This window comes from Halichoerus grypus, chromosome 4, assembly GCF_964656455.1.
Source record: "Halichoerus grypus chromosome 4, mHalGry1.hap1.1, whole genome shotgun sequence".
NCBI classification, from domain to species: Eukaryota; Metazoa; Chordata; class Mammalia; order Carnivora; family Phocidae; genus Halichoerus; species Halichoerus grypus.
The window spans coordinates 124,955,050-125,099,228 of NC_135715.1; the positions used below are offsets into that span (position 1 = coordinate 124,955,050).

At 37.2% G+C, this 144,179-nt stretch overlaps 1 protein-coding gene across 7 annotated transcripts; it reads left to right on the forward strand.

Moving 5' to 3' along the window:
- The first annotated feature begins 24,321 nt into the window (after positions 1 to 24,321).
- TANK (TRAF family member associated NFKB activator) lies at positions 24,322 to 118,580 on the forward strand. Of its 7 annotated transcripts, none has more exons than XM_036116767.2 (9): positions 40,410 to 40,560; positions 41,338 to 41,520; positions 60,629 to 60,776; positions 82,967 to 83,078; positions 84,141 to 84,259; positions 107,725 to 107,801; positions 108,425 to 108,540; positions 113,740 to 114,320; positions 117,748 to 118,580. In XM_036116767.2, exons 3-9 carry the CDS (start codon positions 60,678 to 60,680, stop codon positions 117,925 to 117,927), a joined length of 1,284 nt encoding a protein of 427 aa, XP_035972660.1. In that variant the 5' UTR covers positions 40,410 to 40,560; positions 41,338 to 41,520; positions 60,629 to 60,677; the 3' UTR covers positions 117,928 to 118,580. The 7 variants fall into 7 exon arrangements, 6 of the variants coding, with proteins under 6 accessions (XP_035972659.1, XP_035972660.1, XP_035972658.1 ...); XR_004924945.2 differs by lacking the exons at positions 40,410 to 40,560; positions 41,338 to 41,520 and adding exons at positions 40,762 to 40,919; positions 117,470 to 117,616 and having other exon boundaries at positions 117,748 to 117,876; XM_036116766.1 differs by lacking the exons at positions 40,410 to 40,560; positions 41,338 to 41,520 and adding an exon at positions 24,322 to 24,460.
- Positions 118,581 to 144,179: the final 25,599 nt, after the last annotated feature.

Below are 144,179 nucleotides of genomic sequence, written 5' to 3' on the forward strand. Positions count from 1 at the left end.
CTTCCCCACACCCCTTATCATCCAGACACACAGTTTGCAGGACTGCTGGCCTGTCTGTCTTCTAGTTGGGGGGGCGGGGGAGGGTAGCTCATCTCCTCTTCCTTCTCGCAGTCTTAACTTCCTCTCTGCTGCCTACCTAATTTTCACAGAAAGTCAAAACTAGATTGTATGCTTATAGACACAAGAGTCATCAGACTGCACAGACTATCTTTAGAAGTTTACCTAAATTCACACATAGAATCTCCAGCATTCTATGGTCAATTCTAATACCACATGTGTTAAAAGGTGTCCTACATTTCCCTGAAGTCAGGGTTCACCCACGTGCTCTATAACCCCTGCATGAGAGTGCCTAGGCCCACACCCCAGATCTAGTTAATCAGAATATCTGAAGATGAGCTAGAAATATACATTTTAAAGAGCATCACAGGTGATTCTGACAGCCACTAAGTTTGAGGATTGCTCCTTTAAAATCATCACCAGTAACTTCAATATTTATGTTTAGTTTAAATTATAGAATACAAGACAGAAACATAGGCCATTCACTGAAAGGTTAAAAAAAAAAAAGCAAGAGGCAAAAATATTTTTAATTAAATAGAATGATTTCTAAAGACCAAATGTATCTTAATAATATATGTATATAAATAGCCTGATTACCTTTATTAAAAGGCAGAGTCTACAAAGATTAAATATCCAACAATGGGAAAAGAGTTAACTAAAATATAGTACATCTACTCCGTGGAGTATTTTGTTGTTGTTATAAATGATCATTATGAAAACTATTAAGTAATATGAAAATATTTATGAGAAAATAAACAAAAATGTAGAGCACAAATTGCATGCACATTATACTACAACTAAATATATGTATGTATTAGGAAAAAACTAAGAAAAGGTCAGAGTTATAAAAATTATAAGTGAATTGCCCCCCCACTTGTTTTCAAAAATATATATAATGTTGTCATTTTCCTAGAATTTAAGCTAAAGAAATAGATTGTGGTAGAACATGGGAATCCAAATTGCAATTTAAATCTTCTGACAATTCTACCAAGTAGATTAACAGCACTATTTTGCAGGTATTATGAAACAAGAGAATCAGTGACAGTGACTAATTCCACTTACCTTGACTTCTGATGGAGCCAGATTTCACCCTAACATATTAAAATCTTTTCATTTCCCATCATCTTCTCAGTAATATCCAACCACATATCATCAAGACCTCTTCTCAAACTAGAAATCAAAATTCTCTCCCTCTTCTCCTCCCTCCCTTAATTAATAACCTCAAGTACCTGCATCTGTTGACTGTTTCTCAAAGAATAGCATAAAGATGCACCCTCCAGAAAATACCTGCATTTCTGCTCTCTAGAAACCCACAGGTCATCTGTCCAAACTTAGAATTCACAGTAAATTTTGCTCTACAGAGCAAAAGCCACTGATTGACCTATCAAAATTGGACATATTTGGTTTTTTGTTGTAGTTGTTCTTCTTAGAGTTTCAACTTAGGAAGAGAGAGTTTTTTCCTCTACTTCTAAGTTGAAAACATACAATATTGAAAATCTCAGGATGAAATACTCTTCTCAAACCATCCCCTTATTTTATAAGCAGTAAAATAATACAAATAAAATTAAATTCTGTATCAGGATGCCATGAAAGTTTGTTCCGAAATTACAATATGCAAGAGCTCAAGCAAGAGGTTGAATGGCAGCCAACATCCAGCCAGAACTCTGCTCACCAGATCTGTTCTTTTGTTGAGGTAACACCTGGAAGGGAGTGTACATTCTCTGTTGGGAGAAGAAATCTGCTATATGTTTGTCTATTTTTAAAGCTCTTTGATTGCATGATTTTCACTCCATCAAAAATGCCTGCCCAGGAATAGCTTTAAAAAACAGACAACCTGTGAATACAGAATTGTTCCCTTTCTTAGTGCCTTTTTTCTCCCCTCCCTGCTCTTCTAACTGTACTGGGAAACAAAAGTGCTGGATCAGACGCTGCCAAAACTACTCCTAGTGCTCAACTTCTTCAGGGCACACAGACTCTGGAACAGAGTAAGACTTGGATTCCCCTGACTTAAGGGAATTCTAGTATCTGTCCCACCCAAGCACGATTCCAGGGAAACTCAGTAATAATGATACTGGTGTCCCTGAAAATGGCATAGCTCCTCAGGGTATAGAGTATAAGATGTAAGCTAGCACTATGTACCTATGATAAGTCTATTTATATATTCACAAGCTACAGTGTGTGTGTATATATAGAGAGAGACAGTTATCTACATAAAAAATCACAAATATTATTATCATCATTATTGCATCTCTCTTCTAAACTCTGAATAAAGAAGAAATCAGTCAAACATTAAATTGGAGATGGGGATATCCCAAAGTAATGTACTGGGTGAGCTTCAGACTAGTTACAAAACTGTATTTTCTGCTTAGCTAACCCTTACCCAGATGAATGACTGTTCACACCCATGCCTGGTACTGAAACCGTAACTTGTGACAATCATGTGCCCATACAGCTGTCCCAAACCACCACAAGACTGCTTCTATAGCCAAACCCATCTTACAGGTATTATCTGTTCTTTAATCACTGGTATTTTTCATAGAATTGCTCATTTTTAGCACTTCGTCCAGTTCAAATCCAACGAAAAGGATAGGTTTCATTTAGTTATTCAAGATTTAGTGTCCATTTTGTGGAATCTATCAAAAAATTTTCTCATGAGCTCAGCTTTAGTGATTTGAGCAAGTAGTCTTGAATATATTAAATTATAGTGAAGAGACAGCCCCAGAATTAACCTTTGAAAAGAGTCAGCCCCAGCAACTTCCAGAAATATGCAGGGTCTCAGAAATTCATAACATTTATATTGAGTGTTAAATCTGAACGAATTTCTGAATTAGAGTGTTTGAGGCTACCACTCTGTTCCAATTCCTCCTGGGTCTAACTCAAATCAAGGCTCAAACCCCATGTAGCTCACTGAATTCTCTTGGGTGTCTCCAGGCTGGAGAAATCTGACCCTCCACCTAAATTTGCAAAGACTGCCAGTCCGGAATCAGGGGCTAGAGGATTGAGAGAGTCTCTGGGAGTGAAACCGATATTTGACTCTTTTTGGCTCCATAGGAGAGAAGGAGCCTATCACAGGATGGGAAGAGCCAAAGATTTACCAGAAAGAGAATGATGGGAGGCGATGTGAAGTGAGGGGAATCTGATCACAGCTGTACACATCTCCCGTGTTTCACACGCACTTCAGTTGTTGATTCTTAAAGAAACAATTGTCAGTGATAGAGCGTGTGTAGGACACGTGGTGATGGATGTAAAGAAATATGATCTCGCAGGCGCCTGGGTGGCTCAGTCATTAAGCGTCTGCCTTCGGCTCAGGTCATGATCCCAGAGTCCTGGGATCGAGCCCCGCATCAGGCTCCCTGCCCAGCAGGAAGCCTGCTTCTCCCTCTCCCATTCCCCCTGCTTGTATTCCTGCTCTCGCTATCTCTGTCTCTGTCAAATAAATAAATAAAATCTTAAAAAAAAAAAGAAATATCATCTCGCAGTGGGGAACACAGCATGGGTGCCATAGAGAGAACATAGGCTCTAGAGACAGACATACCTGACTTCAAATCCCGATCTGCCCTTTACTACCCATGTCCAAGTCACTTCCTCTCTCAGAGCCTCCTTTATCCAGGGAAAAATATCTAATTCACAAGGTAGTTGTGAAAACAAAATGAGAAAGCCTAGCCCAGCACAGAATGGATCCCCAATAGAAGTTAGTTTTTTGCTCCTTTCCTTCCTAGGAACTTGCAAACTAGGTGTTAATGAAAAGAATTTCCGCATTTCCAAGATTAGCCTTTTGTGGAGCAACTTCGCTTCAAGGCAGTCTAACACCCATTCTCCACCTTCACCCGTGCATTCATCAAGTTAATCACTAGCAGGAGGTCACGGAGCACAACCAGGCCTCCCAATTCTTAATCCCAATTTATACTTCGAGTATCCGCTTGTGACAGTAAATTTAAATGAAGTGAAAACACAATACTTTATTTGTAGTTTAAAAAAAAATAAGTAGATCTTCAAACTTATGCCCCTCCCCACTTCATCCTTCTAGGTTCTAACACAATATAAAGATATTCCTAATCAAATGTTAACTCTGGTTTTCATATGAATTTATATAGCATATATTTATGTTGTGGTAGAGCTGCTTTTTTTGGAGTGTTTTTTTCCCCCTGCAGGTCTTTATTTTAAAAGTCTTTAAAGAAATAAAATGTTAGAGACTTTGCAATGCTATTTGCACATAACAATAAACTAGGGAAATTTTTAAAATACTGACGCATGGGACAGATCTCAAACCACTTAAATCAGAATCTCTGGAGATGGTATCCAGGCACAGGAGGGTTTCTGAGGCTTCCAGATGATGTTATTGAGCAGCCTGAGGGAAGTGGGATGGAGAAACATGACTACTTCTCTCCCCTTTTGTTTATTATACCTCAGAGCCCTGCTCCCTACTGATTAATCTTTGAATCCCAACCAAACAGTGTTTTGAGTGAAAACACTGGTTGGGAACCTAGAAGAGCCACATCACCTCTTCCCAAGAAGGAGCCCTTTGAGTTTGCAATGACTTTCCAGGCACAGCCTGGCAGCATTTCCTATGACGCAGCTCTTCTTTCAAGCCTCCTGATGATTTGGCCTGCCCCGTGTCCCAGCTGAACGGGGCTCCTCTCCTACCCTTGTGCTAAGAAGTCATAACAGACTTGGTCCAATCTGCTAGTCCTCCGGGTCCTGGTTTCTTCAGCGGAGCAAGAACCACTGGGGATGTTGTCAAAATGCAGATTCTGGTTGAGAAACGTAGAGGCAGGGCCCTGAAATTCTGCATTTTGAAGAGTCTAATGATGCTGCTGCGGCTGATCAGCCAACCACACTAAGGTAGCAAAGACATAGATGGTCTCTTTCATCTCCAAATTCTAGGGCAGAGCACAGTTCTATTGTTTCAAGACCATTTTTTCTTTTGTGAGACATTCTTTGTTTGCCATTCTGGTAAATTTGATGTTGAGCCTTTGGGTGGAATGCATCTTGCAAAGCATTGCTCCAACGGAAAAGTACAATCCATTTTATGAAATTGCTTTTATATTCGGTTCACGATGAAAAACGGTTTTCTGTGTAAATAAACTGGTAAGTACAATCTGGAGCAGTATATGCTAATATCAAATGAGAGTATTGACCTGAAATCGCAAATACCCCACCACCCCAAATATGTCCCACAACTTTTCTTCCAGAGCCCTTGGCAGATATCAGTGACCATTCATAACATTCTTTGTCTTTGAGCCCATATTTCGCCTTAGAATCCTTCCCAGCACAGGGACCTACCCAATATCCAATATTGGCATCCCTGGTAGGGATATAATGGGAGTTCAGAGAAGGAAACAATCAGCTCCAAGTAGGGGCATTTCCCAAAGGGAGTTGGTTTTGGTCAGCCTGGACAGACAATTCAATGGCTCCTCTTTCCCTGTGACACCAACCTGCCAATGATAATAAACTAGTGTATTTAAGTGTTCACACACTTACGATAGCATTAAATATTCATTTTATCTCTAACTATATAATCATAATTTGTGGCTTCATTGATACTTCTCATAAAATCTTTGTTGTCTTCCTGATTTACTATTAATAATAAGAAAACAACAATTTCAAATGGTACTCAGAGGTAGCACTGATAGGAAACCCCCGGGCTCAGCTCCTGCTGCTGACAGGGAATTGGGTCTGGAATTTGATGCCATTTTTTTCCCATACTCTGCCACCATCCAAAGAACATGGTCTCTTCCTGATTCAGTTTCTTGTTTCTTTGTCAATGGTATTTCACTGGATAGTGTTGTGGCTTAACTCAACACTTCCAAAATGTTTGGATTTTATAAACCAGCAATATTTTCAAAAACATTTTGGGGACCAATATAAGGTTGTTAATCTTTAATTTGCTCAGCAAAGATATAAAAACAAATAACTGCTATCCACTAACACTGTTGTTTTATTTTTATTTATTTATTTTTTTTTTAAAGATTTTTTTATTTATTTGTTTAACACAGAGAGAGAGAGCACAAGTAGGCAGAGCAGCAGACAGAGGGAGAGGGAGAAGCAGGCTCTCCGCCGAGCAGGGAGCCCAATGCGGGGCTCGATCCCAGGACCCTGGGACCACGACCTGAGCCGAAGGCAGCCGCTTAACGACTGAGCCACCCAGGCACCCTTGTTGTTTTATTTTTAAAAACCACATATTGATACCAAAAAATAATGTAGGAGGGAACAAATCTCAGAATGAAAAGCAGTTCCTTAGAATGAATAAATTCGGCTTCACAGGAAAAATCACTACTTTACCCTTCTCATTTCACATGGTCTGATCAAAACTTTATTACAGACAACTGTCCTTTGGGGACTACAGGCTTAAGTAACTGGAGCTTTTGACATCAGGTAATGTTTTTCTCATCAATGACAAGGACTAGGGTCTTTGCTCAAGGAATGAATTGGCTCTTTCTGAGCCAGGATTGAAAATCAATACCTGCCTAAACCAATCTTGTGCATATCATGCTTTTTGTGCTCTGTGTGGCTCTAGCTGGTCCTGGAGGGCCAGTTTCTGTATTTGTTTGTCTCATCTCAACTTCCTTCTACCTGCTCGTCCATACTGTTAGGTTCTAGCATGTCCAAATTATGGCAATCTTCTATCTATTGAGGAAATGCCAGGTTATGGGGGGTGGGGGGAGAGTTTTTTCCTTTTTTCAGTTTTTCCAGAAGTAGAATCTCTGATTTCCATCAAGTTGCCACAGACTGTTTTACACTGTGTGGGCTACATTTATGAGCCCATTTCTGAGCAGCCCACACAGTGTAAGTACCTAGAAGAGGAAAAACATTCTGAGTCTCTGTCAGGATTTGATTCTGCCATCATTTTTAAGAACTTGTGTTGGCTTTGAAGAGAAGGCAAAACTATATTTTCTCCCTTTTGTTTTTAAAGATTGATTTATTTATTTTAGAGAAAGAGAGCATGTGGGTGTGGTGGGCAAGGGGAGAGTTTCAAGCAAACCCCATAAGGAGCTGGAGCCAGAATTGGGGCTCAATCCCACAACCCTGAGATCATGACACACCCAAACCAAGAATCAACACTCAATCAACTGCACCACCCAGGCGCCCCTACCAAGTTTGTAAAATGACTTCAATAATAGTAAAGATGAAATCAAAAGCAAAGACTTTTGGAATTAGATATATTAACTTTTTTTTTTTAAAGATTTTATTTATTTATTTGACAGAGAGAGACACAAGCAGGGGGAGTGGGAGAGGGAGAAGCAGGCTTCCCGCTGAGCAGGAATCCCAGGACTCCGGGACCATGACCCGAGTCGAAGGCAGACGCCTAACCACTGAGCCACCCAAGCGCCCCTAGATATATTCACTTTTGAAATCTTTATTAGTTAGCAAATTGTGAAAGCAGTGGCAGGATCCTTCCTTCTGAGTCATGACAATAGGATGAATCATAGTGAAGCAAATTCAAGGCCACAGACACCAGAACCCAAGTAAAGGAGGAGAAGGAATCAGGCCCAGATTGTAATCAAGAGTAAAACAGAAATAGCACAGGAACGTAGGCTGTTTCACTCTGGTGATTATGCCAAAATTAAGAATACAGTAGGTGAGAAGTAGGTCATTATTTGAAGATCAGGAATACAAAAGACCAGACATAGATGGATGCTAAGTGAAGCCTCTTCGTTCTGGCTTTCTGGGAATGAAGACCTGAGAGACCCTAAATAGAGCTTTTAGAAATATTCTCCTCTGTGGCCTGTAGCCTACAAAATAACTCCCATTTGCTCAGTCTATCCATGTGCCTGTCTGTAGGGAACCTCCCTGAAAGAATGATGAAAGTCTCTGAGACTAATTCTACACACCAAACTGGTCCAACCGTATTGACTGAAGCAATACTTTGAGAAAACAAGTCTGTTAATTAAGCCATCTTGTTCTGTTTTTAGATATATCCTGCATCTAAACTTTGTGTTTAAATTATCTCAATAGTAAAATTACTGATGTATACAGCAATATAAGTAGACTTGTTCCTGTTGCCTTTGATTCTCATCTGCAGCCCCAGAGCGGAGAACCGTGTTAACAGTCACATTACCTTGGGGCGCCTGGGTGGGTCAGTCATTTGGGCGTCTGCCTTCGGCTCAGGTCATGATCCCAGGATCCTGGGATCGAGCCCCACGTCAGGGTCCTTGCTCAGCGGGGAGCCTGCTTCTCCTTCTCCCTCTGCCTGCCACTCCCCTGCTTATGCTCTCTCTCTCTCTCTTTCTCTCATAAATAAATAAAATCTTAAAAAAAAAAAAAAAGAGTCACATTACCTATAAATTTGCTCCAGGATCATCCAAAAAGTTGATCTAGAAACTCAACCCCAAAAATAAAAGGAAGCAAGGTGATGTGTAGTGGAAGAGTTGTTCAGAGAGTAGTGAATGTGTAGTGCATTTTCTCTATGCATCTCGTGATAGCATTTGGAAGAGTATTTACAAACACACAACCCTTCAAGCCAGATGAGGGGAGAGCTTCCAGAGGATCTCTCAGGGACCCTGGCTTGTGTCCACCAAAGTTAGTAGGTACAGAGACTCTTATTTGGGAAAGTTTAGAGGCAAGAGGTCGACCTGGACCTGGCGTTGAAAATGGAGCAAGGAGAGGGGGTCATCATGGAAATGGTCGACACTTCTAGAGCTGAGCAATGACACAGGTTTTCTGGTGGTCCCAGTGGACACTGTGGGAGGTAACCAGGTCTAAGTCAAGGTCCCAAAACAAAGAGTCTCTGTTAGGATGTACTGTTGAAGCAGGGACTGAGGAGCAATAGTAAGAAACCAGATAAAGATTGTATTGTTCACACCAGGGACATGACAAATGTCTCAAAACTACTGGGCATCTGCCCTGCAAGAGGCTCCCAAAGTCAGGTTATCACTCCAGCCAACCAGTAGTACATCTTCTGTCCCATACCTCTCCTCCCTCCTCACAACCCCGCACTGCATCTGGAAGACCCAGAGATAACATAGTTAAAGAGGGGATTGGGGAATGAAACAATAAGACAGGAAAAGAATGAAGAGGTCTACCATGTGCTTTTTTGCTTCTTTCCTTACCACAGGTCCTGAACTAAAACTGGGAGAAAAGTTATTTTTTGTTTATATAGAACAAGACCTTTTAAAACCTGAAAGAAGACTGCACATTAAAAACAACAGAGGGGTGGGGCGCCTGGGTGGCTCAGTCTGTCAAGCGTCTGCCTTCGGCTCAGGTCATGATCCCAGGGTCCTGGGATTCAGCCCCACTTGGGGCTCCCTGCTCAGCAGGGAGTCTGCTTGTCCCTCTCCCTTTGCCCCTCTCCCCTCCACCCCCACACGTGATTGCTCTCTAAAATAAATAAATAAAATCTGTAAAATTAATTAATTAATTAAAAATAAAAATAGCAAGGGAGGGGGCACCTGGGTGGCTCAGTCGGTTAAGCATCAGACTTGGTTTCAGCTCAGGTCATGATCTTAGAGTCTTAAGATCAAGCCTAGCATTGGACTCCACGCTCAGTGGCGAGTCTGCTTCTTTCTCTCTCCCTTTTCCTCTGCCCCTTCCCCTGCTCGTGTGTGCACAGTCTCTCTTTCTCTCTCTCTCTCTCTATCTCAAATAAATAAATAAATCTTTTAAAAAAATAAGAAAAATTAAAAAAAAAAAAAAAACCAGCAAGGGGACTGGAGACATTTTGGAATCTACTCAGAGTTTTTTAAGGGTCAGGGAAAAACTCAAATAGATGAAAGCCAGCGGTGAGAAAAGATATTAAGTTCAGTTCATATAATGTTATGGGCTACACTATGTCCCACCAAATTCATATGTTGAAGCCCTAAACCACTGTACCTCAGAATTTAACTGTGTTTGGAGACAGGGACTTTAAAGAGGTAAGGAAGTTAAAATGAGGCTGTTAGGTAAGCCCTAATCCAACCTGACTGGTGTCCTTATAAAAAGAGAACATCTGGACACAAAAAGAGACACCAGGGGTATGTCTGCACAGAAAGACCACCGTGGGAGGAGGCAGCAAGAAGGCAGCTATCTGTAAGCCAAGGAGAGAAATCTAGAACAGTTTCCTCCTTTATGGCCCTCTTTTCCTGTCTTAGTCTTTCATTCTCCAACCCCTTATCTCAGTATGTTGCCTCTGCATCTTCCAGATGTGTGAGGAGGGAGGAGAGGTATGGACAGAAGATGTACTACTGGTTGGATGGAGTGATAACCTGACTCTGGGAGCATCTTGCAGGGCAGATGCCCAGTTGTCTCCATCTTCCAGGTTTTCTCCAGAACAACGAGAAAATAACTTTGTCATGTAAGCCTCCTAGCCTCTGGTATTTTGTTTTGGCAGCCCTAGCAAACTAATATATCTTAAAAAACAGCTAATGGAGGAAAAAATTCTTCAGCTTATTTATTTGTTTGTTTGTTTTTAATGTAAGCTCTACGCCCAATGTGGGGTTTGAACTCATGACCCCAAGATCAAAAGTCGCATGCTGTACCAACTGAGCCAGCCAGGCACCCCAAAATTCTTCTGCATATTAACTTAAGTGCTATATGTCTTATAGCTGCACAAAACTTCTGAACCACACCTCTGTCTGATTTAAAATTAACCTAAAAATTCAAGTTAAAATTCAATTATCTTTTCAGAAATTTTACCATTGTACTAGAAAAAAGAAATAAAACTCTACATCTTCAAATCTTCACATTCTATAATGTCTGAAATCTTGCAGCTTCATACTGCTTCTTATCATGTGTCAGAAAAATAAAGAATTTCCCTCTACATAAAATAAGTGACCTTTTCTCATTAACATAAACATATGTTTGGACAGGAGCGCTACCTTCAAGGCTTTAGTCGTGTTTCTGTAGCTAGAGAAGAAGAGAGAATATTGAGAGCTCAGTTTCATACCATTTGTAGAAAAGTTGCAAAAAGGAATGGCGATTAAAGATACAGAGCCTCAGCTGAAGTCTCCTCCTCAGCCTCTTGGTAAGACTTACTGCCTTAACACACTATGGGTAAAGGGAAATCCTGATAGAATTCACATCCAAGTACTTACTGGGTATCTCCACACCAACGCCCTACTCTCTGCCGAATATCAACGTCTATAAAGCTGAGCATCTCTTCTCTGCCATCGTGATCCTGTTCTTCTCTCTACATCCTTTCATCCAAGCTCTAATGTGGGTGAGAAGATTCTGTGAAATGACCTATTTGTGTGTAGCCCTTAGAATGGTGCCAGCTACATTCACAGTCACCCTGTGAGAAACCCGGCAGCCTCGTCAACAACTCCCTTTCTCTGGCTTCCCACATTTTGTCAGTCCCCATACGCAGGCAATTATACAATCAAATAATTATTCCTAACTGATCTTGCCTCTAATCTGTCTCCTCTCCACTAGATTAGATTACAATATGTTATTCCCTGTATCCCACATAGTGGTATAACATGATTTATTCTATTCAGTTAGAGCTTTCAGCTATTAAATAATCATTTCCTCCAAAACCTCAGAAAGAGCATTGTACACAAAAGGTGCCTGCTCCAGTTGACAGAAGTCAAATATAAAAATGTAATGGGAAATTCCAAGAAATAAATATTTAAGTTACTTTTATCTTCAAAAATTTACAAGGCTCCAAAGCTAGACCAGTTGTGGCCCCACCTGTTTCCAGACCATACCCCCTCCCTCTGGCAAGGAGCACCCCACTGGAGAAAGTCTTTACCAGCTCACCCACCACCCTGCTGGGCCACCAATTGGACTAAAACTGTGGTTCTTATCTAGGCAGCTTCCCTGACACTGCCCCTGCCCCCCGCCCCGGCCAACTCCCCTCCAGCCAGTCCCCATGGAGATGTTATCTGCTTTTAGAGAATACCCATGTCATGGGCCTAAACTAAATATGTGAATTTTCTACTGATTCTGATTATTATAGATTCTCTTCTTAAGAGAGACTGTGTCATGTGGTCATAACAGCAAAGGCTCCAGAGTTGGACCAACCTTGATTCAAATCCTGGTTCCATATTAGTAGCTATGTGACTCTTCCACCTCTTTTTTTCTCATCTGTAGAATGAGAATAAAATTTACTTCATAGTGTGGTTGATTCAGTAAGATAATGTCTTTGTATATAGCCACTAACGTGGTACCTGGCACAGTGAAGTTAATAAATATAGTTTATTTCTCTTCTTTATCAATTTATTTTTGGCTCTCTCATCTTGCACTTTAAATTACCTTGAAGATCTTGGAAGAAAGCCTGGAGTCCTGCTAGCAATGACTTCAGCTTGTACTAAGTATTGTTATAAATTTCTTTATTTGCTGTCTTGTACTATAATTCTAATAAGTGTGTTGGGCCAAAGTATTCAACTGGGTAGTTTCCTCAAGTTTCTGGGTGAAAATCAACTCAAGAGAAGAGTGAATGAAATCCTTTAGCCTCTTATTTCTTTGAATAAGAGCCTTGCTACCATAAAGAGGTTTTCTTAATATATAATGCCAAAGAAGAAATTCTTCCTTCAGTAGTATAAACTCATGGCCACCTATTGAGCAGTAGTAGAGAATGTCAGGTCTCAAACCCAATCCTGTACTTCTTTATGCACCAGATATATGGTGAACTATTAAGTGCTAGCAGACACACCGTACTTCCAGCTGTTTGTGAGGGTACCGACTACATGCTAGCCATGGCCGCTGCTCTCAAAATACAATTATAGAACAATGGAGGAATGTGTAAGATAAACTAAACTATATGTCTCAGAGTCTCAGTGCTAGAAAAGTTCAAAGAGATAGGAAAGTCTTCGGACTGGGTAGTGAAAAGTTTCAGCTTGGGCAAAATGGACATCTAATTCAAGAACAGAATGTTCAGGGGTGTCCCGGTGGCTTAGTTGGTTAAGTGTCTGACTCTTGATCACAGAGTTGTGAGTTCAAGCCCTGCATTGGGCTCCATGTTGGGGATGGAGCCTACTTGAAGAAAAAAAAAAAAAAGGCTACAATATCCAAAACAAATCAAACACTAAACACACTGCGTTTGTCCCTGTTTGGATAGCTTCATTTTCCTTCTCAAAAACCCCAACCTCACCCTTGCACACTGGGCAGGAGCCTTCTCTGTGCAGCCAACCTGAATGCACCCATTCACATTTTTCCTTCATCCACCTTCACCCCCACACCCTCTGCTTTTCTTCTCAATTTTCTCCTGTGTCCTCTCCCCTCACAAACAAGCTCTGTGTGAGAAATTCAAACGTGCTGGGGAAGAGAATGAGAAAGCATTGGTATGTTAGAGCTGGTGGACATTTGAGACACCATAGAACTACTTACTCTTCCCTTCATTGGCTGTTTGCAGTCAAGGACTTTCTACCTTCTGGTATCATCAATCATTTCTCACTTTTTTTTTTTTTTTTCACTTAAGAGGATGTGAGCCACCCTATCATATACAAAGTTCCCAGTATCTCTATTTCTGCCAAATTTCCCAGATTCTTAAGAATTTCATCCCCTGCCTCTTTCCATGTCATCAGTTTAGACAAAATTGAGAAATGGGCAAAACTACCTTTTGTACTCGTAGCCTTTTCATTCTTCACCCATGGTCCTCTTCAGCGACCACCTCCATCCTTGTTTCTCGAAAATTCCTCATTTCCCTTATCAATAGTTAGCATTAGAGTCTCAGCCACCTTGAGGTTTAATGGCCCACAACAGTATAATTGTTCTCCTTACTAGATAGATTTAATTGGATTCAAAGTCTTCTATTACAAATAAAGGTCAAACCTATTTCAGACATCAGTCAAGGAGGATTTGGGGAGCCCCAAGATTTTGGTGGGGACCACACCTGAAGAGACATTTTATAGTTAACACTGTTTTACCTACCTTTTAACAATATAGATAATATGCTTACATAAAAGCAACAGTTGAATAATGATGTAACAGAATATATGAAAACGAATCCCCTACATTCAAAAATACTCCAGCTAAAAATATATTACCTCCCAGTTCCAAAGCCACCCTTTATTGTCTACCCTGAAAAACTGGAGCTAGAATATTAAAATATTTCTCATTTTCAGTGAGAACGATGTTAAACTTTGTCAGTATAAGGACCTGGAAAGACACTACGAGAGAAAGAGGGCTTCTCTTTCTGGGTCGGGTGTTTTCGGTTTCCTATCTCATTGTTGCCAGCTTCCTGTTAGGTTCATCCAGTGGCACACACCCCCACTGAGTTTCAGTGGCACACATGTGTATGGCTTCCCATCAAGTTTCAGCAGCATCCCTATGGACAGCTTCCCAATGAGTCTCACCAGTGTCCCAGACGTCAGCATCCCAGCCTTGGCCCATCTGCATTTAGAAGTGTCTCCTGCTTGCCCCAGCATCTGTGGATCAGATGCCTGAAAATCCAGCAAAATTCTTGCAATCCAATGATCTGAAACCACATCTCTTCCAACATGGCCTGAATTCCAGCCTTGGAGAGGAGGGTTCTTTTTACATTGCTCCTTCCTTAGGTACCCTCTCTGAGTACCTAAGGAATTTTTTTGTTGTTGTTATTTTTTGTTGGTTTTTACCCATTTATAGATCACCAGCTGTTATACTTAATAATTCTTTATATTAAACTTTCCCTATTCAAACTACTATATGGTGTCTGTTTCCTGATTGGACCCTGACAGATATAAGATGAGGGATAAGAGATCTTCATCCCTAAAGAATAAATCTTCAAAGCATTTGTTTAAAAACCCAAAAAATGCAAACAACCAGAGAGATAGTTTGACTTTCTGCCAGAGTAATCTACCGCAAATGAGCCTTATATCTTGGTTATAATAAATAAGATAGAAAAAAAGGCAGTAAGCATTTAAATCCTAGAACAATAGATTCTCATAGTAAACCTGCAACAAAAAATAAAATAAACAAACTAAAAATTCAAACGTAGATATACAAGAACCTTAATCAACTGTCAAGTTTCAGTATTGTGTTCAAATGAATATCTTCTGTATTTAGTTTAAAAAATTATCTGGGGGAAAGAAATTATCTAAGGGAATAGGAACCCTGACTAATTAGGCTTTCTAAATTGAGGTCTAATTGATATACATAATATTAGATTCAGGTGTACAACATAATGATTCAATATTTGTATATATTGCAAAATGATCACCATAATAAGTCTAGTTAATATCCATCACTATACATAGTTACAATTTTTTTTCTTGTAATGAGAACTTTTGGGAACTACTCTCTCAGCAACTTTCAAATATGCAATACAGTATTATTAACTACAGTCATTAACTCTACACTACCTCTTCATGACTTATTTATTTTATAACTAGAAGTTTGTGTTTTTTTACCCCATTCACCCACCTCACCCTCACTTGACCCCCAACTGGCAACCACCGATCTGTTATCTATATCAATAAGCTCAGTTTTTGTTTGTTTGTTTGTTTTAAGTTCCACTTATAAGGGAGATCATACAGAATTTGCCTCTGACTTATTTCACTTAGCATAATGCCCTCGAGGTCCATCCATGTTATAGCAAATGGCAAGATTTCATTCTTTTTTTTTTTTTTTAGATTTTATTTATTTGACAGAGAGAGAGAGCACAAGCAGGGGGAGAAGCAGACTCCCTGCTGAGTAGGGAGCCCGACATGGGGCTCTATCCCAGGACCCTGGGACCAAGACCTGAGCTGAAAGCAGACGCTTAACCAACTGAGCCGCTCAGGCGCCCCAAGATTTCATTCATTTTTATGGCTCAACAATATTCTATACACCACATCTTCTTTATCCATCTATCTATTGATGGATACTTAGATTATTTCCATATCTCGGCTATTGTAAATAATACTGCAATGAATATGGAGGCGCAGATATCTTTTTAAGTTAGTGCTTTCTTTCTTTTTTTTTTTTTTTAATAAATACCCAGAAGTGGAATTGATGATCATATGGTAGTTTTATTTTTAACTTTTTGGGGAAAGTCTTCCACAGTGGCTCCACCAATTTAAATCCCCACTAACTATGCATGAGGGTTCCCTTTTCTCCACATCCTCACTAACACTTGTTATTTCTTGTCTTTTGATAATAGCCATTCTAACAGGTATGAAGTGATTCTCATGGTGGGTTGTGGGTTTTTTTTATTTTTTTATTATTATGTTAATCACCATACATTACATCATTAGTTTTTGATGTAGTGTTCTGTGATTCATTGTTTGCGTATAATACCCAGTGCTCCATGCAGAACGTGCCCTCTTTAATACCCATCACCAGGCTAACCCAACTCCCCACCCCCTTCCCCTCTAGAACCCTCAGTTTGTTTCTCAGAGTCCATAGTCTCTCATGGTTCATCTCCCCCTTTGATTTCCCCCCCTTCATTCTTCCCCTCCTGCTATCTTCTTCTTCTTCTTTTTTTTTTAACATATAATGTATTATTTGTTTCAGAGGTACAGATCTGTGATTCAACAGTCTTGCACAATTCACAGCATTCACCATAGCACATAATACCATCCACTTTTTTCAAAGAAATGGAACAAATAATCCTAAAATTTGTATGGAACCAGAAAAGCCCCCGAATAGCCAGAGGAATGTTGGAAAAGAAAAGCAAAGCTGGTGGCATCACAATTCCAGACTTCAAGCTCTATTACAAAGCTGTCATCATCAAGACAGTATGGTACTCTCATGGTGGTTTTGATTTGAATTTCCCTAGTGATTAGTAGTGTTGAGCATCCTTTTCATGTGTCTGTTGGCCATCTGTATGTCTTCTTTGGAAAAATGACTATTCTGATGCTCTACCCACTTTTTTATCAGACTGTTTTTGGTTTTTTGCTTTGTTTGTGTTATTGAATTTTATGAATTCTTTATATATTTTGGATATTAACCCCTTCTCAGATATTGGATGTACAAATATTTTCTCCCATTCAGTAAGTTGTCTTTTTGTTTTGTTGATGGTTTCCTTTGCTGTGCAGAAACTTTTTAGTTTAATGTAGTTACACTTGTTTATTTTTGCTTTTGTTTCCTCTGCTTTTGGTATCAAATCCAAAAAATCATCAAGACCTATAACAAGGAACTTACCACCTATGTTTTCTTCTGGGAGTTTTGTGATTTAATTAGGTTATATGTTAGTTTCTGCAAAAATGTTAGCACAAAATAGGCCATGTTGGAAATATAAGATCTGCAGTCATGTTATTTTGCACATGGTATTCAGAGCTCCAAACTTTGAGTGACAGAGAAAGAGAATCATAATACCTGTCTCAGGGAGTTGTTGTAAAGATCAGTACCTAGGACAATGTTGGCCAAGTAGCAACTTCTCCAAAAGGCTATTTTTTGTGGTTATTACTATTATTCATGACTTCTTTTGTACTATATTGAGTAGTATGGCAAGAAGATTTCACTTGCTAGTAACAGAAAATCCAACTCAATCTAGCTTAATAAATAAGAACTTTGGGGAGTACATAATAGCAAAGTCAGGAGGTAAAGGGAGCTTCAAAGTTTATTGATCTGGTGACTCAGCAATATCATTAAAGACTCATTTTTGTCTATCATTCTTTCTGGCTACCCATTGGTGCTGGTTTTCCTGAGGCTGAAGCTTTTTGTAGAGTTAGGCTGGCTGCCAGCCATAATAAGGGTAGTGCATCCTTGTTTACTCTCAGTGAAAAGGTGAGCTCTGTCTTCCAAACAAGAGTACTGGGATTCACCCAGATCTTAGCTTACCCATGTATCAGGAATGGAGTTAGCTTCCCAAATAGCACATAAGTTATAAGGGGGAATAGGAAAAGGCAATATGGATGTTGCACAGATGAACCAAAATATCTTGCTTAAATAATTTAATTTCCCTCTGTTAAATTTTCCTACAATCCTTGTATATATTCACATTACAATTTTACAGAGACAGTGAATAAAAATATGGCAAGGAATAAAGAACATAACAAAAAGCTCTTATATAGCCTTACCATGTGCTCAGTGTTTTAAATGCTTTACATATACTCACCCATTGGATCCTCAAAACTACCATAAGATTAAGACAAGGAGCTATCCAAAAATGGAATCAGGATTTGGAACCTAGGCAATATGGCTCGGGTACCTATATGCTTAACCCTCCTGCCACATTACCTCTCAACAAAGAGGTGATTTGCAATTCCTCTGGTGTGCTAAACAAAGAGCTTGGTTCTGTGGCATCCTCTCCGAAGAGGTGATCAGCATAGAGCAATGGATTAATGAAGGACTAATGAATAAATGAGTGACATGGAAAATAGGTGTCCTGAGAAGCTTTTCTCCCCATTCAAACAATATTTTAAAACCCAAATCCCAAATAACAAAAGAGACAAAGCACACACCAATAGAGTGATTAGAAAACGTTCTCTAATCACATCTCACTCTGCTTTCAAACCTTTATCGCATCCTCGAATTATAGTCAGAGATGATGAAGTACTTTTGAGCTAGGTTCTCTAATGCCAGTGGAAATCTGTCAACACCATCAATCAGCTGCTTGATATTGAGAACATCAACCTCTTTGAGTCTCAGTTTCTTCCTCTTTGAAGTGAAGGGATTCAACCAGGTTATCTAAAGAATAGCATGTACACACACACACACACACACACACACACACACAATTACTTCTACACTGCTAGCACTACTTCAGTCTTTTCCCCTCAAACAATAGCTTGTGATTTTACTTAGAACCATGTTTATTGACTCTTTCATCATGGCTCTGGCATCCCTCCAAATATGATAAATTAAAAGATAATTGGTAAACTGAAGAATAAATAACACACAAGGAACCTTGAAATCTTTCTGTGAGCTTCAACTAGTTAAGCCTCTCAGTGTCCCCCTGGAGTCAAGCTAAACAGTTTCCAAAGGGCAAATATCTTTGAAAGTCTGACTTATTTTATTAAAGCTACAGAAAAACTCAGAGTTTATGGATTATCTTTTTTGTCTCTCCTTCTTTTCTCTTCTCTCTAATTTCTATCTCGTTGTCACTGCGTCTTAGAGTTTATAGATGGGCTAATGTGGTTTTTTAATCTCCTCAAGAGAATTACGAGTATGAACTATTAATCTTGCTAATATTAGAAAGTGTATCAGGACTAAATTACTGTACTGTGTGTGTTTGCATAGAAAATTATTGATGACCTTAAGCATCTCACACCAATTTCAATTTCATGAATTCATAAATCCAGAAGAAATATGTTTCCAGTAATGCACATTTGTTTTCTACCATTTATAAATTGTGGATCTCTGTGAAGGAGCCAAGTAATTTTTATTTTCTTTATTCTAATATCTAAACCATTTTTCTGGGTTTCTCGGTTTAAAGAAAGAAAATGCCTGTGAGATTCATTCTTTTGATCGGTGGTTCTCATTAACCTTGGACAGGAGGAATCCCAGTACATAGATCAAAATAAAAGGGCCATTTGGCAATAAACTAAATGTATTGCTACCTTGGCCACTAAAAGAGAAAGTTGAAAACATAACACCTGGAACAGACTTTCTATGGTGAGGTGCCTTTATTCCCTGATGAAATTTTGTCAACTTACCGAGATTTTTAGTGGAGAATTAGATAGTTCACCTTATACCCTGTAGAAAGTACCATGGGGTTTGTGTGTGTGTGTGCAACTCACTAAACTATACATAACAGATTAGAAAGGAAAAAAATTGAAGGATAAGTAAACCTTCACAAACAAAATGTGTACTGTCATCTTCCTTAACTAACGACATTCGATCTGCTCCAAGTCTGCCCTATTTTCCTAAATTGGCACTTAAGAAAGGGCATCAAGTCTAAATCGCTCCTCCACTGCTCAGCAAGAGCCCCCTTCTGCATAGGCCTCCTTTTCCTTTTCCATCGTCTTGTTGTCTCTGATTACACCATACCTACAATCCTATCCTAAAGCCAAATTAGTGCGTGTTGAGCAGGGATTGGAGGTGGTATATTCTCAGTTCATTAACTTCTTGTCAGTCTGGAAGCTTGCAAAATTGGGCATAAGAAGAAATAAAAATTGGTAGGGAAAACATCTGAACTTCTTTTTACCGCCTCTAAAATTCCATATTATCAGCGAATGAGAGGATCTGTATTAAATAAAGTGCCCTATGATGGGCATCCCGGCTGCAGTATAGTGAAGTTGTTGAAAGTATGGACTTTGGAGACAGATGCCTGCATTTCCATTAACTAAGCTATGTGCACTTGGTTAAATTAGTTAACTTCTTTAAGCCTCTGTCATTGTATCTATAGGAGAGCACCCTTCTTATAGGGTACTTATAAGAATTAAATGAAATAATACATGCAAAGTACTTAGAATTGTGCCAGACCCATAGTAAATGCTACATAGGTATTAGCCATTATTATCTAATCTGAGATTTTAATGCCCTTGCAAGATTCCCAAGCAGTGGTCATTCATCTTTTGCTTGATTTTTCCCAGTAATTGGTAACTCATTACCTCCCAAGGTGATCTATCTCATCTTCTTACTATTGGAATGTTGATCTTTCCATAGTGAGCCAAAATTTGTTTTTCTTGTAGTTCCTACTTAACTAGTCTGAGGTCTATCTTAGAGCTATATAGAAGAATTTAATTGATATTTGAACACTGTCATTTACTTCTCATTTTCTTTAAGCTAAACATCCTCCATTCCTGCAATCATATACATGTAGTATGGACGAGTATTTTACAACTAGTTTGTCTATGGTCATCTTAAAGAGTGGTACCCAGAAAATTAGGTCTGAAAGCAAGACTGGCATTTTCCTTATTCTAGGGGGCATTCAAGTTCCTATTCATTTTGGAGCATTTTAGCATCCCCAGATTACTACCTCGAATAAAACTCTTAAGTTGTGTTTGTATGACTTCTACTAAGTTACACCTTATCATCTCCTTTCTGGGCTTAGGTCACTTTTTCCTGTTTTGTTTGTTTGTTTGTTTCTAGGATGGTGGTAGGAATGGCATTAGTAATTAGGCAACTTTATAACTACTATTAAAATTCATGTTGGTGTTGGCCTGTAACTTGGGTTTGTCAAGATATTTTTGGATTTTAATTCTATCAATCTTCTTTTTATCATACATCACTGAGTGTCCTCTTTATTTTGATAATCCAAAATACATAGCCATCATAAGATGAAGAGGACAGAGTACTGGGAAGCCACAGCCCTACTTTAATTCCTGTTCTCAAAAATAACAGGTCTGTGGTACTTCTTAACTACTCAGTCTATCTGTGTACCTCACACATTTATTTTTTAAGGAAACATACCAGGAACACTAAAACAGTGTCTATCATCAAGACTATAAATAATCCTCTACAATGTTAAAAAGCAAATTAAGATTTTTTTGAGAAATTTTACTTACAAAGCTTTGGAAATAAGCAAAAAGTCACAAGTTTAGCCCAAAAGAAATCAAAGTGGAAAGGCATAAAATACATTTTTAACACTTGGGCCTTTTGCTTGTTCAGTCCCTGGATATCTAGGCATCTCTTCCTGAGTTGCTCTAGCTCTGGGGACTGCCTCTCTGCCCACAAGCACCTTGTATCTCTGCTCTTGCCTTTGGTAGTGGGCACAGGAAAATGTTGTTTGCCTATCTGTCTCTTCCTTAAGGTCATGAGCTCCTCAAGGGCAAGAAAAAGCCTTTTAATAATCCCTATACCCAGCACAGAACCTAACACATAATAGATAATAAATGTTTATTGAATAAATAATTGAGCAAGCATGCTAACTACACATCCCTACTAATATAAAGCCAGTCATTAACTGAGATTACAGCTAGTATAAGAACTGTAAAGAGTAAGGCTATTTCCCTTTCCCTATCTCTTCCTACTTCAACCACATCTCCTTTCCCCATTCATTATGGCCAGAAATTCCATTAAATGGGGACACCTTTAACTCTACAACTCTCTAAGATATAAAATGCAAATATTCCCACCAGAGAAGCAGCACTTTGACATAAATTTATATTAAGTTGCAAATTAGTGATACTAACTACTCCCTCCAGTGCAGTTTACAGAGATAGGGGTGTTAGCAGAAAAAGAATATCTATTAACCCTGCAGGTTCCAGCCCTGCTTTGGCCATGGGCCAATAAAAATCCTAGAGCATCAGCCTGCCAGCAAATAGAGGCTAGAAAATTCTGCTGCTTCCACAAATAGCATGCCTGGAGCAAGGATCCACCCTGAAGTTTCCCATGTGATCATCTGAACCAAATTCCTCCATAGGACATCTATCCTAGGCAGCCCAGCTGCTGAATTAGCTTCTAGCTTCAGAGTTGCAGATATCTGCGTCCCGTCAGGGAGGAGAGAGCTTATCCCTGAATCCCAGCCAGCAATGAAGAGCCCCGGCCTTTTTGCCCACTACTGTCCCCAGGGAAGACACTGCTTTCCCGGGATTCTTCTTAGGGAGGCCTTTCACTCAAATCTGCCCTGAGAACCCTGGGGCCCCAAGGTGGTGATATCTGCATTATTTGATTAGGAACTCCTTGGCCATTCACCTCTGCCTAAACGCGAGCCTGACTTTGGCCTCTCATTCTCTAATTTGGCCTTGGAGCACCCTCCCATCTCCTCCTGCCGTGGTCACTGTACCCTAACCTTTGCCATCCTGGCTTGGTGCCAGTTTGCTCCTTCCTCCCCCGCGGTAATCTCTCAATTTCTATCTGCCTGGTCACGTGGTGTATGACTCTGAGAGGAAAAAAGGAGGGGGAGGGAATAGGAAAAGGAACTGCCAGAGACAACAAAGATAAAAACTTCCATCTGTCTCACATGTTTTGCCTAGAGCCAGAACTGCTCAGTGGCACAGGTTTTAAATTCCACGCATTCGGACAGAATTGCCGCAAAAAACTTCTCTTAACTGCAGCTTCTCTGTCTTGCCTCAAGACCCTCTTGCCACCAGCGCCCACCAGGTTGAGACCAAATTCCCAGGACTAGCCAGTTCTGCTGGAGCTTGGGCATCAGCCAAGCTCACGTGCCAAAGCAAATAGAAGAGGGAAAGGGCACAGAATGGAAAGACCAAAGGGGCATTTCCCAGCTAAGACATCAGCACTGTTAAAAAAAAAAAAAAAAAAAAAGCTGTGTTTTTAAAATTCTGCTCAGGCAAAAATATAAATTCTTGAGAAGAAAATTTTCCTTCCATTTTTTGTTTTATTTTGCAATAGTTACAATATTAGATAGGTTTTATTTTTCCACTGCATACAAGAAAGTTTAATGTTTGCTATCAGTAAGATAGTTGTAAAACGCAAGTGCTGAAAGAAATTAATACTTCACTATATGTTAGATTAGTAAATGGAATGTTTTTCATTACATGCTTATTCATCATTTTAGATGGCTTAAAACGTATTTCCTTTTCACAGAATAATTTCATCATGAGTAGAAATATCTCAGGCTTACTTAACATCTAATTTAAGAGAGGGCAGTGTGTTAAAGTAGAAAAGAAACCAGACTGAGAATCAGAAGCTCTAAATTCTAGTCCTTCTAACAGTAGGACTTCAGGTGAAGTCTCGAACTCCTCATCTGCAAAATGCAGGAATTGAACAGAGACTGTCCATCTTTTGTCGCTGTTGTCACATTTTTCCGTTCAATAACTTGATGTACTAAGAGTGTGGTCCAGTAAAAAAAGGAAATGCACTTGGATTCAAAAGACTCAGCTACCTCTAACTTTCTTTATGACTTTGAGCGTTTACCCTCTCCTGTTTCCTCATCTGTAATAAAAAGGTAATGGAACATATGGTGTCTCAGGACATTTCCAGCTCTAACAAAGAAAAATGTCTGCAGTGCATATGCTGCCTTCCTTTTGCATGTAAAACTTCATGTTTTGCTCCAAGTAGCCTGAGAAAAATAGATGCATTTATGAAGCATTTCCCTGTGTGCTGGAACATGCATGCACTCATCCACACGAACAGGGCACCTTTAGCTCCCAAGGAGAAAGCTGTCTTCAGAGCCTTTTTCGCTTCATCTTTCTTCTCCGTCTCCGAGACCGTTCTCTGGAATCCAGCACAAACTTCATTATTACTAGGCTTCATCCTCGTGACCTCCGTAGGCCTTGAAGCAAAGACAACCACACTCAAATCTAGTCTTTGCCTGCTGTTTAGAAGTATACCGCCTAGGTTTAAAAAAAAAAAAAAAGTGCCTTCTAAAAGCTAAAAAAAAGCCATTTTTTGAACAGACTTTAACATTTTCCTACATGAAAATGTGCTTAATCCAAAAATATTTTTGTGTTTACAATTTCTGGACTTTTGTTAAAATACCCTAACTATTCAAGAAAAGTATCTTTGATTCAAAAGGAAGTCAGAGCTATAGTCACGGGTGGTTTACAGAACATTTGCTGGTAGTCTTTGCTTCATTTCAATATCTTGCCATGATTGGTTGTTGAGAGCTACAAATAAGGAAGTCTTCAATTTAGGGGATTTCTCAGTGGAAGTTCCCAGAGCAACACAAGGGAGAGCTCAGGTCAGTTTGGGCAGCATTGCTAGAGCCTGCAGATAAAAGCTTCCAGACTCTCTAACTGACCACGTCTTTCAAGAGCACTAGTCTGTGAAGGAAGACTGATAACCCGGAGAAGAGGTAACCAAAATTTTAGTTGTTTCCTACCAATTCTCAACCTAGCAAAGTAGCCTGCATGTCATAGACTGAAATGTTGCAGATTTGTTCTACTCTTGCTTCTGTAAAGTGAGTAATTTATGACATGATTCGATAATGTCTCTGTATTCATTGTCATAATTGGACACTTGGCCCTTAAAAGATGGGGTCCCTAACCAAGACTCAAGATAATTTTTAAATACTGTGATCTTTTTACACTCTTCTCAACTTTTAAGATCAAATTTATGTCTCTACTTGAAATGGTTTTTTTAAGTTTATATCTGTAATATATAAGCCTTCTCCAATGAGTGGTTTTTATAACATAATGTAAGACTTAAAAGATATGTGTTTGGCATAATTAAGTTGTATATAGCTTACTAGGTTGAACAGTAAACTAACACTGTATATATTTGTACTTTTGGGGAACTAAATTTTTAAAAAATCAATTCTGGCCTGATCCAGGGTGTCCATTCAAAAATTAACTCAAGGTTAGTACTTTTTCATCTCCTAAGAAACACACGTAAATGAATATTTTTTTAGAGCAAAATATTAACCTTACAGACAACATTGCATTTCCTATCTTAGAACATTTAAACTTTCACCATGGTAGTAATCCAGTCTTATTGGTATCAACTGGCCTTTATTTTCACAATCAAAAATGAATATTAAAGATTATGTAGTATTTTCTTAAGAATAATCCTAAGAAAAGTTGATAATTTGGAAAGATTAAACAGTGAAAATCATTATCAACACCAATAGCTGCCGTTTATTGAATGTGTGCTGGAGAAAAACAGTCACAGGACCTTCCAGTTAGTAAGTGGCAGAGCAGAGCTAAAACCTGAATTCATATTTCTTCTTTTTCTTATGACTCTCTGTTACCACTGCTCTGCCCTCTTACAATATTGAAATCATATTTTGAGATGTCTTTTCCAAAGTGCAGAGCGATGGGGGGGGGGAGGAAGATGACTTGGCCAAGGTCACAGAGCAGCCAAGTCACTCGTAGAAGCTTAGAAGTCATTTCAAGCTCTCCCTTCTGCTCACTCTCCCACCCCATTCTCCTCATCCCTTCCAGGATGCACTTCCACCCATGCACAGGTGTACATATTAGTCTACTTCCATGCAGCGGGGGACATGGTGCTGTATACTACGTCCAACCTGACTGAGGTTCCTGCAAGCAGCTAGTTAGGGCCCCAAAGCAACATCCAGTTACTTCTCTTAAACACTTGTGACAATGAAAAAGATGGCCACTGGAAAATTTAAAATCAATTTGTTAAATTCTGCCCAAAAAGTCCTAGTTGGAATTTCATGGAACTTACACATTAATTATGATCATCCTTACAGTAGAGAACCTTCCTGTCTGCACATATTTTTTTCTCTCCATGTATTAAAGCCTCGGAAAACACCATAGGTTCTTCATTTATTATAAAATGTATTTTATTTAATGTATTTTATTAATGTATTTATTATAAAATGTATTCCAATATATTTTATCTTCTTTGTGTATAGGGTTGGGGATGCTGTTTGGATAAGGACGTTCTTTCCACTGTATTTTCTAACTAATTACTGCTAGCATTTAGAAAAGTTCTTGATTTCATATTTTTATCTTTTATCCAGCTATTATATTGATCCTCTATTTGTTCCAAATTGCTTTAGGTAATTCACATGGGATGCCTAGTTAAGAAAAATATAATTTTTTCTCCTCACCAAACCTTCTAGAACAGTGTTTAATAACAGAGGAGATAGCAGCTAACCTTGTCTTGTTCTGATCTCAGTGGGAATTTCCCTAGTGGTTAACATTAAGAATGATGATGGCTGTTGGTTTGAGATAAATACATTTATCATAAAAACCAAATAACTACCAAATCTACTTCTCACTCTATTTTACGAAAGGTATATCAAGACTTCATGTTAACCTATATTCAATGTCTTTTTGGTATTATTAGAGATAACTGTAAGGTTTTTCTACTTTAAGGGAGGTAATGCTCTGCTGTTACACAATGCAGTAATTGCCTTATTTAAAAATTCTATGTTATCAAAAATCATGCCTCCATAATAAAGGTAGGTTTATAATTATAAAGTATATTTAGTTATTGCTCTAGTTAAAATAATAAATTAGTTGATCAAAATGAACCAAACCAAGCCTACACATTTCCTCATTCTCTCTTTAATCCACATGCATAGATGCCTCTTCTCTATTATTTTGGCTTCACGATTCAGTTCACAACTCAAATTAACAGAAAAGAATGAAAACAATGTGGCATAGCCAAGGAACCCTATCCAGGCAGAGCAACCAGATACTCAAACAAAGCAGCTGTTCCTACGCTTTGTGCAAAAAAGATTTCTCCCAATGATGACTGTGCTAGTTGCAAGCCACAACTGTGTTATAACCAACAGCGATATGCAAAATGTGTGTCCAGATTAATTGATCTTACACCAATTTATGTTAAGAAAACATATGCTAAAAGAAATCTGTAATTTGTTGGGAAATTTTGCTTTCATTTTCACAAGTGAAATTAATTTGTATTTTTATTTTTTGATAAAAACACCAAAGTTTTCCATGTTCTAAAAAAGTTTAATGAGAGTTATCTGCTCCTTGAAAAGTTTAAAGAGCAAATCTTCACACTGTTTGTCCTTGGCACCCACTTTTGGAAGTAATTCTTTAAAAGCTTTCCAATATTTTCTACTGTTATTGATCTAGCTGGGTTGAATGTTATTTTTTCCACACAGTTTAGATGGTTTATAAATGATCCTTTTCATCACATTTTTCAAAGGTATTAGCATACACAGCATTCTCTTGTATTTTTGCATCATCTCCGTAACTATGTAGATAATCTTTTTCGCTACTAATTTTGTTCATTAATGTTTTCTCTCTTCTTTTTTTTCCTGATTGGACATGTCAAAGAATTTGTCTCTTGGATTTAACATTTTATGATTTGCTCTTTTTTAAAATAGTTTTTGCTTTTATCTCTATCAGTATTTTCTCTTTTTTGAGATTTATTTATTTATTTAAGGGGGAGGGGCGGAGGGAGAGGGAGAGCGAGATTCTCAAGCAGACTCCCCATTGAGCAGGGAGCCTGATGTGGGGCTTGATCTCTGGACCCTGAAATCATGACCTGAGCCAAAATTAAGAGTTGGAAGCTGAACCAACTGAGCCACCCAGGCGCCCCATCTTTATTAGTATTTTCTTAATGTCTCTTATTAGACTACAGTATTTTACTTTTTCTTTTTTCAATTTTTGAGTTAAATGCTTATTTCATTTATTTTTATTCTTTCCTGTTTTTTAATGAAAGTATTAAGGCTAAGAATTTCCTGAGCACCATTTTAACTACATCTTACAACTTTTTATAGGTTACTTTCACATCATCATTATTTTATGGTTTTAATTGTAGCTTTATTTCCTCTTTGATCCAAGAGTTATTTAGAACAAGCAAGTCTTTTTCAGTTAATAGCCTTTGTTTACAACAGTTTTAGATTTAGAGAAAAACTGAGCAAACACAACAGAGTTTCCATATTACCACCCTGCCTCACCTCATCACATAATTTCCCTTACTTCTAACATCTTACATTAAAATGGTACATGTGTGGGCGCCTGGGTGGCTCAGTTGGTTAAGCGACTGCCTTCGGCTCAGGTCATGGTCCTGGAGTCCCGGGATCGAGTCCCGCATCGGGCTTCCTGCTCAGCAGGGAGTCTGCTTCTCCCTCTGACCCTCCTCCCTCTCATATGCTCTCTCTCTCTCTCATTCTCGCTCTCTCAAATAAATAAATAAAATCTTTTAAAAAAAAAAAAAATAAAATAAAATAAAATGGTACATGTGTTACAATTAAGGAACCAGTATTGATACGTTTTTATTAACTCAGGCATAGTTTATTCAAATTTTCTTATTTCTTTCCCTTTTTAAAAAATTGAGGTAAAATTCATGTAACATAAAATTGAACATGATAAAATGAACAATTCAGTCGCATTTATTGCATTCACAGTGTCGTGCAACCACTGCCTCTATCCAGTGTCAAAACACTTTTATCACCCCAAAAAGAAACCCTGGGCCCATTAAGCAGGTGCTCTGCCTTTCTTGCTCCCCTCAACCCCTGGCAACCGCCAATCTGTCCTTTGTCTTTATGGATGTACCTGTTCTGGCTATTTCATATAAGTTAAATCATATAATATGTGACTTTTTCTGACTGGCTTCTTTTACTTAACATAATGTTTTCAAGATTCATCCACGTTGTAGGATATATCCATACTTTATTCCTTTTATGGCCAAGCAATATTCTATTGTATGTATATACCACAATTTGTTTATCTATTCATCTATTGTTGAGTAGAGTAGTTGGGCTATTTTCACTTTATGGCTATTGTAAATAGTTTTGCTATGACCATGTGTTTATATGTATTTGTTTGAATACCTGTTTTCAATTCTTCTTGGGAATATGCCAAGCGGTGGAATAGTGGGTCATATGGTAATTCTGTTTGACTTTTTAAGGAAGAACCAAATAGTTTTCCAAAGTTGTCAAACCATTTTACATGCCCACCAGAAATGTATGAGAGCTCTAATTTCTCCACATTCTTGCCAACTCTTGTTATTTTCCATTATTGTTGTTATTATTATTATTGCTATCTTAGTGTATGTGAAGTGGTACCTCATTGTGGTTTTGATTTACATTTCCCTAATGACTAATGACGTTGAGCATCTTTTCATGTGCGTGTTGGCTACGTGTATAGTCTCCTTGGAGAACTGTCTGTAAGTCCTTTAGCCATTTTAAAATTGGGTTGTTTGTCATTTTGCTGTTGAGCTTTAAGAGTTCCTTATATATTCTGGATTCTTAGAGTCTTATCAAATGTATGATTTGCAAATATTCTCTCCCGTTCTGTAAATTGTCTTTTGATCATGTCTTTGATAATATCTTTCAATGCCCATTTTTTGTTAATTTTTATGAAGTCAAATTTATTTTTTATTTTCTTGTTGATGATTTTGGTATCATATCTAAGAATCTATTGCCAACTTTAAGGTCATAATGATTTACCTGTATGTTTTGATCTAAAAGTTTCATAGTTTTAGCTGTTACATTTAGATCCATTTTGAGTTAATTTTTATATATAGTGTGAGGAAAAGGGTCCACCTCCTTCTTTTGATTATGGCTGTGAGTTGTCCTAACATCATTTGTTAAAGAGACTATTCTTTCTCCATTGAATAGTCTTGGTGCCCATGTCAAATGTCAATTCACCAAATACATATGGGTTTATTCTTCACTCTCAATTATAGTCCATTAATCATATGACTATCCATATGCTAATACCACACTGTTTTAGTTACTGGAGCTTTGTAGTAAGTTGTTAAATTGGAAAGCATGAGTCCTCCAATTTTATTTTTATTTTTCAGTATTCTCTTGGCTACTCAGGGCCCCTTGTAATTCCATCTGAATTTAAGGATCAACTTTTACATTTCTGACAAAAAAAAAAAAAAAAAGGCCATTGGAATTTTGACATAGATTACATTAAATCTGTAGATCACTTTGAGAAGCATTGTCATCTTAACAATATTAGTTCTTTTAATCCAAGAACACAGAACGTCTTTCCATTTATTTAGATATTTCTTCATTCTTCATTCGTCTACATGTTTTGTAGTTTTCAATGTACAAGTGTTTTACCTCTTTGGTCATATTTATTCCTAGATATCTTATTTGGGGGATGCTATTATAAATGGAATTATTTTCTTAATTTCTTTTTTGGATTTTTCATTAATGATGTATAGAAACACAACTGATTTTTGAGCATTGCTCTTGTGTCCTGCAATTTTGCTAAACTCATTTATTAGCTCTACTAGCTTTCTTGTAGATTCTTTGGGATTTTCTATATATAAGATAATGTCATATGCAAATAGAAATATTTTTACTCCTGGTATGCCTGACTGGCTCAATTGGTAGAGCATGCAACTTGGGGTTGTGAGTTTGGGACCCATGTTGGGTGTAGAGATTACTTAAAAATAAAATCTTAAAAAAAAAATAAAGAAATATTTTTTTCTTTTTTCTTTCGTTTTCTTTTTTCTTAAGACTTATTTATTTATTTATTTGAGAGAGAGTGAGCACAGGGGAAAGAGGCAGAGGGAGAGGGAGAGAGAATTCAAGCAGACTCTGCGCTGAGTGTGGAGCCCCACAGAGGGCTTGATCTCACGACCCCGAGATCACGACCTGAACTGAAACCAGGAGTCTGATGCTCCATCAACTGCGCCACTCATGCCCCTTTATTTTTACTTCTCTCTAATTTATATGCCTTTTATTTCTTTTGCTTGTTTAATCACTCTGGCTAAAACTTTCAGGACAATGTTGCATAGTAGTGATGAAAGGATGTATCCTTGTCTGTTCTGTTCTTAGCGGGAAATGTTTCAGTCTTTCACTATTGAGTTAGTTGTTAGCTGGAGGTTTTTCATAAATACTCTTTTTCATGTTGAGGAAGTTCCCTTCTATTCCAGGTTTCTAAGTCTTTTTTTTTTTTTTTTTAATCATGAAAGGGTGTTGGATTTTGTGAAATGCCTTTTTTGCATCAATGGAGATCATCATGTGGGGTGTTTTTTCTTTATTCCATAATGTGGTATATTACGCTGAATAATTTTTCTTTCTTTAACCACCCTTGCAGTCCAGGGATAAATCACACTTGGTCATGATGCATAATCTATTTAATATGCTGTTGGATTCTGTTTGTTAGCATTTTGTGGAATTTTAAATCTTTATTCATAAAGAATATTGGGGGTTTTTTTTGTTTTTTTTTTTTTTAAAGATTTATTTATTTATTTATTTGACAGAGAGGGAGAGCGCAAGCAGGGGGAGCAACAGGCAGAGGGAGAGGGAGAAGCAGGCTCACCGAGCAGGGAGCCCGATGCAGGGCTCGATCCCAGGACCCTGGGACCATGACCTGAGCCAAAGGCAGACACTTAATGACTGAGCCACCAGGTGCCCCAGAATATTGGTTTTTAATTTTCTTTTTCTCTGGTGTTTTTGTCTGGCTTTGATATCATGGTAATGCTGGCTTCATAAAATGAGTTAGGAACTATTCCCTCCACCTCTATTTTTTTTGAGTTTGAGGAGAGTTGGTGCTAATTCTTTTTTAAGTGTCTGATAGAATTCTCCAGTGAAACCATCTGGTTCTGGACTTTTCTTTGTTGGGAGGTTTCTGATTACTGATTCAATCTCTTTATTTGTTATAGGTCTGTTCAGATTTTCTGTTTCTTCTGTTTGAGTTTTCATTGTGTGTTTCTAGGAATTTCTACATCTCAACTACATTATCTTATTTGTTGGCCTATAATTCATAGTAGTCTCTTAGAATCCATGTTATTTCTATTTGGTTGGTGGCAATGTCCCCACTTTCATTTCTGGTTTTAGTTATTTATTATTCTCTTCCTTTTTTTCTTATAAGTATAGAAAAATTTTGTCAATTTTGCAGATCTTCTCAAAGAACCAACTTAGACTTCATTGATTCTATTGCTTTTTTTTTTTTCTATTTCATTTATCTCTGCTCTAATCTTTATTATTTCCTTCCTTCTGCTAGCTTTGGGTTTAGCTTGGTCTCCTTTTTCTAGTTCCTTGAAGTGTAAAGTTAGGTTATTGATTTCAGAGCTTTCTTCTTTTCTAATGTAGATGTTAACTACTATTAATTTCTCTCTGAGCACTGTTTTCACTCATCCTGTAAGGCTTGGTATGGTACAATTTTGTTTTCATTAATCTCTAAGTAAATCTAATTTCCCTTGTGATTTCCTCTTTTGATCAGTAGTTTAAAAATGTGTTGCTTAATTTGCACATATTTGAATTTTCCAGTTTTCCTTCTGTTATTGCTGTCTAGCTTCATTCATTTTGGTTGGAAAAGACACTTTGTATGACTTCATTCTTTTTAAATATATTCGGACTTTTTTTGTGGCCTACCATTTGTTTATCCTGGAGAAGGTTCCATATCTACTTGAGAAGAAAGTGTATTCTGTTGTTGTTGGGTGGAATGGTCTATATATGCCTGTTAGGTCTAGTTGATTTACACTATTATTCAAGTCCTCTCTCTTTCTTGATCTTCTATTTTTCTACCCATTATTAAAAGTGGTGTAGTAAATTCTCCAACTGTTGTTGTAGTACTGTCTATTTCTCCCTTCAATTCTATCAATATTTGCTTCATATATTTAGGGGATCTATTGTTTGATGTGTAAATGTGTATAATTGCTGTATCTTTTTGATTAGTGACCCTTTTCAATATATAATGTCCTTCTTTGTCCCTTGTAACAGTTTTTGACTTGAAAGGTATTTTGTGTTAATATAACTACCCCATGTTTCTTTTGGTTACTGTCTGCATGGAAAATCTTTTTTCCATCATTTTAGTTTCAACTTAGTTGTGTCTTTGGATCTAATGTAAGTCTCTTGTAGTAAGCATATAGTTTGATCATGTTATATTAACCATTCTGCTAAATTTTGCCTTTTGATTAGTGAGGTTAATTCATTTATATTTAAAGAAATTACTGATAAGGAAGGACTTACATCTTCCATTTTGCTATTTGATTTCTGTATGCTTTATACCATTTTTCTGTTCCTCACTTCTCACATTAGTGCCTTCTTCTGTGTTTAATTGATCCTTTGCTTTGTACCATTTTATTCCCTTCTCATTTTATTTTATATATATATTTTTTTAGATATTGTTTTAGTGCTTACTGTGGTGATTACAATTAGCAATTTAAATTTATAACTATCCAATTTGAATTAATACCAACTTAGCTTCAATAATATGCAAAAACTTTATTCCTATACAGCTTAGTTCCTATAAACCAAAAATATAATTATGCTTGCTTTCATGTTCATCAATGTAATTGTCATTGCCAAATTTTTTTCTTTGTAATCCTTTCAATTATTGTCTAGTAGACTTTTATCTAAGCCTAAGGGACTCCCTTTATCATTTCTCATAGGGTAAATAAGTCTACTAACACTGAACTCCCTCAGGTTTTGATTATCTCAGAGCATCTTAATTTTTCCTTCATTTTTGAAGAATAATTTTGCCAGATAGAGAATTCTTGGTTGACATCTATTTTTTTTTAGCACTTTAAATATGTCATCCCACTGCCTCCTAGACTCAATGATTTCAAAGTGAAATTGGCTGTTAATCTCACTGAGGATCCCTTGTACATAATGAGTCACCTTGCTCTTACTACTTTCAAGATTCTTTCATCTGTGGCTCTCAACAGTTTGATTATAATGTGCTTCGGTATAGATCTCTTTGAGTTTATCTTACTGGAATTCATTGAGTATAACATTTGGAATTTGACAAGAGAGAAAATGAGGAGAACCATTAGGAGGCTGGTATGGTACATAAGAATTGATGGTGGCTTGAACAAGGGGTGGCAATAGGGACAGAAAATGGCAATGAAGACAGCGTGTAACAATGAGGACAGAAAGTATATGCATGCAAGAAATGTTGCAGAGGAGTACTCATGTGAGTTACCTTATTGAGTGACTGATTAAATGTCAGGAAGTAAGAGTTTTATATTTTTGTTATATGGGGCAATGTTTTCTTTTCTTTCTTCCTCTATTAATGTGAAAATAAACATACAATTTTGAATTCTACTTGTAGTTACTTACCTTCACATTAAAAAAAAAAACCTAAAATAATATATGTCTAATTATCATAGTTAGAATGACATCCTATCTATCATTTCCTTATTTCTACAAGTAGAAGATAAGAAAAATAGTAAATTAGAACTTTTCACTTCTGCCACCTCTCTTCCACCCACTTGAGTTTTTGTTGCTATAAACAGGAATTTTAGAATACATTATTATTAAATTATTTATTTATACATGTACCTTATATCTTCAAAATTACTTTTAATAGCCTTATTATATTTGCTACAAATTTTCACTTAATCCAATAGTTATTTCCAATATTTACAAATATTTCTTTTATCTCAGAATTTTACCTTTCCTTTTTAAAAAAAATTGATTCCCTTCTTGACTAACTGAAGTGTATCTTCAACTATTTCAGGAAATGAGTGGTATAGTTCTGAAACTTCAGGTAACAAAGAATATCTTTGTTTTCATTTCCCATGTGAATGATAACTTGGGTGGTTATAGACTTTGTAAGTTAAAACTCTCCCATGCATCTGTAGATGTTATTCTAATCAGCTTCTGAAGTTTAATGTTGAAGATAGTCTATTTTTCTTTCTTTGCAAGTAATTAATTCTTTTCTTCCTGTATTCTTATTGAATTCTTACCATATTTTAGATTTAGGAAAACTTCCCTTACCCTCTCAAGCCTGGACTCCAGTGTGTTTTCAAAGTACCCTATACTGACCACTATTGTAATATTATAATACCACATTGTGCAGCAACAGTCTGCTTCTCCTATGTATGTTACCCACAACAGACACTAAGTTCTTTTAAAGTAGGACTGTGTCTTGGTCATCTTTGCATCCCTAACTTTTAGCACATAGCAAGCACTCACAAAATATTTGCTGAATAAATAAATAAATTGATAAATCATTTCATATCAAAATTTTTATCAGGATATGTCAAAGTGTTTGGTCTCTTTTCACTAATATGTTTCAAAACTTATGCAGTCCTTTTCATCTCCAATTGCTTTGGATATATCTTCTGATATATCTTTGGTTGCTATTTCTGTTCTATTTACTCTGATCTCTTCTTCAGGAAAAAGAGCAGTTTCTTTCCACTATCCATTTCATGGTTTTCATCTATTTGTCCTTTCGATTGACATTTGAGAGAGTTTTTCAGGCTTTTACTCTAATCACTGATTTAATATTCTGCAGTATTGATTCCATCCTTGATTATGTTCAAATCATATTTTAATTTTGCCATTGCATGTTTTATGTCCTTACAGCCTTAACTTATCCAACTTTATTTTTATTTCTCCCTGCCTCTTAACTAGGTCCTTCCTTTTCTTAGTCTAATATCTTGTCTAATATGACATCTCTTTTTTCACAGAAAATGCAAAGCAGATTTTTCCCATCTACTTACACGTCTGGTAAACCATTTTCCAAAGTTTCATTGTCTCTGCATTTTGAGAACTCTGTTTTCTTCCTTTATGCAGTATAATCTTTTCAAAGGGATGCTTTGTCTTGTATTTTCTCATTCCAATCATTCTGTAGCCCTTACTAACCAGATGTATGGATTTTCCTTGGTTCTTCTCATTATCTGCCTGATTTCTATCAGCTCCTCAGCACAGATATGGAGCTGAGAGACAAGTAGACATGCACAGATCACAGGGACATTTTTGTCCTGAAGCTGACATTTATTAATTTTGTCACTATAGGTATTGACCTGAGGTGAGATCCCTTACCCTTATTGCCTAGTTATTTTAGGATGAAGAGGAGAATTCCTGGTTAATCAGAAACAATCATTGGTCTTTTCCTTGATAGGAACCATATATGAAAAATCAAAGTCTGAGAAATAGTCAAACCCACAGCTCTGTCTGCTCATCCCCTTTCATTATTGGCTTCACATATCCTTAAATATAGAGCATCACATTTATCCACTTCCATTGGGATCATGTTGGTATACTCCAAACCACAGCTCAAAAAATGATAATAGAGAGAAGTACTAATGGGGGACATTGGGGCAAGGAGGTGTCAAATACTATGTACAGGTCACACATAGTAGTGGGGTTACTGCCCAATTCACTAGCAGGTGCCATGAGGCAGATCATTTTATTACTGTTCTTCAGGCCAGCAGATTTCCTCATTCTCAAGCAACAAAGGTTATGTCCATTTCAGCCCCACAGTTCTTGGAAATGATTGGAAATCCTGTCAAATTTTGTCACTAGGATGCTTGTTGGCAGGGTTACAGCTACTCTTTTGATGCTTTTTTTCTGACTTAGAAAAAGGCATTCCTTTGGGGAAGACTCAAGCCCAAGAGGGCAAAGCTTGGCAAGTGACCACCCCTGTCAGCTGGGTGCTCTGTATAGGGTAGAGCCTGCTCAGCCATACATGCTGGATCTGGTCATCAATTCTTCCTTTCAGTGCTATTATGAGTTCTCATATTTTTCTGATTTTTTATTACGCATTTAATTTAGAGTCTGAAACACAAACAGCTAGTCCAGATGTCATCCTAAATCGGAAGTCAACCAGATTCTATTAATAGTGATACTTCACATCAAAGATTTGATGGAGATCATTGATGCATACCTGACATTCCAAGTTGTAGTAAGTGTTTATGCTGGCAGCATTCCTTGTCCCTAGATTTATATTCAGAACGCTCAATAAAATATTAAGCACTTTTGAAAATAGAACCCAAAATATTTTTAATGAGCCTGCAGTTCTCATTTTCATCCCATTCTACCCCATAGTACTGCTTGCTAACCTAACATATATTAATATATTATGAGTAAAGGAAAATTGAAGTGAAATTATGTCTTCTTTTAAAGGACCAATCCTCAAATAAATGTCTCAACTCAATTCCTAACCTTAATAAAATATACTGTATGTCAGTTCTAAAAAATTCATCATCATTATAGAAAAAGGAAAATGTTTGACATTATCTTAGCCTAAAATTCATCTACTTACCCCAGCATTCATGCATGTTTCACACACTGGAGAAATATGCAGCCATTTCTCTTTATGATTACAACATCATGGGATTGAAAGGAGAGAAAAATATATATTTAACTAATGTGTATGTTTAATTTTTTTATACCTTATTCAAAGCTCTTAACACCTCCACATTCAAAATGCTTATGCATTTAGTTTTAGATTCTGGGTGTATTATTAAACTCAACTGTTTCAATTAGAAATCACCAAAGCAGCTCTTTCAATTTGCTCAAAAGTTGGGTGAGTTAGACTTCATTAAAATAAAAAAATTTCTGCTCTGCAAAAGACCCTGTCAAGAGAATGAAAAGACCAGCCACATACTGGGAGAAAACATTTGCAAAAGATACATCTGATAAAGGACTGTTAGCCAAAATACACAAAGAACTCTTAAAGTTCAACAAGAAGAAATCAAAGAACACAAATTTAAATGGGCCAAAGATCTTAACAGATATCTCACCAGAGAAGATATACAGATAGATGGCAAATAACCATATGAGAAGATGCTCCACACCATATGTCATCAGGAAAGTGAAAATTAAAACAATGAGATATACTACATGCCTGTTAGAATGGCCAAGATCTAGAACACTGACAACACCAAATGCTGGCAGGGATGTGGAGCAACAGGAACTCTCATTCATTGCTAGTGGGCATACAAAATGGTCCAGTCACTTTGGAAGATAGTTTGACAGCTTCTTTCCAAGCTAAACATACTAAATATACATACAATCCAACAATCCTACTCCTTGGTATTTACCCAAAGGAGTTGAAAACTTATGTCCACACAAAAACCTGCACACAAATGTTATAGGAGCTCAATTTATAATCGCCTAAAATTGGAAGCAACCGAGACGTCCCTTAGTAGGTTAATGGATAAATAAACTGTGGTACACCCAGACAATGGAATATTATTCAGTGCTAAAAAAGAAACAAGCTACCAAGTCATGAAAAGACACGGAGGAAACTGAAATGTACATTACTGAGTGAAAGAAGTCAATCTGAAAAGGCTACATACTTTTTGATACCAACCATAGGACTTTCTGGAAAAGGCAAAACTATGGAGACAGTAAAAAGATGAGTGGTTGACAGAGATTGGGGGTGGGAGGGATGAATAAGTGGAGCCCAGAGGATTTTTGTGGCAGTGAAACTACTCTAGTATAGTATGATACTACAATGATGGATACATGTTATTATATATCTGTCCAGGATGAACCCTAAAGGAAACTATGGACTTTGGAAGACAATGTTATGTTGATGTAGATTCATCAGTTGTGACAAATATACCGCTCTGGTGGGAGATGTTAATAATGGAAGAGATTTGGGGCGCCTGGGTGGCTCAGTCGTTAAGTGTCTGTCTTCGGCTCAGGTCATGATCCCAGGGTCCTGGGATCGAGCCCCGCATCGGGCTCCCCGCTCAGCGGAGAGCCTGCTTCTCCCTCTCCCACTCCCCCTGCTTGTGTTCCCTCTCTCGCTGTGTCTCTCTCTGTCAAATAAATAAATAAAAAATCTTTAAAAAAAAATAAATAATGGAAGAGATTTCTGCATAAGTTAGGATAGCGAGTATATGGGAAATCTCTGTACCTCCCACTCAATTTTGCTATAAACCTAAAACTGCTATAAAAAAATTCTTTAAAAAAACAGTGCTTTACTGTCATATTTAACTCAATTACTTGTTATAAGAAACTGTTCAACTGATCACAGTGATATACGAGAAGTTTCTGTTTGTTTCAACATTTTTTTGCAATATGTTTTGGCTTTGACTTTTAAAAGTAAACCGAATATTAAAAAGTGCACTGTAACTTGGTAGGTTTTTAAATCTTGGATTTACAAGCCTAGTAAAGAAGTACAAACATCCATAGCTCAGAAGTGTAAGGAGGAAGTGTGGCAACCAGAACCTGAGCCTCCTGCTCTAACAGAGAAAAAATACAATCCCAGGAAGAGCAAGATGCTGGGCTCCCCTGAGAAGATAGCAGCTTCTGAGTTATATGGGACTATATGACCAGAAAAAATGGAGCTCAAGAATTCCAGACCTAGGCTTGAATCTTTCAGGATGAATAAAGAATCATTGGCTGAAGAGTTAATCAGGCATGGATTGGCCAAGATCACCAGGACAAGAAAGTTCTCAACTTCAGAAATTTTGTCAAGTCTATGGATATAAACTATGTTCTAGAGCAGGCTGTGCCTGATAACAACATATAGTATTCATGGTCATTTTAATCCAGGCTCTCAAACTATTACTTCGATGTCCTTAGTATGCTTGTGCTTGGTGAGGAGGTCTTTTTCAAACATTATCAACCCATGTCAGATATGTGCAAAAGTGGTGAGATTTTAAAAAATATTCTTAAGTTAAATAAATAAAATAGGAAGCTTCCTATTACTATGGAAGCTTCTGAGAGCGCTACATGCATTCAGCCAGATGCAGTCATGCTCCAGTCAACGTGGATAAGTCCTACACTTCAGTCCTCTCAGGAAGCTTCCACCTGTGCCATGAATTTGACTGCTATTTTCGTGCAAGGAATCTGATGGAAAACCTTCGTGGTGGCAAGGAGCCAGCCTGATACGAGTGACTCTGGACAATATCTTTCGTTTGAAGAGCATTCTAAAATTTACCAGGTGCTTTTGCTTACATTATTGGATTGATCCTCACAGCCATCCATCCAGTGAAGTAGGTTATCACTGTCTCCATTTGTCAGATAAAAAGTAAGGTTTGTTAGGTTAAGCAACTTGCCTGAGCCAGGAGGTACAAGAGCTAAAACTGAGAGTTCAAACACTTCTAGAGGTATCTGTCTAAACTTTCTGTCTTGGAGAATATTCAAGCATGGCTAGGAAATGGAATAATGGAGAAGTCTTAATTCATGAGAATTTTCTCTTTAGGTCTACTTGTATCTAGCAACCATTCAACTTTAGCAAGTACATTTAGGGAAAGGTTATTACAACTGGGGAAAAACCAAATGGGTGTGCTTGTGTGTGAGTGTGTGAGAGAGAGAGAGAGTGTGTGTGTGTGTGTGTGTAGTGTTTTTGTTTCTGTGTGGACTTTAATCACCTTAATCACATTCACAGGATGAGACAAAAATGCAGGTTCCAGGCTTCACCCCAATTGCTCTGAACTCTAAGATATCTAGGGGTGAACTGGTAAATCTACATCTTTAACAAGCATCTAGGATGATTCTTGTGTACGCTAACTCACATACAGGGTGATGTTAGACCTGGCTAGTTTCTGTTCAGTAAAAATCTCTCCAAGGCCCTCAGGTGACCTTTAACCTGGACATTGTTGACTTTAGGCGCCGGTACTTTTCCCTGCGGGGCGCGGCGGGGTGCGGCTTAGATGGGCGGGCCTTGGATAGGCGGGGCGAGGGTGGGTGGGACCGTTGGGGTCCGGCCTGGCCTGGCCGGGTGGAGGGTGAAGGGTTAAAAGCTCCATGCGCAGGCGCTGCCCTCTGAACTGGAACGGAAAACAACTTCCGGTCGACTGACTCGGCCCGGCGCCGCCGATCCGGGTCGTGAGAGACAGGCGCCGAATCCCTGAACTGTGAGTAAGAAACTTCGCGAACGAGTTGGTCTGTCGGAACCCGTCGAGCACAACGGCGGGGAACTTGTGTGTGAGCGAGGGCGGTGCGCTGGCAGTACGGGTGCCGCAGGGAAAGAAGCCGAGGAGCTGCGGAGACGACCAGTTCTCAGAGTGGAGAGGGACGTAGTGCGAGAAAAACCACCCGGGTGTGCGTCCCCGAGCGGACCCGGGAGGGGCTTTCCGAGCCCGCGACGTCAGCGCAGCAACGCTCTCCCCGCCGCGACGCTCTCTGGGGAGGGATCCAGCCCAACTGCGCGTCCACCGCTCGCGGTGACTTGACTTCGCGGGGAAAGAGGGGAGGCAGGGCTTGCGATGTCAGGGTGAGCCGTGGGCCCCGTCCCCAAAGTCCCAGACTCCTTTCGGGGCAAGGGTTGTCTTCCGGAAGCAGTACTATCGTGGTTATTCTTTCGAAAACTTTTAAGTAGGTCTTTCTGTTGTTCTTCCCAAGGTTGTTGCACAATTGCGCTGCTTTCCTGTGGGGTGTCATCACAGCCGTGTCAATGAGAAGTGGGGTAACTTCCCCGAGGGTCATGGAGAGAATGGGTGGGCGAGGCGGAAAAAGCAAAAGCAAACCCTACCCCCAGGGGAAGCCCAGGCGTTAGGTAGGGTCTCAACTCCGGTGTAAACTGAGTAGTAACGAGTTACAGGTGTAAAAAGCCTTGCTTGTCAAGAAGTGAAGTAAGTAGGGGGAAGATACTCAAACCAAAGAGTAATTTTGTCTTCCTTGTTATACTGTAGCAATCAAGAATTGAACAGCCTTGCTATGTCAAGTGTCCTTTATTTCTCTGATGCTTTTGACAAGTTGTCCAAAGGGAGAAATGGTAGTAACGGAAGTGAAGTGACATGAAAATGAAGGAAAATGAAATGATCTGCCTCCTTACCCTGGTGGAATACACGTTTCAGACGAGGGGTAGCAGAGAAGTAAGCGCTGTATTCTGTTGAAAAATTATTTTTTCATCATTTGGGTGGAGAGGGAAACCCTAAAATGATACGACCATGTATAAAGTCAGCAATTTATAGAGAAAATGAAACTTTTTTCTCAGTTCTCTCCCCAGTCGTAGTACTTCACAAGGCCTTCCACATCACTCTTACATGTGTATAAACATGTTATTTCGTTTCCTTGTGAAAGTGAGAGTATATATGCATACCATTCTGTTATCTGCGTTTTCAGATAAGAAAAAATATATGGTGGAAATCTTGCCATACATAGCTCTACTTTATCTTAACGTCAGCATGGTATTCTTTGACAGGATGTACCGTAATGTAGTTAACCATCTCTTAACGTGACTTGCCCATACATTTTGCCCATTATTCTTCAGAATTATTTATCTATATTCTATTAGGGTGCAGAAATATTAATTCTTTGTGAAATATATGGCAGATATTTTCAAGAACTGTCAGTCTTTTGGTTTAAAATACCCAGGCTTTCTATTACTTAAGAAGGCAGTTCCCACTCAAAAAATTATTTTCCTGTATTGTCTATTCTTTTTTAGTTTTTTATGCTTTATTCATTAAAATATCTGAAAATTATTTTTGTACATTATATAAGGTAGGGATTTAGCCGTTTTTCCTGAAATCATTTGTTGAAATCATTTCTTCCTGACTAGAATACTACTGTATTATAATAAATTTCCATGTATATATGGGTCTTTTATTATTATTATTCTGTTGCTTTATTCTATTTGTCTATTCCTATACAAATACCAGTCTCCTGATTATAGCATGTTTTAGTGGTTCATAAAGCAAGTCCTTCATTTATCTTTTTCAAAATTTTCTTGAATATTATTGCATTCTTTTTGAGGTAAAGTTTAAAGTATAACTGTTCATGTTTCATTAAAATAATCCTTTGGGGTCACCTGGTTGGCTCAGTCATTAAGCATCTGCCTTTCGCTCAGGTCATGATCCCAGGGTCCTGGGATCGAGCCCTGCATCGGGCTTCCTGCTCCCGCTTGTGTTCCCTCTCTTGCTGTGTATCTCTCTAATAAATAAATAAGACTTTAAAAAAAAAAACAACTATTAAAATAATCCTTTTGGAGGTTTTAGCTATTATATTCACTAATATTTTGTGGCTGGTACCTAGATGAGTGATTCTATATCTGGCCAACTTTCTAAACTTACTAGTTTTTTTTGGTTTTTTTTTTTTTGTTTTTAAAGAGTTTATTTATTTATTTGAGAGAGAGAATGAGACAGAGAGCATGAGAGAGGGGAGGGTCAGAGGGAGAAGCAGACTCCCCGCTGAGCAGGGAGCCCGATGCGGGACTCGATTCCGGGCCTCCAGGATCATGACCTGAGCCGAAGGCAGTCGCTTAACCACCTGAGCCACCCACGCGCCCTAAACTTACTAGTTTTAATAAATTGTTTCCCTTGAATTTTCTAGGAAGAGTCATCTAAATATAATCTTATCTTTATACTTCTTTTCTTTCTTTGATTTAGTGAATTGCTAGCTTCTCCAGCGCAGTGATATGTAGTAACAGTGATTCTGGCCATCCATATGTTATTTCTTAGTTTGTGGATGTTTTTACTATGTCATCATTAAATAAGGGGTTTACTATTAATTTCCAATAAATTCTGTTTATCAAGGAAATGTCTTTAATATTTCTAGCTTACTAGGATTTTTGCAGAGAATGGATTTTATTTTGTTTTATTTTATTTTAGAGAGCAAGGGGGGAGGGGGCAGAGGTGGGGAGGGAGAGAATCTCAAGCAGGCTTCATGCTCAACTCAGAGCCTGAAGCGGGGCTCGGTCTCACGACTCTGAGATCATGACCTGAGCCGAAATCAAGAGTCAGATGCTTAACCTACTGAGCCGCCCACACACCCCACAGAGAATGGATTTTAGGCCAAGGTTGTGTGTGTTTGTATGTGTGTGTTTACATTGACTAGCACATTGAGAGCATTTTGAATAATGGATGTTGAGTGTTCATTTGGTCTGTATATTTCTGATTGTTAAGATGATGTCTTTTCATTACAACTTAACTAAACATTTTTATTAGAAGTGGAAGTTGAATTTTGTCACATGGCTTTTGGCATCTGTCATGACCTATTATGTGCTTTTCTTTGACCTCTTAGGATGATGGGTTATTTTAGTTGAATTCCAGTTTGTGAACCCACCTTATGTTTGGTCATGGTGTAATATTTAAGCATATAGGTTTCTTTTTGGTAACATTTTTACTTAAAATCAGTAATTGGGTATCATCTGTAGTCATCATTTTCTGTGTTATCTTTGCCAGAGTTTGATATTAGGGTTATGACAGTTTCCTAAAAAAAACTGAGAAGAATTCCTGCTTTCTCTGCACTGAAGTTAGTTTAAACAGCATAAGAGCTCTCTGTTCTTAGAAGGTTTGAAAGAATTCACTCATGAAACCATGTTGGCCTGAAAGTACATTGTTCTTAAAATAGCAACAATATTCAGCAAAAAGCCTCAGAACTTAAAAAAAGCAAACAAACAAAAAGTCCACAGAGTAAATCCAAATAAAGGGAAGAGTTTAAGATACCAATATATTGAAAACAACTTCTGTGTTGATCCTGGTCATTTTTCTCCCCTTCCCCACCTCTTTTTTTTTCCGTAGTCAGAGAAAATGCTATATAGGTAGGCTGAGGCTGATAATAAAATGTATTGCTGTTCTTTCTTTCCTCTACTCCAGTTACACTATAAAGTAAAGGGTGTTGCGTCTACATGGGCAAGTTCTTCTCTGCCCTGAAGGAAACCAGGAATGACACTCAACTGGGAAAGCATCAGTTTCACTTTGTTGTCATTAGCTTCCCAATTTTGTTGGGAAATTTCTTTCTTTAGAGGTACTAACCGAGCTAACATTCTACTGTAGCCAAATCCCATAGGAGAGTTTCAAAATGAGTAGGTGAAGAAAATACGCAAGCTCAGCCTGACGGTACTTACTTAATATGAAGTGAAAATTATTAACATTAGCATGGTCCAGATATGTGTGTGACATGTGTATTGTGTACTCTTTGGTAGAGTTATTACCTTTTATAAGTGATTATTTCAGACACTTTTTGATCACTCAAGAATATGACCTTAAGCAGGTAATGTAATTTATCAGTATACATCTGTGAACTGTGGAGGACTTCAAGACACTCATAAGTGTTACTTACAGAGAGATGCAGGCATTATGTGAATGCTTGCATATTTGAGTATTTTAATTGATCGTATATCAGTCTAGATAAAATAATTATTGACATGATTTAGGAGTGTGCCATATAACAATGAAAGACTTTGCATGTTTTTTAAAGCCATACTCATTATCCAAAAGTAAATGGTAAATAAAAATAAGTAGCCTGTGATGTAAAACTTCACTATTCTAACTGTTCTGACATGATGCATTAACTGATTAGCTGTACTACTGTTTTGTATTTTGTTTGTTTTCTGACACCTTATAAGCATGTATATTACTGTTTAATTTCACCAGTTTGAGTTTCATTATGTCAGGCCAAATTTTGATTTCTAGTTCCTGTAGGATTTATGTTGTGGCCGCCATTCCCCTTCCCCCCATCTCCTTGCTGCTGTGGTTTTCATTCATGGGTAGAGGGAAAGAGGAGGCTATTATCTAGAATAGGTAACAAAAATCTCTTTATAGTCTGGGACCAAGATTCTGAGTCATCTTCAAAAAAAGAATAGCAGAGAATATTAAATGAACTGCCTTGTGGGTAGATGGCTAATTAGTGTACAGTCTTTTGAACTAGATGTGGTATTTGACACTGTTCAGAAAAGTTGGGGAGGACCAGAACAGGCAGCGGTACCAGGTCCTTTGCAACTGAAAACAAGCCTTTGGGACCCATGTAATACATATGTCATAGTTTTTCAATCCTTAGTCTATAAAAACTTTTAAAATTATGGTGAAATACATAAAACGTGAAATTTACCATCATAACCATTTTTAAATGTACAGTTTTGTGGTGTTGAATGTATTTACAGTTGTGCAAACAAGAATTCTTAAGGGACCTTAAGGGACTTTGTTTGTTTGTTTTTTGTTTTAAAGAAAAAGAGTCTGGGAAGTAAATAATACTTATCTCATAGGGGAAATGTCCTGTATAGTAACCTGAGTTTTCTTCCTTTTATCCAGAGATATATCTCTATGATAGTAATTATCAATACTAAATTATGAGAGTAAACTGAGCACTGATGATCTGCATTAGCTTTCACTTACTACCAATACTTTTGGTTTGAAAAAAAAAGTGTCTATGAAAAATAGGTTGTGAAAACAAGGTCTGTCTTTCAAGTCATTTCAGTAAGGAATTATTGGGAATTGAGCGGATAAAGAAGAATAACATGAGTTCTATTTTGATGGTTACTTAAGAAGTTGAAGTTTTAAGAATCTTTGAAATATTTGCATAGAGTGAGGTATAGAGAATTGTTCTCTGGAGCACACAACCGGGTAATTTTGCTAGGGAGAGTGACTTGCTAAAAGGACGGAAATCAGGGACTTAGGTCTCTTCAAAATAATATGTTATTTCAAATCACTTGAATAAAATCACCTGCTCTTATGGGATATTTAAATGCTTGTATTATTCATAGCCACTTGTTATGTAGCATTTCATATAATAGAATTTCATATATTTCCTATCACTAAATTAGAAATGCCTTTCCTTTGATATTGATGGTTCTTGGCTTTTTAAAATCCTTCTCTCCTTTTTCATAAACGTTAAAATCTCACACATCCAAGGAGATTTAATATTTGCTCCTCCTTCCCACAGTCTTCTCTTACACCTCCTCATACTGAATATAAACTTGCTCTTGTAGTTCCCCCATCTAAGAATATTCTGCAGAGCACTACTTTATATGATTTATGAAAACAGATTTTTAATATTAAATAGCCATTTTAAACTGCATAAACCCCATTCTACCCCCCCCCCCCCCCATCTCCAGATTTTAACATGATCCTTACTCAGGAGAGGATACTCCTTAGGAAGCTGAGGAAGCTAACTGAACAGTGCCATGTTTCTGTTTACCTTGGGGTAGAACATCGTGCCATGCCCAATTTCTCTTTTGATGTTACACTGTTTGGTTGTGCACTTCAACTCCTAGAATTTGATAAACAGTTTGAGAGAAAAAAAGTACTACTGGACCAAAAAAAAAGGAAGTAAGGCAAAGCTGAGACACATGGGTGTGGTCTTTGTGAAATCTTTGAACTCTTAGAAGATAACACAAAAAGTTTCACCAAGTCCGAACATCCAGCAAAATGGGGAGCCTGGTCTGGGGAGGTTTTGGGTTGATCTTTGGGGGGTTCATCTTACCTTGTTTATCCTGATACATTTAGCATACTACCAGCTTATAGAAAAAATATAAAATCTAAATTCTGACACTGCTGGATCAATGGTATTTAAGTTTCTATTATTTCAGCTGCCTGACTGCAACACAGTCACAGTTCTAGTGCAGTGTGCTATGGGTATATCAGAAAGTGAGACCAGAAATGCAAACTGTTATTTTGGAGAATTGGCTGCTTATGTTAGGGAACTCTCTTAAGAGTGGGAAATGATTATAACTGTTAGGAGTGACAGTTCTTTTCCATTTCCTTTCTTTAAGTGGGGAAAACACAGACTTTTTTCTTTTTTTTAGTATTTTATTTATCAGAAAGAGAGAGCACAAGCAGGGGGAGCAGCAGAGGGAGAGGGAGAAGCAGGCTCTCCGCTGAGCAGGGAGCCTGAAATGGGACTCGATTCAGGGACCCTGGGATCATGACCTGAGCTGAAAGCAGACGCTTAACTGACTGAGCCACCCAGGCATCCCATGGACTTTTGAGTGTCTTAAAAAAATTTACCCTAAGACAGAGGATGTCCTTTTATTTAAGTGTATTTACTATGTTATTGACTTGTGCTTTTTGCTTCTGATGATTTTCATGGGTGAAAAAGTGAACACAGAGCTAAAATACAAAAAAGGGGGTATCTTCCACTAACTTATTTACCTCTTCTTTTGCTAAGGTGGCAACTTTTCTGAAATAGAATGTGAATGCTTATTATTATTCATACCCTAAGGGGTTGGAAAAGCAGATGACTTTCTTTTCTAGGGTGGAGTGGAAGAGGTAGCTCCAGGTGATTTCCTCCCCCCATCCTGAAACTTCTTTAGATTTAAAGTGGCCTCTTACCACAAGTGTGAACCTGGCAGACCACTTACCTAGACACAGTAGTCTCAGCAGTGGGCAAAACCCAACAGAGGGGCCTTTCCCACCTCCCAAATCACCCATACTTGTCTCTACCCCACAAAAAATAGACCTTACTAAAGCCTTATAAATCATTCAGGGTGGAGGTGGTGAGAATCTGATACCTTTAAGCCTGTGATTCTTTTTTTTTTTTTTTTTTTAAGATTTTATTTATTTATTTGACAGAGAGCACAAGCAGGGGGAATGTCAGGCAGAGGCAGAGGGAGAGGCAGGCTCCCCGCAGAGCAGGGGGAGCCTGATGTGGGACTCGATCCAGGACCCTGGGATCATGACCTGAGCCAAAGGCAGTCGCTTAACCAACTGAGCCACCCAGGCGCCCAAGCCTGTGATTCTTTTCCAAACTTGAAATCCCAAAATATATAACTAATCAAAGTTGAGTTGTTTTGATTGAGCTGGGCAATTGGTGGGACATTGTTTTGGTTTACACGCCCCCAGCCTCAGTAGAGCTCTGGAAGCACCACTACTTACTTTATTATTTTATTTATTCAGGATTGGTTAACAATCATTTGGCAGAATAATACTGGTTACCAAAGACAGCAGGCTTAAGATACTTTATATATGAAATAAAAAGTTCGTTTAAGAAGAAGAGGCTGGGAGGAATTAGAGTATCACTTTGGAAGATTCAACATCCAGATAGAGGAGTCCCACAAAGGATTACAGAAGGAAAGAAATTGCCCAAAAAATAATTGAAGAAAATTTCCTAGAAGTGAGGGGTGAACCAGGTGAGTTAAGTACAAGATCAGGAATCAAAATGGCTCTGGACTTCCACAAAAACAAATGGAAGCTAGAAGACAACATAGCAAAGCTATGACCTGAATCCTTACTTTGCATAGTGAAGACAAGTAAAACTGAAAAATCAGTAATGGCAATATTAGTATGTTATTTAGAGATACCAAGATAAATCCCAGAAAGAACCAAAGGAGCTAAAAATTGTTGCCAAGATGAAGCAGGAAATGAGGGGAAAGAGAGAGCAAGCGATTTACAGTTTTTCTTAAGCCTTGTAGAACTCCTTGACTCCTTAAAATATAGATATGTATAGCTTTGGTTAAAAATAAAATAAAAACTAGGTGGCGCCTGGGTGGCTCAGTCAGTTAAACGTCTGCCTTCAGCTCAGGTCATGATCTCAGGGTCCTGGGATCGAGCCCCGCATCGGGTTCCCCGCTCAGCGTAGAGCCTGCTTCTCTCTCTCTCCCCTGGCTTGTGCTCTCTCTCACTTTCTCTCTCAAATAAATAAATAAAATCTTAAAAAAAAAATAAAATAAAATAAAATAAAATAAAAACTAAATTAGTGAAAAGAGCTAGAGATTGGACTTTCATATCAGAGAAACCTGGATTTATCTGGGTCTTTCATTGTCTAATTCTTTGACTTTAGTCAATTTATATAAACTTTTGAAGCTCGTTTTTATGTAGAAAGAAAGGGAAGATAATCTATGCTCCTGCAGAAGAAAAATTAAAATAAGGTAGTTTATATAAAGCACCTGGCAAGTAATATTACCTCAATAGGTATCAATCCCTCCCCCATCCCTAATGTTTCCCATGAGGAAATAGGGAAATGCCTCTTTCATTGTTGGAATGCTTGTCATTCAAACACAAAACTGAAATTGTCCTTATGGTCTGGGGTTGTGTCCCTTTCTGGATTGAAGGCATGTCATTGAGTTCTATGCCCTTTCTCAACTATTTATAGATAGTTTGAGAATTTAGATAGAATTGAGATGATTAGAGTATTGGTGGGTGGAGCATCAAGTGAAAAGGGCCATTGCTACTTGGTAGGAGAAGAGCTATGGTCACACTCAGATTTCTTTCTCAACATGAACTTTGGTGCAAATGCCATTAATGGAGTCGCTTCCATTAACAGAGGAAACAGTTGTATAGACTGATGAGTTGTGGAAATTTCAGGGAACCAAGATCGTTAGAGTGCTATTGCTCTGGGCCATCTGCCAAAGTATCAAAATACCTTTTTTTTTTCTTTCTTTTTTTAAGAACATCTTCTACCTTAGCAACTGCTATTTTTGTTTCCAAATTCTATATACTTCTTCTGGAACAATTCAAAAAGCAGATCACTGTGGAACAAAAAAGACACTTTATAAAAAGTCTGTTTCCCTGCCTTGGTACATATTTGTATAGTGTTATACAGAGTACACCGCTTTTCCAGTTATGAATTGACCGCCTATGGCAGTGACTCTAAAATTGTCTCACAACTGCCCTTCCCTCTTCTCCCCTTTACCCCCCACAAAAAATTATCCAAGAAGTCTTGGACAGGTTTGCTGATCTGTTTTTTTAAACCACCCTGGATGATTCTCTTGACCCATGTTGTACAGTACGTTCTACCCTAAACATCCTAAACTGGGGCAGATGAGGGAACTGAGGTCCACAGGAAGGTTAAATGACTTGTTCACCCTCACCTATCAACAAGCATGTATTCTCTACTCCCAAATCTGATTTTATCTTTGGTTGACTAGGCTTTTTAATTTTTCTTTCTAATGTTCAAATTGTCTTAATAAATAAGAAACTAATATATTTTATACAGGATGTGGTCTCAATTAAAAATTAAGTTTGGGATCTTTATTTTATAGCATCTTTTTATTTTTTCCAGATACAAAAAGAAGTGAGTGAAAAAAGTGAAAATTTTTAATAAACTCTTGCTTCCCCACAGTAGGATAGCACAGCAAATGTTAAGATTTACTAGGTCTGAATATTCACATTTAAGAAAAACTGGCTTTGAAAAGAGTGGAAACTCGGTCAATTTGGGCACAGGTGCAGGTTGGAGAGGTTGGTTTGTCAGGGTACCCAGGGATTTAGGGGTCCTGTCTTCAGGGGTATTCAACAACTGGAATAAGAGTGTGTTACATGGTATTATATCTGGTTTTAAACTTTTATCATACTAAACATTTAAAGTCACACCCTAAACATCTTGGGAATGACTGGAAATAGAGATCTGGAAATCTCTGAAACCTTATTTATTTTCTCATTGGAGTTCTCACAATTACTTCTAAAAAAACAAGTTGTGACTTGCAAACATTTGCCCAACAGCCTCGAGGTGTCCTCAGGGAAATTAAAAAGCAGGGGTATGAAGAGCTGGGGAGTCCCGTGCCAGTGGTTAAGAGCACAGAGTACAGCTTTATAATTATATAAGCTTTTGCCTGTTCCCATTTATCATCGGTAATATTCTCAAGACTAAATGACCGCTCAGCAATTTAAACTGTGATTTAAGAGAAAATAGGCCTTTTTATGAAAAGGTTCCCTATCTGTCTCTTAAAGTTTTATGTCTTCATAGAAGAACTCTTTCCTTTCATAGTGGTTTTGTTTTGTTCTGATAGAGTAAATGACACACAGATGCTGGAGGGGTCCCTAATCTGTTAAGTTGTGAGATTTTATTTTTTTATTTTTTTTAAGATTCTATTTATTTGAGAGGGAGAGAAAACATGAGAGAGACAGAGAGCGCACAAGCAGAGTGCACAAGCAGGGTGGAGTGGCAGGCTGCCAGCTCAGCCTTACGCAGGACTGATCCTAAGACCCCAGGATCATGACCTGAACCGAAGGCAGATGCTTAACCAACTGAGCCACCCAGGCGCCCCAACTCATGAGATTTTAACGACTTCTTCAAAAGCAACTTTTCCTTTTATGAATTTTGTGCAGCCTGTGACATCTCATACATTATTGTGTTCTGTTTGGGGGGACTCTTTTAGGATTACTGAAAATATTTTTTTTTCAAACTCTTCTGGTTAAGACCAGAAGATAGGTACAAACCGTCCTACTCCTGTGCAAGATCATTAGTAATTCTACTTTCTTGTCATAAATTTGGCAGAGTAGAAGGGAGGAGATTTCAAAAAGAATGCATTCAGACACTTTACCAGAGAGTTATTTTCCTGTTATTTAACAGCATGTAAGGGTTAACAGAACACAGCATTAGATAACATTCCTACCGTTTTGCCTGATAGTCTCTTTACATAAGATAACAGACTTCTGCTAAAATGCCTTAGTGTTTTATGCATTCCTTAGTTTATTATGTACCTTCTTACATTGTCCAGATAATAAGTGGCCCTATCCTCTTTTTTGCTTTATATTTGAGAGGAAAAGAGTATACATCTTGTGACATGAAGTGACACAGTAATAAATATTACTTCTTTCTCCACTATTTTCCTTTCAAAAATTTGGTTTTTTTGGTAAAAAGATTTGGGCTTGGTTGACTGTCCAAGGACTTACTAGTATCAGAGGACATTCGAAACAGGACTTTAAGAATAGGGATATAAGCGGGGCGCCTGGGTGGCTCAGTCGTTAAGCGTCTGCCTTCGGCTCAGGTCATGATCCCAGGGTCCTGGGATCGAGCCCCACGTCGGGTTCCCTGCTCGGCAGGAAACCTGCTTCTGCCTCTCCCACTCCCCCCTGCTTGCATTCCTGCTCTCGCTGTCTCTGTCTGTCAAAAAAATAAATAAAATCTTAAAAAAAAAAAAAAAAAAAAAAAAAGAATAGGGATATAAGCAGGAGGGAAGCCATACTTAATATATATTTGTTCCTCTAGATTTCGTTATCACTCAGTTGGTACATTTTTCCTGCCCTATTGTTAATTATATGTCTTCTATAGCACTTCTGTCCAAAATTGTATTCAGTATCTTTCTTCCCAAAACATTTTTCTTCCTGTTTCTCTATCTGGCTGTCATCAGTGTCTACCTAGTATTTTGAAAAATATGGCTGGTGAACCATCTTCAACAAAGTCACCTGGGTTACTTATTAAAATGCAGATTCCAGGACCCCATCCCAGGCCAGCTGATTCAGAATTGCAGGGACCTGAATGCTGCCTTCCTGTCTAGATCCACTTGGCCAACAAATCCCATTGATTCTGACTTAGAAATGTCTCTTTAATGTATTCCATCTTTCACTTCCCCTGCTCTTGTTCAAGCCCATCTTTCACCCAGACTACAGCAATAGTTTCCTATGGATATCCTCACTTTGTCTCCCTCATTAGTTTGTATTCCACAATGGGTATCCACTTTACCTTTCTAAAACATGTTTATCTCCTGCTTGAAAATCCTCCATTACTTTTTTTTTTAAAGATTTATTTATTTATTTTAAAGAGAAAGAATGTGCGTGCACGTGAGCAGGGGGAGGGGCAGGCGGAGGGGGAAAACCCTGAAGCAGACTCCCCACCAAAGTCAAGAGCAAGATGCTTAACTGACTGAGCCACCCAGGCACCCCAGAAATCCTGCATTACTTCTCAATGTCAGGTTAAAGTCTAAATTTGTTAGAGTAACATTCAGGGTCCACTACAATCTGGCCGTAACTGAGTCTGCTGCATATAGTGTATGCACTTAGTACTCTCTGTAACTCTAGGGGGTTCCATTCCAATTACGGTCTGCCTGAGTGGTGCCCCTAGGGTTTTTGTAGTGCAGCACAATCATACATGGTAGCCCTGACCATTCTGTCTTAATACCCTCACCTCTCCATCTTCTGTACACATCTTAGACTTACATAAATAGAATACCTCCAGTCCCTAAAGGCACTATACTAGTGACTTCTCAATGCCTCTGCTCTTTCAGAGTGAATATTCTTTCCTCCCTCTCATTCTCTGCTTGTTGAAATCCTCATGTTTCAGGGCCTAGTTTAAGTGTCAGATCCTCTATGAAGCCTTCTACAATCCCTCTCATTTTAATTGTTTTTCCTATTGAGTTGTTACCCTGCTTATACCTTTTATTTAACAGTTCTTTTTTCTTTTTCTTTTGAGATAAAACTTATATGCAGTAAATCTTCAGTGAACCATTGGGCGAATTCCTGCAAATGCTTCTACCTGTGCTTCCCAGACCCCTATCAAGATATGATCATACCTTTTTACACATTTATAATTGGCCTGCTAGTATGGTTAATCATTTTCATGCTTGTCTGCCTTACTAAATTATAAGCTCTAATTAGAGAAAAAAAGCAAAGACTATCACTTTGTCTCTTTCACTTGGAAAAAAGGAGCACATACGATGTATTCAGCACTGAACCAGTGTTGACTGTTGTACCAGTTAGTAAATAACTCTACTTCTCTCAAGATATTCTCAAAGACAGTGGCTTAAATAAGACAGAAATTTTATTTCTTTCACATATTACAATTTAAAGTGTAAGTTGTCCAGTGCTGATCTGGCAGCTCCACGGTGTCAAGGACCTAGACATCTTCCTTCTTGTTCCTGCATCCCCTTGTCCTTCCACCATCCCTGAAGTGTTACCACCCGTTCTAGGTGACTCACCACAACATCCCATCCAGCTGGGGAAGGGAAAAAAGTGAAGAGCTCCTCTTGGAAGTTGCACTTACTTGCCAATGACCAGAACATAGTCACCTGACCATACCAGTTAAAAGTCAGGAATATTAGAGAAGAGAATAGATACTGAGGAACAGATAACATATATACTTCATATATGGTTTCATTTAATCTTCATAATAACACTGCAAACTATGTAGCATAAGAAAACTAATACTCAGAGAAGCCAAGTAAATGGCTAGAAAATTGCAGATAGGAGATCTGAATCCAGAGCCTTTACTTTTTCCATTCTACGTAGTTAAGTGTTAGGAGGACATACATAAATGTTATTAAATAAATAAAGTCATCTTTACAGTGTTATTTCACATATTTTTATATCACATATTTTCACAGTATCATATCATCTCTTTAATTCCAGGACACCCTATATAACTTTACTCCATGCTTCTCACCATCTTGAAATTAAATGCCATATCAGCTGGTTTGTAACCAAGGCCTAGTTTATAGTACAATTTAAGACAAAATGACTACTTCTTTTAAAGCTATCATATCATATGAGGAAAAGTATATCACTGTATTTCCCAAGCAATAGCTTCAATACTCTGTATTTATTTGGAAATGCTATATAATCATAAAGTTGAAGGAGATTATATTATTTAGCCCCTTCGTTTTATTTATTTTTTTCTAAAGATTTTTATTTATTTGAGAGAGAGGGTGAGAGAGAGAGAGAGAGACCACGCTCAGGGGGAGGGGCAGAGGGAGAAGCAGGCTCCCCACTGAGCGTGGAGCCCAATATGGGACTCAGTCCCAGGACCCTGGGATCATGACCTGAGCCAAAGGCAGACGCTTAACCGACTGAGCCACGCAGGCATCCCCAGCCCCTTCATTTTAAAAGAAAGGAAAATTGAGGTTCATTGAAGATAAAAGACTTACCCTTTATTTCATTCTCATTGCTGCTGCTTTTCAAGCATCATGGGAAGAGCACTAGCCTAATCAGTCATTTCTGTAAGTAACCGTCATTGTTATACTGAAGAATTGTCTCAGGTTTGCAGAGCTGTATGATTAGAAAAATCAAGGGGCGCCTGGGTGGCTCAGTTGGTGAAGCACCTGACTCTTGATTTCGGCTCAGGTCATGATCTCAGGCCTGAGATCAAGCCTCAGGTGGGGCTTCTCGCTCAGCAGGGAGCCTGCTTGAGATTCTCTCTCTCTCTCCCTCTCTCTCTTCTCCCCTCCCCTTGCATGTGCACACTCTTTCCCAAAAAAATATTTAAAAAAGAAAGAGAAAAATCAAGCTGAACAATGCATAAAGAAATGCTTATTATCCTAGCCTTTTTTAGTGAAGAATGGATATTATCTAACACTAAAAACATCTTTATAGCCCTTGGGAACCTGTTCTAGAAAGGATCACTATTTGATAATCAAATAAAAGGAATGGGTGAGATCATTCCTATCCATAATTCAAATTCAAATTCAAAATATCATAGTACAAATGTTACCTACCTCTCAAAGCCTTTCCTAAACCTCAAAAATAGATGTAACCACTTTCCTCTCCCAATTCTATAGCCTTTGGATACCTCAGGGTACATATGTATACAGTTTAAGTTATAGCTAATGGTACCTTTGGGAAGATAGGTTTCATGTTTCTTTTGTTCTCAGTGTCAGTGGTGCCCAGTACAGGCTTTGCTCTTACTTGGCAATGTTTTATCAAATGAACATATCCACCATGGCACCCTGGGAGAATACTTTGCAGTTGCCTTCATTTTTTTTGTTTTGTTTTGTTTTAAGATTTATTTATTTATTTATTTGACAGAGAGACTGCGAGAAAGGGAACACAAGCTGGGGTGGGGATGGGAGAGGGAAAAGCAGGCTTCCCGCTGAGCAGGGAGCCTGATGCGGGGCTCACATCCCAGGGTCCTGGGATCTTGACCTGAGCCGAAGGCAGATGCTTGATGACTGAGCCACCCAGGCGCCCCTGCAGTTGCCTTTAATAATCAGTCCTTAAATGAAGAATTTCAAAGCTGTAGTCCCAGTTCCCATGCTTATCGCTTTGTGGCTCTAGGCAAGTCATTTAATGCCTCTGAGCCCTTATCAGTCAGATGGGAATGTGAATAATAGGAAATAAAGAATTGGTGAAAAAAATTTGTAAAAGGAACACAGCTCTAAGGTGGTACTCTCTGAAGCCCCTTGCCACATCTCCACAAAAATGCCTAACATGTAACAAGTAAACTATTTTTCCTAATTGAATTGAATAGTAATGGGATCCATTTATTAATATCTAAGTTTGGTCCTAGCAGTTGGCAAACCTTTGTTGGAGCTGGAAAACTTTACCAAGGGAAGATAAAATTATCTTCCTTGCGTAGGCTGCCTCTTCTACGCTAGGACAGTTTCGTTATTGAACCAAGGGATTAATGAAAGAGGAAGCAGCCTGCTGCGCAGGGATTTTCTTGGTGCTTCCTCCTGGGTGGGCATACACTGGACCTGGGAGGCAGAACAGGAACTTGCTGTCCTTCATTTTCCTTCTCACAGGAACCACCCAGGGGGGAAAAAAAAGGAACTACTGCCAGAGCGACAGATGTGGGTGGGTAGGGACTCTCCTGGGTTCAGGGGGATTGCCCTGGGTGGGTGGGGGTGCTTTGCATTCCGCTTGCCAGGTACCTTCTGGGGTATCAGTGACTTAATCTTTTCCTCCTGTAGTGGAAGGAAACCAGCAAATCAGACCCAGAATAAAGAAATTACCATGGAAGGCTTTCTTAAAAATACACCTAAAAGAGTGAAACCATAACTAGAAGAGTGCTTCCAAGGCAGAGGTTGCTTTAGCTTGGATCTCCTGGGTTTAAGCAATGAGATTTGGGTTTGAGCATGTTTACTATAAATAAAACCATTTCCCTGGAGCCTGGCAAGTTTTGCAGCAGGCATACCAAAATGTAATTGAAATGTGACTGCCTCTTAAATTGTGAAATTAATTTTACACTTAACAAATGCTTTAAAAAAAAAATAGAGGAACAAGTGGCTTTAAAGTTCAGGGTGTTAATATTTGAAATCTGTCCAATTTAATTAGTTGGGTCCCAGTGACTTTTTCTCTGGTCAGTGTCACTGATCTAACACCCAATTCTCTTCTTGGTTGTGAGATAGAAATTAAATGTATCATTTATTTAGTTGTATTGACCTGAATCATATCTCTCCAGCGTACATTCTTATTTCAGGAAATAGGATGCATCCATGTAGAATTTACTCAGTAACTCTTCTTAGTGACATTTGTGTGATCTAATTCAAGGACCTGAAGTGAAGCCTTCACATGATTTACTTGCATATGATGCAGCTGTTTTTAGTATTGCATTTACATTTTTAAAAACAAGAATACACCTTCTTGATGGAACAGACATGCATTTTTAGACTCAGCAGACTCAAGAACTGTAGAACAAAGAAGTTTCTTCAAAATCAAGTCCAAACATCTTTTTTGTATTGGAGAGAAAGAAACTTGGGTTCAGAAACATTTAGTGGCCCTGAATCAAGGTCACAGTCATTCAGTGATAGAACAAAATAGGAAACTAGATGGGTTTCCAATTCAAGGTTCTTGTTTGTCTCAGATTTTAAAATATAGGTGTGTTTTATGTTGACAATTTGTCATTATGCGCAGCTTTTTAAGACAGTGATAGGTAACTTAGCCACATAGTTACTTAAACCTCTCATTTCTGCATTAGCATTTTACACTATATTATAGTCCTGATAGCTGCCTATCCTTATTTTCTTTGCCTGCTTGTATACCTATTTTTAATCTTGCTTATATTTTTATAAGCTGCCTTAAATCCTTCTTTGAATGATACAGTGTCCAAATGAATAAAGTACTCAAAGTGATACTTTGTGTTAATGCTGATTATTTATTTTTCCATAGTATCTATGGCATGTCAGATCCTGGCAATGTTAGTTATTCTAAGAGCATTTCATCTTTTTTATCTATCAGAGGTAGCAGTAGAAACAAACTTCCTAAGTGGAATGCCTAAAAAAATTATCATTCTTTTATTTCTTCAGAAAGCAATAACACTCTGATCCTCAAAATAAAAACTTTGAAATTGTTTTTAGAAGCCTGAAAATGACTTAGTGTATTTAGTACTTAAAATGAAAGACTGGCTGATAGGATTGAAATATTACTCAGATATTTTAAAAAGCATTGCAGTTTATGGTCAGCTGATTTCAGTAAGAGTGCCAAGGCCATTCAGTGGGAAAAGAATATCCTTTAGTGCTACGGCAGTAGGATAGCTGCATGGCAAAGAAAGAGTTTGGACCCCACTTCATACCGTACATAGATTAACTGAGTGTGGATCAAAGATCCACTTTTAAAAGCTTAAAAGTATAAAATTCTTTAAAGGAAACATAGATGAAAATTTGCATGACTTGTATTAGGCAGCAATTTTTTAGATAGGACATGAGAAAAGCAAGCAACAAAAGAAAAAATAGATAAATAGATAAAATCAGACATCAAAATTAAAAACACTATCAAGGAAATATAATCTATAGAATGGGAGAAAAGTTTGCAAATTACGTATATCTGATAAAGCTCAAGTTTCCAGAATATATAAAGAAGTCTTACAAATCAACAATATGAGGACAAATAACCCAATTAAAAAGTGGACAAAGGAGTTGACTAGATAGACATTACTCTAAAGAAGATCTACAGATAACCAATAAGCACTGGAAAGATGTTCAACATCATTAGGGAAGTACAAATCAAAACTGTGATGAGATACCACTTCACACCCACTGGGATGCATATAATTTAAAAATGGATGATAAATGTTAGTAAAGATGTAGAGAAATTGGGACTCTTACTCATTACTAGTGAAATATAACATGGTACACATCCTATGGAAGCAGCTTTGGCAGTTCCTTAAAAAGTTAAATAAGGTTATCATCTAACCCAGCAATTCTGCTCCTAGGTATATATCCAAGAGAATTGAAAACCTGTTCACACAAGTATGCATACACAAATAGTATAGCTTTCTTCAGAATAATCAAAAAATGGAAAGAACTCAAATGTCCATTAACTGAGGAATGGATAAACAAAATGTGGTATATTCACACAATGGAATATTACTCAGACATAAAAAGCAATGAAGTACTGTTATATGCTACAACATGGATAAACCTCAGAAATTTTATGCCATGTGAAAAAAGTCAGACACAAAGGCCGTATATTATATGGTCCCATTTATATGAAACGTCCAAAATAGACAAATCCATAGAGTCAGAAAGCAGATTAGTAATTGCTGGGGGATTGATGGGAGAGGGGAATTGGGACTAACTGCTAATAAGTAGTTTATTTTTGTAGTGATAAAAATGTTCTGGAATTAGATAATGGTGATGATTGTACAACATAATGAATATACAAAAAACCACAGAAATGTACACCTTATTTTTTTTTTTAAGATTTTATTTATTTATTTGACACAGAGAAACAGTGAGAGAGAGAACACAAGCAGGGGGAGTGGGAGAGGGAGAAGCAGGCTTCCCACAGAACAGGGAGCCCGATGTGGGGCTCGATCCCAGGACCCTGGGATCATGACCCGAGCCGAAGGCAGAGGCTTAATGACTGAGCCACCCAGGTGCCCCAGAAATGTACACTTTAATATGGTGAATTTTATGTTATATGAATTGTATTTTAATAAAATACTACAATTTTTTAAAAAGCATTGTGTACCCAAAATAAAAGGACAGATGAAAGATTAGAGACTGAGATTATGAAGGATTTCCAATCATAAAGAAGTGAAATAATTTGGTACCTCCAAACCCCCCATGACTGATAGAGAACTTTATCTGTTATGTGGCTTCAGAAGATTAAGAAAGGTCCTGTGGTGTGGCTTTTACAGCTGGACAGGAAAAATCAGAATCATTACATGGCCCTCTGCTCAGAGCCAAGGAATGTGGTTAGAAATGTTATGCAAATTGAGATGATAAAACCAAATTACCTCCACTCAGTAAATCACCTGTAGTTCAGAAACAGCAGGGAGGTTGGAAAACTAATAGGGAGTGTGGGTAGGACTGAAGGGATGTGATTTTTCTTTTTTAATGTACAATCCAACAGCAACTCTCCCTAGATTTTGTGCTAAAATAAGAGCATTTTCACACATTTTAATTGCTCTGCGATAACAACAGTGTGAACTCCATCCACAAACATTTATTATCTACTTAATTTTGCTCTAATTTCAGTGTAGCAAGAATTCACCTTGTAAGTGGGAATAACTGTCCGTTTAGTAAAAAGAAATCCCTTCCCACGTTGCTAATCCTATTGTGCATTTCTATAATAAAGTATTAATAACAAATGGCCTTTTATATTTCTCCATTTTAAGGTTGCGTTTTTAGATTACTATTTTCAAAGTAGCATCTTTATGAACTGGAACCCCACTTGCTCCTTGAACATTAGTAAAGAATATTAAAATTGAAGAAGTTAATGTTTCTTAAGATTTCTAATCAGGATTTTAGATGAGACTTATATGCCTTTATAAACTTTTATAGTACTTGGTGCTATAATGTTCATGATAAACTATACAGAACTGTCTATAAGATGCATTTAGAAATGAGATTTGTATAATTTCATAGCTATCTAAATTGTTCTGATTATTTTCCAGACCTGTCATATACTCCATCCTTTATAGTGATGCTACAGAACAGAGAGGAATGGATAAAAATATTGGCGAGCAACTCAATAAAGCTTATGAAGCCTTTCGACAGGCATGTATGGATAGAGATTCTGCAGTAAAAGAACTACAGCAAAAGGTATATGGTTTTGGTTTTGAAAGTTCTTATTTATTCTGGCAAATGGAAATTTGAGAATCTTTTGCAAGTGAAAAATACTGTATTGTTACAAACTTTCTTGAAGAACTGTAATAACTAAAACACTGAGATATGTATTAATGGATGAAATTTAAGATTCTTATTTGTTGTTTTTTATTTAAAAAAAAAAACAAACATTGTGACCTGAAGGAATAGTTCATAAAGAGCATCATCCTCCATAAATAATTTTTAATTTTCAGTTTCAAAAGATGGTAATTAGAAGAAAGGTATATTTCCTAGGCATAAATTTAGTAGTTCCCAGGCACATGTCTGTCATTGGTCCATGATTAGGTCTTCACTGATCTGCAGCAAAATGAGAAAAATAAGAATGTAATGAACTTCTCATAATGCTAAATTTATCCAATTCAAAATTCTGTCCTTTATTCTCATACTGTGTTTCCATACTATCAGATTTTAGGGCAGGATTTTATTAACACACACTTCTGTGAGATGCTAATGAGAGAGTTTTTATTTGCTATTTAATATCACTATTTAGGAGTGTTTTGGGGGTCCCAGTACCAAAAAACACATTCTGTGTTGTCTAGAGGGACTCACAGGACTTAGCATACAGTAACACTCACAGCTAAGATTTATTACAGTGACATGATAAAGATACACAGTCACATCATTAATGTAAAACATCAGGCAGACTCTGGAGGGATCCACATGCAGGCCTCCTATGCTCTTTCCCTCCAGTGAGGGGTCACACAGAGTGCACCCTGCCTCCAGCTTCAAAAACTTAGTCACTCAAGTGCAGTCCTTCTACATAGGGAACTCCATTTGAAACTCAAGAATTCAGGGTTTTTATTAAGAGCTGGTCACATAGATATCCTATGTCAATCAAAATTTCAGACTCTCAGAAGGAAAGTAGGTCTTCCCCATAAATCTCATGGTACAGTCTAATTAAGCTGGCACAACAGTCAACTTTATTACTTTATCGACTTTATCACAAGTCAAGTTCCCGGATGCCAGCCAAGGGCCAACCTTGCAATAGTTTCAACAGGCAGTTGAAAGTGGGAGATCTTGAATTGGTTACCTCATTTAAGAAACAATTTTATTAGCCTTAAAATTCTGAAGTCTAGAATATGCTAGCCATGCAATTCTTAGTCTCTTCCATAAATATAGGAACTACACAATTCTCTTTATCCTTTCTACTTGACATATCTATAAAACTAGATGTTATACGTACTTCCCTGTATTTCTCAGAAATCATTATTTGTGATTCTCCTGTTTGTTTGCAAAAGATTACTTCCAGTTATATGGGTAGACTTGTGGACTAGGTCTTCCTTAGGGGTACACAGGAGAAACAGGGGCATAACAATGACAGGGAGTTTTCCAAATTATTGAAGTTTAGAATTTGGATTTCTTTGCGTTTCCAGTTCAGGTATAAAGCATAATCACATTTTAAAAAACAAGAACAACAACAAAATCCCAACTTTTATTCTTCTTATTTTCCCATTAGGTTCATTAAGAAACTTCAACAATCTTATACTTGTTCTAGGAAAGTTAGGAAACAGAATTAGGGAAGAGGAGTATTGAGATATTCTTAGGTTGAGGCAGAAACAGAAATTTCTCTAACTGCTCCTCTGCCTCCACTGCCAATGGTAAGCAACCAGAAACTTGTGATTTAACTTTTTAACTGCCATGGAAAAAGCCTTTGCTCACATCAGCAATTATCCAAAGGATGGTAAAGGGATATATATATATATATATATATATATATATATATATATGTATATCTCCATATTTTTTTTTAGTATTTGTCAAGTATTCAAGAATAAAAGAAAACATGTATACTCTCTATTCTTATATACTAAACTCAAAATATCCTGATTTATTTAAGAAAAATCAATGAATGTCTGCTGTATACTGGGCCTTTGATGAGGTTCTAGGAATGCTGAAACAAAACATAGTTTATGCCCTTAAGGAACTTTCCAATAAGAAGATAAAAAGGATGATTAATAGTTATTACCACAGTGTACTAAGTGCTATAGTGGAGATCTGTGGGAGCTAACAAATAAACACAAAGAAGAATCACCCAAATCAGTCTGGGAGGATCAGGTCGTAAGTCCACTCTCAAGCCCAAAGCTTGGGCTAAGATTAGGAGTTGGGTAAATTAAGGGGGCGGGGGGAGCAGTTTATATAATAAAAACACAAAAGTGAGGTAATACATGGTACATTCCATGTACAATAAGGTGATTCTATGGCTCCAACAAGAACAATAAAGAAGTATAGGAAAAGAAGCTGTGAAGGTAGACTAGGGCCCTATCATGAGGAATATGACTAAGTAGTTCATACTGTATTCTTATTCAATCTGAGTTTACTGAAGGATTAATATATATGCTTTAAAAAAGTCTTCCTGACATTTGGATATAGGATAGAGGGCAATGTGGAATTCAGGCTCAATAAGCATGGAGATGATACACCTATTCCTCTGAGAAGTGGAAGGAACAAGAAAAAAAAATACGTGTACACAAAGATAAGTTTGCAGATCATAAATGGTGATGGCAGGAAGTTAGCAAGGTTTTCATCTATCATTTGTATGTGGAATCTAAAGAAGTCAAATGGTGGTTACCAGGGGTTAGGAGGTGGGGATAAGACTGATGCTGTTTAAGGATATAAACTTATAAATGTACAACTTATAATGAATGGTGAATAAGCCATAAAGATCTAATGCACAGTATAATGAATATAGACAATAATATTGTACTATAATTATATAATGTGGTAAATATTGCTACAAGAGCAATCATATTACAATATGTAAATGTATCAAAGCACACTGTATACCTTAAATTTACATAATGTTCCATGTCAAATTTATTCAGTAAAAAAATAGAGTTATAATGTAAGAGTCTGTTTTTTTTTCTGTGAAATACAAGGTGAGGTCATCTGAATGAAGTGATTTTAGGTTATTCTGAGAGTAGTAGTAAAGAATTGAAACAGCTTCACTTAAGAAATGAGAGAAGAAAAATGTTACATCCAACATTTACTGAATTTTTGGTGATAATCAATCCATGTTTGTTGTCATTTTTTTCAGCAGCTTTCTTGGTATAGAAGTGGAATGAGCAGATGGCCAAATCCAGGATTAGGAGATTGCAGAGTTAAGAATAGAATAATGGTTAGGTGGCTAGAAAGGGTACAAAAGCAATTGAAATTGTGTGCTTTGAAATACAAACTAACATCAGAAAGAAGTTAATCTAGGAGTCTAATAGACTAAGAACAAAAAGAGGGTTTATGTCTGAGGTCTCCATGAAGTGAGAGAACAGATACAGAAGGAGTAGAAGAATGTGAGAGATCTATTAGTAATAGACTATTACTAATGAGTTTTTGAATTGATGTTTAGGATCTCTGTCTTCATAATGTGTCATGAAAGTGGGTAGCCAGAGTGGGATTGAGAAATTCAAGAAATAGATCTATTAGAACACTTCTCCTAAAGTGGTGATAAGATCAGGAGCATTTGGAGAGACTGTGTGAAAGGAAGAGCCAAGGGGCACTGGGTGGCCCGGATGGTTAAGCGTTTGCCTTTGGCTCAGGTCATGATCTCAAGGTCCTGGGATCGATCCCCACATCAGGCTCCCTGCTCAGTGGAGAGTCTGCTTCTCGCTCTCCCTATGACCCTCCTCCCTGCTTGTGCATGCATGCTTTCAAATAAATAAATAAACTATTTTTTTTTAAAGGAAGAGCCAAAATTCTTGAATGTGAGAGAATGACTGGTATGTTGTAAGATAAACAGTTTCGAGGAGAGACTGGTATAATTGAATGCCTTGTGGATGGTCTTTTGCTTAAATTTAAAGGACTAATGGTTCAGAAGTAGCAATGATGAGGCAAGATAGTACATATCTTTTTGTTCTTCCACTTCCTATTCCATCCATTGCCCAACCCCTGTGGTTTGATGTAGACAGCTTCATATGAGGAGACTGCAGAGGCATCTGTATCCTCAGAAGACAATGTAATAATTCCCATTTTAAAGCAAGACACCAGTCTTTTTGAAAGTCAGATTTATTGGCCATTATATTCTCTATAGTATAATGAAATAGGAGTTCTGACATAAAATTTTATACTTTGATCTCATTCATTGTTTTTTTTTAATTAACTTTTTTCTAAAATGTTATTATGAAAAGACCTGTATACTTTTGATATTTCTTGGGATTTTGTTTTATGGAACATTTGTTGTTTTTCGAATTATAGAATCAGAGGTGCCAAGTGTAAATCACTAATTTGTTCCAATCTACTCCCAGAAATGAAATTGAACTTTGAAGTAAAACAAGCTAGATATTCCTCATTTAAAATCTTTAGTAATAAGGTGACAAATACAAGCTCTCAAACTTACAGTATGAAAATTAGAGCAAAGGCTCTGAGTGGTGATTTTGGTAAAGGAAATTATTACTTGATTTGATTTTATTCGGATATTTTGAGTTCAAATGCAAGAAGATTAGTCAGGGGAAGATGATCAGCAGGCAGTTGAAGTGTGGATCTTTAAAGTAAGGTACCAGTTGGAAATACCAATTTGGGAATCATCTTCACAGAGATATTTGGAGTGATGGGAGAAGGAAGTACCAATGGGAAAGAGAACAGAGCAAGAGAAGAAAAGCAAGAGGACAACCTTGGAGAAGTTGCCTGGCATTCTGATGGCAAAAAGGCCCCAAGGGCTGTGCTGTCAGTGAGTCTACCTGCCCTTCCTAACATTATGCTTAAAGAATTGGTCTATTAAGTGACATCAGCAAGATGGCAAACTAGGAAGTGGCAGGCCCTTGTTCAGATTGATTGAAATAATTTTAGAGGAGCTCTGGAAATCAGTGATCTTCAGCAACCAAGCAGACCCTAGTCAAGAAAAAGCCATATTCAAAACTGTAGGAAATTTCCTGGCATTTCTGCTTGCCCTGGACCCACTCCCTGCCCATGATGGTGTGGTGCAGTTGGGAGGAAGTAGCCCAAATTCTTGGTTCCCTCCCTCAGAAAGGAAAGAGCAAGGTAGAACTTGTTTGAAACATCCTGACCTGTCTGTGGACTATCCAAGGGACTGTTTTCTGTCTCACTTGACTTGGAGCTCAGAGTTGGGAATGGTAGCATAGTTTGGGTCTCAGGCTGGAAGCTGTGGAAGGCAGTGTTGGGCAGCATAGCATGTGGAAAGAGGCTCCAGTGCGCATCTAAGTGTAAGAGATTGAAGGAAGAGGAATATAATAAACATCTAAGGTCCTAAGAAGCTGGGGTAAGACTTTTTGAGAAGTTAACATACTTCCAACCAGCCAGGGAAAATCAGAAACAAACAGAAACATACACACACTAGCCCAAACAAGATACACACTCAGAAAATACCTGGAAGACCGTAAAGCTGTACCCTGAGCTAATCATAAGGCTAACGGGCCTGCTAATTAGTGAAGATCTTTCACACCTGGTGACAAAGACTAGGCGAGTTTATTCACATACCCCAGTTTTCAACAAATTACAAGGCCTACAAAGAAACAGGGAAATGTTGGGGCGCCTGGGTGGCTCAGATGGTTGGGCATCTGCCTTCAGCTCAGGTCATGATTCCAGGGTCCTGGGATTGAGCCCCACATCGGGCTCCTGGCTCAGCAGGGAGCCTGCTTCTCCTTCTCTCCCTGCTCATGCTCTCTCTCTCTCTATCTCTGTGTCTCAAATGAATAAATAAAATCTTAAAAAAAAAAAAAAAAAAAACAGGGAAATGTAGCCCTTTTTAAAGAATATCATAAATTTCCAGAAAGTCCTTGATAAACATGCATCAGACTTACTAGACAAAGACTTTAAAACACTGTCATAAATATGCTCCAAGAGCTAAAGGAAAACAGAATGAAAGGAAATGAGGAAAGCAATAATATAAACAAAATGAGAATATTAACAGTGAGACCAAGTATTTTTAAAAAGTGAAACATTCTATTTTTTAAAATAGAACATATGAATTGAAAATTGCACTAGAGGGGTTCAGGGGCAGACTTGAACAGGCAGAAGAAAAAAATCCATGAACTCAAAAATAGGTCGTTTGAAATAATAGAGTCTGAGGAGAAAAAAGAAAAGTGAGCAGAGCCTAAGAGATTTATGGGACACTATCAAGTGGAGCAATATACACATTATAGGAGAAGGTAAAGAGAGAGAAATTAAAGAAATAGAAAAAAAAAGAAGTAGATTGAAGAAATAATAAATGATAACTTCCCAAATTTGGGGAACAACATGAATATACAAGTCCAAGAAGCTCAACAAATTCTATGTAGGATAAATCCAAAGAGCCCTCCATCAAACTACATTGTAATCAAACTGTCAACAAAAACAAAAAAAGAATCTGGAGAGCATCTAAAGAAAAGGGACTCATCATGTAGAAGGGAGGCCCCAATAAGACAGTCGGTGAATTTCTTAGCAGAAACCTTGCAGGCTAGAAGGCAACAGGATGATATTTTTAAGGGCTGTAAGAAAGAAACCTGTTAACCAAGTATACTGTATATCTGGTCAAACTGTCCTTGAAATGAGGGAGAAATTCAGATTTTCCCAGACAAACAAAAGTGGAAAGAGTTCATTACCACTAGACCTGACCTAGAAGAAATGCTGAAGAGTGTCCTTCAAGTTGAAATGAAAGCTGGATAGTAACTTGAAGCCATATGAAAATATAATGTTCTCTGTAAAGGTAAATATATAGACAAATATAAAAAAAATGGTATTGTTGTAATTTTGGTTTGTAACTCCACTTCTATTTTCTACAGGATTTAAAAGACAGATATATAGAAAAATTACTTTAAAAGATTTTATTTATTTGAGAGAGAAAGAGTAAGAGAGAGAGTACAAGACGAGAGGGCCAGAGGGAGAAGCAGACTCCCCATGCTGAGCAGGGAGCCCGATGCAGGGCTCAATCCTGGGACTCCGGGATCATGACCTGAGCTAAAGGCAGTCTCTCAACCAGCTGAGCCACTCAGGCACCCAGAAAAATTACTTTAAATCTATATTAATGGGTCCACAATATATAAAGATGTAATTTGTGACATTAGTAACAAAGTAGGGAGGCAGAGCTATAAAGTTGGAGAGTTTTATATGCAATTCAAGTTAGTTTGGTATCAAGTTAAGATAGTGTCATAACTTCAGGACATTGTATGTAGTCTCAGTTGTAACCTCAAAGAAAATATCTACAGAATATACACAAAAGGAAAGGGAAAGAGAATCAAAATGTGTAAATGTGTCACTACAAAAAAATCAACTAAACACAGAGGAAGGCAGTAATGGAGGAAACGAAGAACAAAAAGCTGTAGGATATACAGAAAACAACAAAATGGCAAAAGTAAGTACTTCTCTGCTGGTATTTACTTTGAAGTGTAAATGGATCAAACACTCTAATCAAAAGACATAGGTTAGCAGAATGGATAAAAAACAGAATCCCACTATGTGTTATCTACAAGCCTAACTTTAGATTTAAGCACATGCATCGGTTGAAAATGAAAGGATGGGAAAAGATTCAATGCAAATAGTAACCAAAAGAGAGCAAGGGTGTCTATATTGATATCAGACAAAACAGACTTTGTATCAAAGTTTTTTATAGAAGATAAAGAGGGGCGTTATATAATGAAAAAATTATCAGTTGTCAAGAAGATATAGTAATTATATATGCACTAAACATCAGAACTCCAAAATATATGATGCAAACATTGACAGTATTCAAAGAAGAAATGATAGCCCTACAGCAACCCTGGGGCACCTGGGTGACTCAGTCAGTTGATCATCTGACTCTTGGTCCTGGCTCAGGTTTTGATCTCATGGTTGTAAGTTCAAGCTTTGCATTGGGCTCCACGCTGGGCATGGAGCCTACTTAAAAAAAAAAAAAAAACAACTTCAATACCCTACTTTCAACACTTTCAAAAAGGGACAGAGCAACCAGATTAGAACATCAGTAAGGAAAATGAGGTCTTGAACAACATTGTAGACCAGTTGGAACTGACAGACGTATATAGAATACCCCACTCAACAAGAGCAGAATTCACATTTTTCTCAAGTTCTTGTGGAACACTATCCAGGATCGCCCATATGTTAGGCCATTAAAAATGACTTAATGAATGTTAAAAGATTGGAATCATAGAGAGTATCTTTTCTAATCACAATAGAATGAAACTAGAAATCAACAACAGAAGGAAAACAAGGAAACTAAAAATATGTAGAAATTAACACAGTCTTAAACAGCTAGTGGGTCAAAGAAGAAATCACAAGGGAAATTAGGAAATATCTTAAAACCATAAAAATGAAAACACAGCATACCAAAACTTACGGGATGCAGTGAAAACTCTGCCAAGAGGGAGAGTAAATACTTAGATTAAAAAGAAGAAAGATCTCCAATCAATAACCTAACTTTACCTTAGGAAACTAGACAAGGAAGCACAAACTAAACCTAAAGCTAGCAGAAAGAAGGAAATAGAGATTAACAGTCATTAAAAAGTTCAAAGAATGCCTAGTACCCAGTGGCTTCATGGTGAATTCTGCCAAACATTCAAAGAGGAATTACCACCAGTCCTTCTCATACTCTTCCAGAAATCGAACAGGAGGGAACATTTCTTAATACTCTATGAGGCCATCATTACCCTCATACCAAAGCCATACACAGACATTGCAAGAAAACTGCAGACTAATATTTTTTATGCAAAAATCCTCAACAAAATACTAGGAAACCAAATTCAACAGCATATTAAAAGGATTATACACCTTGACCAAGTGAGATTTATTCTTGCAATGCAAAAGTGGTTCAGCATACAAAATCAGTCAGTGGAGTACATCACTTTAACAGAATGAAGAGGGGGAAAACCACATGGTCATTTCAACTGATACAGAAGAAGCAGTTGACAAAATTCAAACCCCTTTAAAGCCTTTTAAAAACACTCAACAAACCAGGAATAGAAAGAAATATTTCAACATAATAAAGGCCATTTATGAAAACCGCACAACTAACATAATACTCCATAGTGAAAGACTGAAGACTTTTCTTGTAAGACAGGATGTCCACTTATACCACTTCTGTTCAACATAGTACTGGAAATCCTCCCCAGAGCAATTAGGCAAGAAAAACAGTATCCAAATTGGAAAGGAGGAAGTAAAATTATCTCTGTTTGCAGATCATCTTATATGGAGAAAACCCCTAATGATTCCACCAAAAAAACCCTGTTAGAACTAATAAATTCAGCAGAGTTGTAGGATACAAAATCAACGCACAAAAATTAGCATTCCTATACATTAACATTAAATAATCTGAAAAATGAAGAAAATTCCATTTACAATATCATCAAAATAAATAATATACTTAGGAATAAACTTACCCAAGTAGATGACAGACTTATACACTGAAAATTACAAAAACTGCTGAAAAAAATAAGACATCAACAAATGTTAGAAAATTCTGTGTTCATGGATTGGATTTACCTTTCACCATATACAAAAATTAAACCAGAACCTAAATATAAGAGCTAATGCTATAAAACTCTTAGAAGAAGTCATAGGGAGAAAGTTTCTTTACATTGGATTTAGCAGTGATTTCTTGGGTAGGACACCAACAAAAGATTAGGCAACAAAAGAAAAATTAGATAACTTGGACTTTCATCAAAATTAAGGCAGCCCAAGGAACGTGAGAAAATATTTGCAAATTATGTATCTGATAAGGGATAGATATCTAGACTATATAAAGAAACTCCTACAGCTCAACAACAACAAAACCTAAGTTAAAAATAGGCAAAGGATATGAATAGACATTCTCCAAAGAAGTTATACAAATGACCTGTAAGTACATGAAGTGATCCTCAGCATTATTAGCCATTGGGGAAATGCAAATCAAAACCACAATGAGATGCAAGTTCATACCGATTGTATTGGCAAAGATATGGAGAAGTTAGAATTCTTGTACATTGCTGATGGAACTGTAAAATGCTATAGCTACTGTGGGAAATGTATGGTATTTCCTCAAAAAAATAAACATAGGATTACCATATGACTCAGCAGTTCCACTTCTGGGTATATACCCCAAAGAATTGAAAGCAGACACTTGAAGAGATATTGTATATCCATGTTCATAGCAACCTTATTTATAATAGTCAGAAGATGGAAGCAACCTAAATGTCCATGGATGGATAAATGGATAAACAAAAGGCAGTATATACATAACAATGGAATTTATTCAGCCTTTAAAAGAAGAAAATTCTGACACATAGTACAACATGGATGAACTTTGAAGATTTTATGCTAAGTGAAATAAGCTAGTCACAAAAGGACATATAGATGTATGATTCTGCTTATGAGGTACCTAGAGTAGTGAGATCATAGAGACAGAAAGTAGTAGGGTGGTTCCTAGAGGCTGAGGGAAGTGAATGGAGAGTTAGTGTTTAAAAGGTACAGAGTTTCGGTTGAGGAAGATGAAAAAGTCCTGGAGATAGTTTGTGGTGATGGTTACACAACATTGTGAGCATACTTAATGCCACAGAACTGGACACAAGATTGGTTGAAATGGCAAATTTTATTTCTGTATTTTACCACAACTTTTAAAAAATCTGTTGCAAAAAAGGAAAAGAATGGGTGTAACCTGGATTCTCTTACTAGCTATGTTTTATTGCTGTTCATCTGTTTGTACAAACTCACTAGCCTTTTACGACTTAGTTGTCCATACTCCAAGCCAGTTCCTCTCTTCGTGTTTCTGTGAAAAAGTACAATTTAAGACTCCTATTTAAGAAGTCAATGTGCTACATCCATTTAAAAGCATTCTGTCAAGCAAAGGCATCCAAGTATTACAAATTAATGAGGGAAACAAAGCCAAATAAAGGCAGGTAAGTGATTTTTAAAATACTACTGGCTGAAACTACAAAAGCACATGCGTATTGAAAAAAATGCAAATAATTCAAAATATACAGAATATAAAATGATTGTCTTCTCCCTTACTCTCCAGGGGTAAGCATTGTTAGTAATTTATGAATCATATTTTTCGAAAAATAGAATGGTGCTAATCTGAAAAAGATTAAAATTTTTCAAAAATGTCTTTAACTTTGGGGCACCTGGGTGGCACAGTTAAGCATCCTACTCTTAGTTTTAGCTCAGGTCATGATCTCAGGATCATGAGATCAAGCCCCACATCGGGCTCTGCACTCAGCAGGGAATCTGCTTAAGACTCTCCCTCTCCCTCTGCCCCTCCCCACTGTGCAGGAATGCACGTGTGTGCATGCGTGCTCTCTCTCTCTCTTTCTCTCAAATAAATATATTTTTTTAAATGTCTTTATCTTCACCATCATCATCACTAAAATTTATCAAAGCTTATGTTTACCAAAGTGCTTTATACAGTCACCTAATTTAATCATTATACAAATCTTGTGAGGAAGTATCTTCATTTTTCAGATGAGGAAAAGGAAGTGCAGAGAGGTGAAATAACTTGCCCACAACCACATATCTAATAAGTACTAAAGCTAGTAGAACTGTGATTTGAAAAAATCTACCTGACTGTAAATATCATGTCTATAACTTCTTTGCCTAAAATCATCAATAGTCTCAGATGCATACATAATAGGGCTACCTCATTCCATTTAATGGCTGACCATATCTCTTCTACTACCTCTTCCTTTTTTAACATTCCAGATAGCATGTTTGATTTTCCTCATTTCTTCTTGAGTCCCACTTCCTTAATCTCCTTTGTAGGTTTATTCTCTACCACCAGGCCCAGTACATTTTAGTTTTTCAAGACTTTCTTCACTTCTTATTTTATGTTCTTATATGAGCTATCTCATCTTCTATAATTTCAGATACCTATGACAATGACTCCTAAATTTATCTCCCTACTCCAGATCTGCCCTCTGAGCTCTATATCTCATTGCTACTTGGAAGGATATTAAACTGAATGCCCAGACCTCCACTAATTTTTCCTCATCTGTATCATTTCAAAGGAGTAATGAGTTTTACAAACTGCTGTGGAGAATTATACTGCCTTTTATTTATCCTAAATTACCTCACTTAAATTTCAAAGGATGATTCTTCATTCTATTACTAGCATCCTGCTATTGATCATCAAGTATATTTACTTTCCCTGGCCCCTAAGTATTTTTCTCTTTTAGTTCAATACCAAATTTTCCATTGTTATACCTAGGCACTCTTGCCACCATGCCATTAAATTGTATTAGAATCTCTCATTTTAAGAACACATAACTATTTTTAGCTTTTCTTTCCAGTATAGCCTTCATTCTACTCCATACTAAAATGTCACATACCCCCAGATAATGCTGAACCAGTTGCATCCTCTTCCTCATTCAGCCCTTAAATTTATATTACATTATAAAACAGAAAGGAAAATTATCATTCATTGAATGAATACATTTTACAAGTTTCACATACTTTATATGTAAATCCTCCTAGCCTGGCAAAGTAGATATAGTTAGCCCATTTTCAAATGAAGAAACTGAGACTCGGAAATAAGTTAATTTTTTCAGCCAATGTGGCAGAATGTATACTGAAACTAGGTTTATCTGAATCCAGATTTATTTTACTAACCTAGCTAAATCACAGCCCATTCCAGGTATTCAAACTGTTCTTCCCATTACTATGAATAACCTATTTTGGGTTCTTCTTTTCTTGGATGAATCCTTCCTGTGTGATTTATATGTCTCGTATGAAAAGAGGCTGGAGTATAATGCTTGTTACTGATTGTTCTTTCATTCATCCTACAGTTTATGATGTCCCAGGTACATAATAAATGCTGGGATTCAAAGATAAATAAAACATAGAGCATGCACTTAAAAGGTTCATAATCTGATATCACTTATTCTGTTTGTTGCCTTGTGTAAGCATTCATTTGTACCCATGCTAAGAGGTCTTCTGATTGTTCCAAAGTAGAGGGATGTTTTAATCACAGTAGCCCCTGACATGGACAGCTTTTAGTATGCTTACAGAATAAGAGAAGAAACTCTTACACAGGGCAGTGGTAGAGTTGGTTTGGTCCTTGAATTAGTTACTGTACAGGATAAACTATTGTTAACAAGAGACCAAGAAGTACTGTGCTTAATTAAGATAGAAGTTTATCCTCATGCAACAGTCCAAAGGTGAGTAGCCAGGGATATTAAGGCAGCTCTACCATTCCTTAAAATAAGGTTTCCCTCTCTGGAATCAGTGGCCATTCGACTTGTTAACATTTCCCTGCCAGTGAGAAAAGAGAGAAGCATGGAAGAGCAGATAGCTTTCTTTTAATTATGCAGTCCAAAATTTGTATAGGTCACTTCTGTTCACATCCTATGAACAGAACGTAGACATATGGTCATATGGCTATAAATATATTCTCAACTAGATGACTATGTGTCCGGGTAAAAGTCTGTATTACTGAAAGAAAAAACAAATGTATATGGGGGAATAATTAGCAGTCTTTGCCACATCTTTTGACTGACTAGGCTAAAGTTGCTGGAGAGTATCAAATATCACAAGAGTCCATAATGTGGACTTAAAATATTTAATCAATTTTATTACTTATACCAAGTTGCTTCTCATCCATTTCTGCCACTGTTCTGTGGAAGAAACAAAATATATTTAATAAAGACTTAAGTATCCTTTGTTGGTTCTTAGACCATCTTTTCAAAAGAAGAATCAATAATAAAATAATTAAAACATTTTGAAATTTTAAAATTGCCATTTAAAATCAGATTACCATATTCATAAATGAATTGTTTCAGAAAACTTCCTACAGCTGATCTCTTGCTTTTCCCAAGATCTTTGCATTATGTAAAAAGAAAATAGAAATCTCCTTCGTTAAAAAGAGAAATGTGGAGGGATGCCTGGGTGGCTCAGTCAGTTAAGCAGTTGACTCTTGATTTTGGCTCAGGTCATGATCTTCTGGGATCCAGCCCTGCATCAGGCTCTGCACTCAGTGTGGAGTCTGCTGGAGATTCACTCTCCCTCTCCCTCTGCTCCTCCCTCCACTCATGCTCTTTCTGTCTCTCAAAATAAGTAAAATCTTTTTTAAAAAAATTTTTAAAAAGAAATGTGGACTAAAACATATTTGTCTCTTCTTGCCGTTCTTGGTTAAAAGTGAAAAATCAACAATGTCTTGTATACAAAGGTAGAAATCTCTTAATTATAAGATAGTTCAGGTGTTTACAAAGAAAATTCCCTTTCTTTGTACTGCAAAGAAAAGGGAAAGATACAGAATATTTAGAGCCATCCCATTTGCTAAGTAAAGAGCCTTACTGACTAATCAATGAGTCTAAGATGAAATCCTCAAGACTAAATTTAACCATGCACTGTCTTTTTGTCATAAATTACAGATCCAAACTTTTTTTTTTTAAGATTTTATATATTTATTTGAGAGAGAGTAAGCAAGAGAGAGAGAGAGAGAAAGCACAAGCTGGGGTAGGGGCAGAGGGAAGGGGAGAAGCAGACTCCTCGCTGAGCAGGGAGCCTAATGCAGGGCTTAATCCCAGGACTCTGGGATCATGACCTGAGCCGAAGGCAGACACTTAACCAGCTGAGCCACCCAGGCGCCCCAGATCCAAACATTTTTCTGACAACAAATGTTAAGCCATTAAGGATTGTGTTGTCAGATTGCTTTATCCTAGAGTTAGTCTTGACCCATCTGAAATGTAAAGTGTCAGGCTTATGTTACCTCTAAAAGCTTATAGAATATGTTTTCTAGGATTGTATGAAGGTATAAAATGCCTTTATTATAAGTACTGCTTTATTTAATAATGCCTTTACTTTCACTTAAGATGTGCATGGCTTCATTCTTTACCACCCTTCTTTTTTTCCTTTCTTTCGTCCCCAAAATCTGGGTAAAGTGTCTGTGCGATTGGAGCAGTTGACGCTTGTTTTTTTTCTACTGAAGCTACTGGTATTGGAATAAAAGTGCTTCTGGCCATTTCTGATCGAAATTTTATTTCTTCTATTGTACATTGTCAGTACTTTGCCATAGACTCATTTTCTACCTATCAAAATTTAAAATATTTGTATTTTTGTTCCAAATTTTTATTTCCAGAAATATATCCTATCAAAACTTTTAGACAAGTATGCTAAGATACAAATTCAAGAAGATCTGTTAATAATTGGGAATGTTTAAATTATGATGTTCACTCAAAGATACTGTGAGCAGAGACTAGTCAATCTCATAAATGTAAATTTTCAAACTCTGATAAGTATTTTTTTTTAGTGTTTTATTTATTTATTCATGAGAGTCAGAGAGAGAGAGAGAGAAGCAGAGGCAGAGGGAGAAGCAGGCTCCCCGCCCAGCAGGGAGCCTGATGCGGGACTCGATCCCAGGACCCTGGGATCATGACCTGAGCCGAAGGCAGACGCTCAACCATCTGAGCCACCCAGGTGCCCCAAACTCTGATAAGTATTAGGAAGAAATTAGAACATCTCTTAGGGACTTGACCTAGTCTATAATCTAGGGGGTCAGAGAAGATAGTCTTTATGAAGGGCAGGGTCGGGCTGCTTTCCAGGTGTAAGGACCTGTGTTATAAAGACTCATTGGCCTAAAAGAATTGAAAGTATAAGGGAAAGGTGTAATGAGAAGAATCAGGGGCAAGACTGTGTAGGGTGTTTAGAGACCACCATATTGAGGATTTGGGGTTCTGTATTTTGAATGCAGTAGTAAACCATTTAAGATATTTATGGGGAAAGAGTGGGAGGACTGAATGGGTGTTATGATTACATATGCATTTTGCAAAACAAAATGGCTACAGTTGAGAGAATAGATTGGCTGATACATTTAGGGAGAGCAATGAGGTTATTGCAGTAGTTAATTAAGGTTGTGCTGGCTTGAGTGGTGATGGCTACATTGGAGATAAAAAAGTGGATAGATTTGAGAGACATTCAAGATTAAAACTGACGCTTGGTAATGGATTGACTATAGAACAAGTAGTTGTGAAGGATTGTTACGACTTTCTGGATAGATAGATAGTGGTGCCATATACAAAGAAGGAGTGCAAAGGACCTGATTTTGCAGGAGCTGGGTAAGAGGAGGGAGAAAGAGAAGTTGGAGGGAAGAGATCATCAGTTCTGAATATGTAAAAGTTGAAATGCTTTCCCAACAGCACTTGGCCACATAGATCTAGAGGAGAGACCTAGAAACCTCAGAGGAGAGGTCTGGGTTAGAAGGAGAAATTTGAGAGTCTGGTATATAACCTGCCACTTCAGTTAAGATTGTTTAAGGAGAGAGTATATAGCAAAAAGAGGGTCTTGGTAGAACTGCATATACTTACATGATATGCCATAGTGGTTATTTAGGGGCTTGGGCTTTGGTGGTCAGGCAAACCTGAACTCAAATCCCAGTTCCACTGCCTACTGAGAAACTTTGGGCAGGTTATTTTGTACCTCTTCGTGCCTCAGTTTTCTCACCTGTAAAATGTGGGAAATAATCTACTCAGAAGATTAAAGAACTAAAATGAAATAAAATAGAGCTCTCTGATTTTGGTGCGTAGTAAGTATTCAGTGAAATGATCATATGATGATAATGTATTGTTGAAAATTTTGGTTACAGAATAGTTCACAGTTTTTTAAAAATGTATCTTACTTTTGTAAGTAACTTCTGTTACTTACGTATCTGTATGTGCGCAGAAGTTCTGAAAGGGTACATACCGAAGTGTCAGTAGTTAACTCTGAGGAGGAATGGAAGTCACAGTAAAGGAAGACTCACTTTTTACCTTGTACGTATGTGGAGTTTTGTAGTGGTAGTGATGGTAGACATTTTTGTTGTTTTTGCATTTTCTCAACAAATGTGCTACTTTTGTAATTTTTAACAGCCATTAATTGTTCCTTAATCATTTTTGACTATTTTTTCTTTTTGTAAACTTTGGACAACCAGGGTTTTTAGTTTTTTTACTTGACAGAATGTTTTTGATTCAGTGGAGGTACCACTGAGCTTTGAACTTTTTTTTTTTTTTTTTTTTTTGAGCTTTGAGAGAGCTCAAAAAGAAACTTCTGAGTCCTGGGTTACAATGAACTAGAAGAAAGACTGAGAAAACTGGCTTAGAGCATGGGGAAGTTGTGTGGTAAGTCTGATGACATGTTGTCCATGTTCAGTGGTAATCAGGGCTTTAGTTAATGGAAGCATACGCTACTTGCTATGGTAATATTTTATATAGATACCTTGCTCATTATTAAAGGAAAGGAACTAATATTTGCAAAAAGCTTATTATGTACCAGATAATTTATACACACTATTTCCTTCAGTCCTTCCAGCAAATATCATTTTCGTTTCAAAAAGAAAACAAAGCTCAAAGAGACTAAGTAAATTAATCAGAACCAAAACACAATATCGTAAAATAAAAATAGTTTGTCATTCTTTACCATTTGGCATGCTGAGAAATTGGTGGCAGCACTGTCACTAAATAGTAGATAATCAGATTGATAGTCTGATCTGTCAAATTGCAGGTCTAGGTAAGTCTTGATGGGGCCGGGGGATGGGGGGGGTTGTATAGCGGGGCTTGTAACCTAGTTATAAGAAAATATAGCAGAGAATGGTTGAAGAATAAACTGTGTAAACCAGGATCTCTGAGTTGCTAATCCTATACAGTCTCTTTTTTTAACTTAAAATTGAAGTTGATATTTAGTTTACCCAGAGTTTCAAGATAAAGTAGTTTGTGATCAAAGTGTTGTATATTGGGACAGTTATTATTTGTCTTACTTCATGAACTGTGGAGTTTCCTTGTTGAGAGCATTTGTGGTAGCCTTCTATAAAGCTTTTGTCCTCTTTGTTAATCTTGGAACAGTCTGAAAGGTTTTTAAATTGAGATTCTTTTTTTAACCCATTTCAGTTTATTAAATTCCTATTGTCTTTATACCTGGAGGAAAACAATGGTATTTTTCAGAACATTGAGGTTAGTTCTTGAGGATGAAAAGAGACAATGTTTGACCTTTTGCAAGTATCATTGATGACAAAGGGCACTTGAACTTTTGTTCCCCCATCTAGGAAATAAGTGCTTTGGAAAATATGAAAATGACAGTTTTCAGTGTCAGCAGTAGGGAAAAAAATTCAATTTATAGAACTCTTTTAATATTTATGAAACCCATGAAAACTTGAGCAGCTGTATATCCAAAATTATAGAGAATATGCTGCCTTAGTTTTGAAGATGAATTGAAATTTTCCCTGGATAAAGGGACAGTTCTAAAGATAAGCTTTCTGCTTTGTTTATGAGCAGGGAAGGACATGTATGGACGACCATCTTTAATAAACTTAAAATGTGTACTATATTGATGGGCATTGTTTTAAGTTTTGCTTTTGAACACTAAGAAAGAATACAGAGTACATTATGGCACAAGTACCTAAGTACCTGTTTACCTCTTTAGATGCTGGTAGACCACTTGTTTTACTAGTCTTTGGAGTTGGAAGGAGTGTCAAATACACAGAAGCCAGAGTCGTCTTGGCCAGATGGTGTTTGATACAGATGGATGGTTAGTTGTCATGCAGATCTCCTAGTTGGTAACTTGTTGCTGCCATCTGACTCAAAGAATCATTCACACACACTGGCTGTCAAAAGCATCTTCTCTTCTGTCTGTTTTAGCTGTCATGTCTGTGCTCTGTACAGAAGTGTTGACAAGACATTGCTGTTGTACATTTTCAATGTGGTTGTTAGTGATTTTTCTGTTTTGTGGGGTCTTTGATAGGGCTGTAATGTACTTGGTTTGTAATTGTATTTTTTAAAAAAAATACTGTGACAGTACAACAATTATCTCACCTTTTAAAAGGACTTTTCAGGTTGTAAGTTTATTCAGATCTGTTCAGTGAACAAAAGCATTTAATAAAAAAAAAATTTATTTCAGTTTCCAAATATAACAAATAAATTTAATTCTACTGGTTATTTCCCAATTTGATACAATATCTTCTTCTGGACTTTCCCTCTCATAGCCTTGTGGTCAAAATCTTTATACTATTTTTTGAATATGTATTTTCTTTTCTTGAATTAGCACCTTTTTTGCTGATGGTATAAGCTTCCCTTTTTCAAAAAAAAAAAAAAAAGAAAAGATCTTTGGATAATTGCCTATCTTTTGTACCCATTTTCTCAAACTTAATGTCCTTTTGTCTTACTCACCTACTGACCTATCTCCATTTTTCCTGTTTCCCTTATAGAATATAAGCAAAGCCTTTTCTCCGTTCTTTCAGGTACCTTCTGAAGTCATGTCTATTTCTCTGATACTTAACAATTTAATTAACAACTTAAAGTCTATTTATTCCACTAATATTTACTGAGCATCTCAAAATTTGCCAGCCACTCTGCTGTATACTCTAGAGATACCAGAAGAAGATAGCCTCTGCCCTTGAAGAGGTCATAGTCTAAAGCGAAATCAGAAATAATTAGACTAGGGGGGCGCCTGGGTGGCTCAGTTGGTTAAGCGACTGCCTTCGGCTCAGGTCATGATCCTGGAGTCCTGGGATCGAGTCCCACATCGGACTCCCTGCTCAGCAGGGAGTCTGCTTCTCCCTCTGATCCTCCCCCGTCTCGTGCTCTCTCTCTGTCTCATTCTCTCTCTCAAATAAATAAATAAAATTTAAAAAAAAAAAAAAAAAAAGAAATAATTAGACTAGGATACTATAATTGCTATAATGTATAAAGTATGTGGAAAAAGCAGTAAGAAAACAAGGACCATTGCTATTCTTTTTCCCCTACTATACTTCCAGAATATCAGTTTTTAAGTTATTACAGAGTTTGCTAGAGTTTATGAAGTACTTTATTAAGTAGTTTAAGAAATAGTTTAGAACTTCAACTTGAAATTTTTCCCAGCCAATGAATATATTTTCAGCATTATTCATTTACTATAATATTTTATATGTAGGTGTGCTAAAGTATGTTTTTAAGCCAGAGACTAAAAGGTGAATATTACCTAGCAGAGCCTTCTGAGTTGGTTCCAAAAGAAGATACAAGTGCTTTGGTTTTCCATGAAGGTGGGAAAAAAATATATAGTAGAAGGAGAGAGGGCTGAGGTTTGAGTAACTTACACGCTTATTCTGGGCATATCTCTAATTGCTAAGTTTTTTGTACTGGTTACTTGATGTCTGGATAGAAGAATACTTTTACCTGTCGAAATGTAGTGAAAGAATGGGCATTTATTGGTCAGTGTTTATGAAGAGCTTTGAGTTCTTTGGAGAAAGTTGTAAATACACAGAAGTAGATAGTGAAGAAATAACATCTGCATGTTTGCTGATTGCTCAGCCTGGTAGTTCTATGTAGCCCAGGTAAATTTTTTTTTTTTTCAGCCCAGGTAAATTTAAGCTATTACAGAATTTGCTATTGACCTTTAAATCCTCCTACTCACTCTAGGGGTTTGGATATAAATTTATGTAGGAGTAAGATGTCTTGTCCTGAGAGGCTGGGCCCTAGTGTTTAAGGTTTAGTTCCGAGATTCATAATTATAGGTCAGATGGTCCAGATGGACTTACAACATACATTCTTCTATTTATAATAATAAAATTTGGCTTCTTTTTTTTTTTTTTTTAACTTGGATTCTTTATTTCCTTTTTTTTTTCCATCAAGGATGTACTAAATACCTCCTATGTATAAATTACTTCGCAGAACTCTATGGGAGTGTCAAGTTATATAACACTACTCTCAGGCAACATGCAAAGATAACAAACCACTTGAGTTATTTATCAGCTCTGTCAGTTATTCTTGGTTGAAGTGTATTACTTATAAAATTTCACCCTTCATTTGGGAAAATGTGGTATTTTGCTTTAATTTCCTAAGCTAATTTATTTTGGGAATCTAGGAACAGCTGTATAATTTATAAAGAACTTTAAGCATATTGGTCTCTGAAAAGAATAATTTCACTAATTTTGAACTTTGATAAAAATTCAATTCAAAATCAAATATTTATTAAGATTTTATTTATTTATTTGACAGAGAGAGAGAGTGAGAGCACAAGCATGGGGAGCAGTAGAGGGAGAGGGAGAAGCAGGCTCCCCGCTGAGCAGGGAGCCCAACATGGGGCTTGATCCCAGGACCCCGGGATCATGACCTGAGCTGAAGGCAGATACTTAACCGACTGAGCCACCCAGGCGCCCCTCAAAATCAAAAATTTAGTATCTACTGAAGGACATTCTGAGCTTATTAGGACCCTATTTTACATTCAAGGAATTTACGATTTAGTCATTTATTGTTGCACCAGTGATAAAAATTGATAAAGAATTCTCTATTATTTGTTGGTAATATATTTTTAAGACTTTGTACTAATTTGGTAGTTGTAATGCAACATTTTCATATTTGCTTAAAGGTTTGTTAACATCTGTTATTCTCTAATGCAAACTGCTATCTTCTTTCATTGCTTAATTCTCACAGCCATTGCAATAAAATAGCAAGATGAATGGATTAAAAATATAAGGGAAATTATTATATTTAAGATATCCAGTAAGGATTAACCACATATTCTCTTGACTTCTTAAAATGTAATCTGAGAAAAGAAATTTCTAATCAATATAATTTTGTAATTTGTACTTGTTCTTTTGATTTTCATAGGGTCTTAGTTATGCTACTTTCTTTGTGGTTTTATACTCTAAATACAAATTCAAAACTGTTTATTTAAAAGATATGAAATCTTTTTTTTTTTTTTTAAAGATTTTATTTATTTGACAGAGAGAGACACAGCGGGAGAGGGAACACAAGCAGGGGGAGTGGGAGAGGGAGAAGCAGGCTTCCCGCCTAGCAGGGAGCCTGATGCGGGGCTCGATCCCAGGACCCTGGGATCATGACCTGAGCCGAAGGCAGACGCTTAACGACTGAGCCACCCAGGCGCCCTAAAAGATATGAAATCTTAACATTTTTTAAGTTATTAGTAGGTATTTTTGTAGGATAATATAGCATCCATTTTGTCATTCATGCTTTTTTGTTGTTGTCATTAGGGACTGAATTCTAAATTACAATTTTTATCCTAACTGAAGGACCAAGAAACCATACGTTGAACTATTAACTGAAATTTCTTTAATTAAGATGATTTTTTAAAATTTTACAATGTTTTACGTGTTTTAAACCAGTGATGTTTATAATGATTATTAATACACTGTTGGAGCCAGTTTTTAGTTCACAAATAACATGCTCAATACCTGGGAAATGGCAGTAGAGCAGCTCATATCTATATGTAATTAATTATTAGTGGACAGTAAATGTATGTACATTTGTGTCAGTAAATATCAGGCTAACTGGTTTTTATGTCAGCAGACTGAGAACTATGAGCAGAGAATACGTGAGCAACAGGAACAGCTGTCACTTCAACAAACTATTATTGATAAGCTAAAATCACAGTTACTTCTTGTGAATTCCAGTCAAGGTATGTTCATACTAATTTTCTATGTATTTCTTGAACCTCTTGGGGAAAAGAAAGGTGGAAATCAGGTTTTTCTTTTTTATTTCTCCATTGTTTCTCAGTAGTTCTGATATTTTAATAACTGTGGTGCAGTTACATATTTTTATTTAAGAAATGGATACTTGTAGGGTATGGGGAAATGAACATTCACATATACTATACTGTAGAACTCTCAGTTGATGAAACTTCCTAGAAGACGATTTATCAGTAAATAGCAAAAACTTTCTTAAATGTCTGTGCCTTTTAAATGAAAAATTCAAGTCCTAAAAATATGTCATAAGAAAATATTTGTTCAAGACCTCAAAGACGTGTATGCAAGGATGCTTATCACAATATAACTTCTAATAATGAAAAATTAGAAATAAAGAAGTGTTCAACAGTTAATATAACGAATAGCTATGTAGCCAAGAAAAAGTGATGATAACAGATGTTAACTTACTAACATAAGACATATTCATAATATATAGAAAAATGAACAAAGCAGGATAAAAAAATATATAATTTTATGTGTGCAAAAAAAGATTCTTGTTTGAATTTATATGTATAGAAAAAGAAAAACTGTGATAAAATATAAACCAAAATGTTAACAGGAATAATTCACAGGTCATAAAAGTTGTGGGCAGCTTTTATTTATTTTTGGCATGTCTGCATTTTCTAATTTTCCTAGAATAAGTATGGAGTAGTTATGCAAATAATTATCTTAAACAAAGGATGCATACCTGGAAATACGGCTTATTAAAAGTTTAATTGCTATTGTTGATACTAAGTTGCAAAGAGTTTCTAGTTTTCTAAATTGTACATATTTTTTACACCACTTATTTTGGGAGTAGGAGTTTTGTGTATTTAGTAGGAATGAAAAAAATCTAAATGGGAAAAATTTTAATTGTTAAAATAATTACTATCTAAAGAATTTTTGAAGTTTAAAATCTCTTTAAAATTAGGGTTCCTGGTTTGTTTTTATTTTTTCCATGTGGTACCAAAAAAAAAGGGTTCTCTACTTACATGCAAGAGGTTTTTGTCTTGCAGATAACAGTTTTGGCTATGTTCCCCTGCTTGAAGACAGTGAAGCAAGGAAGAATAATTTGACTCTTGATCAGCCACATGATAAAGTAAAATCAGGAATACCAAGAGAAAAAGAATTAAAGGTAGACTGCACTGCTGGTTTATTCCCTAAAGGAAATAAGAAATGAGAAGTCAGGTTCCACAGACTTCCTGAATTATTCAGTCAGTATTCTATCAAATTTGGGTGGGCAGGAACAGGGGAGAAGGTGGACAAGATTCTTCTCAATCCTACCATTGCTTCTGCAAAAAGCAGCATTCAGATGCAGATACATAACACATCTTCCTTGTTTTATTTTCCTGAGGTAGATCCACCATCGGAATTTAAACAGAAATTCTGTTTATACACAAACAAATGACTTACATGTTTCTAAATAGAAGCACTATTTCCAAGTAAAATAAAGGCTTAGGTTTGTTTCATGTTTCCTGTTATTCTCATTTCTATATCACAGGCATTTAACAAAGAAATAAAACATTTAACTAAGGTAGATAGTAAGGCACAGATGATTCTGGATTAGAAAACAAGACTCTGGTTTTTTTCTTCAATTGCCTGTGCTTAATTTTTTTAAAAATCTACCTAACCAGTTTAAGCAAAAGGAAACAATATAAAAGGAACATTCTGTATCTGCAAGGAGATAAATACGAGGATGTTCAAGCTTCACTGAAACAACATAAAAAGGAAGATTCTTGTATCTGCAAGGAGACATATACGAGGATGTTCAAACTACATTGTTTAGAAACAGCTTAAACATCCATCAGTAGCAGAATGGTACACCTTTACATGAAACACTTTAGAAAAATTAAAATTAACTAAATATTTATATATTAGTATGCTTAGATTTCAGAAACAGTGTTGAATAAAAAGTGGAAATTACAAAATAATAAAATGGGAATAATTTATGTAAATTTCTTAAAATATAAAATATGACATTATTTATTAAAACACAAGTATATACTAAAAGTATAAAAACACGGACAGGAAAGTTATGCAACTTCTTTAGAAAAATAATCACTTCTACAATTGGAGAAAGAAGAGTCTGATTCTGGGAAGGGAAAAAAGAGGGCTTCAGTTGTATCTACAACTTCTTTTTTTTTAAAAGAGCTTAAGCAAAATGCTAATACTTGTTAAATCAAGGTAGTGGATATATAGATGCATATTGTTCTCCATGTTTTTATGAATCATTGAAATGTTATGTTTAAAAAGGAATTTTTTTAGTGAGTTAGGTTTTAGTAGGATGAAACAGCTTTTGAATAAAGTAAGATCTCCCAGTAAATGAGGACTCTTAACATCTATAAGACCAATTAAGTCAAGAATGCTATATTTATTTCTTTTCTTCTAGATAAGGTAGAAGATTTTAGCTTTGTGTGCCAAGGTTATTCAGTTACCAATCCCATAACTAAAGACTATCTTTTTTTTTTTTTTTTTAAGATTTTATTTATTTATTTGACACAGACACAGTGAGAGAGGGAACACAAGCAGGGGGAGTGGGAGAGGGAGAAGCAGGCTCCCCGCGGAGAGGGAGCCCAATGCGGGGCTCTATCCCAGAACCCTGGGATCATGACCTGAGCCAAAGGCAGACGCTTAACGACTGAGCCACCCAGGCGCCCCTCCCATAACTAAAGACTATCTTAACTTGTTTTCATTTAACATCAAATATGAGAAATCGAATTTAGATACATTTCTATATACAAAAATTTTAAAATGGGAAGTTCTCTAAAGTATCTCCCATTTCATTTTTTTTTAAATCATTCTTTTTTATTTGGATCATCATCTCTTCACCCCCACTGCAATTTCCATTTATCTGAAAATGCTGATAAACACAAGACACACTGGCACTGGAATATGTTTAGGTTTATTTTGCAAAAGACAAAATTCAGAAACAGTGATTCTGACTTCTGAAATACAATTTTATGATTGGGTCTATTATAAAATAATGGAACTGTAAAATGGTGACTTACAAATTTAGTGCTTAAGTAAACTACACGTTCCACTTTCCTGTTTCAGGGACTTCTAAATATTATTTACCATTTACCATTAATTTTGATTCAAAATTCCTGTACTCCAGTTACAACATTTCTTTGAAGATTATTATCTGGCATCTCAGTTCCAAATATAGAGAAGGTATTTTTGAAAAGATTAGTCTTAGTTAAAACAAATGGGATGGTGTAAAAGGCTTTTAGATATGTTAATAATTTCATTTATTTTATATTTGGGTAATTTGTCATTGTTTATGGAAGTTTTAGAGTTTGTTTTTCAGTCATTAAGTGTTCAGTGGGAACCTTCAACAGAATTCTTTTTTAAATTACATTTGTTTTATTTTTATAAGATGTCTTTTGTAAAATATATGTCTGGATACCCGGGCTAACGTTAAATATAAGTAACAGAAATTATGTCAGAGATGGCTTATTTCTAAAGAATTAATAATGTTGCATCAATTGTAACTTTAATTTGTAGACAGACAATAGAGGGAAAAAAATAAAGCTCCAAGTAAGAAATAAATCTAAATTCAAATAGTTCTTCTAATGATCTTTACTAGTAGGGGAAATGTTTATCTGACAGCCACATACTTGAATAGCTCATCAACTCAGTCTTCTTATACTGTAACCATTTAATAAAAATAAAAATTAACTCTTTTGTATTTCAGCTTTCTCATGTTTCTTTATATATCCAGAGCCAAAGTGTTAATGAGCACTAAATATATAACAGATTAAAAAGAAGAGTAAATATATTCTAAAAGAATGAATAAATTGGATTTATTGAATATTTGAGAGCTGGCTGTATATTGTAAAAAGTTAGGCTTCATTTAGAAAAATATTGCCAAATTAAGTAATTGGAATTAAAATCTTTTCAATTGGCATATATGTTGATCTATACATACTGAGTTATAATTAAATTTAGTTAATACAAGGGAAATCCATTCCTAAAGTATTTCAATTTTGGATATATCAGGGTTTTTCCAAAATGAAAAAATATATTGGTTATCGGTTGCAATTTTGTAAAAGTATACATCTACATATAAAAACTGCAAGGTATGATGCAGAAATGGCTAAGAAAATGGTACAGTTCATTTTTTTTCTATTTTCAATATACTTTTATATTATTAGTCTTCTTAAAAACTAAATGATTTCTAGAAATCACATTCCCAAGCAGTTGGCCTAGCCTCTGTAATGAATTACTAAGTTAATAGAAATGCTTTGAACCAATAACACAAAGAAACTACTAATCACCCACAGTTCTTTCCTTCAGTTTGGTGAGTGGTTTGAGGATTTGTTTTCTTTAGACTGTTTTGTTTAGGATTTGGTTAGGATATTTGACAGGGGAAAGACCCATTGACATGGCAAATGCCAACTTTGAGTGCCTTGGAAAATGAGACAATAGAGGAAAAGGGTATATTGAGGGGAAAGAAGCTTTTGGAAAATTTTATTTGAGAAACATGAAATTTGTAGTTCAACCTCTATTCATGGTATTCCTACACAGAGCATGCAAGAGTCCTTTGACTTCTAAAAGGACATAAAGAAGTCAAGGGGTGCCTGGGCGGCTCAGTCAGTTAAGTGTCTGGCTCTTGATTTTGGCTCAGGTCATGATCTCAGGGTCGTGAGATCAAGCCCTGCATTGGGCTCTACGCTTAGTGGGGAGTCGGCTTGAGATTGTCTCTCTCTCCCCCTATGCCCCCCCCACCGCACCCCTGACCCCGGTGCACACGAACATGCGTGTGCTCTCTAAAAATAAATCTTAAAAAAAAAAAAAGTCAAGACAGCAGAGCTTGTATAATTGGATGACCCTTAGTACTCTGCTTATAGTTTAGAGGCATTAGGGGAAAAGTACTCAGTTTAATGGAAAACCTGAGTTTCACTTCTTATTTTTCTTGGCTGGGGGTGGGGAGGTGAGCAGAGGGAGGGAGAGAACCCCAAGCAGGCTCCATGCCCAGTGCGGAGTCCCACACTCTGAGATCACAACCCTAGCCAAAATCAAGAGTTGGACGCTTATCCAACTGAGCCACCCAGGCTCCCCTGAGTTGCACTTGTACACCACCATAGTTTCCACAGTCTTTCTTGACGAGATATTTTGGCAGAGGGGTCATTGCATCATCCATCATACAATAAAGTACCCCAAATTTTACCCCCAAACTTAACAGCTTAAAACAACAAATATTTATTATCTCAGTGCCTGTGGGTCAGAAATATGGGAGTCACTTAGCTAGATGGTTCTGGTTCAAGATCTCATGTGATTAAAGTCAGGACATGAGCAAGGGCTTCAGTCATCTAAAGGGTTGGTGTGGTTGGAGGACCCACTTCCAGGATGGCTCACTGACATGACTATTGGCAGGAGACTTCCATGTGGGCCTTTCCTCACAACCTGGCCAATTACTTACTCAAAGTAAGAACATAAGAGATCCAAGAGAGAGAGCAAGGAGGAAGCCACAGTGCTTTATATGACCTAGTCTCTAAAAATCACAGACCTTCACTTCCACTTTATTCTGCTCATTAGAAATAAGTTACGAGGTGCCCCAGAGGCAAGGAAATAAGCTCCTCTTCTTGAAGAGTACCAGAGATTTTGTAGATGTATTTTTAAAGTATCATGGGATTTGTAGACCGTGGTATACAGCAGAAGGTACCAAAGATCAGGGGTGTGGGGTGTAATGTTTAATGTATATGGTAAATACTAGGGAAAAGTAGAGGATCTTGGCAGAATTCAATAGTAAATTCAACTTCCTGCATCCTATCACTGTTAATCTCAGAAGAAAAAAATATCATAGCTTCTCCTCTTAAGAACAATTTCAAAAATTCTAACATGAATGTAGACTTTCCAGAGAATAGCTGAGCAGTGTTTTAGAGAACCAAGAAACTGTTGTTACTCTTTTCTTATAGCCAATTTTAAAAATTGAAAATATTTACAAAATTAAATAACACAAAAATAGACCTACTTATTCTTCACAAAACTACTCTCTCTTATTTGTAGAACACCATTGTCAGACGTAGTAACTTATGAGAGCAGTTATTTAAATAACAAATTGTGTTTCTTAATGTAAATATAAATTGGTTTTAATTTACTTTTTTAAAAGCCAGGATTGTAATATACTGGTCATTTTTAAGATCTTGGAAATAAGAGATTTTTATAATACTGCTTCTGGGAAGCACCTCAGTTGCCAAACTAAATACTATAGCTGCCTAGGGTTTGACAAAAATTGTTTGCCCTCATCTTTCTGTCCTACTTTTTGTTTTTGTGGAAGTTACACAAAAGTCTAGATAGAGTGTTTGGATGCCAGAAAATATGTAGAGAGCAATAATATAGAATACGTAGAAGAATTTGGTGATATTGGTAAATTTTCTTCACTCATTCATTAACTGAACTGCTGAGTGTACCTGACACGGTGAGCCACTAGAAGAACAAAGAAATACTGTCCCTGCCCTCTGGCTTAAAGTCTTGATTTAATAAACAAAACCAACATTATTGACTGTTGTAAAGTCATTTCAGAGTCTAGGATTCAGGATACAAAGTATAGTGTGAGTTTATTTGAACTTCTATTTATTTAAATAGAGCTCATGTGTTTATGTGTCCAAAGAGCTGATTTTTGCTTTATTTCTGATTTTCTGTATATATTTCTAGTTTATTCTTTACACGTGTCTTTTTTCATCTGATTTATATGCGTCAAGCAAAAGTATAAAAGTACAAAGAATGCACTTGTTACTGAAAGATGCCGGTTAGAGAGTTGGCACATTTCTAATGTAGCTATCGTTATGATTAGATCAGCAGATATATGGTAGCTTTGAGGCGCAGCAAAGATTTTGTGGGTTTAGAAGAGTAAAACAGTGATGCAGCTGTGGAGCTGCCATCAGTGCTAATATTAAGGAAATAAGATGTGCTGTACCTGGCAATTCTAGTATATACAGAGGCTCTGACATGTTTGAAGAAAGCTGATGTCTTAAAAATTCACTTGTCAGGCACTTAGACAAGAAGTATTTGAACTCCTTCTATTTGCCCTATCTTGCTAGTCAGTGACAAGAATACAAAAAAAGAGGATGACAAGATCCATCTCCTTTAAGGAGCTATATAATCTGGTTGGAGAAACAAGGATTTGGAGACCCAAAGCAATTAGCAAACCTTATAAGACAATGTGAAGTCTTAATTATATGATAAACTGAAACACTCATAATTTTATGGTACAGATAAAACATGTAGGACCTTAATTTTTTTTTTTTTTTTTTTTTTTAAAGATTTTATTTATTCATTTGAGAGGGAGAGAGACAGAGAAAGCACAAGCGGAGGAGAGGCAGAGGAGAGGGAGAAGCAGACTCCTGGCTGAGCTGGGAGTATAGGACCTTAATTTAAAAAAAAAATTCCTGGTGAGCTGAAGGTAGGCTTGAGCCAGGGGCTCAACATTTAGTTCAAGTAGAGAAAAGAAAACATATTCTCATATGCCTATATTTTGGTAGTATGTGCACAGATATGTAAATCTTCTGCAAGATTTTAATGGAAAAAGAATAATTTCTAGGCAAGAACCAAAATTATTACTGTAGGCCACTTTGGAGAACATTATATAAACTGAAAGCTGGGGTGCCTGGCTGACTCAGTAGAGCATGTGACCCTTGATTTGGGGGTCATGAGTTCAAGCCCCATGTTGGGTGCAGAGATTAATACATCCGTATATACATACATACATACATACATACATAAATTAACTAACTAAAAGCTAAAACTGGGGGTTTGAAAGAGCATTTCATTTACTATAACCTTTTTAAAATGACATAATCATGGCTTCAGAAGACAGAATGCTCCCTACCATTTTGTTACTTTATAGATGGTCCTTCAATGAGAGGCATTGGTGTGTTCCTCCAGTTGTTAGTATGACAGTTTCAGCAGGCAGGGTATGAACTTTAACCCCGCTTTACTTTCTGGACTTCTGTAACTTATAAAATCCTAGCCTCACAAGTCTATGTCTTGGATGGCATCCCCATCCTTGAACCATTCATTTGTCATATACACTGGATTTCAGATGCAGTTCCCACTTAGGGATCTCTCTCTCTGAGTTTAGGCCCCCTATAGCTTCTCACTTTTTCTATTGCAAGTCTCTTAAACTATATTTATTTGTCAAGTTGCTGTATATTGTCCAAGTACCTGGTTTTATATTCATTATGAAAACTTTATAGTAGACTATTGTTATTATGAATACCTTGACACACGTTAATACATAACAGCAATTTTTGTGAAAATGTAGCTGATAAAGCCTCCCATCTATAATTTTAAATACTGCTCTAACAACAAAACCATAATATGAAACCAGTTAGGTTTTGCAGGAAGAACTCTTAAAACAGAACTCACAGCCTTTTCCCCCCTTCCTTTAGCATTTTAGTATCTGGAGCCATTAATAACTTGGTCAGGTTGTTTTTTTAGCTAGAAGGTATACAGAAACCTTTCCAGATTTCCTTTTTCTCTTATTCATGTGGATATATTTCTTTTTTTTTTTTTTTTTTTTTAAGATTTTATTTATTTATTTGAGAGAGAGAGAATGAGAGAGAGCACATGAGAGGGGGGAGGGTCAGAGGGAGAAGCAGATTCCCTGCTGAGCAGGGAGCCTGATGCGGGACTCGATCCGGGGACTCCAGGATCATGACCTGAGCCGAAGGCAGTCGTTTAACCAACTGAGCCACCCAGGCGCCCTCATGTGGATATATTTCTATCAAAATACCTTATTTTGAGGTACCTGGGTGCCTCAGTTGGTTAAGCATCTGACTCTTGGTCTCAACTCAGGTCTTGATCTCAGCTCAGGTCTTGATCTCAGGGTCGTGAGTTCAAGCCCCGTGTTGGGGTCCACACTAGTTTTGGAGCCTACCTAAAAACAACAACAACAACAACAACAAAACCACCTATTTTACCTTACAGATATTTGTTGCTTGAACAGACACTGCTGTATTTAGAAATTTCTATTTTAATTAAAAACTGCAAGACCAATCTGTATCTTGTACTGAACTGATTTAAAATAAATAAATCTACATGCTTATTAAAAAATAGATTGTCATATACAAGTGTATGATAAATATGTTTTTCATCATTTGAATGAAAGTTAGAAATTAGACCATTAGTCAAGATATGTAACTATCAAATGATTTCTGTGGCAAAATCAAATGTGGTTTACATCATCTAAACACAGAGTACCTTTTCTAAGAGAGGAACTTGAAATAAATTTGCTTATATTACTCAACTTCGTTAAAAAAAGAGTTACTGTATTCGTTTAATGATCAATTCTCTCTTTTCATCATCTTTTTGTTAGATAAAAGTAGTGATTGTACCATTTATACAAAGGCACATGGCAGCCTAAGTTGGGGCTTATGTAGGCTTGGAGAAAATGTGTGTGAGCACCCTACCCTGTCTTCTCAGTCAGAGCAAATGTCCTATTCCCCCTAGTTTTGTTTCTAGAAACTAGATTGAATATATCTTCTTTTAATGTATAACACTTCTGTATTACTCTTCTTTGGAGACTGGTCTTTGTTTATAGACCCTCTGGTAGAATAATAATTAGAAGGAAGAAAAATTATCTTCAACCAGTTCATTCATTAAAGTTCAGAGTTTTTTCCAAAGTGTCATAATAAATACATTACAGACTTAAGAAACAAAAAAATATATGTTGATATTCAAAGCATTTTAATATTTACTTTGAAATTTCTGTTGCAGAAATTTTGATTGTTTCCAAATCTGAATTTTTTTTAAGATTTATTCATTTATTATTTTAGAGAGAGTGCATAGCAGGGAGGGGCAGAGGGAGAAGGCAAGAGAGAATCTCAAGCAGACTCCCTGCTGAGCGTGGAGCTCCATCCCACAAACCTGAGATCATGACCCAAGCCAAAATCAAGAGTTGGATGCTTAACTGACTGAGCCACCCAGGCACCCTTCCAAATCTGAATTATTAATCCAGCCTAGCCCTTTCCTATTCTGGGCCTCTGTTTTTTAATTCAATACATTATTTTAGGATTTTTGTTTTTATAATGCTGGAAATAATTTTTGAGGGAAGGAAAAAAATGAGAAGTGGCATATCACTTTTTAAGTTTTCTTCCTGGGCTTCTAAGCAAATTTGATTATTTCTAGTGATGACTTTTCTCCCGTTACTTCCCCCTTTTAAGCCCCTTCCTCACATTTCCCATTTTTCTTTTTTCTATTCTTCTCCAGATGCCACAAAACAGAGTTAGCATATTCTGTTCAGCCCTGATTTCTCTTGACCCAATCATGAAAGTCTGTTCTCTCAGCCTCAGTAGGTTAGGACTAGCCTCGCAAAACAATCTAGTTTCTCTTATAATCTGTCATCCTAAAAATCTCAAAATCTGTTTTGAAGACATTTGTTTCTCAATGTTATGAAATGCTTCCACATTTGGTCTATTGTGATCTGTTGTGTTGTTTTTTGGTTGAATTATATGGAATCTAGTTTCATCCAGATACGTAGTTGGGAAAGGGAAGAATATTTTAATAACCTTTTTAGAAATTGTGGCTCTTCTCTTTTGATACCATACCAAAATTCAGTAAGTAGTAGTCTCTTAAGTGTTAATTGCAATATAAAAACTGAAACCAGTGAACTTTTCTACTGCATTAAAAGTCAGTGGTCCATCTTGTACTTTAGATCTTTTACCTATATGATTTTGTAGCATCATGAATTGATTATTTGGAAAATATTGGTTCGGCGCCTGGGTGGCTCCGTCGTTAAGCGTCTGCCTTCTGCTCAGGTCATGATCCCAGCGTCCTGGGATCGAGTCCCACATTGGGCTCCCTGCTCCACGGGAAGCCTGCTTCTCCCTCTCTCGCTCCCCCTGCTTGTGTTCCCTCTCTCGCTGTGTCTCTCTCTGTCAAATAAATAAATAAAATCTTTTAAAAAAAAGAAAATTTGATTCACTGAGCAATGCAGATCTTGCAAATATTTACTTATGATAAAATATTTAAAAATCACATCTAATAACATCATACCGATCTCATCATAAAAGTCTTTTAAGGATTGGGCAGTTGTCAAGCTTACTGTAACAGGTATACATTCCCTAAGCTTTTGTGTTTTTTGTTTTGTTTTGTTTTAATTGCTGTTTTTTGTTTTTATTTATTTATTTGACAGACAGGGAGAGAGGGAACACAAGCAGGGGGAGTGGGAGAGGGAGAAGCAGGCTTCCCGCTGAGCAGGGAGCCCGATGCGATGTGGGGCTCAATCCCAGGGCCCTGGGATCATGACCTGAGCCGAAGGCAGACGCTTAACCACTGAGCCACCCAGGCGCCCCTTCCCTAAGCTTTTAATTTTCACTTGAAAACTTAAATTTTTTTCATGGACAACAGATCTTTTCAGTTGTTTTCCTTAAACTGAGAGGCTAACTTCATTTGCTTTTGAGAACATCTGAATAACCATAGCTTGCATGTCAGTCATTCTTTCAAGTGAAAATGGCGTTCCATTAAAAAAGTGACTAGTTCTCGGGGTGCCTGGGTGGCTCAGTCGTTAAGTGTCTGCCTTTGGCTCAGGTCTTGATCCCAGGGTGTTGGGATCGAGCCCCGCATTGAGCCCCTCATTGAGCCCCGCATTGAGCCCCGCATCGGGCTCCCTGCTCAGTGGGGATCCTGCTTTTCCCTCTCCCACTCCCCCTGCTTGTGTTCCCTCTCTCGCTGTGTCTCTTTCTGTCAAATAAATAAATAAAATCTTAAAAAAAAAAAAAAAAGTGACTAATTCAGCCTGCAACTCAAACAGTTGAACCAGTGCTTTCCCCCAAGACAACCCTTGTACTTTGGTATGAAACAGAAGTCTTTTATGGGTATTTCCTATTTTGTCTCACACAATATTTAAAAGCTATTAACTTGGGATCAAAATTTAATAAAATTAATAATTTTTACTGTCTCATCAAGGAGATAGCTTAGGACCCCCCAGGGATCCTTTTTTCACTAGATGTGTGGCATTAACAGTGTGACTCCAGTTTGGTACCATGGCCTTGATCATACTCAGGTGCCAGCAGTTTTCACTCACCATTGTTTTTGCATCATCAGTATAAATGCCAACAGAGTAAAAAAGGCAAGTAACATCTAATAGTATTGTAATAATAGGGGACCCCCCTGGATTTCAGGGTCAGTGATTTGATTTTACCCTACTTAGAAGCTAGTAAGTTAGCCGGTTACTGCTTCGGGGATGCTGTAAGAAGAAACAAAACTCTTGAATCAGAGAAAAAAAATCTTTATTATACACAGCACAGCAAGCAAGAGCATTATTATTTGCTTTGGTCCCTCCTGGGGATGGGGAATGGTAACACAGTAAGACTGAGATGGATGCCTGCATATGCAGTGGGTTGCATTAAAGGTGAGAAACACTGAGCTTGGGAGATCTATCATTTTATAGCAAGCAGTCAGCAGCCTGCTCCTTGTCCAAGAGAGACATTATCTTTCAGGTTTGCCCCCTGCAAACACGATCCTGAGAAATATCCCAGGTAAAGAACAATCAGAGCCTTGTATTCTGTCATACACAGCAAAAATGTCCAGGGACATTCAGGGCCCATGTAGATTTCTCTCCCAAAAGTGGATCCCTTGAAAGGATCTCAAGACTCCAGGGATACTAAGCCGTATTTTGAGAACCAGTTTTTACCAGATTATAATTTTCTGTTAGAAAAATGCCTTTTTCTCAGTAAGTTACTTACTTTTCCTTCTATTGAAATAATGTTATGCTCTAAGAATAATATCTCAGGAACCTTTATTTATGTATATAAGTCATATTGCTTGTCCATCAGTCCTTTTGGCATTTATTAAGTAAGTAATTGTTCTACATCTTTATCCTTTATTTTGTTGTTGTTGTATAAATTAACCCATTTATTATAGGCTAACAGTGTTTCAAATAGTGGAGCCTCCTGCTGGTCTTTCAACTTCTTCAGTCGGCAGACTTTACTGTGGTGGCAGAAGTGGTGTTGTAGGTCCAGGCGCCACCGTTTTCATGCAGGAACTACAAGGCCAGATCCCGACAGCTCATCTTTTCATGTTGGTTTTGCCATAGAAGGAGCAGGTATATTTGGCATGCTGGCTTATTTCAGTCTTCACCATTTTCCCGAGAGGGCACCAGAACAGGTCCTGTATTTACCAGTGATTCTGACCTTGGTGTGTTTAAGCCATGTCACCACAAACTACATCTGAGCCCAGAGAGCTACATCTTTATACTTTAAATCATGATACCTATATATTGCTCCCAGTTACTTCTCTGTACCTACTATATAAAGTCTAGAACAAACTGAATTTTGATTGTAATCTGTTAAAGATAGTGTGGTACCTGATACATTTCCTGGGGTATCCACAGAACTGCAGACCTCTAAAATGCTGCATACTGTATACTCTCATAATTTATTTTCAAGGCATAAGAATGTATTTATGGGATCTGAAATCAACAGTAAGACAACCACTTAGCTTCATTTAACCAGTCTCCTTAAAGATATTTTAGAATTTGGTGGGGGAGAGGCAGGGAAGGCTCACCTAATTTTTCATTTGCACCTAATATGTTATACCTAAGCAGTCTTGCTATGTTGTGAAACCTGAGTTTTTCTCTGAAAGATTTTTTTCTATCCAAGTTGGACATCTCTTGTTTTCTCTCTCCCATTTTGTTTACCAGCTGTGGTATTGTGATTTTTGTATTCCAACTTAGTTTTCACCTAAGTAATTCCATATCAGATGGGTTTACGCACATTATTTCTACCCCTAGTTGCTCTTCAATATTTAACATTAAGAACAATATGTCTCCCTCTACATTGCATCCACATAATGTTGCAGGGGCTCACTGACTGGTCCGTATTCCCTGAATATGTCATCTGGAATTTACTTCTACTGGATGGCCATATAACTCCAGTAAGTCTTGCTTTCCTTCTTGCTGCAGCTGATTAAACATTCTCTTCTCCTCTTGTCCTGAGGACAGAGTGATAACTTTTTTCCAAAGCTGAATCTAAAACTCTCTCCTTCCTACTTTTTTTCTATTTCTTTTTGACATGAAGAAGATAATAGATCTTGGCATTTTATTGCCCTTTGTCAGACCCACATTTTTGTTTTGGATTTTACTGTTCCAGGAAAGCCTAATCTCACTTTCTTTAAGGTTCTATCTTACCTAAGATTTTTTGATGCTATGGAGAACATCCTTATATTAAAAAAGGAAAATGAAGGTTAGAAATATGAACCATATTTGAAGAAAAGGTAATTAGGTTATGTTTTAAAACTTGGTCGACAGCAGACAACAGAACAAGTGAAAAGGTATTGGATCAAAAGAGATGAGAGTGGTTATCAAGAGAGAAGGGAGGCCTGAAAATATAGACTAGAAAATGAAAACTCAATAGATTTGATATGAGAATGAATGATAAGAAAAGTATATAATGAGAGAACAGTGTACCCATGTCTGAACCTTAGAGAATAAGGCCACATGTATGGCCCTGGTCAGGGGGCAATGAAAATACCAAAACTTAAGAAGACCTAAATATGTTATACTGGTAGCCAAAAAAAAAAATGTTTCAGGGAGGAGGATATGGTCAGTAGTGTGAATACTGTTAAATGAGCAGTGAACAGAATGAGAACTTTAGGAAAAGCCAGTGGATTGGTGATTAAGACTTTTTTGGAAAATTATGGTGAAAGCTCCGAAGAATGAAGGGATTAAAACAAACAGACAAACAAACAACCCTGAGTTTGGGAGTTGGAGCTTCTGTATAGAAGAATGAGTACCTAACCAGTTCTCTACAAGTAACAGTATTAACTCTGGCAACATACACAAGAGTAACTCCCTGAGGAACTGGACACTGAACTTTGCATATTTTAGAAGGGAGTCAAGTGTGGAGCAAATAATCAGCTCAGAGTAAATTCCCAGTTTTCTGTAGGTTTGTCCTGAGAGTGGTCATAGTTGCAGTGGCTGAAATTCCCAATAGAAAGCCCACCATCATTCTGGCTGGAAGAATCAGGAAGGAGAATGAACACAGAATAAGCATGGTCACCAGAGAGAGGGAAAGAGCCCCAGAGAGGAGAGAGCCAGAGAAGGAAGGAGAACCGTAAGTTCTGTGTTTAGACTCAGCCCAAGTCTCTGGCTGTCCCCTGAGGCCATGGATGTGCAGGGGCAAATAAGAAGCAGTTTGCAGCTAAGGCTTATGGGGCTGAACTGAAATATGAACTGCCCTTCAAAGGAAAGGAGTGACAGTTTGGAGTCTGAGCCTCACCAAGTTAATGGCCTACAAAAACATTACCACCCTTGGCACCACGTAGTATAATGTCTCCACAACATATTCACAATGTTCAGGGTACAGCCCAAAGTTATTCAATACATGGAGAGTCAATTGTGACCCAGTTTCAAGGGAACACACCAACCCTGAGTGGAGCTAGATAGTGAAATTGTTAGACAAGTGTTTTAAATCAGCTACCATAACTATGCCCAGTCCTCTATTAGGAGATAGGGGGGCAAGAAGAGAATTGAGGTTTTGAGAAGATGGAAGTAACAAGATACTCTCCATTGTCATGCTTTGTCAAATGGTTAACTTCTAATAGTAAGTTTGAGAAATAAACTATGAAATTTTGGTTAAGAAACTATTGTGGTGAACGAGGGAGAAATAGCGTATAAAATTTAATGCCAGGAATACAGGTGTTTCCTTTAATCCAAATAATTTCCTAAAATGCTATATGTTGTATGATTGTGTACACTTTGGCAGTTTGCATATGGATTCTAAGAAACAGAAGTAAATGTATAGATGGTCACTGTTCAAGCATATATCCTGTACATGAATTAAAAACTTTGGAGTCATAGGGATGCCTGGGTGGCTCAGCCATTAAGCGTCTGCCTTCGGCTCAGGTCATGATCCCAGGGTCCTGGGATCGAGCCCCGCATCGGGCTCCCTGCTCAGCGGGAAGCGTGCTTCTCCCTCTCCCACTGCCCCTCCTTGTGTTCCCTCTCCCGCTGTGTCTCTCTCTGTCAAATAAATAAATAAAATCTTAAAGGAAAAAAAAAAAAGCCAAGGTTTAAAAAAAAAAAAAAAAACTTGGAGTCATAATTAAAAAAAAAACGATTGCCAGATTGCTTCTTTCAGCAAGTGAACCACCATGGTTTGGCAGAACTTGAGTAAATCTATCTAGGTTATTTTCTGATGTAAATTTCTACTTGGACATTCTTGAGCACAGAAAAAGGTCATACCAAAGGTTTTTTCCCAGGCAAAATTTAAACATAGAACTTGGCTTATCACTGCTTCTCAGTGAGAAATGTATTTGTTGTATGACAGGTTTTAGAATCTTAAAATTAGTTTGCATTGGTGCGATGTGTAAATGTTACCGTTCTGTATCTACCTCACCATGCTAGATAACTACTACTGAGCTCCCCTGGCAGCCAAGCCCTATACTTGCGAAGTTAAGAGCCTCGATTGATGAGGCCGGGGTTCCAATTGCAGCTACTCCACCTACTGGACTGTAGGCAAATTATTGGACCTCTTCAGACCCTTATTTACTATAGCAGACTTTAAAATCAAAGTACTTGTGGGCGCCTGGGTGGCTCAGTCAGTTAAGCGTCTGCCTTCAGCCCAGGTCATGTTCCCAGGGCCCTGGGATCAAGCCCCACATCAGGCTCCCTGCTCAGCGAGGAGTCTGCTTCTACCTCTCCCTCTGCCCCTCCCTCTGCTCCTGCTCTCTCTTGCTCTCTCTCTCAAATAAATAAAATCTTAAAAAAAAAAAAAATCAAAGTACCTAATTCACAAGGTTATGTGGATTAAGTTAATTAATATATGCAAATTGCTTAAATAACAGCTATTTTCATGAAGACATTTTCAGTTTAATGCGGTAATAGTATAACATAGAATTTGTGGTTAATGAAAAGGATTTTCCCAAGTCAGTTCGTTTTAAATCTAGTGTTTGGAGAAGGGGTGGGGGAGTTATGGGAAACCTTACCTTTTTAAATTGGTCATTTAAGGTATTCATTTTCTATTTTGCATAAAGAGGCATCCCCACAGTTCAATATTTCTTCTATTAAGAAAACAAATTCAGAAAGATGTGCAAAAGAAACCTAATGCACAGGGAAGATTCAAAAGACAGACGGAAAGTATTAATCTTGCTCTACTTCAAATTAACTTAATAGAATTGAAATTACAGTCATTGTGACAGTACTGGTAAAGGATTTTAACTTTTTTTAATTTTTTTTTTTTAAGATTTTCTTCTATTTGACAGAGACACAGTGAGAGAGGGAACACAAGCAGGGGGAGTGGGAGAGGGAGTAGCAGGCTTCCCGCAGAGCAGGGAGCCCGATGTGGGGCTCGATCCCAGGACCCTGGGATCAGGACCTGAGCCGAAGGCAGACGCTTAACAACTGAGCCACCCAGGCGCCCCTTTAACTTTTTTTTAAAGAATGTTTTATTGTAGCATTGATAGTGATTTTTTGGAATTTACATTAAACCAGAACCCTGTGATGAACTTGGAAGTAATTGAGGTATTTAATTTTATCTGTATATTGTTTATTTTCTTGCTACTTCCTTCAGAACTCTGGAATGGATCCCATTTTGCCTTGAAATTGTTGCTGCACTGGCAGTGGGTTTGCCTGGCACACTGTGTCATGCCAAACAGACAAGACTTGTAGGATTTGTGTTCCTCTTGCTTTGCTAGATTTTCAGTAATATTAATGAGGGTGAGAGAACCGTAGATTTCACACAGCCATAAATTCTTATAAATACAGTTTTCTTGTATTTTTTAATTTGTCTTTTGTCCTTAAACTTTTCATCAAATCTCTTTTTTGTAACTCTTTTTTTTTTTTTCTTCTCTTTCCACCTTAATCTCTTCCTTGTCTCAGCCCTATTCTCACTTTCTCCCTACTTTAACCATATTCGGTGCTTGACTTTACCATAACATCTTTATCTCAATATATCTAAAACTGGTAAGAAAATATTCAACCTCAGTTTCTCCTTTAACATTTCATTCTTAGTTTTAATAATCTAAGTGATAAGTGAATTCTTGTTTTCAAATTGTTTTTCCACTGCTCATTTATTTCTCCTTTTTTCCTTTTTTTTTTTTTTTTTTTTGAGATTTCATTTCAGGGAGAAAGTGCGCGAGCACATGCATGAATGGTGGGAGGGGCAGAGGGAGAAGCAGACACCCTGCTGAGCAGGGAGGTTTGATGCAGGGCTCCATCCCAGGACCCTGGGATCATGACCTGAGCCAAAGGCAGACACTTAACTGGCTGAGCCACCCAGGCACTCCTGTTTCTCCTTTTTCTGAGAAAATTTTATCAAGCTAGTATTTATAACTATTCCACAGTTTCTATTTCCTTTACCAATCTATCCTTATCTCACCTTGGTTTATTTCTTGGATTACATTGTTCCAAGTAAGAGCATAGTTCTCTTTTCTGTTTTAAAAGCATAATTCTAGGGGCGCCTGAGTGGCTTAGTCGGTTAAGCGTCTGCCTTCAGTTCAGGTCATAATCTTGGGGTCCTGGGATGGAGCCCTGAGTGGGACTCCCTGCTCAGCGGGGAGTTGGCTTCTTCCTCTCTCTTTGCCCCTGCCCCACACTCTATCTCTCTTTCGCTCTCTCAAATAAATAAAATCTTTAAAAAATAAATAAAATCGTTATTCTACTTTTTTAAAAAAGGCATAATTCTACTAAGCCTCACCCAGAAACAAAATCATATATTTGTTACAGTCAGTTGCCTGGGCCACATAAAAATAAATATTCCTTTTGCATCAGCTAAATTTTAGAGGGAATCTTGGATAGGAACACTGGAATAGAATGATAGTCATTGCTGTAGTTCATAATGTGTCATTGCAGACTTACCACCTTTATTCACAATGTTAGCCTTTTAAAGTTTAAATTCCATATAAGAGAGTATACATTGTATTAATGAATGTAGTATTATCTTTAAAAGTTTCATAACAACGTTTAATTGTCTAACCTCAGTTGCTTAAAATTTTTAAGAAAAGACATGATTTAGAATTTGAATATTATTGCATTTTCCCCCAGCTTTATGGAGGTATAATTAAGAAATAGAAAATGTATATATGTTCAGTGTACAATATGATGTGCTTTTTTTTAAAGATTTATTTGAGGGGCTGGGAGAGGCAGAGGGAGAGGAGGAGAGAGAATTTCAAGCAGAATCCCTGGTGGGGCTCAATCTCATGACCCTGAGATCATGACCTGAGCCGAAGTCAAGAGTCAGACACTTGGGCACCTGGGTGGCTCAGTTGGTTAAGAGACTGCCTTCGGCTCAGGTCATGATCCTGGAGTCCCAGGATCGAGTCCCGCATCGGGCTCCCTGCTCAGCAGGGAGTCTGCTTCTCCGTCTGACCCTCCCCCCTCTCATGCTCTCTCTCTCTCATTCTCTCTCTCAAATAAATAAATAAAATCTTTAAAAAAAAAAAAAAGAGTCAGACACTTAACCTTCTGAGCCACCCAGGTACCCCCAACATGATGTTTTGATACATGTATACATTAAGAAATGATTACCATAGTCAAGCCAATTAACATATCCATCACTTTACATTCTTATCTTTCTTTTTCATTGTGATGAATACATTTAGGATTTACTCTTTTAGCAAATTTCAAGTATACAATATGGTAGTGTTAACTATAATCACCATGCTATACATGAGATCTTCAGAACTTACTCATCCTGCATAACTGAAACTTTGTATTCTTTGATCAACATCCCACCCCCATTTTTCCCACCCCATCCCCAAACCCTGGCGACCATCATTCTACTCTTCTACTCTCTACTTCTATGATTTTGGCTTCTTTAGAGTCCACATAAAAGTGAAATCATGCAATATTTGTCTTTCTGTGCCTGCCTTATTTCACATTAGGATGATGTTCTCCACATCCATGTTGTCTTAAATGACATGCTTTCCTTTCTTTTTTTAAGGTTGATATATTCATCGTGTATGTGTGTGCATGTGTGTGTGTGTATATATAGTTAGTTAGGGACACTGACTCCCCACATAGTTGAAAATCTACATAGAACTTTTGACTCCCCCAAAACATAGAACTACTAGTAGCCTACTATTGATCAGAAGCCTTATGATAACATCATCGACTAACACATATTTTGTATGTTATATGTACTATATACTGTATTCTTACAGTAAAATAAGCTATAGAAAATAAAATATTAAAATCATAAGGAAAATACATCTACAGTACTGTACTGTATTTACTGAAAAAAATCTGCATAGAAGTGGACCTGCACAGTTCAAACCAATGTTGTTCAAGGGTCAACTGTACAATATCCCATTGTATATTTATATACACCACATTTTCTATATGCATTCATCAAATTATGGACACTTAGGTTGAATTCATATTTTGGTATTGTGAGTCAGTTATTTTTCAAATTGGTTTATAAAAGGAATAAAATACTTTCACTTTTAGTGCTAAATATTAAAAAAAGGCAAGCATTGGGGAAAGCCTACATTTCTTTCTTTAAGATCTAACAGATCCTGGACTCCCAACGTACACACAGAAAAAGATTTCCATTATCTTTGCATAAAGAATAAATCTGGTTTGAGACTAACAAAAATATTAGCCACTTTTTCTTTTCCCTCCTTAAATATCATTGCATAGTCAACTGGCCCTGGAACATATATTTTTTATATGATACCCATCTATGAGAAACTTAAACTGATTTACACTAAAACAAAATTCTCCCAATTCACATAAGAGGCAATTTAAGGAATCATTTCACAACATCTTTCAACTGTTTTAAATGGGTTTATCTTAATGATTTAGTTGAATGACTTATCCAGCGCCATAGTGAAGTGTAAATGAAAAGTACGACGTGTAAAGCTCTTATTTCAGTATTCATTCCACAAGTTCGGCATTTCCAAACTAGTACTTGGAACAGTTTATAATGTTAAGTATTTTAAGTTTTAGTACCTCAAAATAAACTCATTTGTTGAATGATTTAACGTTTAAAGTCTCCTAAAATACAACGTTCAAAGTTCCCTTGCTTTCTTATTTGAAGTTGCAGTAACTTCAGCTTCTTGCAGTGCAGGGTCTGCTTGGAGAATAGTTGAGAATAGAAAGAAAAGTACAAGTTATCTCTTTTAGTGTTTACTTAACTGTCTGGGATGTTCCACGAACTGCATAGTCTTTATTAAGTAATTTAGCATTGAAAAGCAAGTCTTGAGTTTCTGGGAAAGGTGTTAGAGTTGCCATTGACTACACTAATTCTACATCCTTTGAAAAATAAATGATTGTTTTCAGGAAGTTGTGTCAGATAGCTACAATGGAAAATAGCATTGACATGCTATACCCATTCTAGATAAACCTTGCTTCCCAATGTCAGAGAACTGCTTGCCATTTTTGTCATTTGTTGAACAAACATGTTAAAAGGTCCCTTTTGAAATTTTTTCTTGGATGCTGGAGACCTAAAATTTTCATTCAAACTGTATCGAGATTTATTTGGTGTAAATGGTAGAAGATACAGTGTATTGCTTAGTACAATTGTAATGTTTTTCTTCAATAATAATAATAAAAATAATAGTAAGCAGGGCTGTGTTCTTAATCCCAAAGCTGAAGATCTTAAATTTACATACTTCATGGAAATTTCTCAGTAAGAGAGTACTCCCTTTATCCCCTACCATTACACCTGATGAATCTTTCCCAGATAAATTCACCCACACTGGTTATCAAATCTAAATGTCAGAGGGGTGCCTGGGTGGCTCAGCCTGTTAAGCATCTGCCTTCGGCTCAGGTCCTGCCCCCGGGGTCCTGGGATTGAGCCCTGCAATGGGCTCCCTGCTCAGCAGGGAGTCTGCTTCTTCCTCTCCCTGCTGCTCCCCCCCTCCCGCCTCTCTGTCTCAAATAAATACATAAATAAAATCTTGTAAAAAAAAAAAATCTAAATGTCAGAGAAGTAGGTTGACACAGTTTATTTGCCAAACCATAAAAAGTCTATCATTCTTTTCCTTCCTTTTCCTTCACTTTCATCTTATCTCCACCCCCACCCCTTTTGTTTTTAAGGGTTCTTTCAATATCAGAAGCAATCATTCCAGGTACTGATTCCCAAATCAGTACTTTGGAAACTAGAATAGTCTTTACTAAACTTTCTGTAAATATCTTCATTTTTAGGTTAAAATTACAGAGCACAGCTTACCCTCGAACAACACAGGTTTGAACTAAGTCGGTCTACTTTTATGTGGATTTTTTGTGATACAGTAGTGTAAATGTATTTTCTCTTCCTCATGATTTTTGTAATATTTTCTCTAGCTTACTTTATTGTAAGAGTACAGTATATAATATACAAAATATGTGTTAATAGAGTGTTTATGTTATCTGTAAGGCTTCTGGTCAATAGTAAGCTATTGGTAATTAAGTTTTGGGGAGTCAAAAATTATACATGGATTTTATATACGGGCGTTGGCTCTTCTAACTCCACATGGTTCAAAGGTCAACTGTACTTCTTTTTGGTTCTTTTCTGGCTCCTAATAATTTTGTTTCATACTGAGTATTTCTAGTAGTAAATTTTAAAAGGATATTAATCATTTCATTTAATCACATATTTTATGATTTGTTTAACATTAAGTTGTCAGATGTTTCTGTTTTCTTAATACTACCTCTTCTCTGATTTTGTTGATACAGATTTAATATAATATCTTTTATTTTATTATTATTTTTTTAAGTAAACTCTCTACCCAACATGGGGCTTGAACTCATGACCCACAAGATCAAGAGTCACATGCTCTACTGACTAAGCCAGCTAGGCACCCCTTAATATAGTATCTTTTTTTTTAAGATTTTATTTATTTATTTATTTGACAGAGAGATAGTGAGAGCAGGAACCCAAGCAGGGGGAGTGGGAGAGGGAGAAGTAGGCTTCCTGCTGAGCAGAGAGCCCGATACTGTCTCGATCCCAGGACCCTGGGATCATGACCTGAGCCGAAGGCAGACGCTTGACCACTGAGCCACCCAGGCGCCCCTAATATAGTATCTTTTAAAAGTTTGCTTTCGGGGCGCCTGAGTGGCTCAGTCAGTTAAGCGTCTGCCTTCGGCTCGGGTCATGATCCCAGGGTCCTGGGATCGAGTCCCACGTTGGGCTCCCTGCTCAGCGGGAAGCCTGCTTCTTCCTCTCCCACCCCCTTGCTTGTGTTCCCTCTCTCGCTGTGTCTCTCTCTGTCAAATAAATAAATAAAATCTTAAAAAATAAAAGTTTGCTTTCATATTTGGGGCATCCTGAATGGTTGGCTATCTTTGAAATGTTGCCGTTCTTCCTAGTCCACACTAAAATCCATTGAGTGTTTTAATTGCACATAACACTAAAGAAAAATCTTGTCTACTGCTTTTAAAAACAAACTGAGTGTGAAAATGTCTTCTGATGTGACTGCTTTGCAAGCTCAGTAGAACACTTTGAATCCAGAAGAAGACATGGCCTAAATGTTTGCCAGACAAAAAGTGTGCAGCAGCAAATGATACTTATTTTACCTCAGTCTGACAACATATAATATATAAAATCACAAATTGTTTGGGTTGCCGAGATTTTATTTTACTAATTAAAGGAATACTCTATTTTAAAAATGTTAAGCACTCTTTAGAAAAAGCTAAAAAAGTAGAGCAATAAAATGAATAAATCGAAGAAGATACTAATTTAAAGAAAAAAACTGGAATCAAGGCTTTTTCTTAACAAATGAAACTCCTAAGAAACTGAAAGAACTTTTTGAAAAGCAAAATTAAAAGGGATTATACTCCGATGATAAGAAACAATGAGGTAAAATCATCCATTTTAATAATGGCTACAATGACCTTAAATCTTAAAAAGTCTCTAAATACAAATGTCCATGGTTTCAGTTTGAACTTAAATAAGACCTATAAAATTTTGGTAGAATTATAATTTATGATTGTATAATATTAAGACATATCCAAATCTTTGAATTTGTCAGTTTGTGCCTTTAGAAGATACACAAAGTTTTCTAGGTATTATTAAAGATTTTTTTAAAAATCTAAACCATACAGTGGATTTATTACATGTTCTTTAATGTTGACTTTTAAGTGTCAGAATCAATGTAATACCAGAATAAGCCACAGGGTGGGAGTGAAAGGCAAGAACTTAGCTTCAGAAAGTAGCTTAAATATATCATTGTGCTATCTTTAAAATACTTGTTAAATGCTAAGGTGCTGTAACTTGGTTTTCTTTCTTCCTCTAAATATAGCTGCATTCCTCAGCAAAGAATCTATAACAAAATGCAAAGACATTGATTTAAACATATAGGCCAATAATGGGGAAGAAGTAAATACACAACACACAGGTATTTTTTTTCCCTAGTTGCTGGTCATACCAGGTGCTTGATAATCAGAGTAACAATTTCAGTCAATACTTGAATTTGAGGAAAGTTCTTGAATTGTCAGTACTGGAAATAATAATTACAGAAGTTACCAGAAATACTTCTTGTCTCCATCCTATTTTTCTACCTTAATCTTCCTTTTTCCTCGATCTCATTTAAAGAAAAAAAAATCTGTGTATATCTGTATGCTACCTAAATTTATTTTCCCATGAGGAAGATGAATTTTCCATTGTATTTTCTGTTAACCCATTCTCATTTGAGTTTAGAAGCAATTTAAAGTGGTGATTATTTTGTATCTTTAAGGTAAGAAGACAAGAGGTTTCTTCTCCTAGAAAAGAAACTTCACCAGGGAGTCTTGGCATTCCTTTATTCCATGAAAGGTAGTTCTATATCCTTTTTTGCCAACTCTAAAAATCATACATACTGAAATATATTTTTATTGACATATATTTTAAAATTTTGCACTTGTAACAAAATAGCAGCTTAGAACTAGAAGAGACCAACCCAAGGCTCCTCCATGTTAAAATGACATATGTAAGTCATACAGTGAATAGTAGAGATGGATCTAAAAACTAAATTAAAGCTCTAATACTTAATAGACAAAGTATTGTGGCCACATTATTTTATATGGACAGATTTTAAAGTAAAGTGAGGAACATTTAGTTTTCTTCTATTTAAGATGTTTACAAAATCAATACATTGAAATTTCTAATGTGAGAATGAGACAGCCAGCAAAAGTGTGATTTATGAACAAGTAGATACGCTAGTCTGTGCTACATGTATGTATTAGAACTTTTAATTTATCGCTTACTCTGTGACTTTGTGCCTAGCTCTCCAGACATTAGAGTAGTTCTTTGGGACATTTTCTAGGATTTTAAAATAATTTTTTTAAGTTTAACCTTTCAGTAATTATTTTGTGGTATATAAAATGGTGCTATTTAAGTTTAATAATGATAAAAAATATTTAAGATAAAGCCTTATATTTTAAAATATTTATTTTTAGGGCTTATATAGAGAAGACTTTCCAGGATCTAAAAGAAGAATTTCATAGAATATGCATGTTAGCAAAAGCACAAAAAGACCACTTAAGCAAACTTAATGTACCAGCCCCTGCAACTGGTAAGGTTTGATTTAACACACAGTAATATTAATTTGATTGATTTAAATTTATTTCTTTTTTGATTGTGAAAATATTTCTAAATGCTTATTAAGTGCTAAGGATCTGCAATTTGTGCCTCCCACCACTTTTAATGGGTAAGTGCTGTCTAAGCTCTGTACTGTATTACATTATCTAATGATTGGCTTTTTTCTCTCTTTATTGTGTGTGGGACTATATAGAGTGAATTGAGTGATATAATTACTGATCATCTTAATGAGAAGGTCCACCTTGGAAAAAGTACAAAACAAGTATAGGAAATCTCTCTCAAAGTTTTCAGTTGCTATTTGGGGGTTTAATTAAACATTAATTTATAAGTCAGTAAGCAACCTTGAAGCTCTGTACTACCATATATGAGCTAAGTAAAATTATAACATCAGGTTTATTTTTAACTTCTGCTTGAAAGTTGATTGAATACTATGGATTTTTATGATTTGGTTCAAGAAATAAACATTTCACATTTCGTGAGGCCAGTTCTGTTGGAGATAGAAAGTACAAATTTAGTATAAAATATGACTTAAAAGGAACATCTGTTTTACACATGTGTTACAGTGTGTTTTTTAAAACCTTTACCCCTTCCTAAAACCCCAGACTGGTGTTTGCTTCAGTCATTCATATGAATAGCAAAATACCAGGGATTGAATCTGGCTACCAAGCACTTCTGTAAACAAAAGGAAGGTAAACTGATCATTTAAAATGATAAATTCTCCTTTACCTTTGTGATTTGAGATATTCTGCATACAGTTCCCAAGAGATGTGATTTACAGTTTTCACTCTGAAAGATGTCGCAGCAGTGCTAATACCCCTTTAATTAAAGATCACTTTCCATTTCTAACAGCTCTTATATCTAGGCTATTTAGAAATCATTTTATTGTGTAAATTCACTTTTTGCATACCACTACCATTTTATTTTCAGAAAAGGTACACAATGTGGTAGAGAAACAAAACAATCTGTGTAGAAAGACATAATTTATTTCTTCCCCTCCCTCCCTCTCACCTCCCAAAAAAGGACTCTAATTCTTTCACCTGAATCTTTGTCATTTTCATGAGAAACTGATCTTTTGTGTAGGCTAAAGGCACTAAGTACTTCTGAAGTAAAAGAATTTTTATTTAAAATGTACTAGCTATAGATATGTAGTATGTAGAATTCATAAACATGATTTTTTTTAACATCAGCATCTTATCAAAACATTGTAATGGTGATGTATTCATTGTTACACAGGGAACCTACCCCATTATCAGTGGCTTAATACTTTGACCATTTTTAAATTGCACAGGTCTAAATCTGAGTATGTATCTGTCAACTAGAACACTGAGTGTTTAACTTCAGTTTCTTCCCCACTAAAACTGCTTCCTAATGTTATTTTTATGTTTTATATTAAATGTGTCACAAACAATAAATACAACATTATTCTTGAAATATTTTAGATCTGTGTGTCACAGACTGCAGTGAAGTTTTGCTGGGTCCAAACAAAAACCAAAATATTAAGTATTATTCTGGTAGTAGTAGGTCAAAAAGGGAAAGAAAGAAAAATATTTTGGAAAAAGATGACTATTCAGACTTTTTAAGGATGAACACTACATTGAATGAAAATATCAAGAAACCATTTCAAATGTGATTTGCATAATACACCTGGAAATTAGGATTATTGCCCCCGTATTATTTTTTGTGAAAATTTGACTTTTACTTTTAGATAAACATATAATTCATGAAAAATTGCTGAATTAGTAGAATTGTACATTTCCTTTTTCTTTTTTTTTTTCTCATTCACTTACGGCAATAGCCTTGAGAAGGGATAAAGGTAAAATGTATGTGAAAGCAAATGTGGCTTCATAAAAAGTATTATTTGGTCCAAAAAGAGGGTCCTATTTCAGGAGAGATCACAAGAGTAGAATATAGGATTGCAGGTTACCAACAACCATCAGATCTTTTTCTTTTGTCAGTATATAAGGTAATTAAACTAAGAAGTAGTCTAAATGGACAGCCTGTACTTAAAATTTGGAAATCTAAAAATGTTTCTCATTTTGTTTTTTTTTCTTGCAAAAATAAGTGTTCTTGAAATAAACAAAATAGAAAAGCAATTTGCTCCACCTGATGATGTTTCTCAGTATAGTGTCAGGATGACAAGTACTTTTATGTACCTCGTTAAAATTTTTTTTTATAGTAACTCATTGCTTGAACAGATTAATTCAGAAAATTATTTTAATGTGGCTGAAGTATGCCCGCTAGCTATACAAAAAGAAAATACCTGCTTTATTATAGCTCTTTTGAGTTTTTCAGGTTTTGTTCACAAGGGGGATAGGTCAACTACTAGAAAAGAAATTCAGAACACAGTTCTATCATTTTGGTGACTCTTCTGTGTATATAGAAAGCAGCATGTTTGATTTAGCATAATGGTTCAGAATACAGGCTCTAGAATTAGGTTGCCTGGGTTCCAGTGCCAGATCTACCACTCATTCATTAGCTGTGTAGCCTTGGAAATAATCTCTTCATGTCTCAGTTTCTTCACATGTAAAGTGGGGATAATATAGTGCCTACCATGTGATTATTTTGAGTATGAAATGAATTAAGGCACATACAATGATTATAAGAGTGCATGGCACATAGAAGTGCTATTAATGTTAATAGTTGTCATTATCAGCACCAGCAGATTCTTCATCATCATTCTCCCTGTTCTTGTGAAGATCATTTTGATAAGCATTTCCTCCTCACGTGTTAGAGAATTTGGTTACCTCAGCAGTTGATTTTCCTGATTTGTTTTTTGCAGTTAGCAAATGTTACCTACAAAGAAAGTACTATTTCCTAGAATTTCCTGCTACTGTTAAAGTCTACTATCAGGAAAAATGACTAGAGTTAATGGACTTTAAGACACCTCCAAGGACAAAGAAATCCTGCCAAACAATTGATCTTGGTCTCAGTTACTGTACCACTCCCAGTCACAGATTATCTAGTGAATGTGGATTATTATACTAGGCTCTGTTGGGAACAGAATACAAATTTATTTATACTAGGCTCTGTTGGGAACAGAATACAAATTGAGGGCATACTATGTGCCAGGCACTGGACAGGGTACTGGGGTTAAGTGGGAAACAAAACGTAGTTGAAGATTTTAAGAAACCTACTTTAATGGGAGAAAGAACAATATACTTGGAGACATGATACAAAGTGTTTAACCCTCAGGGCACCCAAGAATCATGCCTAAACCAGTCTTGGGGAGCCAGAGAGAGCTATCCAGAGAAATTAATGTCTACACCAAGAAATGAGGGACAAATAAGAGTTAGGTAAAGAGTAGTCAGAAAGGACACTTAAGGCAGTCTGCACAGCGTATACAAACGCCCAAAGACAGGAAAGCATGGCTGTTTTGGAGAACTGTACAAAGTTCCCCACTGTTATAGTTGTGGTGAAAGGTGAGAGCATGGAGAAGTAACCAGGGGCCAGTCATGAACAGTTTTATATGACTTTTCTGAGGGATGAGGGTTTGGAGAGCCATGAAAAGATTTTATTATTAGGAAGGTAACGTGACCAGATTTGTACTTTAGAGAAAAATAGGGAGCAATGTAGAGAATGGATTGGATATGAGCTAAGTTTAGCGGCAAAGAAGCAGTTCAAAGGCTGTTGTAATCCAGTAAGATAAGATGGTATGTACTGAAGAGAGGTAGTAGGTATATAAGAAGGTAAACCAAAGAAGTTGGTTGCACTGTACTACTGTCCTGTCCAAGCAGAAAATCTTGCGTTGGAATGTGCTGTGGCAGAAGAGGAAAGGTGTCATGAGACTGCAAGGAACTGACATTTGTTGAGTGCCTACTAACCTGGACAGAATTGTGCAGGGCGCTCTCTGTTTCAGTCCGCATCCTTGGGAAAGCCTCCTTTTGTGAAGGTCCAACTTCTCTGATGACTACCTTTTTAAAGTGCTGTGTTGTTTTTTCTTAAATTTCTATCTTTTGTCCATTTAATGAAAATCACACATTACCAATCTCCAACCTTACTGTTGTCTTAGGTAAGATTGTGGAGCACAATTTAGCTTTTTCTGATGTCTCAGGATCATCAACATGGAGAGTGCTTTGATCATTGTTTTTTTGCATTGAGAAATGTAGCCCTTATTGGCCCTACACCAGACGATAGCGTTTTCTGAGTTCTTATATCTGCTTTTTTGTTTTTCTTGTCTCCTCTCATGCTTTCAGCTCTTGTTGATATCTATATCTGTCTTCAACAACTCCTATCCCTACCTTTTAATTTGCTGCTTCTAACCAGCTCTGAGCTAGGGAAATATCATCAAGCTTGTTAGAATAAATCTAAAAAGAGAATAAGAACAAAATGCATGTATCTGTGGGCCTTTTGGCTCTAATTCTGACTCCTCAGAAGCTCTATTTACTTACTTTCTAGCTTTTGCCTGTGTCCTAGAGAGCTGAATTTGTTCTAGAGAGCTGAATTTGTTGGATAAGCAACTTCTAGTTAAATGCGCTGCAGAGGCCATGGTCTCTACCTGCTGTCTACCTACTAGCTAACAGGAGGCGTGTATATCAAATGAGAGAATTATATATTCACATACAGTTTTCTGAACATGCATCCCAAAATTTCATTCTTCTTTTGCCTCTGCTGTCTTCTTTCTCCCCAACCCCCACCACTGCTACTCCCTCACATGGATTATTGAGAGTACACAATGGCTAAATTGATTGGTGAAACACTTGGTCACACAGTGACATCAGGGGTAATAAATGGCCTAATTCACGCAGATTCTTAACCTGTCTAATGTTATGTATGCCTAGTAAGGATTTTCCTTTTTAACAACTTATTTGTCTAAGCAAGCTCACAGTTGCAGCTTCCATTACTGACAAAATGTTTAAATGTATACACCACAAGCAAATGTTTTTTAAGCATAGAACAGGATAACTGTGAACGAGAGGCAAAGCTTACAGCAAAAGACCTAGGCAAAGACAAAGTAGTTTAACCGTGACTAATAAGCTCCGTTCCAGTTCACGCACTGGAGACTGCTGATATTCCTGTGAAGATGGAAGCAAATGTAAAAACTCCCAGTTGTCTTCAGTTGCTATAAAAACTAATAGAAAAAATCATACTCATCTGTCCAAAGCTAATTGAACATTCAAATTTTTAAGAATGATTGGAGTGCAACTGTTTTCCTTTTGTGTTCTTTTCCCTGCAGAAACACAATGCTCTCTCCCTATACAGTGTACGGATAAAACAGAGAAACAAGAAGCGCTGGGTAAGCCTCAGGCTAAAGATGATATAAATAGAGGTACACCATGTGTCACATCTGTCACACCGAGAGGACTGGGCCGGGATGAGGAAGATACCTCTCTCGAATCACTTTCTAAATTCAGTGTCAAGTTTCCACCTACGGACAATGACTCTACTTTCTTACATAGTACTCCAGAAAGACCCAACATCCTTGGTCCTGTCACATCTGAGGCAGCATGCCAGGATAAATTTAATATGGAGTTCAGAGACAACCCGGGAAACTTTGTTAAAACAGAAGAAACTTTATTTGAAATTCAGGGAATTGACCCCATAGCATCAGCTATACAAAACCTTAAAACAACTGACAAAACAAAACCCTCCAATCATGTAAACACGTGTATCAGGACAACTCTGGATAGAGCTCCGTGTTTGCCACCTGGAAACCATAATGCATTATATGTAAATACATTACCACTTCAGGACCCGTCTGATGCACCTTTTGCTTCACTTGAGTCCCCGGGAAAAGCTATCCGAGGACCACAGCAGGTAACCGTTTTGCATTAACAAATATATTATGTGTGAACACACATTTTGCCATACATGCACAGATATGCATCTTTTTTAGGTTATCAGTCATCCTTAAACTAATGACTACCTACAGTTAAGGGTTTTGATAATTAAAAAAAACCCAAGTCCGATAATAAATGACATGAAATTTTAAAAACTGAATATATATGGTAAAGCTCTATTATAAAGTACCTTAAAATGTAGAACACATTTTAAAATACATGTCAGCTTTATCCATACCTAGTGTGTGTCTCTTAGTCCCTTATTCAAAGCTTTTTACTCAGCATCAGTGTTAAAATAGGATTCTTTGTTAAATTTCGTACTGTGAAACAAATGGCATTTTTTTATTAAAAAGTTTGTGTGTCATTACTCTTTACAAGAATGCATGTTTTTCATAAGTAAATAATTGCATCGTGTATTCCTCTTTATCAAAATAAGTGAACTGTCTTTCATCTAATACTTCCATTACATTCTCAATTATATAGTACGTAGATCCGAAGGGTTTGGTTTTGGTTTCTAATCTGGCAATGAACATGCAGCCTAATAGATTTTTTAAATAGTCTCTGCATATGTATGGTTTTAATCAAACACTTCAATGTTTCTAAAGCTCGCAGACTACTTACAGCCCCCCAATCCACTACTATCCACCCATTTATTCAGGTTCTATTGCAGAATGATGCTCTTAGTTTAAAAAAACAAAACAAAACAAAAATTAATGCCTGAAGGCAAATGAAAAATATATAATTGTTACAATATACCGAAGCTGGTGAAAATACAGAATGGTATAAATATCTATATAATTTGCCCACATTTGTTTGATTTCTATTTGCCTTGAGATACTTATTTTTAAAAATCCAACAACTTGATGAATACCCTTTGGCTCTCTAAGTACTCACATAGGTTATAGACTTTTAAATCCGCCACAAAGGAGGCCGTATAGTCAAGCTGTGGTATTTTAGTAGTGGGGAGAACTAGGCATCTCTGACAGTAAGCTTTAATTGTAAACTCACTTACGTTCTACATTGTGCCTTATTTCACATCATAGTCTCAGTTATAGTTACTACTAAATGAAACAAATTAAACAATTTCTTTTATTACAAGTAGAATTCCTGTGGAGCTGTGAAGTGCATCAGTTCTAATGCCTGTTACTTTTTTCCCCATTATATCTCTTGCTTGTTCTTTTACTAGTTAGTCTGTGCATTCATGTTTCAGTAGATGGCACCCTGCATTGTGCATTTGCTTTCTATGCTACAGCAAGGGAAACAGCTGGTATGTGATTACAACTTGATGGAAAAGTATTCAGCTTAAAAAATGCAGGAGAATTGGTGTTGAGCTGTCACAAGACATGGGGCATAAGGTTAGATAATTGATATTTTGGCAGAAAAGGCAAAGAAATTAGTTTGTTTTGAAGGCCATGTTGCAGTTCAGGATTGAAAGAATATTTCTTAATTTTTAAAAACATTTTGCCATTTTATTTGTATTAATAAAGCTAGTATGATAAATATAAAATTCTTGAATTGTTGGTAATGATAAAGAGACATGAAAAATTTGGGTTATATATTTCAGATTTTTATTTTATATCAGTCACTACTACCACTTTTTTATACCTTCAGGTATCATAACAAAGCGTAAAATATATCTGCTTATTTTTGCTCTATGTGATTTTCTTTTCTTCTAACTTTTGCTGAGTCAGTGAGTGGGGTCCCAACTGAATTCTATGAAAAGATCAGATCTGAGCCAGTAACTCCTAATAGAGGAGGATAAACATGGACTTTAAAGATAAAGTGGCAATAGAAGATTGGCTCACCAAATTTAGAAGCTAAATTGCTTCTAAGCTTATTTCTTGCTATTGTATAGATCTTAATAAGAATTATCTGTAACAGAACAATCTTTTATTTATATCCCTGTCAGTTTCCCATTAAAGTGATGCACATTAATCACTTGTACTTTTTGTTTAAACTGCAAACAGTAAAATTTAAATCTGGTTAACTCTAACTTATTTTTGCTTATATACTCACAGTTATTACTGCTGCTTTTAATCATATTTTCTAAAGAAGATTATCCCAAATTTTAAAATAAATATTTTTAATATTACTATTTTTTGTGATAAAATTGTCACTTCTTAGAAAGGGAATTGAGTCAATGTTATTATAAGCCTCTGCTCTAATATTTGAATGTATCTCGGTGCCTAGACAGACTTTGTATATTTACACCAACTGTACGCAGCTGTCCAGTAAAATGTTTATAAGAAGACAGTGATGTGAAACTCAAATGCTTCAATTAGTAATACACTGTTTATTGTAAATGATTGGTTAACTAGAATGAAAGAGATTGGTTAAGGGAATGAAAACTAACATTGTATCAGGTGTTGGACTAGGTTGTTACTTTAAAAACATATTGGTAATGGGAACCCAAAGGGATCTCTTTAAATTGATTTTTTGAGGTGATTCTCCTCAAAGTGTCAGAAATTAGCTGTGTCAAGGTAATTTACCTACGTCAGGGTATACCAGGAAGCAAATTTTTAAAATAATTTGGTTTACAATATTTCAGGAAAGTAAGACATTCCAGTCAACAAACATTTATTGAGCACCTACTATTGAACTAAATGCTTTTTCTTGCCCTGCTAGATATTTTTTTTAGAAAGAATAAATGCAGTATTTTCAGAGTACTTATGTCTTGCTTATAATGGAGACAGTTCTGTTGAATTATGGTTTTCCCTGCTTTAATTAAGCAGCTATTGACAAGTTTCACTGTATTCAGTCACAAGAAAGGGTTAAGAAGGTAAAACGATGCACTATATAACAAGATTTTGTTGAATGATTAAATATTTGAGGTTTCAAAAAACACCTGATCAGTGGAATTTGTTTAGTACTTTAAAAATTTTTCAAAAACCAAAACTACACTTATTCCTATATGTTTTATTCATTGTGTATTTGCTTATAAATAGCAAAATTTAAATGGCTCTTGATCAAAATGCATGTATACACACCTCATGTCTAGTGTACTGTGTATTAAAAAGAGCCCTATAACTTAAGGTTTCTGTTGGAAAATAGAAAAGATAGAATTTAATTTTTAAAAAGTCTTAATTATTGACTGTTGTTCCAAAACTACTGCTTTTGTGATAACAGGTATTAAAATTTGCTGGTGGTAAAACTGGAAAATTTTTAAATATGTGAAGATAAAGTGCATGTATGTATTTTAAGTGACTCTTAAAGTTTAGCTGTGCCCTTAATGAAGAGAATTGAGTCACGTCTTCATGCTAATGCTATGGAAAGGTAATTTGCTTTCATATAAGGGAATTTTGTGTTTATGCACATAACCCACACAAAAAATTTGAATTTGAAATTCATTGGAAGTTGATTTTTAAATACAAATAACAGAAGATGTTTTTGTTTGTTTCCTGCAGCCCATTTGGAAGCCCTTTCCTAATCAAGACAGTGACTTATCATCGGTACTAAGTGGCACAGGCTCAGAACTGCATATACCTCGAGTATGTGAATTCTGTCAAGCATTTTTCCCACCATCCATTACATCCAGGGGGGATTTCCTCCGGCATCTTAATTCACACTTTAATGGGGAGACTTAAGATGCATTTGAAAACAGTTCTGTGTGATGATTCTATGTGATCATCAAGTTCTATGTGATGATCTTGGGTTTGTAATACTATAAATACTTGATTGCAGACTTAGTTAAAGATCATTTATTGAAAAATAGCTATGTCACAGCTATTGGAGTTTTTTTCTAGACTTGCATTGTAACTTTCTTTTATTATCTTTTAAAAGATCATTCTGTATAAAACTATAATTCATTATATTCATGTTTACAGTGTTTATTACCTTAATTTATGTTTGTTTCAAATATCTAAGCTTATTGCTTGGATTTCTATTAGATCTATTGAATTTGGTGATGTCAAATGTTGATGGGGTTTTTCACCTAAAAATTAGATTATTTATGCTATAGGTGATTTTTTTTTTTAAGTAAACCTGTAATACAGAACAGCAGACAACATGAATGTCTTAAGTAAATACCAAACCTAAGACATTTGTTGCCGAGTGATAAAATCACTGGTAGAATTATTTAAACACTTTAGATTGTTTTGTTAAATAATATACATGGTTTTAAATTTTACTACATGATGAAATGAGTTAAATATTTAAAAAGTTACTTATGTTGTGATCATTAAATGTGTTCTTTGTTCCTGAGTGAAAAAAATAAAGGAATAAATCACGTTTTGGGGAAGTTTGTAACATTCGTGTTTTGTAATGATAGGAGGGTGATATCAGATCTGGTGATATTTAATTACGAGTAGTAGATCACTTTGAATTTAAAAATTATTTTTCAAACTAAACTTGCCAAAGAAACATGTATTTCCTGGGAGCAAATCTAAAGCCCTGTAAGGACCATCCACATTTATTGATTTATATTATACATGTTTACATTGTTGTTCAGAAATTTGTTATTCATTGTCAGCAGCCTGATTGATGGCCACTGGAAGACATTTGAGAGCAAGGATACCGAATCCAGAAGGCTGCAAAATTTTGTTTAAAATGAGATTTCTCTTTCATTTTTCTTCCCTGTGGTGCTTGTTTTTTTAGGTTTCCCTTTGCCCTCTGATTTTTAAAAATGTTTGAGGCATGGCTTCCATTTTAGAAAATGAACATTGATTTGCAACTCTCAAAACATGAATTTAAGCCTTCTTTGGAGTAAGTGTTTTTAAAAATTGGAGGGTTTTAGGATGGGGGAATTTGAGAGGCCCCTGTGCTACAGCAAAGAGCCTTCACTCGTGGAAGAATGAGAATGGTGCCTCGACTTCTCAGGGTGCCAAGCACATCACGTTGACATCTTCCTCACCAAGGTGACATACCGATTATTAGGCATTCACTGTGAAGGGTTCTGAGACATGTACATCTTTCCTCCACTGCCACTGGGGCTGAATGGAAATACCTAGACAGTTATCCAAGTCTCTTCCCTACCTCCAGCCCACCCAGCCTCCCCTCTCACTCCTTCCCCCCTCCCACAAAATTAAAAATAAAAACTTCTCCGCCCTACCAGCCAGAATATACCACTGTACCTATCTCGTGAACGGGGATTCTTTTTCCTTCTCCTTTTCTAGAAGAGAAAGAGTCCCTCTCACACAGTTGCCATCTACTAGCCTGCTGACAACCAAAGGAAATTATAGCCCAGAAAGTGACTCAAAGTGTTATCAGGGACTCTTCTCCGGTCCACCCTTCTTCCACATCCAGCACTGTTAGTAAGAGCGGGAAACTCTTGTTTCCTTTTGGGTTCCAGGGCTCCAACTTCCGAGGGACAGAGGCCCTCTTAGGCCACAGGAAATGCAGCCTGGAGAGCAGCCTCCTGTCCCGCACTGCAGAGGTGGCGCAGGCTGCAGCTTGAAAGGTGGAGTGGGCACCCGCCGGGTCTCTCCCTCTGCCCCTTATTACTGAGTCGTGCAGGGGCTGCATCTTGGCATCTGCTAAGCGTGGCCGGGTAAGAACAGCTCCCAGGTAGAAAAGCTGCACACGCGAAACGCTGAGTCTGAAAAAACCACCCCCGCCGAGACGAGGCAGTTGTGAGCGGGATGCCTGAGAAGTGGGAGGTGAATGTCCTCGGGAGGGTCCCCCTCCCCCCACCCCGTGCAGCTTTCCCCGGAGGCTGAGGCTGCTGCCAGCGGGGACATCTGCTTTCTTACACTCCAGCCTGGCTCACCCCGCCCCCTCAGCCCGGGTTGCGTGGTTATTTTACCAACACCGAGGGAGGGAGAGAGCTCGAGGAGGTAGAAAAGGGGTGGCTGGAAACTCAGGAGATATTCTTCCCACTCCCCCACGTCCCCTCCTTTTTTTTCACATCTTTTAACCTTCAAGGTAAAGACTTTATAAATATGAAACGATAAACGTGTCCGCTGGCTCCCAGGCCCGCCTTCTGCTCGCGGGGCTCTCGGGTGCGGGGCCTTGCCCTTCTCTCCATGGTCCCCGGAGTCGGGCCGGTCCGGGCGCTTGGGCCGCGCGCAGGGGCCGGCCTGGTGCGCTCCGCCTGTGGCGCCTTCTCTCCCGGGCTGCTGCCTCGACAGCTGCTTGTAGCTACAGTAATTAGACTGTCAGTGCTTGTTAGAGGAGAGCGGGGAGAACACGCTGCTGACAGCAGATTCCGAGACTCCCCAGTTTGTTAATTTCTAAGAGATCTTTAAAGCATTAATTGAGGTCTCCCCAACTCTCCCCTCCCGCCCCTCTCCTCAACTCCTCCCTTCCCAAAAATTTCTTCAGGAGGAGTGATTTCTCTCCGCGTGGAAGCAGTGTTTCCCGCAAAACTGCCAGGCCGCCCCCTACTCACGCGCATACACCCTATTTTACATAGACGCATATACGCGCACTTGTATACGCGCGAGGTTAACTCCGCGGAGGCCTCCTCCAAATAGGAACCAGGCTTGCATTTAAAATAATAATAATAATAATAAATAAGTAAGTAAGTAAATAAATAAATAAATAAACTGGGGGGGTGGGGGGAGGGAAGCAGAAGTCGGGAAGAAAAGAGAAAAGCAGCAGGCTGATTACGAGGTGTCAAAACTGCCAGGAGCAAGAAGGTGATAGCAATCAGGGGTGAGAAGAGTGCGGCATTCGTGCGGGGCAACTAATTATCCGTCTCATTTGAGAAGAGCAGCATTTGAGGCAGCAGCGTTCGCCTGCTGAACGGTGACAGATTGGCGCGGAGGAGAGGGGAGGTGTTAAAACAATGGAGCCGGGCGCGCGAGCGCTGCTGCATGCTAATCAGCCCTCCCTCCGCCTGCCTGCCGCGCTCCCTCCTTCCCCCCCGGCCTCCCTCCTCCGCGCTCCCTCCTCCCGCCTGCGGCGCTCCCTCCTTTCCAGCGGGCCCGCCGCCGCCGCCGCCCGCTTCCTGCTCCCTCGCTTTCCCGCGCGTCCTTCCCGCCACTGGCAAGTGGAACCCAGCCACCGCTATCGCGTCCCTCGCAGGTCGGGAGCCCCCGCGCAGCTCGCCGCGGGCATCCTTCGCTGGGCCCGGCCGTAAGCGCGCGGCGGGCGGGAGCCGCCCCGCGCTGCTGCGCCACGCGCCGAGGGCCGGCCTGCGCCGGGTGCCCACCCCTGGGCGCCTCCTGGGGGTGGGGCGAGGGCCCGCGCTCTCGCTTCCACCTCGTGCGGAAGAGGCCCAGGAGCCTGCATTCTTGTGCCCACTTGCTGTCTGCTGGTGGGTTGAACGAGCTGGGCAGCGAGTGAGAACCCAAGCGAATTCACGAAGGGCGAAGGGACAGGTGGGACAGACAGGAGTGGGAAGAGAATGGAGACCAGAAAGGCAAGGAAGGCCCCTGGAGAGACTGCAGCTCCGACGCCCGGCCCTAGGACGGCTGCCGCCCCACAGGCCTCTCGCGGCCCGCAGCCCGCTCCACGGCAGCCGGGCAGCGGGTGAAGTCAGCCCCTAGCAAAGGCTCCCTCGTTGAGCCCCACAGACACCCCCAGAACCTTCCTCGGCCCACCAAGCCAGAATAGCGCACACGACTTAGAAATCAGACAGAGGAAGACAAAGGGCCTTCGCAGTAGTTGTGCTTCCAAGGCTTGACCTCCTGACGCAAGACTAGACTGGACCTCCAGAGACACCCCCATTAAACTGTTGCTGGTGAGAGAAAGCCTTTAAGAAAACGGCCACCCCACCCTCTGCCGCTTAGACTTGGAGGCAAGAGGGCGCCGGGGCGTTTCTGGAAGCGCAGCTCTCTGCCTGTTGCTCCTCTCAGTGCTCTGACCTGAGTGAAGTTGTCTCCCGACAGAGGAGAATCCAGAACCTGAGTCTCTGCTCTACCTCTTGAGGCAGGCGGGCCCAGGACCTGAGGTTTTGATACCATTTCCTCCTACTTTTTTAGTTTAAAAGCTGATTGTTGAGCTCCAAGCTTTTGCCTAAAATACTCATTTACCTATATCCTACATTTTTACTATTCTACATCTTACATAAACTACCCTTAGAGATTAAAACATTGAAACACTGCCGTTCTTGTGGCTTGAGTGGGTTAAACGAAACATAGCTTCAGAGGACTGGTAGGAATTTGGACTGAACGAGAATGCGGTTCCTTCCAACGTGTTCTGTGCTATTTAGCTAAGCAGGTGTTTAAATTAACATCATAAAACTTCCTTCCCCAAAAATGTAGATGGAAAAGGAAAGCCCCTGAAAGATAATCCAACCAGTATAATTTTTTTTTCTGCTGACCTTTACCATTGCATCAATTTACACACACAAATGTTCGTTTAAAAAAGATCAATTTAAAATGTGAAGATTCGATAAAGCTGTCATTTATACCTGAGAGTTTCATTTATAGTATTCTCTCTACCCCTCCCTGTTTCTAATGTGTCATAGTTAAAATACAACACAAGAGAATAAAATAAAAATGACTTGAGTAAATTTTGGTGTTTTATATCATAATCATTGATCTAGTCATATGAAAACCTGCACAAACACACAGAATGAATCAGTTTTCCTTTTAGAAGATGCCCAAGGCATACCAATACAATAGCTGAATGCAAGATTGTTGGGATCTACAACAGAATAACACAGAATGTTTAAAAGTTTTAAAATTGAGAATTCTTAAAAGAGTTACCCCAAGAATTTTGTATAAATAATGGTTTTTTTGGTTTCTACTCCTTGGAAAACCACTAAGCAGGCCTCTCTACCCTCACTGCATCACAGACTTCTCGGTGCTAGAGTATTATCTGGCATTTGGAAAACTCCCTGGCATGGGAATCTGTTAAAATAGCAACCTACCTAACAGGAAAAAAATTTTACTTTACATTTACTAATGTAAATTTGGAGATTCAGGTGCTCCATCAGCATGAAAATTAACCAACTCATTAACTATTCATTAGACTTTTCCTCATTAACCAATTCTATAGAACCAAAATCTCTCTCTGAAGTGGTAAACCTATAGAGTTCAAATACATTTAGTTCAGTTCCATGCTGTGTATGTATTTCTAGTATCTAATCAAACTCTTTACCTTCCAATGTCTTGGTTGTTGTTACGTGCTTAATGCAATTTCTTCTCAGTCTACAGACTTCACAAATTTGCATGGTTGTTTTAATGGTGTATTTACAGATAAGTTTTTATTTGCACATAAGGACAAAAAGGTGAAGTGAAATTTGGTCCCAATGGAAACCTGTTAGGTTCCCTGAACATATGGCTCATTGGGCTGTTACTTCCTTTTTGAGATCATTTTCCAAGATTTTTTAATATATACATCAATTTGACACCAGTTATAAAGCAAATATATTGGCTTCGAAGATGCCTCCACCTGGGGCATATCTCTCGGTAACAACCCATTTGGTCAGGTGGACCTCTGAATGTACCGGCTTCCAAGTCTCCAAGAACAGGGTACGATGATTTGAAACCAGTCAGAACTGACAGTTGCTTTACACTGTCTTTGCAATCAGGTAGTTCTTTGGATTCTTAGAATGCCACAATGATTTATTTGGTCAATACAGCTCAGGGGAGACCGCGTAAAACTCTTTTTAAGGAGGCTGTGCGTTTGGAATACACAGTATTACAATGACTCCTCTCAGTAGATACAAGTGATGTAAGTCTCATTTATTGAAAGTATGGGATGCCAGCTTAAGACTTAAGGGGAAAATCACAGCACTTTGAAAAAGATGTAAATGTTCAATTGGTAAAAAAGGGGGGAAACCGTGCTAAAACATGTGCCTATTTCCATTATGCTTAATTTACTATTCAAAACAAGTTTTTCCTAATAAGCTCTATTGTTTCTTTCTGTTTTGTAAAATTTAATATGTGTGAGACAAAAACCAGATTCAGAATGTGAATGAAGTCTGTTTAGCGAAAGCTTGTTGGAACTTACAGCACAAGGAGGGCCTCAAATTAAAAGACATACCACTTTATAACCCTGATCGGATGTAAGGAAGTGAGTTTTTTGGGTCTTTTCTAGAACCAGTTACAACTAGATTGCTAACTTCCTCCAGCCTCAGAGCACCTCATGGATGAATTCATATACTTAAAATGCAGCAAACACTAGAATATTGAGAATGATGATGCCACGTATATTTACTAAGTAACTTTAGCTTTCTCTTTATTGCAGTCTTCTTTCTCAGGTCTCATTCCCCAAATAGGGCTCCACCGTAGGTTCTCAAACGTGTTATCTATCCCCTTGTCCTGTTTGTTCAGGGTTAAGCCTTTGCTCACCCTTCTCCAGAGTATTTGCACCTGCTTATGTATCTCTTGATGTTGAACTGGTCTCCTTCATTTGAATATCCCCTTGGAATCTGGAATGCCTGGGTAACCTGAAGTGTGCCCATGATTCCTTTGTTGTTTAGAGCCGCATCATGAATACATTCCTTAAATATCTTACTTATATCTTTTGGAAGCAGAGTACAAAAGATAAGTCATCACTTACTAATTAATTCAAGGAATAGTTGTTTTTGAAATAACAAAATCTCAAAGATTGCCTAATCCAACTTTCTTTTTGTGTGGATGAAAAAACCCAACAAACAATAAACCCCAAATAAACTGCATTTAAAGAGGATGAATGAGTCTCTCAAACCCACTCAAATTGTTAGAACCCAACTCAAGCTCTCCTGTCTTTCAATCCACTATTTTTTCCATAATAATCCTTCACCTTAAAATAACTACACTTTTTCACTGGCTTTGTACTTGGCTTCATAGGAAGCTTAAATCATTCTATCAGAAGTCTTTTGTACACAGAGGACTAACCAATATACCAAACCACAGGGACAGTGGGGAGGCTGACATTACCTGACCATGGGTGGGGTGAATTATTTAGGGATTATCCATTTATCACCACCCTAAGGCAGGCCTCAGAACAGTTCTGCAGGGAGGAGGAAGCACCTTAGTGCACTGAATGTCAAAAGCATTTCTCTTTCCTTGCTCCAAGCAGCAAGTGTTGGAATGTAATTTTGAAGCTTAAGACACAAACTAAGGTAGGAGAGAAAGTAAAAGAGATTTGCATCTCAAAAGCTTGGAGTTAAACCTCACCATAACACCCAAACCACAACGCTAACTTTAATTGTCTAAACTCTAAACCGAAGGTTAGAGTTTGTAAGGTAAAGAAAAAAAAGTAAACCAGTATGAATTGGAAGTGAGCCTATATATTTTCTGAAACTATCCAACTGGAACTAAAACATTCCCTAAACCAAACAAATGTTTCATTGGTTCAAGAGTTGGCCTTCACTTGTCTCAAGATGGCCCTGAGGCCCATGAGGAGGTCTCAGCATTATATTATCTTCCCTTACATGTTGGTGAATCAACTCTGGAAACAGCTCTCATTAGACAAATAGTCTCTCCCTTTGCAGTTGTTAAAGGGACAGCCCGTGTGGGTGTACTCATCCAACTTCAAGCAGTTGGCTTAAAAGGAAGGCAAGCTCACTGGGAATCCAAAGTATCAGTAAGGGTGATAAAGCTTCCTTGAAAAAGCTCTCACTAACCAGGACTGAGGGAGAAATGCAAGCAGCAGGCTTCCACCGTTCAGCTTTTCGATTCACACACACACACACACACACACACACACACACACACACACACACACCACATTCCAATATGCAAAGACCCACTGTTTCGTTTTTCTTGAGGTTTCTACCACTGGCATTTTGAAAGTCTTTTCTTTCAGCATCTGTAAGGCCTGGATGAGATCTGTTTATAGGTGAGAGCCCTTGAGAAATTTCAAAGCAGATTTTCCTTTTCCCTTCCACCTTTAAAAGTTTTCAGGTCCCAACTTTGTCTCTTTCGGAAACAAAATAGATACCAACGAGTAATGTGGCTCCATACTAAGTGGTAGAAAACATCTAATCCTGACATGGGAGTCCCACTGTCACTGACACTCTACTTCCAGGCAGGCTCTGGGTGCTCTGTCCTAGCCTGGAAGGGAGCCAGCCTCTGGGAAGGAACCCTGGCCCATTTCCTAGTCAACAATGACACCGCCACTTCTTCCAACAAATAAGGACATTTCCGCGTGTTTCCATCATTTCTTCCTCCACCCTACTATAGGCTTGGAAAAGGATCCTGTGAAGGCAACTCATTTCCTTTCAAAGTCAAAGTCCCATTGAAAAGTCCTTACTATCCTGATTATTCTATTAATATACATCAGAGCATGAGCCTTGCTTTTTTTTTTAGTTAGTATTGCCAGATTTGGCAAATAAAAATACAGGATGCCCAGTTAAATTTGAATTTCAGATAAACAACAAATCATTTTTTACTGTAAGTATGCCCTATGCAGTATTTGGGAGCCCTATTTTTAATATTTCATTGACTTGTAACGATGTGAAATCAAGTCTTACTTAACAGATTTTCCTCTAGTTTTTTTTTCTTTCTTCCTTTTTTCTTTTTTTGCTCTTTGTGGATTTTGGGGGTGAGGGTGATTAGGTGTGAGGTAATTACCTCTTTTTGTGCCTGGAATTGTCTTTCTTCCTTTTTCATTCCTCAAGGGAGATCTCAGTGCCTCTTAAATCTCTCTCAGCATTTGCTGTACAAACTGCTCCCCTTGCTTTCGATCTCACAGTGTTTTGTGTTTAAATGTGTGTTTATATAGTCTCCTCCATGCTACGGTGAGCTTCTCCAAGAGAGAGACTCCGTGTCGCGTGGCTTCCTCCCTTCCAGAGTTGCCGGGCCCCTCTCCACCTCTCCCTCCAGGTGGGTCAGGTGGGTGGGGAGGCGCGCCCCCGAAGGCTTCCCTCCCGCCTCTGACCCGGAGCCGGAGCCGAGGGGAGACTGAGGCTCGGGTACTGGGCTCCTGGAGCGGACCGAGAGGGAAAGGAGAAAGCGAGGAGGGCTTTTCGACCCTTGCAGCCCAGCCCTGCGAAGGGTGGAGGGGCCTAGGCAGGCCCTTCCCTGAGGCCTGCACTGGAGGCCTGCGCGCTGCGAGGACCCGCCAGGCCTGGAGGCCGGGAGCCGGGCCCGGGGCCGGGGAGGCCGGGGAGCGGCGCGGGGGGCCGACCGCTCCGGGCCCGGGGGCCGGGGGGCCGGGGAGGCAGGCCCCGCTCCGGCTCCCGGGCGGGAGGCCCCCAGGCCCTTCCCCGCCCGGCCGCGCCGCTCCGCGCCTCGCTCCAGCCGGGCGGTTCTTCCCCTCATTTGTTGCATTGTTTGCATTAATATGAATATCTTGTTCTGTTTGTTTTGTCTCCTGGGAGCCAATAAAGCTGTGAGTTTTTTCTTTACACCAAATGCAGCTCTACGGGCGATCAATCAATGGGTAGTCTTCGGATAATCTGTGAGAGTGAGAAATCTAATAAAGCTAGCGACTAAAAAAGGAAAACAATCTATTTTTCTCTTAGGTTAACTACGTCAGGATGAGTGTGTTCCACTTCTGCTGCTTGAGGTGGGTTTAACTCTTGTTCTTGTTTGGTTTGGTTTGGTTTTGGTGTTTGAAACAAATGGATTAAAATGTCCAGGTGGGAGGGAAGGCGATCTGAGCGGAGAGTGAGGAGGAGAGGGATGTTCAGGGGCCTCGTAACAGTTTCTGATGATTGGTCGGTTCTCGCAAGAAGAGGAAAGAAGGTACTTTCTCCTGTCCCAGGAAAAAAAAAAAAAATGCGAGGGATGTAGGATTCTATGAAGACGCACTTTGGCGAGAGGGCCTGCCTCAGTGTTCCAAGCAGACAGGAAATGTAAATTAATAACGAAGGAAGCTAACTACTGATAATAAATCAAGTCATTACGAGGGGCCCTCGCCCCCATCGCTTGTTCGCTCCAGCTAGACGCTAAGCTCCCCAAATGCATTTTTGGAAGTCCCCTCAGCTCTCCTGAGCCATGCAGTAAAGACGAGAAGGATCTTCTGCTCCGCCGCTGCGCTTCTCCTCACGGCACAATGCAACCTAAATCATTTATAAACAGATCAAAATAACAATCTGAATTATCTAACATTAACAGCTGAACTGAAGAGCCCAAGATTATGTGATGAATTGTTAAATTGCAGTAGCATTGTTTTGGATTGCTAATTAAAAAAAAATAAGCAAACCCCATGACTCTAGATATGACAACTGAAAATACCCACAAATTATTTAATAAATGAAGCGTCTAACAACTTTAACACTTCCTGGTCGCCTTGTTAATAAATGTAATTTGAGGTAGATTTTAAAAATCTTCAATCTAAACAGTGAATTCATTACGCGCCATTCAGATCTCTGGATGCCTATGGACTTCTTGGAATTAGGTGTTAAATAGACAAAAGTGAACCAAACTGCCTTTAAAAGCACAGCATGACCATGTAATTCTTTTTCCAGTTTGTGGTAAAAAATGATGAAACTTCTTTCCAAGTAGCTATCACCCAGATTTAGTGTGAAAAGTAGTGTAATTGTAATTCACGCCATCAGGGTCTATCGCTGATAGACGATCAGCTGTTCTGTAGTGGGGAGAGGCTTTCTTTTCAAATAGGAAAGCTGCCAAGTGCTCTGCGATACCTCCAGCAAGCTTATCGGATTGAGTTCAGAGCCAAAACAGCAGCTGCACACATATGCAAATTGGCAATTAATAGTATAACATTCTGCAAAAAAAAAAAAAAATGTTTAAAAAATTTTTAAAGAAAATAGAAAGAAGCTACCTGAACATTAACCTCCACTGTAACTGGGACTTCTAGGATGAATGACTAAGGATTAATTACCCTCTGGAGAGGACCTGCTCTTTATTACCTTCTCTCCTGCAGATCAAGTCTTTGTTGTCTTGCTGAGTTTTGTCTGTTCCATGGAACACAGCAATGGACTCTACAGGAAGAAGTTTAAAAATAACTAAAAAGCCCTCATATTTTGATTCCAGAAAAGGGGGAAAATTAAGTCCCTTCCATTGATCATGCTTTCTCATACACAGAGATCACAAAGCAAGAGCTTTAGCGTCCTCGTGGCAAAAACATTTTGTTCTGGATGTCACCATCTCCTTCCACTCCAGCTTGCAGGAGGAGCAAGCTTCACGTCCTGGGGGTGCTGCCTGTCTCTGTCTTGATTTCTGTCTGTCTCTTCCTCCCATTGACAGGAATGCCGTTTCTAGGCTTCACGCAGCAGTAGCAGAAATCCAGCAAGATTTATGATTTATGTTGCCCAGCATGTAGAAACACAACAGTCTCAAATGTTTAAAGAAAGAAAAAAAAATCATATGAATGTGTTAAATGTCTTGACATCCTGGTGCCCCACCCCCACCCCACCCCAATTCACACACAGAGAAGTACACTGTTTTCCCTGGTAGAGTCAGGTAATAGTCGTGGCTGGAATTAGGTTGACAACCTAAGGCCTAAGAAGGGCCTGGCATTTTCACAGTGGGCTTTCCCCAATGCTTGGAGTCTTCCTCTCCCTCTAGCTTGGGGGTGGGGTGATTAGTAAATGTTTCAGATAATCTGTGAATTCTTAATAGTCATATTTCCATGGTTGAAGATCTGCCTGTTTCTGGGATGTGGCAGGTTTCAGAAACCTTGGTGTTGGGGGTTTTACAGATATTTCCAAGTTCCAGGAGTTTGGAATTTGGGTGAGGATCCTGATTCCCTTCAATGTGCGAAAGTGAAGGAGGTTTTATTTTGCTCTCTTTTTCTGGATGTTCAGGGGGTGAGATTGTATTGGTCCTGGCTGTAACGTGGACCATAAATGCAGAGTTGTGGCCATTACCTCTGCCTTTTTCTCCTTTTATCCCCTACACTTCTGATGTTCTCACTTTCAGTTCTATTACAAATCAAGTGTGCCTTTATTTTTAAAAACATTCTTTGTCTTAGGCCCTAGGGACACTTCTTTTATAATCTGAGACAAATTTGGGATTAACATCCCCCTTGAAAGCAATACTTTTCAATGCCATTATGGGCTTTGAAGCGTGAATACCAAAATGTTAATAGAAAATTCACCCATGCAGAATTTAAATATATTTGTTTATATTTCTTGGAAAAGAAGATTTTGGATAACTGTCAATTAAGCATCCAATCCCATGTTGGGGGCAAAAAATTTTGAGCTCCTAATAAGAAGGACAAATTTTTTTTTCCCCACTAAGTGACCAACTCTGGGTCAGTAGATTGCACTTTCTAAATACTTACGATTAACAGAACTTTTTTTTGTCTGATTCCAATAGAAATAGTCTATGTTCTGAAAATTTAAGGTACAGGAGAAAAATTGTCAAGCCTGTATTCTGGGCATAAGTAAGATATTATTTTTCTTGACTTGTGATCCAATTTGAAAGCATTGTTAGGCTTTTCTGTTTTCTTTTGACTAAATGAAAAGTGGTTTAAAATGATATAGCAAGTCAACTGGAAAGTTGCTTTTGAATAAAACAGAAAAATGGGAATGCCAACTTTCTTTCCTTCTCTATAACTTCATTAACATGGTTGTATAGACATTTGCATGTAAAATGTAGTTAACAAAAATTACACAAAAGTAAATTTAGTCCTTTAGTGCCTACCTCTATGGTAAAATCAGACCATTTGGCATAGTTTGAAGTCTTCCAAGAAGCCTGGTTTCCACCTGGAAAATAAATTACTAAATTTGAATGTGTTAGTTATACTATGGTGAGTTGTCTATCTGTTAACATTTTATTTTAGTGCATATACTAGAAGTTGTATTTAGAGTTTTCTAAAAATGTCATCTGTCAAGGTAGAGAATTATAATCATATAATTATATCCAGGGAAGGTGTTCTGACTTTAGATTATTTTGATGCTGTCACAAATATGATGCATTTTTCAAAATTCAGAATGCCACAAGTTCCTATGTTTCATTGTCTAATTTAGATTAGCTGTAACTGTTATAACCATAGTTTATTTTCTTTGCATTTATTAACACACAGATAATGTTTATACAGGGGTTCAATGTAACACGTAGGCACTATCGGAATATCTAGCTGTATTACTTTGCTCCATCTTTAAATGGAACTTCATCTCAAAAATTTCTAATATAGCATATTTATCAAATCATTGTTATAGTCTCAATTCAATGTATCCTACTGTTTTGAATCATAAAGTTTGTAGTATTATAAAAACTATTTTGATTAATCAAAGATTCTCTGTCATAGGACACAAAGTATCATAATGAGGTGGTTGATGAAATGTCATAGGCAGTGAAGACAGCACTGGATTAATTTATCCAGATGGAAACTATGTCTTATAATGCTGCAGGTGTACACGGTGGAAACAGATGAAGATGCGGGACCATGGCTCAGTAAAAACTCATTAGCACAGCTAGGGACAGGGGGAAACGATGTGTCTTATTAAAATGTGTTTGTTAAGTTTTTCTTCATCTGAAAGGAGAACACATTAACCTCCTAAAGGAAGCAGTGTTCCTTTCTGAAGGGTATATTTTCTAAATTGAATAAACAGCCAGAACAGGTGTGGCTGTGGGACTGTATACTTTCAAGACCAAAGACTTTACAATTAGGTCCAATATAGCCAAACATGTCTAATTCCTATACCATTTTCAGGATAATTATAATTTTATGTTTGTCATTTTTTTAGTCTGAAGTGAGTCCAGGTGAATATATAATAGATACCACCTTCTGTGGGGTTGAAAAGAAGAAAAATCTTGATTCATACTTAAAGATGCTATATTTGAACAATATGATGTTAAAATATTTTATGTAATATTTAAGAGCACAGGGCATTTGTTTTAAGATGCTATATTTGAACAATATGATGTTAAAATATTTTACTTAATATTTAATATCACAGGGCATTTGTTTTGGAGAATTTATCTGGAGGACTCAGCACATCTTCTATGTAGTAAACTGAATGAAGAGCCTTGACTTAAGATGGTAAAAGAGTAATATTTTCAGAAAATCATGCCTCTAGGACATTTACGTGGCCACTGTTTTAATAGTCTAAGCAGTGGTGGTGATTGTGATGGTCATTATTATCTTTATCCACTGACAAGGAAAATGTGGCCAAGTTTAAGTCACGTGGCTGGTAACGGATGAGCCCCTACGGCTGTGGGACTAGTCCTTGCTCTTCGGTGAGGCACTTCCATTCTGGTGTCTGAAGGATAGAGGGATGGGAGGTTAGGAAACCATCTCTGCCCCCTTAAAATTCCATTCTCCCTTTACTAAATCCAAAAGACTCAATGAAGTAGTCCAAGAATTTAGCAGTGTAATCGAGGTCCATTTGATTAGGAAGTCTTTATATGCCTAGAAACAGGATTGCTTTGGCACAGGCATGAAGACTCGGGCGATCTACACATCCATCCTCAAATTTAGCAATTCGAAGCAGTTAGCTACACGGACAGTTTTGTATGCATTGCTAAATGCAGACACAAAAACTGCATTTGCAAAAAGAGGAAACCCAGTTAAACTAGGTTGCAAATTTGGCCCTAATTTAGCGTAGCATTTGTGATACATATAGGTTAGAGTGACATTTATATAATGGTGTGAAATATGAGAAACTTCCAATGCTAGACACAAAGACTTTTTAAAATTGCTTTTGCCTACTTTGGTTAGTTTAAGAAACAGGAGGAAGAATTTGGTTTTTCAAGTGATGGGAAGCCTTTAAGGATGTTGGAACACTGTTCAGTCCCCTGGGGTTCTGCCTGCTGTACAATTTTAAATGTCTTTTAGCTAAAAAATTGGCCAACAAGGGAAACATAGAGATGAAATCTCTTTTTCCTTATCTGGGAAGTGACAAGCTATAGGTGGGTAACATAATCCAATTGTGACTGTCAAATAAATGGTCAGCTTTGGGGGTCGGAAAGCCATAATTGTTTCTCGTAGCTAATATGACTATTTAACTGGAGTAACTACTTATATACTAGAATTTTCTTTGGAGGTTTTGTCCTTATGCTCGGTTGTAGACGTAGTTTTCAGCTTAAGAAATACAGCCAGAAACAAGACTAGCTATACACACAATGTTTTCTCTAAGTGCTGCAATCATGGTACCTGAAACTATTTCCATTTCTCCAGTGAAGACCACTGGAGGGCAGTGTTTTCTCCTGTGGGAATAGCACCTGGTTTCAGATGGAGGATGCGCTGGTAAATTAAAAAGGCGTCTCGCTCATGGAAAATGATTTGCTCTTCTCACTCAGGCTCTGCTTGGAACTGACCCCTCCTGTTCACATGCTGCTTATCACACTGCCAGCCAAATCAGGCAGACCTAAAATCAGATCCTAAAATAATATCATGTACATTATTTGCTACTTGGGAGTCTTTTAAAGTTTTATGTGAATGAACCATGTGAGGATTGTGCAAAGTTTGTTCTACTAATTTAAACAGCAAATGATAGGATACATGAGAAAGAATGGATAGTTTTAACTAGCTGCTTTGTGCTTCACAATTTTAACATTTCATTAGGTTTACATTAATTTTATTTTTAATACAGTCTGTATACATGTTTGTCACCAAATCAACAAGTTAGCATTTTCTAGAAAGAACAAATTAAGAATGTTTCCTAGAGTTTATTTGCCCTATTCTGTGGTATGATTTGTTCCCTGGGGAAGTATATGGAAAAATATTTAGAAATTTTTTATTAAAAAAATGACCTGTTGCTGAGTATTAAATTTTATAATTATACTTATTTGTGTTCCCATTAATTAGAAAATGAAGGGGGATTACATAATAAAATTTAGGGAGGAGCCATTTAATCTTTACTTAAAGGAGTATAATGCTAATTGAATTCTTCTAATTATTATAGTAATTTGTTTCTTTTTAAAAAATGAAAATACTGCGTATTTTAGCTCTGTGATTTTGTCTAACAAAAGATCATGATTTTTTACAAAATCAACATATAATTTTATTCTCATGATTTACTTGGTATATTTTCTCAATGAAATGCTGACAAGCTAACCTGGGCTTACACCTGAACAAAGTGACCCAAAGCAACTAGTCACTTGAGAAAAAACATAAATTTCAATGTCTGCATCATAAACATTTGTTTAAAGTTTTTTTTTTTTAAGATTTTATTTTTTTAAGTAATCTCTACACCCAATGTGGGGCTCGAACTTCCATCGCCGAGATCAAGAGTCACACACTCTACCGACTGAGCCAGCCAGGTGTCCCAGGATTTTATTTTTATAACATTTTTGCTGATTATAAAATTAATAAGTGTTTATTGTGAAAATTATGGAAATAATATAATAAAAATCACCCATAGCCCAACTAGTTAGAGATAGTCACTGTCACAATATTTTATATATAAATATAAAATAAATAAAAATAGTCACAATATTTTAAAGCATATTGTTACAGCGTATTTTTCTGTGCAATAATACGTATTAAAAATAATTAGAATACAGGGCACCTTATTTGTGAGCTACACTTTTCAGTTAAAATATATCACAAATATTTTCCCATGTCATTAAATGTTTGTGCCCAGAATTATTTTGAATGCCTGTATGGTACACAATAGTTTACCTAACAAGTTCTCTGGCACTATATTCAGTGGTTTCTAGCTTTCCTACATTATAAGCAATGCTATGATGAACATCTCTGTAGACAATACTTGCATACATCTACAATTATATCCTCCATACAAATTCCCAAGATGGGAATTTGAGGATCAAACAGTTTTTTTACAAGCTTTAACACAGAAATCCAAAGTGTCTTCCAGATTGGAAGGGTATGAAGGTGTCCATTTATCCATCTCTTCACCAACACTAAATGTTACCAGTTTTTTAATCTACTGTGATGTTTAAAAAAGAGTTTTGTTCTAGTTTTTGTTACTTTGACTCAAAATTTTTAATATATTTCATATGTTTATTTGCCATTTATATTGTTTCATAGTGACTTGCTTCTTTCTCTACTTCATCCATTTTTTTTCTATTGACATGTTTTTATTTTTAAATTAATTTCGGAGCGTTTTTTATATAATAAGGATAGTAACACTGTGCCATATATTATAGAGTATTTTTCCAAGGTAATATCATATTTTGTCATTGATTTTTTCATTTTTAAAAAGTATTTTTTAAGTAAACTCTACTCCCAACATGGGGCTTGAACTCACAACCCCGAGATCAAGAGTCACATGCCCTACAGACTGAGCCAAGCAGGCACCCCGGCTTTTGCAATTTTAAATTATCAGTTTCGCAAATGTTTTCATTAAAATTTCTACCTGTGCTTGTACATTTAGAAAATACTCCTTATGAAGATTAGGTATTCACTTACATTTCCTGCTACATATTTAATGACTTTGGTTTGTTTTTGTTTTTTGTTTTCATTTCATGCATTTAATGCTTTAAGCAATCTGCAATTTATTTTGGCTTGTCACGTGAGGTGAAGATTTGATCATTTCTTTCCAGTTGTTCAGCAATTGTCCCTGAATACTTACTGAATGACATACTTCTTTCCTATTGATTTAAAAAGACTTTTGAATCAAGCTGAATTTATGTTCCAGAGTCCTCTTCTGAGATTAATTTCTGCTCCTCTGATTTCTCTCTTCCTCTATCACAATATTTTAATTATACATTCTTACATCTGATATTGCAAGTCTCTCTTCAGTAGTTTTTTTCCAAAGTCCTCTTTGTTATTCTTGCTTACTTATTCTTTATACGTTTCAGAATTACTTTATTAAGTTAAAAAATTCACTTGAGAGCATATGTTTTGCTATGGAAAAATGCCCAAGATATATTAAGTGGAAAAAGCAAGTCGTAGAACAGTATGGATGATATTATCCCTCCTATAATTAAAAAAGTCAGCGAAAGCATAGAAGTGTGTGTGCATGCCCATGTGTATGTGAATATGTGCCTTATAGACATGTAAAAAATTTCTGAAAGAATAAACAAAAAAAATTGTTACCAATGGTTACCTTTGGGGTGTAGGAGTGGACATTGTGGGGAAGAGGAAATTTTCCTTTTTACTATGAGGTAGTCCTTTTAGGCAGTCTGGATTTAAAAACTCACCTGAAATTCTAAACAGAATTACATTCAATTCATAAATGAATTGAGACACCTTTATATAATATTGTCATTTTCCCATCTAGGAACAATTTGTAAAAATTTTTGTGTTTCTCAGTATAGTTTTTTAATTGTTCTCAGATGGGTCCTACACAGCTCTGCAGTTTATTATACCTCAATTTTATGTATCTATAAATACCTAAATTATATATCTATATTTATAGATTGATATACAGAATTCTAAAGATATACAATATCATAATAATATTATATAACTGTGATTGTAAAGTTAATTTGTCTCATTGAAGACTATTTGCTAATTGCTTTTTTTCTTTAAATAATTGATTTTTTAGTTTCTGAACTTGAATTTTAAAAATAATCCTAAAATAATTGGTCATCTCAAGTTGGTCAGTTTAAGTTCAGGCTAAAATGATTGGTTTATGTAGAAATACTCTGATTTTACTCAATGTAATTGTTTTTATTTATATACTTATTTTGGAATCATGTAAACATGGCTGAAGAAAATAGCAATTATGAGGAATATTCTAAAATATAAATGACTGCAGAATACAATACCTGTCATTTTTTTGAAATGAAATGCAAAGGAGTAATGAACAAAAATAATTATTAGTATAGATAAGATTTCTATGAATAATTTATGAGGACCTAGACAAGGCAGAAATAATAGATATGACCTATTTTGAATCCTGTAGGCTTTTTTCTGTATTTGTAGTAGAAGATACTGCCATTTTAAATATTTTTTCTTTTCAAAAAGGAAGGTGTTTTATTGCTCTTATTCTTGACTATAAATATATGATATTCTCATTGTAAAAAGCATTCAAATATTATAGAAAAAAAGGACTTCCTTATGTGAAGTTCAGCCACAACCCTATCATCCAGAAAAAAATACTATTAATAGAATTTTGCTTATTCTTCAAGAATTAATTCTATTCATATATATTTCATATATTTATAAAATGCGACCATACTGTGCATACTGTTTAATAACTTCCTTTTTCTTTTTTTTTTTTTAAAGATTTTATTTATTCACTTGACAGAGAGAGCCAGAGAGAACAAGCAGGAGGAGTAGCAGACAGAAGGAGAGGGAGAAGGAGGCTCCCCGCGGAGCAGGGAGCCCGACGTGGGGCTCAATCCCAGGACCCTGGGATCATGACCTGAGCCGAAGACAGTGGCTTAACCAACTGAGCCACCCAGGTGCCCCAGCTTCCTTTTTCTTTTAATGTATAATTACTGCTGTCCTTAAAAGTCTATAAATGCAGATCTTGATAATTCTTAACGGCTGCCATTAAAATGTATATTTTATTTCATGGTGTTCCATAATTTGATCAGTCTTCCACTGATTAACATTTAGGCACTTTCCAATATTTTACAACGAATATCCTAAAACATCTTTTCACATCTGACACATAATTTCCTTAAGAAATGGAAATGCTAGATCAACAAGTCTGCTTAATTTTAAGACTTTGGATACATACTGCCAAACTGGCCCGCAAAAACGTCATGGTGATTTTTCTCTCAAACCTTTCCAGTATTGAGTGTTGACATTATTTTTTTAATCTTTTATAATCTGATAGATGACAAATGGTATTTCATTGTTCTTTTAATTTCCAGAACTTGATTACAAAGGAGATTTATTGTGTTTTTGCCTGTTTATGGTCTATTGTTATTTCCATATTTATTTGTGAGTTAGCTATTCCATCCTTTCTGGGTTTTCTTCTGGAGTATATATATTATTGTTATTGACTTGTAAATGGCTCCTTAAAGATTAAGAATATTAATCCTTTGTTATATCCATATATTTCAGTATATCTTTAGTCTTTTTACCTTATTTGTGTCATTTTTGCCATACAAAGTCTTTATGTGATCAAATTTGCAAGTTATCACTTAATTTAATATCTTTGGTATCATTCTTAAACATTCTCTATGACAAGATTAGTGAGAAAAGATTCTCATATGTTTTATTCTAACTGTATTTATGTTTTCATATTTTGTAGTTATATCTCTAACTTTTCTAGATTTTTCTTTGACATAGAGATCTAACCATATTTTTTTCCAAATGGTTAATGTTACCATACCATTTTTGAGCAACTGATAATTTTCCCACTAAGTTCTTAGATATATTGTAATCTAGTTCCAGATTTTATTTTTATCTTCTGTTTCATTTATCTATATTAACATGATCTACATTAATGAGATTCTGAGAATATTGTTTGGGTTTTGCAGCAATAGTGCACTCCCCCAAATCTCCCCCAAATCTCAATGGCTTACAACAACAAACATTTCTTTCTTTCTCATGGGTCGCTGGGTCAGCTATGACATTGCAAGGTTCTGCTAGATGCAAATGGACTTTGCTCCAGGCTCCAGGTCAGGCTTATGACTGTTTCGCATGCCTCTTTTGTTAGAGCATATTCTTTTGGCAGGAGTTCAAGAGGGCTGGCAAAGTTTTGGCTATACTTACTTCTCAACTCAGCACATTCTCTTTTCTATCCACACTCCATTGCTTTGGCCAAGCTCTAGGTGAATGACAAAGGAAAATATATTGCCTTCCCAAGAAAGGCATGTTAAGGACTTGGAGAAAATGAAACTGTATAAACAAATAATACTATCTACCTCACTGAGCCAGTTATATTTTTAAAGCCCCAGGTTTTTCACTGTTAAACGTGATAATTGTGAAGATTCAATAATATAAATAATAAATTACTGACATCTAGTAATTCAATAAATGTGTATCTGCTTCCTCACCATATACTATAGTTTTACAATATACTTTAATATGTGAAAGAGCAGATTAGCTCCTACCCCATCACTCTGCCTTAACAGCATTTTTCTAACTATACCATTTTTTCCAGGTGAATAAACAAATTTTTTATTCCATCACATGTGTTCATCTCATTAATAACTGAAAAAAAAATCTCAATCATACTACTTTAGAATGATGAGCAGGTTGTTTCAAGGCCTCACCAAGAAGGGATTGAGAGATTACTCTTAAGACCCATAATAATCAACATATTTTCTGTTTATTCAAAAAAGTCAAAACAATACTGCACAGATTCTCAAATGATATTAAATTAATTAAGGTACTTGGTATCCTGAAAAAAATAAACTATAATTCAATTTAGGATAATGATCATATATTTTTTTTAGTTTAGAGATTTTATTTATTTGACAGAGAGAGAGAGAGCACGAGCAGGGGGAGCGGCAGAGGCAGAGGGAGAAGCAGGCTTCCCACTGAGCAGGGAGCCCCAATGCGGGGCTAGATCCCAGGATCCTGGGATCATGGTCTGAGCCGAAGGCAGATACTTAACCAACTGAGCCACCCAGGCGCCCCAATGACCATATTTTTTTTTTAATGATGCTCAAAAGAAGTAAGTGCAAGGTGCACTCATAATCATTCAGTACAATATAGGATTGTAAAGCGTTCAGGGCAAAAGGACAGAAAAAAAAGACTTTAAGATTTATCCACGAAGTACAAATATTCAATGTGGGAGAAAACATAGTTTTTATGATTTCCTAAATATTCTTAAACAGGCAAGGGAAGATTTCTGCTCTGTATCATATATTAATTACATTTTTGTTTGAAAATCATTTCCTGTTTGGGATCACATTTTTTTTTAAAGATTTATGTATTTATCTGAGAGAAAGAGAGCACGTGCACGTGCGGGGAGGGGCGGGGGGCAGAGGGAGAGCGAGACAGAATCTCAAGCAGAGTCCCTGCTGATGGGAGAGCCAGAGGCGGGGCTCAATCTAATGGCCCTGAGATGATGACCTGAGCCAAAATCAAGAGGAAACTCAACCGAATGAGCCACCCAGGCGCCCCTGGGATCACATTTTTAAAGGAGGTGAAGAAACTGATGAGAATTCAAAAGACAGAAAAATAGCTAAAGAGATTTAAGTCCTTGAAGAAAGCTAAGGGAATTGGCATTATTTCGTTGTAAAAGGCGAAAGTGTGTATTCAAAGGCAAAATTTATTTTCAGAAAAAAGATACTGAACAGGAGTCCTCTATGTCTAAATAAGAACAAACAATTTTTATTAAAACAGTTTAATGTGACTTTTTTTAAAAAAGATTTTATTTCTAAGTTATCTCTGCACCCAACGAGGGGCTCAAACTCACCACCCCAAGATCACTGACTGAGCCAGCCAGGCACCCCTGATATCACTTTTTTTTTTTTTTTAAAGATTTTATTTATTTATTTGACAGAGAGAGACACAGCGAGAGAGGGAACACAAGCAGGGGAGTGGGAGAGGGAGAAGCAGGCTCCCCGCGGAGCAGGGAGCCTGATGTGGGACTCGATCCCAGGACCCTGGGATCATGACCTGAGCCGAAGGCAGTCGCTTAACCAACTGAGCCACCCAGGCGCCCCCTGATATCACTTTTATAAGGTAGCAGTGATTGTTTGTTAGGTCAAGGAAACACTAAAGATAAATACCAAGAAAGATTTTTAAATTTCTATTTCTAGAAAGAGAAATATTTTATTTTTTAAGTAATAGACAATTACCCGTTTGGCTAAAACTGTCATTTGAAGGTAAGTGACAGACTAGATGAGCCCTTCCAACCAGTGTGAGCCTCTGAATTTGTCTCAAGTTGCCTAATACATTAATCTGTATTATTCATTAATAAATTAACTCAAATATTTATTATGTAGTTTAATCATAGCAATATATTGACATATTTATGCACATTTGAGCATGAAACAAAATAGTATAGTTGCCTAATTTACTCTTACTTCTTAATAAATAGCAATAGATATATTAGAAATACATTTGGTTAGTTATGTTCTGTGGATCATTTTAGCTATTATTTACAAGCATCCAACAAAATGTTGCCAACACTATGCCCACTTATTCTTGATTATAACATAGAAATTCAGAGTTTTAACTGTATTTTTAAGCATTACTTTAAGGCTTAATTTTAGAATCATATATTTTAAGTTGTCCTCCAAAGACCCAGGTTTTAGAACTAACATGCCCTTTTAAATGTTATTTGTTAGCGCTGTAAAACTGATTTTTCAAATGGGGCATCTTCAATGCATTTAAAAAAGGGTCTGTAACACAAAAACCAAGAAACTCTCGGTAAAAGGGCAATTGGGAGGAGCTGAGATATCCTTTGCTTTCAGTCCGATGAGGCACGGGCTGTTCCTTGTGTATATGTGTGTGTGTGTGTGTGTATGTGAGATGAGAAATTTTAAGAAAGAGTAAATGTCAGTTTTCAAAAATATAACGCAAACCTGTCAATTAATTTAGATCCAGTCACAAGAAATGTGTTTTGGTAGAATCAAGAATGAGGTAGGGTGGTTTTGTTTTTATTTAATCCCCTGCCAGTGGTTCTAAGAAATGTGTGTGTGTGTATGTGTGTATGTGGAAAACACATCAGTTTATTCCCAAATCTCAGCTCAGTGGAGTAACCTTTGTGTAAGGAAGCAGTGTATTTGCATATTATAAATGGGTCAGTTAATCTGCCCAATTTTTTATAAATATTCTTTTCAAACTACTGATATTATTAGCCCTGATTGCATTTTGGCCCAAGTGAAGACCTATTTTCACTTTTCGATGGCTTACTCATCTTTACAAGATTAAATAGCCTTCACTGCTTTTAGCTTTCCGGTTGGTTCTACTTTTTAAAATTGCATTATTCCAACTATTGATAACTTCCTATTTGCATTATTAATAGGCTGTCAAAGTGTATTGATGTCTGTGTTAGTTTTGAAAATCCCTTAAGGTTTTCTTTGCATTGGATCTAGACAGATCAACCCATTTGGAGAAGAGTGTGATCAAAAGTGACAGCCTTGCTCTCTTGGTCGTAGAATCACCCAATGCAGGCACAGATACGCACAAGTTGGAAATAAGGTAGGTAGGATGTCTACTTCAATTTCAAAACTCAATTTAGTTTTATATCATTTTGTGGTTTTTTTTTTTTTAACATTTGCTCCTTTTTTATAAAACAAAAGGAAAATTGCATCCTAGGCCTCTGCTGTGAGGACTGATTCTGATCTTAAGGATGAGGATAGTGTTTATTCTTCCTTGGAACTGACTGTCCCACCACTAAACAACACCTGAGGCATGGCAGCACTCGATACTATTTATCAGTCAGGTGAACTTGACAGTATAATATAATGGTACCAAAACTTGCCCTCTGTAGGTTCTTGGAAATTGGACACAACTTTGCTGCTTTTAAAGCTATAATTTAAAATGTTTAGATGGCATTTTCATTCATTGTAATTGGCAATCTGGCAGTGTTCATCAAAATTTAATACACACACATTTGACCCAGTGATTCCAGTTCTTTGAACCTATCCTATAAAAGGCCCAAACATACTCACGAAGATTGGTCTACAAGGCTACTCACTGCATCATTGTTTCAACAGAAATACCTGATGGACTAAATGCTCATCATTGGCAGATAGTTAAATAAATTGAGGTACATCTACACTGCACAGCAGTTTTAAAAGAATGAGGTAGGTCTATGCATTAACACATGGAAAGATCTCCAAGATGTATTGTTGAGAGTTGAAAAAAAAGCAAAATTCTCCAAATAATTTATGTGATGTCAATGAATAAGCATATGTTCTGAAATGATAGGCACACACTTTTAGTATTATTTACCTCTGGGATACAGAGGTATATTGATAAAATCATATGTTTTAAGGTTCTGATACGGGCTTTCATTTTTTACTCTACTGTATTGGTTGTATTTTAATTTTTAAGAACAAGCATGCATTTATGAATTAGATAATTAAATAAGCCTGAGAGTTTTTTAAACAATACTTTTTTAGGCAGAGAAGCTTTTTCCTGGTAAAACAATTGTTAAAGTATAAGGTATAACATTTATAATTATTCTCCACATCTCCATCTTTTCTGCCATTCCTCTCTTCACACATCCCACCCATTACAAAGCTACAAAAAGCCAAAACATCTTTAAAAACAGGAAAAGGGAAATAAAGATATGCCTAGAAAATGCCTCATTTAGATTATGTCCCTCTTTTTGTTTAGTGGCAAAAAACCAAGTTTCTATTTAATCCAGTGGATACCGTTCATATACACAGTATTGAGAGCACCAGAGACCCCGGCGTGTTGGTCCCTCTTGGTAAACTTCCAGGGAGATGGAGCTGATCATTTCTACCACAAGTCAAAGACAGAACAGTTCTTAAATGCTTTTGAATGAGTAGATACAGCCTATGTTAGCATTTTATCTGCTTGTCTTACATTGAACAATATCATACTGGGGTTAATGTTTTTCTTTAAGTACATGTTACATTGCTTTCATCTCACTAGGTATTAATATTTATTAACGTATGCTCTGTTGTGGTATATTATTTCCTATTCATTTGTCTACCTCACACATGATATCATTTATTGCTGAGACTAAGTCTTGTCCATGCCTTTGTAAACGAAATATAAGTACTAAAGAGGGGTGCCTGGCTGGCTCAGTTGGTAGAACATGTGACTTTCGATCTTGGGGTCCTGAGTTTGAGCCCCATGTTGGGGGTAGAGTTTACTTTTAAAAATATAAATAAATAAATAAATAAAGAAGTACCAAAGCAGTACTTAGCTCTTGTCCCTTCTTACTCTCTACTTTTACATACACTTATATACAATCTAACACATAGTTATAAAATTATTTTTTGTTTTTATGTTATCCTATGAGAAATATTTTAAATAAGGAATAGGGAGGAAAAATGCTTACATAGAATGAGAAGTTGCTTCCAAAAAAGAGAAATGTTTTAAATGTTACAAATACTTCAACTTACTTGCTCTCTGTAAACTCTCACTTAGATGTCAGCTACAGATCTTGATCTCCACTTTTCAAAACTCTGAATATCTAAACCACGCCTTTCATTATTTTCTCTGAAGCCTAACTTAATCTGAACAGATTTTGTTCTTGAAAAGAGGAAAACTTTTTAAGACTGAGGCCTGAGGTTTTCTCATTTAATGCCATTTTGAGCTAAAGTATGACTATTAAGAAGAAAATTGAGACATCACCTGTCCCATGGTCCTTCACAGATTCTGATCTGGTCAGTAGAACTACTAACCAAATAATCAT

Excerpts from the sequence above, each read along its gene's own strand:
- TANK (XM_036116763.2), top strand. Across the intron at positions 83,079-84,140 it reads TCTTGTGAATTCCAGTCAAG|ATAACAGTTTTGGCTATGTT; the intron begins GTATGTTCATAC and ends TTTGTCTTGCAG. Across the intron at positions 108,541-113,739 it reads TGTACCAGCCCCTGCAACTG|AAACACAATGCTCTCTCCCT; the intron begins GTAAGGTTTGAT and ends TTTTCCCTGCAG.